The sequence below is a fragment of the Trichomycterus rosablanca genome, chromosome 22 (assembly GCF_030014385.1).
Source record: "Trichomycterus rosablanca isolate fTriRos1 chromosome 22, fTriRos1.hap1, whole genome shotgun sequence".
In the NCBI taxonomy this organism is placed as follows: Eukaryota; Metazoa; Chordata; class Actinopteri; order Siluriformes; family Trichomycteridae; genus Trichomycterus; species Trichomycterus rosablanca.
This window is the reverse complement of record NC_086009.1, coordinates 6,324,819-6,467,460: the sequence shown is the minus strand read 5'-3', so window position 1 is coordinate 6,467,460 and position 142,642 is coordinate 6,324,819. Positions and strand designations below refer to the sequence as shown.

General features: G+C 38.3%; 11 protein-coding genes across 13 annotated transcripts in view; 9 read left to right on the top strand and 2 right to left on the bottom strand.

Annotated features, from left to right (window-relative positions):
• The window catches only part of LOC134300309 (adenylate cyclase type 9-like), a 21,692-nt gene extending 2,329 nt beyond the window's left edge, over positions 1-19,363 (top strand). The window contains exons 2-9 of the mRNA XM_062985029.1: positions 10,662-10,837; positions 12,352-12,462; positions 12,952-13,184; positions 14,887-14,989; positions 16,360-16,568; positions 17,078-17,237; positions 17,718-17,860; positions 18,046-19,363. Coding sequence (XP_062841099.1) covers positions 10,662-10,837; positions 12,352-12,462; positions 12,952-13,184; positions 14,887-14,989; positions 16,360-16,568; positions 17,078-17,237; positions 17,718-17,860; positions 18,046-19,363 — 2,453 coding nt within the window. The remainder of the gene's footprint in view (positions 1-10,661; positions 10,838-12,351; positions 12,463-12,951; positions 13,185-14,886; positions 14,990-16,359; positions 16,569-17,077; positions 17,238-17,717; positions 17,861-18,045) is intronic.
• A 6,043-nt stretch (positions 19,364-25,406) lies between these two features.
• On the top strand, positions 25,407-51,051 carry crebbpb (CREB binding protein b). Of its 2 annotated transcripts, none has more exons than XM_062984853.1 (31): positions 25,407-26,212; positions 31,448-32,073; positions 33,050-33,211; positions 33,556-33,796; positions 34,026-34,139; positions 35,017-35,256; positions 35,556-35,655; positions 37,237-37,374; positions 37,477-37,594; positions 37,680-37,851; positions 38,562-38,624; positions 39,000-39,121; positions 39,373-39,552; positions 39,979-40,287; positions 40,479-40,643; positions 40,756-40,936; positions 41,019-41,137; positions 41,229-41,468; positions 42,247-42,335; positions 44,283-44,363; positions 44,619-44,675; positions 44,760-44,837; positions 44,933-45,000; positions 45,547-45,697; positions 45,771-45,917; positions 46,021-46,134; positions 46,303-46,468; positions 46,589-46,756; positions 47,785-47,946; positions 48,297-48,578; positions 48,706-51,051. In XM_062984853.1, exons 1-31 carry the CDS (start codon positions 26,125-26,127, stop codon positions 50,941-50,943), a joined length of 7,179 nt encoding a protein of 2,392 aa, XP_062840923.1. In that variant the 5' UTR covers positions 25,407-26,124; the 3' UTR covers positions 50,944-51,051. The 2 variants fall into 2 exon arrangements, with proteins under 2 accessions (XP_062840923.1, XP_062840922.1); XM_062984852.1 differs by having other exon boundaries at positions 40,476-40,643.
• A 3,987-nt stretch (positions 51,052-55,038) lies between these two features.
• tmem205 (transmembrane protein 205) lies at positions 55,039-61,720 on the top strand. The gene is made up of 4 exons (XM_063018721.1): positions 55,039-55,117; positions 57,072-57,179; positions 58,983-59,146; positions 59,492-61,720. The coding sequence occupies exons 2-4, from the start codon at positions 57,080-57,082 to the stop codon at positions 59,792-59,794; spliced, it is 567 nt and encodes a 188-aa protein (XP_062874791.1). The 5' UTR covers positions 55,039-55,117; positions 57,072-57,079; the 3' UTR covers positions 59,795-61,720.
• A 1,392-nt stretch (positions 61,721-63,112) lies between these two features.
• On the top strand, positions 63,113-75,674 carry rab3db (RAB3D, member RAS oncogene family, b). 2 transcript variants are annotated; one of them, XM_063018424.1, is made up of 5 exons: positions 63,113-63,229; positions 67,701-67,937; positions 72,572-72,690; positions 72,809-72,933; positions 73,427-75,674. In XM_063018424.1, exons 2-5 carry the CDS (start codon positions 67,701-67,703, stop codon positions 73,609-73,611), a joined length of 666 nt encoding a protein of 221 aa, XP_062874494.1. In that variant the 5' UTR covers positions 63,113-63,229; the 3' UTR covers positions 73,612-75,674. The 2 variants fall into 2 exon arrangements, with proteins under 2 accessions (XP_062874494.1, XP_062874493.1); XM_063018423.1 differs by lacking the exon at positions 63,113-63,229 and adding an exon at positions 67,386-67,524.
• A 3,168-nt stretch (positions 75,675-78,842) lies between these two features.
• On the top strand, positions 78,843-84,908 carry epor (erythropoietin receptor). Its single transcript, XM_063018979.1, has 8 exons — positions 78,843-79,024; positions 80,476-80,617; positions 80,734-80,906; positions 81,076-81,227; positions 81,400-81,553; positions 81,927-82,014; positions 82,104-82,191; positions 82,307-84,908. The coding sequence occupies exons 1-8, from the start codon at positions 78,937-78,939 to the stop codon at positions 83,051-83,053; spliced, it is 1,632 nt and encodes a 543-aa protein (XP_062875049.1). The 5' UTR covers positions 78,843-78,936; the 3' UTR covers positions 83,054-84,908.
• swsap1 (SWIM-type zinc finger 7 associated protein 1) lies at positions 84,872-86,559 on the bottom strand. Its single transcript, XM_063018980.1, has 2 exons — positions 86,172-86,559; positions 84,872-85,688 (listed from the first exon to the last, which is right to left on the bottom strand). Exons 1-2 carry the CDS (start codon positions 86,439-86,441, stop codon positions 85,080-85,082), a joined length of 879 nt encoding a protein of 292 aa, XP_062875050.1. The 5' UTR covers positions 86,442-86,559; the 3' UTR covers positions 84,872-85,079.
• A 399-nt stretch (positions 86,560-86,958) lies between these two features.
• Positions 86,959-93,455, top strand: znf653 (zinc finger protein 653). The gene is made up of 10 exons (XM_062985028.1): positions 86,959-87,254; positions 88,681-88,721; positions 89,397-89,684; positions 90,009-90,526; positions 90,795-90,963; positions 91,130-91,205; positions 91,440-91,551; positions 91,839-91,953; positions 92,880-92,979; positions 93,269-93,455. The coding sequence occupies exons 1-10, from the start codon at positions 86,959-86,961 to the stop codon at positions 93,444-93,446; spliced, it is 1,893 nt and encodes a 630-aa protein (XP_062841098.1). The 3' UTR covers positions 93,447-93,455.
• Positions 93,456-93,932: 477 nt separating this feature from the next.
• LOC134336058 (tetraspanin-1-like) lies at positions 93,933-104,591 on the top strand. Its single transcript, XM_063018728.1, has 9 exons — positions 93,933-93,984; positions 97,502-97,626; positions 100,357-100,431; positions 101,666-101,881; positions 102,530-102,604; positions 102,692-102,799; positions 103,255-103,380; positions 104,109-104,201; positions 104,425-104,591. Exons 3-9 carry the CDS (start codon positions 100,375-100,377, stop codon positions 104,482-104,484), a joined length of 735 nt encoding a protein of 244 aa, XP_062874798.1. The 5' UTR covers positions 93,933-93,984; positions 97,502-97,626; positions 100,357-100,374; the 3' UTR covers positions 104,485-104,591.
• Positions 104,592-106,210: 1,619 nt separating this feature from the next.
• On the top strand, positions 106,211-110,682 carry LOC134336239 (tetraspanin-16-like). The gene is made up of 9 exons (XM_063018958.1): positions 106,211-106,316; positions 107,156-107,206; positions 107,444-107,555; positions 107,946-108,140; positions 108,603-108,677; positions 108,855-108,962; positions 109,278-109,433; positions 109,931-110,014; positions 110,554-110,682. The coding sequence occupies exons 3-9, from the start codon at positions 107,457-107,459 to the stop codon at positions 110,626-110,628; spliced, it is 792 nt and encodes a 263-aa protein (XP_062875028.1). The 5' UTR covers positions 106,211-106,316; positions 107,156-107,206; positions 107,444-107,456; the 3' UTR covers positions 110,629-110,682.
• A 1,241-nt stretch (positions 110,683-111,923) lies between these two features.
• zgc:158403 (tetratricopeptide repeat protein 39A) lies at positions 111,924-128,545 on the top strand. Its single transcript, XM_063018464.1, has 18 exons — positions 111,924-113,156; positions 115,885-115,989; positions 119,165-119,296; positions 120,452-120,510; positions 121,176-121,243; positions 121,972-122,036; positions 122,474-122,573; positions 122,672-122,737; positions 122,890-122,998; positions 123,399-123,466; positions 124,197-124,256; positions 124,874-125,035; positions 125,452-125,543; positions 126,017-126,137; positions 126,252-126,363; positions 126,934-127,048; positions 127,730-127,846; positions 127,986-128,545. The coding sequence occupies exons 1-18, from the start codon at positions 113,119-113,121 to the stop codon at positions 128,095-128,097; spliced, it is 1,701 nt and encodes a 566-aa protein (XP_062874534.1). The 5' UTR covers positions 111,924-113,118; the 3' UTR covers positions 128,098-128,545.
• Positions 128,546-135,163: 6,618 nt separating this feature from the next.
• On the bottom strand, positions 135,164-137,466 carry gadd45gip1 (growth arrest and DNA-damage-inducible, gamma interacting protein 1). The gene is made up of 2 exons (XM_063019063.1): positions 137,078-137,466; positions 135,164-135,571 (listed from the first exon to the last, which is right to left on the bottom strand). The coding sequence occupies exons 1-2, from the start codon at positions 137,464-137,466 to the stop codon at positions 135,277-135,279; spliced, it is 684 nt and encodes a 227-aa protein (XP_062875133.1). The 3' UTR covers positions 135,164-135,276.
• Positions 137,467-142,642: the final 5,176 nt, after the last annotated feature.

The following is a 142,642-nucleotide window of genomic DNA, read 5'->3' as shown; positions in this document are numbered from 1 at the left end:
TACAACATGTCAGGGAGCATCCTGTGATGTTATTAAATGCCTGGCTTTCTTTGGCCAGTGCCTCCATAAATGCTCAATGAGGTTCAGGTCAGGTGACCTAAGGAATGTCCTTGACAGTCAGCATTTTTGATATTGTTTAGTCTTTACATAGTTGTTGTTGAGCCTTGAGATTTTAGATTTGTTAAAAAAAAACATTGTATTGAATTCGAAAAAATGCCAAATACATGCATGTAAGCTAGTAGAAATAGATATTTGGCCCCCAGTGTGCAGAAGTTGAATTTGACAGGGGTGTCCAAATGTTTGAATAGACTGTAGTCTTTGATTCTGTTCTAATGTGAGATTTTTGTTATGATTAATTAGAATCAGAATCACATTATTTATCCAAGTATGTTACACATACAAGGAATTTGTGTTGGTGTCGCCGGTTTACCACTGTTCCTTCCTTGGACCACTTTTGATAGATACTGACCACTGGAGACCGGGAACACCCCCCAAGAGCTGCAGTTTTGGAGATGCTCTGACCCAGTCATCTAGCCATCACAATTTGGCCCTTGTCAAACTCGCTCAAATTCTTACGCTTGCCCATTTTTCCTGCTTCTAACACATCAACTTTGAGAATAAAATGTTCACTTGCTGCCTAATATATCCCACCCACTAACAGGTGCTGTGATGAAGAGATCAGTGTTATTCACTTTACCTGTCACTGGTCATAATGTTATGCCTGGTCGGTGCATGTATGACACGTAAAATACTGAACAGACCAGACAGCAGACAGACTGTTAACAGGTATTTAACTAAAGGAATAATGGCCAAAAAAGAGTGCCAAGAAGAGGCACTATGCAAATCTGAATAGAAATATACGTAGTACGCTATTATATACAGAATATTGCAGAAATAGTATGAATATAGAGGAAATTCAACAGCTGTACCATTGTGCAAATAAGCATTATGATACAGAAGACATACTGTAATACAGGAAGCATGTTTGATGATTGAGTTGTGTAAAATTAGACTGTTTCTTAAACAATCATTTTCATTTCAGACTCTACAGCTATCTCTGTGTGATTAATAGCTAAATCTTAAAGCTGCATGAGGTTAAATTTTGTTGTTATTGCAGATAATGATCTTTTTTCTCCGCAACCATAGTATCATAATATTTTTGCCATTTACCAAGGTTGTCTGACATGTTTTTCATTTGGGAACAGTAAATATTGTGGTAAAATGAGGTGCTTTTGAGGGCTTGTTATTAATCTTGCTTACATTCTATTAATCTAAAATGTAAGCAAGCCAGTGATTCCAGTGTTTCAGTCTTATTGGAATTGCGACGGAGGTATTATAAGAACTGTTGTCTTATGTGTCTGTACTTAATCGCTAATGTAAGAGGGATTTCTGCAACTGTTCTGACTTTTAAATCAATAAATAACTATAGCATATAGCTTCATAAGCTGGTCTAGTTTGACTACACACCGTATCTGAACCATTGGTTTTTAAAAAGTTTTTAAAGAAAATGCAAACTGTCCAAATATTTTTTCAAAGGTTGGATGTTACCCCAGAACTACATAATAGTTCCGATCATCTAGTTGCAGAAAAGACCAGTTGGAAAAATCATTACAATACTAAGACTGCCAGAGACACTTAGCTGTTGCAGCTGACTAACATGCTAGCTCACCACAGAGAGTTTTAGCACCTGAGTTTGAGTCACAGCAGTATTTCACAAGTGTCAGAGTAGACAGGTATTATTCTGTGGTGCGAGTGTCAGAAGACTTGTAACAAGGATTCAAAAAATGACAATGTGATGCAATGGATTAGTGTCCTGTCAAGAGTCTTTCTTTGTTTCCCTGTGGAACCGAACCTGCCATGTCCCTGACCAGGATAAAGCAGTTGATGACAATGAAATGAAATGAATAATGTAATTCATTAGGAAACAAAGTTATTCAAGACTTACACAAGAAAACAGTGTATGAAATACTATTCTATATTATGTAGGTGAACATAATATAGTTAACAATAACATAAGTTAAATCTGTTGGTTGCAAGCAGAGATGGAGCAAAAAATGTCTGATGTAGTCACTGGTGACTTCAGTTTCCATCCTTTACAGCGTTCACTTAAATACAGTGCATTGACCTTGTTCATCCAGCGCTGTTTGCGTAATGTCCCTGCCTCTCAGATCCAGCCCACACAGTGCTACAGTTCAGCTCTGGTTTAAAGAACCAGTATGATTCTCAAAGATGCTTGTTCCTGTTAAAGTGTGTGTATTTTATATATCTTCCATCTTCTTTATGTGCAGAAGGGTAAATGCATTAAGGTAGAGCATGTCTCCTTTAAGGTCTTCTTAAATGGCTCACTGCTTCCTCTCCTCATTTCCCCATCCCTCCCACTCAGCACCAACCACCAAGTGTGTGGTTCCTGTTCTATCAGTGTGTTTATCCAGGAGGGAATTGTAGCTATTTTTGGATATTTCAGTGGAAAATATTTGACAGTGCCCAGTTTCTGTGTCTTTTTTTTTTAGAAGATGCCACAACCTTAACCTCACTCTCTCCAAACAAGCCGCAAGTGGATGCTTTTCAATTGTCCCTCAAGGAGAAAATGCTTACTGGACCACAGTCCCTGAGCTATTATTGTGGTGGTGTGTGGCAAACGCTGACACTTGCTCTTTGTGGATAATGACTAGGTGTCTATGCTGCTGTTAAAAACTGACATAAATATTTTATTTTTTACAAATTGTGCTTTTTTGCTGTACTGTAAGAAAAGTAACTTAGTTTTTGTAGTCTTTATTAAATTGGATGATTTAAGGCTATATATAAGGATATTATAGAAAATTAATATCACTATTTCAAGGAAAATGCCACCATAGGAAGAAATAAAATATGGGTAGTAAATATTATATAATAAAAGCCTTTATGCCTCGCTTAAAACAAAAACAATTAGCATTACAATTGGCAAGTTTACTTACCAAGTTCAAAGCCAGAAGTTCTGTTATTATCCAATGAGCATAAATATATAATATGTAAATCATGCATGTATTAATTTTTTAATTACATGAGTAATTTCCTTAATTAATCAATACTAATTGTTTTTTAACTGGACACAATAGCTTTTACTATATAAAATTTACAACCCCCTGAATTTATTTCTTCCTGTGGTTGCATTTCCCTTAGTCACCTTGACATAGTGATATTGATTTTCTATAATAGCCTGTCCAAATAGTGAAAGAAAGTGGTTATTAATGTTCCTGTGCCTCTCCCACCTCCAGGCCCACTATTTGTAACGTTGATGGAGCATCTTTTGAAGATTTATTTGTGTTGACTTTGATGATTTAAATGTATATATTTTATAACAAAAAGCTTATTGTAACACACTGGAATTGACTCTTTGACTCTGCAGTTTATCATCAAAGAGTAATTGTGTGGTGGCAAAATGGCTAGTGACAGGATAATAAAGCTAGCCATGACCTTCTCAAGGAGGCAGAGAGTTAGCATGCTTACAGTATGGTGTGGGAAAATGGACAGTAGGGGTGAGCAGGGGGTGAAACAGGATGCTGAAAAAATGCTCAGTGTGTAGCTGGAAGCTGTTCAAACTCAGCTTACCTTTTACTGAAAACCTGTTTCTGCTTCCTCAAGATCAGACTCAGATATTCATAGAAGAATTTTAGCATGTTGTTTTACAGTAGAAATCAGATGTTTACATACACTTTAAAGGAAGATGTACACCATGGCAACATTGTCTAAGGATTTTAATCATTTCTGCAAACATTTTTAATGATTAAATGTACTTCTTTATTGTGGAGTTTTTGGGTTATTGTACATAAGGTCTCTGGTTCAAGCCCCACAACCGCCAAGTTGCCACTGATGGGCCCCCTTGCTTGCATTGTATTTAGTCACAATTGTAGGTTGCTTTTGGACAATGACATTTGGGGCAGTGGTAGCTCAGTGGTTAGGGTAATGGATCAATAGTCAGAAGGTTGCTGGTTCAAGTCCCACAACTGCCAAATTGCCTTTCTTGGGCCCCTGAACAAGGCCCTTAACCCTCAAATCATGTGTAAGTCACTTTGGCTGAAAGGTAGTGTAGAAATTGTTATCATCTTTCTAAATAACATAATAAAACGTTGTATTTACCTTTATATTTGGCAGTAACTCATTACTTCTCTGTGTCTATATAAGTAAGGCTAGTTTAACTGTATGCATCAAAAAGTACATAAATAATGTGAAAGATGAAAGAAAAACCTGAACTGTCACAACAGGCTGAGAGGTAATTTGTCGGAATGCTCAAATATGCCATACTTTAGAAGATGTAGGATTATGTCAAGATTATGTGCTGATTTTAATTAAGTGGCTTCATTGTTGCACAGCACAAAGCCCATTTTAGCGTAAAGTTTACTTGAAAGGTATTAAACACTTTTGGTTGGGTGACAGTTTGGGTTTTTTTCTTATTATTGTAAGAGAAAATGTGCAAATCCCTTCCAATCTTTCTTTGAAGAACATTGTTTTTAAACATTTCAATCATTTCTCACACAAACTGGAGATCCTGTGTCATCAGCTGTTTGAAATCACATCATTATTTAGTTTTTTACCTCATTACTAGCCCTAAGTAGCCACTGTCCCGACTTTTTTAGAATGGATGCAGGAGTGGCTGTTAACAAATGAAAGGAAGTTGACCAGACAAAACATGAAATATCTAAGGTTCATCCTGTCTGCAATGAAATAAACGTCTAAGTAAATGCAAAAAACTCTGCATTTTCCATAATGTCCCAACTTTTTCTGATTTGAGGTTATATATAAAAAGCACGTTTGTTGTTTCCTTTCAAGTCTCTTTAGTTCAAACAAAATGCTTGTGGTCTCATTGTGTGATCCCATATCTTTCTATAGTATTTGCATCACTTCCTGTGGGAAACTCGGCAATCCTTGGATCCATTTCACAAAGCTTTTGTGTTGAAACAGCTGCAGAGAGTCAGAATGTCTTTCTGTGCCAAACATACAGCTGCAGTTTTCCACATCAGGCCAGGCAGGCTTGTCAAAACACTAGACAGCAAAGTGCCAGACTACAGCTTCACTTTTGTATTCTCATGTATGTCCACATTTCTGCAGTAAGAAAGAATTTACGGTAATAAAGCACCTTTTGTTGTGCTAAATATAGTCACCTTTCTTCGATGAAGCATCGCCGACCACCGCTTGTTAAGTTTTCGACCTTTTCAACTCAGCTTTTAGACAGCCTACTTAACTTGCACCCATGCTGCACACCAGCTGAATGCTTCACTCCCACACTTCCCGAAGTCTGCTGTGCTCTCATGCTGCTCATTAGCACACACCATGTGCTAAAGTGGCACGCAGTGTGTGATATATAGCGGTGAATAATAAATGAGAACGCTACTGAGATTTAGGAAAGGTTATAAAACCACAAAGATTAAGGAAGACAATAAACTGACAGATTCAAGTGCTTTAGATTGACATTAAAGATTGACATATTTGTTAGATTTAAGATCAGGTTTGCAATAGGGCTAAAGGTAAAAGAAGTTTAATGGCCTTTCTTTCTCTATATAAATTTCTTTCTCTTTCTCTTTATAAATTTCCTTAGAGATTCACCAGTCCTAGGGGGGTTATGTGACAATGTGGCCTTATTTTCTGTATAAAACAGGAATGATCAATTAGGACAGATGTAATGAGTAGATGGGAATGATTGTTACCTCCTCTTACTGCCTCTGTGATGGAAATTCTGCTCATTTCTTTAAACCAAAAGCCATTTTTATTTGAAAGATAACCAACAAGCTTATAACACGCCCATAATAACACGTCACACATGCTTTATTTAATGCAAAAGTGTAATGTAGTGAACGTTACAGTAACCTTAAGCAGTGAGATGAACATAAATAAACATTATAAACCAGTTTAGTGTTCAGAATGTAGATTTAGGACAGTATGAAATATGCAAATAAAAAATGCAGTGTTTCCTGCATTTACTTTGACTTTTATTTTAGTACAGACAGTACGAACCCAAGATATTTTATGTATCATCTGGCCAACTTTATTTCATTTGTTAATATTCACCCATTCCTGCATTTCAGTTGTACTTTTATTCAATACTTTGTAGAAGCCTATTTGCCAAGACTCACAGCTGTACGTCTTGTTGATGTGCAGAGCCTGTTTTTGCCAGACGTACTTAGTAATTTGTTTTTAAAACAGCAAATTTACCAGATTAATTTAAAAGCTATAAAAAGAGAGAAAAAAGAGAAAGATAGAGAGAGATTGTAGCTCATGTAGCTTTGCACTTCACCAGTACAGTGTGTCTGTTATGAGCTGTCAAATCATGCCACATTTCGTGGTAGTATTACATAAACTGACAAGGCTGAACTGGAGGATTTGGTTGTGTACTTCACTTGTAATGAAGTATGACATTAGAACTTCTCTGATTATATCTTCATGGTTCTGTCTAAAGGTATGAGGCAGAGGCAAAAGGAAATTCATTTGTATTAAATTGTTGGGATCTTTTTGCTGGGACTGAATGATTGAAACACTAAATGGTTAAATCACAAAAATTATTGTGGTATGTTTTATAAAAGAACAAAAATAGTGTTATAAATAATATATAAAGCTAGTTTATATAAACCCGTTAAAGCTTGAATAGAAAACCCAAAGAAACTGATGGTCAGATACAATTCAACTTTAGTCTTGATGGTCAGAACCATTAAAAAAACAATTAAAATTAAAATGAATTAAAAGCTGCTAGAACATGGGTGTCTAAAGTTAAGCCAGATTTACAAACTCTATTTCTGGAAAGGTTGAGATTTATAGTCTTTAGAGTCTATAAATTGAAAGCGCAGATTTTGGTGAAGGCAGACTCTAAGCATATGGCACAGTAAAGCTTGCTAGACTGTGGACATTCGCCTATGTGACAGATTGGTTTTTTGGTTCCTTTTAGATTTTGGAAGTCAATATTATTATGTCAGATAGAGTCAATTAACCATTAACTAGAAATTAGAAGGACAAAGTTGGATGACATAAAAATTTTTTTTATAAATAAATTATAGAAAATTTCGTTTTGCTTTGTGTGGATTTTTGACCCAGCATATTAGTAAAAACCCACATACAGTCAATAAACATATTTACATACTTGAATGCATGAACGTTATATAGTGTATATATATAAGAACATACATAGTATATAAATTATTTTAGTATACTATTATTTACACTTTGTTCTGCTAAATTGCCAAATTTGCCAATTATTTTATATGTTTGCTGAATAAACTTACATTTCAGTTGGCAGCCTCCTTGTTTAAAACGTTATTTGATGTGGTGGGAGTGTTACTATTTCGGTAACCCACTGTGACCCGTAAGCAAATGTAATAAATTAATTTGACATGTTACTGAGCCACCTCAGATTATAAATGAATTAGCGATATAAGATACATTGCACATGAGAACTTTTAGGTAGGTTTTGCTGGGGAGCCATTTAGCATTTCACATTTCAGTGATCAACATTTAGGTGTGCCCACGACACCTGGGGTCCAGGTACTTGTACTTGAGAATTACTTGTCCTACCTGTCATGTAGCTATATGTCTAGTTTATGGATACAAAGATGATATTTAAACTGCAGCCCTTCACAGAGAGAATGTGTGGGTGTTTTAAATGTTTGCAGCCTTTTGTGAGGTTTTATGTTCAGCCTCCTCCTTTTCTGCACTCTGACTGATTAGAAGGATAAGAGGATATTCATCACCCAACTGACGCTTGTTATTTTAGTGTGCACAACGCTGCATATTTTTATTGTTCTTTCTGTAGGGCTGTAGAGTGGGGTTGACATTAATAAGCTGTTAACATCAGCCCCCTCTCTGTGATGTGTACAGGATATGGTCAGGGTTGTCCATTGTCTGGTGATCATGGCCAGTGAGAGGCTGGGTGGATGGAACAGGAACTGAAGTGCTACATTGATGTGTTCTCTTTGCTTGGGGACCAAAGAGATACTGGGTAAAGGACTATGTAGATTGATTGCGGAGTGGGTGAGGTGTTTATGTGACACAATGTGGGAAAGGAACTGGCCACTTCACAATTAAATTCTTAATAAGATCATTTCAGTTTTTGATTTTAATTCATTATCACAAAATATTGAATGTTTTTACTTCATCATTATGGGTGATTAAGTGTAGATTGATGAGTATAAATGACAGTTTTATCTATTCTAAATCAAATCAACAACACAATATACTGCACAAAAGGTCAAGGTGTCAGGACTCTTTCTGAATTTACTGTATATACACTATATTGGCAAAAGTATTGGGACATAACCTCTTAAAAATTAAAAATGGATTGTTATATTCACTTCCCTTGCCACATGTGTATAAATTCTAGCACCTAGCCATGCAGTCTGCCTTTACAAACATTCGTGGGAGAAGTCGCTAATGCTCTGCTGACTCAAAAACTGCATTCTGAGTTCCAGACTTCCTCTAGAGGTTTGTCTTGTCCTCACTTTGTCTCGTCCCGACTACAGTATGAATAGCCTTTAATAAGATTAAACACAATATTAATGCTTATTTCATTTGAAGTAAGGTGTAATCAGTGGCCCAGAGGCTTCACCCGAGTGTGGTTCTACAGACCATTTGAGGGTGCCTTATGACACGCTTGTTGTCTGCTCCTTAATTGGAGTCTGACCAACAAATAATCCACCGTCTCCAGTTCTTCTCTTCTATTATCGTTTTTGTTTTGACTGCTGACTATTATTAACTACATTTCCTTGGGGAAGTCAAAGCTGGCTGGAAAAGTGGGCTTTTATTGTTTGGTCTGAGCTAAAAATGGATGCATTGACGGTTCAGTTGGGGTTTTTTCTGTGTCTGTGATCTGCTACACACCAGCAAGAGGAAATAAATATTCCAGAAATAGGTGCATGTGACCAAGTTATATCCTGACCAAATGAATACAGTAGCTGGTTGCAATATAAATGACATTTATATCCAAAGAGAAAAAATAATCAAGCTAGTGTAGTAGTGTTTGCACTTCATAGTCTGTGCTTCAGAATCTCCTCAATTACCTTTATTTATTCTTAAAATCTTGTAGGAACTTCAGCACTAAGTCATTTAACTGGCTGAGAAAGACAGCACAGTAAATAAAGCTGTGTGAAACTGACTGTACAGCTAATGGCTTATTGCCTTTGGACTGCTACTTCTTGACAGTTGAATTATGTGCATGAAATCGAGGATGCAGCTTGCTGCCTTCTTCACTGACATTGAAACACAGTTGCTTCTTTCTCACTGTCAGCCTAGGCAAACTAACAGAGTTTGAAGTGGTACATTAGGAGCTGATGTGTTATTCTACATGAAAACAGACCCGCCCTGTTGAAAAAACATCTTATTTAAATTCCTAGCAGGTATTTTTAAACGTGCCATGCATTAGCAGTATGAGTAGGATGCAAAATATGTTATTTCTAATACTTTAATGCATGGGAATGACATAGTTTGGAAAGCTTGGGTCCTCAGTCTTTGGGACATCATGCCTGAAGACCCTGGAGCAACTGATGCCCGTCTTCTCAGACCCCAGATTCAACATGCAAAGGACATTCTACAGTTTGCCTAACAGAGGAGGTAGATGTAGAGGATGGCAACCTCTACTTCCTCCACAAGAAGGGGGTAGTCAGGACCTTGGGCTGCAGCTGGATGACAAACTGTACTGGTCAGAGAACACAGACAGTCTATACAGGAAGAGGCAGAGCCCCTGTTTCCTGAAAAGGCTGGGATCCTTTAACATACGAAGGAAAATGCAGATGTTTTATCAATCCATGGTTGCAGGTATTATTTTTTAGAGCAGCATTAATAAAAGATACAAGATGATAGACGATAGGCTGGTCAGGATAGCCGGGTCTGTGGTTAGTGGTTGGTGTGGATTGGACTCTCTGGTAATGGCAGCATAGAGAAAAACCCTGTTCAAACTGCTGTCTGTCATGGACAAGAAATGTCACCCATCATCATGCATACCATCATCATTAAGCAGATGATGATCAGTGGCAGGTTGCTGTCACAGTGATGCTCAACGGACAGACTCAGATCTTTTTCAGCTCTTACCGACAGGGGTAGCTGAGGACAGAATGTTATGTTTCATTGGCTGTTTTAGCCCTGCTTACTTTGCAAATCTAGAAATGTCTGCTATTGCACCACTGCACATCATTGCACTGTGGAATATTTGTATACTGCATTGACAGTCTGCATATTAATAGATTCTTGTAGTCTAGGCTGTTTAAGTGTGCTGTGTGTTTATATGGATTTTAACTACTGACAGATCTTAGATGACAGTTTACTGTTTTATTTATAAAATGAACACCTTACGTATAATAAATTACTTTTTTCTATTTAAAAAAAGTCATACTCCCATTTTCTATTTAAATAAACCTAAATAAACCGGCCGTTTTATGTTTTTGTAGATTTTCCAGGGGTTACTCCAACATTTACATGAGTTATTTAACAGAAAGGTTTATATTTACTCAATAATACTGCAACTATTCTATCCTATCCTATTCTTTCTCTTTAGCCTATTTTTGCCCAGCCATATTTTTTAGCTCAGGACGTTGATGAATGAACTCATTTAAGTTTTGTCACCTAGTTCAGTGATGAATGACCCATGACTGAGTAACACACACCTTTCCAGGATTTTCTGGCTGATAATTGATGTGTTCTCTCTTCAGGCTTAAGGACCTACCTGATCTCTGGAAGAAAGGTGGAAAGCTTTCACTGCAGCTGCTCACAGCTGGGCTTGGTTGGAGCTAAGCCGGTGGGGTCTTTGAGCAGTACATCACACACACACTCTCCTGATGTCCCAGGTTTGCCGTTATCACTTCAACCAGGTCCTGTCAGAGCTAAGGTCAGTAACTTTAATCTTTTAATGTTATGGACTGTAGATGATGAAATCTGTACAATTGTGCATAGAGGAACATTTCGAAACAGGTTTCCGCAAAATGTCGAAGCCCAGCTCATTCTTACTTAAAAATGATTAGGCTATCATTAATAATGATAAGACATTATCATTGTTATGTCTTTTTCAACTAAGATAAGATAAGATACTGCCTTCCATGACTTCCAGACACAAAGTAAATCTAATAGTTAGGGACTGGAGTACTGTGCCAGGTTTCGTCTCTACTAACCTTGACCATTTGCGTCATGGCCATATTAATTATTTCAGAGACCAAAAAAACTGCTGTGGGTTTTGTGTGTGTGTGTGTGTGTGTGTGTATGCATGCAAAAGGTACTACTGATACATTGTTATTACATTATTAGCACATGCCAAAGCTGTGCAAGATGCAGTTTCACTGTTTTCCACATATACGTGAAAAAGAACATTTAACCCTATCAAATTTCCCCCAAATTTGATTTAATTTAATTAAAGTGGCTTACAATTGTTACAGATGAAATGCAAGAACTTTTAGGGTTCGGGGGCATGCTTAGGGGGCCAACATTATCCTCCAACCGTTAGTCCAACAATATCCACTGGACTACCACTGCCCAAATGTAAAAAAGTAGTTATCTTTTACATAAATTATTGTCTCAGGAAAGAGTTGGTATTAAGCCATCTTACACTTTAAAGTTTTGAATCAGACACTCATTAAAAAAAAAAAAACATGAAGCAGAAAACAAACATTTACATGTCAACACCTTAGTACTAAGTATCAATCACCTTTGTTAAATGTTGAGTTTCTCGGAAGAGCCACATCTGGCAGCTGTTACTTCTAGTAGTTTTTTTGGATATGTTTTAATTATTTTGGCACTGTCAGGTGATAATGAGGTTCTCTCCAGCTAGTTTGAGTGTAATTGTGTGATATTCAGCAGTTCTGAGATCTCACCACAGATGGGGGTTCTGATTAAAACTTTGATTTAGGCCCCTAGAGTACATTGGTTTTCTACACTTTGAACTACTGCAGTGGTTTAATGCAGGATGCTTTCCCAGTTTTATTATTTCTGTGCTGTGTACCATTTATTTTTACATAAATACTTGGCTTATGTGCCTTGTTACATTAATCCCAAACACACTGATTAGAATTCAAGTGTTCTCTGAGTCATTAAGTAACGATTTGTAATTCTTTCAACTCTCTTATTTATGCAATCTTTCATTAACACTTATTTGGTAAAGCACGTTGGGTGTAGATGAACCTTTTACACTTCCAGTCACATTTGGTGTCACAGTAAACATTATAACTAAGGCCCTACCTAATTCACGGCAGCGAAATCAGTCGTTTCCCATGTAATATGCAATTTGCTGTTTATTATGTCAATTTTAAAACCCATTGTCAAATTAATTTTTTTATCCTGGACATTCTTCCTCTTTCTTTGCTTTTCCTTCTTATCTAAACGTTGTTTCTTTCTGTTTTTTGTTTTCTTCAGTCTGCTTGTCCTTCATGCAGTGTGGTACTAGGTACTGCAGAGGATCAGAATCTAGCAGTGGGAGAAGATCATAATGCCAGTCCTGATGAGCACAAGGCCAGTAACACAAAGGTAAATGTTTCTTATGTTAACAAACTGTATGCTAGTCACTTGTGGGTGGTCCTTTTGGCTTTATGAGTATGCTGCCACACAAATCCACCATAAGAACTGAACAATCAGTAATCGCTGGAGACCTGGCAACCTTGTTCATGAATACTGTTCAGCTAGTGCATAATTAAATGTGTGACTTTTCTTTTTGTGTGGATATGTGCCAACACTAAAAACAATGTAATAATCTTTGTGTATGCAACTTATATTCCAAAGCAATGGAATATTTTACTGTTACGAGTAAGTTAATTGAAAATGTGTGCTTACATTCACACAGGCTGTATCCTAAACTGTATAGGAACATACTGCAGAGTACAGTAATGACATGTTGGTGGTGTCCTTATTATACATTCTAATTAGTGTACATGGTTTACGACATGATGCTAGGAAGCATGAAGCTTTTCATTTGTGTAAAGTTGAACTTGTTGCATTGCTGACAATGATTTTCCTCAGGTATCTTCAAGCGAGAATCCCACAGCTTTGAATGGTCTACTAAACTTAACCCAAGAGGGGATTCTAACCAACAGCCAGACATCTCTTTCTGAGATACTACAAGAGAAAGAGAAAAAGTGGGGAGGAGGAGGATGCATTGGCACCATGGACCATACTGCTCTTATCCCTCTGCGCTCCAAGAACTTCAGAGAGAAAAGTGACACACACTTTGTGGAAGTAATAAAGGAGGATAGGTAATGATGAAGATATTTTATAGGTTTAGTGCTGATCAGTCATTAAAGTGCCTATATTTTCTCGGTGATTAGTCATGTGGTGTGCACTATGCAGTGACTAGTTTCTGTGGGCTACAGGCTACAGTAATTGTATACCTACAAAGTTCATCTATATTTTAGGTGTATCTTATAAAATAATCAATGTATGTTTGTACCAGATAGTTACACTTAATAAAGTGCTTGTTGAGTGTATAAAATGTGTACCATTTTTCCCCATCTACGCTCCTCATCTCTGGAGTAGAAATCAATATTGTAATTAATGCTTCGAAGCGTGAAGCTCCAGTCTGATTACATTACCTGATTGTAGAAGAACTGTGTATTTTATTAGTTTTATTATTGCTGCGGCTGTTGTCTCAGGGCAACAAGCCCTTGATCTCATCTGCACCGCTGAGTGAAAAATAAACAGAATGCCATTGTCACCCAGACAGCGAGCAAGGACCGTGTCCTGAGGGGAAACCTTTCAAATAAGATAAAATGTTGTTGCTTAGCAGATGTTAGAAAATATATTGTCCCTGTCAAAAGGACCACCTGAAACAGTTTGATATTCTGTGCAGCTACTGTTTGTATCGTGCCTGCATAAAAAGGTTCTGTTTGTAAAAACATGCTAGAAATTTGTAGCCTGATCTTCATCCATATCATTATAACAGGCAAAACAATTTAAAGTAATCACAAACAGTTGTAATTTTATGTATTTATTAAACATATTTCAGGATGACTCAAATCAAGAAATGTAAACCCCTGGGCTAAGAACTTTTTTAAGTCAAGTTTTCTGATTAATAACAAGAGATTGGATGTGTGAGGTATAGAAGTAAGGGCATTAAAAAAGTACTTAAACGTATCTTAGAAATGTATTTTCTGAATTCTCTACAAATTGATAAAAGTCACCACTGTTTTCAATGTCCTAAAGAGAAGCAATCATGCAAAAATCATACCAAAGTCCAAATTTTGTCAAAATTGGAGTCAAAATTTGTTTAACTACTGAGTAACATTTACTGATGGTGACAGCTTTGTGTCATTTACACATACACAAGCTAAAATACCAGGTATATTAAGAACATATAAACAGCATGGTTCACAACATGATATACCCAACATACAATCTCACACAATGTATCGGGTGGGATTTATTTCTAAATTCCTGTGACTTTATCTGATTATTTTACATCTGGCCTACAACAGCAGTGCTGGGGAAAGCGTGCTGAGATTTATATCACAAACGACAAAACAGGCATCATGTAGTAAACTCATCTTGGACGTGTGTTACATTATTTCTCAGTAAGAAATGATTTATTTATGTTGCCTTATGCCCAGTATTAAGTTACATCACTTCTATGTTAAATTAATGTATGTTTTTAAAAGCTAGATAGAAGGCAGTGGCTGTATGTTTAGTATATGAGTAGAATATTTAGTTGTTTTGGACATGTAGGCTAATGTTAGCTCCTAGTTTTTTTGTTTAATATTCATTTTGAATGCTTATAACGTTCTTGTCATGAGAAACAGTGTACACATGTGGCACAGTGTGTAATATTATAACTTAAATGCTATAAGTTTGTTGGCTAATTGTTAACCACTGACTTTCTGTCAGTTATTAACATGTATATTAGCAATTTAGCAAATATGACATTTGCATTCCTATTTAATCCTTCACCTTTTTTGTCTTTAGTCTGATGAAAAATTACTTCTCTAAGCCTCCTATCACCAAACTGAGCCACAACTTTTTAGATAAGTCCTTGGAATCAGCCTACAAGACCAGCTACCAAGAGGAGGTAAACAGCCCTCTTTCTGCCTGTCCATATACTTTTGGCCATTGAGTAGTTTAGTAGAGTTTATCAACGCTGACCATTTACTCACATTAGCAGGCTAGAGCACTGCTGAGGTGTAGGGACGGTTTGTTTAGTCTGTGCTGCCCTCTGCTGGGATGTTTGTAATTCTGATTTATTGCTTGCTAAAAGATACACTTTTTTTTTCTCTTTTTGTTTGGCTGCTCCTGGATTTTTAGGATTCTTCACAGTGGATCATTTTAGTCCTCATTTAGTCCACCTACTAATGACAAGGCTGTTTGGCCAACCGCCCATGGTAGTGGGTTAGCGTATTTTACCACTGCGCCACCCGAACACCCAGTAGTTACAAATTTAATGTCATTTAGCAATCAGTTACATCCAGTGACAACCTTATTTAACTGTAGTTTTATTTCCCACACTAATTCATTTTGGTTTATTTAACAATCCATGCAGTTTAGCAAAAATGTATTTTTATAAACATAATTTTATTTAATGAAGCAAACAAAATTGTAATTGCCCCATTGACGAGAAACCCTGTTTCAGCCATTGTCCCTCCCTTTACAGACACATCCAAATGTCAGTCAATCCAGTGCTTACGTAGGCGCCAGGTTAGATTTCTAGTTTTTAGGACTCGACAGAACCACAGTGAGTGTATTAATTGCAGAAATCTGTTTGTGATCAGATAATTAGGTTGTGTATAATATGATTATTTAAGTGGTCATGTAAAGGATGTACGGCACTGACTCCATTCAGACTCCATTCATGTTTGTACTTGTGTCTTTCACTTTATTTTACACTTTAATGCACTTGATTTAATTATTTAATGCTGTAATTTAATATTAAATTATATTTTTTTCCTCTTCTTCTTTTTTCCTGCTTTCTTTTTTTATTCTTTATTTCTTCCGTACTACTTTTACATTTATTTCTTTATTATTTACTTATTCCTCTTGTTTTTTATTGCTGTTTTGCTTTCTTTGTTCTTTCTTTTCCTCTTCTTTCTTTTTTGTCCTTCTGTCATTCCTTTATTTATGTTTATTCATTCTTTCTTATTTTATTTGTTCCTTCTTTCCTGCTTTTCTTATTAAATTCCTTTTGTCCTTTATTCTCTACCCCCCATTTTCATCTTTTCCATTTTTTTCTGTTTCCCTTTCCTCTTTACTTTGTTTCTTCTGTCTCCTTTCCATCTTTTTTCCATTGTTTCATTCTTGTTTTACATCATTCTTTTATTTTCCATTTCTTCCTGTCTTTCTTCTACTTTTCTTTATCCTCCTCTTTTTCTTACTTTTCCCTTCCGTCCTTTGTTTAATTATTTTATTCTTCCATTGTCCTTTCTTTCTCTCTCATATGCTTTGAAGGTGGAGATGCAGGCACCTGTCCAGACCTTTGCAAGTCCCACATTTAGCTCATTTTTGGACATGCTCCTGTGCTGCTTGGTCCTCCTGGCTCTTTCGGTCGCCTGCTTTCTTCAGCCTCTGGTCACTCAGCAGCCACTGCCGATCCCTGCTCTTATTGTGGCTGCGGTGACTGCCATGATCGAATGTCTGGCACTTGTACTGGCTATTCAGTGAGTAAAGACAGCTGTGGTCTGCATTATTTCAATTGTTTTATACAATGATTTCATTCTATGATATAAAAAATCTTGGAGACTGTGCAACAACACAATTACATTTCACTTGCATTAACAATGAATGGCTTTCATTCATGTGCTGAAAATGGGCACATAAAAACATAAGTAAACTTTTAAAATGAGCCTAGAGTAATTGTTACAGTGGATTTGGAAAGTATTCAGATCTTTGACTTTTTGCTTACTTTATTATGACATGGATTTTATTTTAAATAGAAATAATTGCTATTTTTGGAACTTTGGCACTCCAAAATGTGGTCAGTTGCATCCTTCTTCTACTATTGTTGAGATGTGTCTTGAAATTGAAATTGAACTTAGTTTGAAGCTCACACCCGGAGCCCACAATTTACACCAGTAATAATCACCTGATCAGACACAAACATTTATCATACTATGCTGTCTTCTTTCTGTCTGTCTCTTTACCACATCTTTCTTTCTCTGTTCTTTAGGAGGGCATTTTTCCTGGACAGGGTGTTGAGTTGTACCAGGACTTTGTTATGGTTCATCTCTGGCTGGGTCCCTCGACATTTAATAGGAGCAGTGCTGGTGTCATTACCAGCCGTGTTGGTCTTTTCCCATATCAGCTGTAAAATGGACCTCTCCATACAGGTAGAAACATAGTTAACTCAAACAGTAAAGTGGATATGAAGTTTATATGTAGAAAAGCAAATTGAAGCAAAGCCTCAACTGATGTTCCAGTTCATTCCAAAGCTGTTCAATGGGGCCGAGGTCAGGATTCTGTACCGACCACTAGAGTTTCTTTAAACCGAGCGTTTCTTTTTGTCTTTATAGACCTTGTTTTGCATTTTCTATTATATAATTGATTTATTACACCTGTAAGCAATTGTTGTATTCAGTATAAGGAATGTCCCAATACATTTGTCTATAAGTGTATAGTCAAGTTACAGAAATCTAGAAATCTACTTTTGACCTCAACTGTATATAAATATTTTAGTGACTTAAAAGGAGGCGCACAATGAAATCACAGTATTTTAGCTTACATTTAAACTATGTAGTGAATTTATTATATAAATATTTATTGATACTAAGAACAGAACTCTCATAAGGATTCTCACTTCTTTTTTCCAGTTTACCATGTTCATCGTCTCCTCGGTCATCATTACCATCATCCACTATTGTAACTTCTGCCAGCTGTGTTTCTGGATGCGCTCATCCCTAGCTACGCTTGTGGGACTTGTTCTTCTTGCCGTACTGTGGAGTTCACCTTGCAGGTTAAAGACACAGGAACTCACAACTCAAATGATCTTGGTTATGTTTAGTAAAATAACTGTTTTGAAATGAACATTCCACATACTGTTAAACTCTTTGGAACTAAGGTTTGTAAATGTTAAACTCTTAGTAGACACATAGTTTTATTTTAAGTTGCTAAATGCCCTCTTTTCTTCCTTTTCAATAGATCCAGTGACTTCATTAGCAACAATGGGAGCATTACCCAGTCCTCTTTGGATCCTAAGCCATATCTTCAGAATGTACTGGGTCCTGAAGCTGTGCTGTCCTTCCTGCTGCTTTTGCTTCTTGTTTGGTTCCTCAACCGTGAGTTTGAGGTAAGCTACAGGCTCTACTACCATGGCAATGTAGAAGCTGATCAACATCGCATTAAGATCCAGAACATGCGGGACCAGGCAGATTGGCTGCTGCGTAATATCATCCCTATCCACGTGGCTGAGCAGCTTAAGGTCACACAGAGCTACTCTAAGAACCATGATAACGGCGGTGTCATTTTCGGCAGCATTGTTAACTTCAGCGAGTTCTATGAGGAGAGCTATGAAGGTGGCAAGGAGTGCTATCGTGTGCTCAATGAGCTCATCGGAGACTTTGACGAGCTACTGCGTAAACCCACCTTCTCTAGTATTGAGAAGATCAAGACGATTGGTGCCACCTACATGGCAGCATCTGGTCTCAACACCCAGCATTGCGGTGACCAGACACATCCTAATGCCCATCTTCGCTCCCTGTTTGACTTTGCCCTGGAAATGATGCGCGTGGTAGACGACTTCAATAAAAATATGCTAGGCTTTAATTTTAAACTGCGTATTGGATTTAACCACGGGCCCCTTACTGCTGGAGTCATCGGGACCACAAAACTTTTGTATGACATCTGGGGGGACACTGTGAACATCGCCAGTCGAATGGACACCACTGGAGTAGAGTGTCGCATCCAGGTTAGCGAGGAAAGCTACTGTGCGCTTAGCAGGTTCGACTATGAGTTTGACTACCGGGGCACAGTCAACGTCAAGGGCAAAGGCCAAATGAAAACCTATTTGTATCCAAAGAGTGGTGACAGCGGATTTGTGCCTCAATACCAGCTGTCTGTGTCGCCAGAGATCAGAGCACAGGTGGATGGCAGCATTGGGCGCTCTCCCACAGATGAGCTCGCAAATATGGTGCCTGTTGGCAGTGGTATTAGTATGGGCATGTCTGTTTCTGTTGGTTCAATGTTCATGAGAAATGGTGGTGCTGCCCATGAAAAAACAGCAAACAGTGAGGCTTGCTCTTATACACATAAAACACATCGCTCTGCCTCTGCTTGTGGCCTGACGTCTATACCAGAGACCAAAATTGGAGGAGATGCAGCGGCATCTTTTACTCAGACAGACCCCGACTTAACATCTCCTGTCCTGAATCCCAGCCAGACTGGACCCAGCGCAGCGGAAAGAGAAAGTTTAATAAAGGATCAACAACAAGGATCCATTTCTGAACAGAGCCATTGTTAACACCAAGAAGTGCATGATACTTTTTTTTAGGTCAGTAGCTTAAGCTTTAAATTGCTCTTGCATCCCTGTTAGTTCAGTCTGTAAAGTAGAATGTGTGTGCATGGAAGTACATGTGCATTTGCTTATGATCACCCTCATGTTGACGTCATCTTACCTGTGGTATAGATCAGAGGTTCTTACCCACTTGGTCACAGACCACTAGTGGGCCACGAAACTACACTCAGGAGAAACCAGCTGGCCATTCTAGAACGGCATATATATAAGAAATTTAACTCGAATTATAACCACATTTAAGATAGGTGAACAATGGGTGCAAATTTGTTCATTTGAAAAAGTAGATGAGTCTGATGAGTAGATCTGAGCATGTGCATCAGAGAAAAGGATTGGACCAATCTGCTTGGGCAATTTTACCAATGTGAATACTTGCTTTTCAGTAGTGCCTAATACAGAGATTTTTTAATTATGTGTGATGGGGAAAATATTTGGAAAGGTTGGGACCTTTATTGCATTGACAAAAGGACAAACAAAAGATTTCCAATGTTTTTACTGACCAACTTATATGTATTTTGGAAATATAAACAAGTGTAGAATTTTATGTCTGCAACACATTTAAAAAAGTTGGGACAGAGACGTGTTACATTGTTACATCACCTTCACTATTAATTACAATTTTAATTGTTTGTCAGTTAAAAAAATATCGGAAATCATTTATTTGTACCTTTTGTACCTATTTGTCAGTTAAATAAACAAATTAACAAATGACAGATTGTTCTTGTATTTTCAAGAATGTCCCAGATGATTTAGAAAAGATTCAGACCATGTGACTTTTTGCACACTTTGTGTTGTAGGTTAGATTTAAATGGATATCTAATCTACACTTAAAACAATAAAGTGTGCAAAACTTCGAGGGGTCTGAATACTTTCTGAATCCACTGTATATATCGTGCAGTTATCAAAATTATCAGAATGATACAGTCTAATATGGGAAGTGTGGCTTGGTTGGACTCTCTACTGTAGATTGTGTCAGAGGAAAGGAAAGGCACCTACCTTACCTTACCTTACCTTACCTTGCAAAAATGACCCCTACTGTCTAATCAGCTGTCAGCACTTGTGGCAGAGGAATACAGAAGACATAACATGTTTATATTGCATGTAAAAGCTCTCTGTGTAATTAAGCCACTGGTTGGTTTAAAAAAAGTGGTTGGCAGTTTTAAACATGTCTAGGGAAGTGTGCTAGCCTGCTGTCCTCTTTAGCTTTTGCAGTGAATGTTGTGAAAGCAGTGGGGAATCAGAAGAGATGATATTGGAATAAATAATAATAATAATAGATATAAAAGTAGTTTTAACTAAAAGAAAAAAAATGGGGATAAAATCAAGCACAAGTCTGAGAATTACTTCATATAGTCTTAATGCATTTTAGTAAATAACATATAACATACAATAAATTGTTCTGCAGTGTGAAGTCCACGTCCCAATAAGCTAATTTATTGTTACCATATCGTCTCATTCCAATTTGCATTTCCATTCTGTTATTGTTTACCTTCATCAAGCTTTGTGTGTATTTTAATCAAGTGCCTTTGTGACGAGCACAATTTGTGCAATAGGCACTTTTAAAAGTGAAAACTTTTTGATTTTAAAGATGTTTAAATCAAACATTTTTTCTTTTTTTTTAGTATTTGTGTTGCCACTGCAATGATAAGTGCCATATCAAGTTTCTCCTTTAAAATGTGAATTGTGAGGCTCAGTGGAATATCAGACTTTGAACAGAAAGTAGCGAAGCGTACAGTGGAATTATCAAAATGTTTAATTTTACCATTAACAGCATAATTCAGACTATTAGTAGCTAAGCACATGTTATTTAGGTGCTTATTATTAAAACAAATAATGTCAGGATGTACATACACTTTATACAGTGTTGAGATTTCAATGATTTCTGCAGTTATTTTTCTATGACTAAATGACTGAAACCTTTTTGTTTGTCTTTAACAAATTTAAGCTCTTTCATAGGTTTATTGTGGGCATTTCTTAAAAATATGACAATATATGTCTAAAAATATCCATACAGCAACTTGGATTATTCACAGTCTGTGAGGCTCGATCATAGTGGATCATAGATTTTCACAAGTTAAAACTAGTTTAAGCAACTTTAAGCCACAAGATCATATGTTCTCAAACAGTTATCCATAAGTATGAAGTACTAGTAATAAAATGTTACTTATGGCAGGCCAAAATGTGCTGATATTAGCTGAATAAGAATGACTATTACCTTAAAATTCTTGAAGCTTGGATGCAATTGGATTCAGCTGGACAATGTACCTTGCCTGTCCACCTGAAAACCAACAAATGTGTAACTAATCAAGGTAATACAGAACCAAATATTAGGTGTGCTGTATGGATATTTTTTAAGCCAGCAGATTTTGTTATATTTGATGAAAACCTACATTAAACTTATAAAAGAAACCTTAAATCTGTGAGTTTTAACAGAAGAGTGTGTCACAAAAAGGACAGTTCAGATTCTCAAGTGTGTGTGAACTTGTGACTAGTTTTATCAAAAGAGAATGGTATAGCAAAAATGTTAGTACAACTTACTTACAAAACTAACTAGATGTGATAAGGTGAATGTTAGCTCTTACATTAGATAAGGGCTGTCAAATTAAAAGACATTCTGATTTTAAGGTTTTAGTAGTTGAATCATTTTTATATTTATGATCTTAACATTATGCTCTTAACATTTTAATCTGGCACAGACTGAGCCAACATTACCAGCAGTAATACACTTTGTGCATAACCTAAACCACTCTAGTTAAAAAGTGTTGCTTTAAGTCTCATCACAACACTTTTGCATCAGGCTTAACATAATATAGAACTCAGCAGTGCAATTCCCATCCAGGGGATCAACATTTAAAATTCAGCTACATAAAAATATAAAAGAAAAGCACAAAAGCAAATGTTTGGCTGTTTGAAATTACATTGGTCACATATGTACTCTCTTAGCATAGTTCTTTATAAAAGGCAGGACAGGTAGGACATTGCATGTTTGACACAGCTGATAGTTTTGGTAGTAGAGCTGATAAAAGTAGTAGGCTACTAAAAATGTGTTCTAAAAAAGGCCTTGTGTAAATGAGACTGTAACTATTTGCGGAACTTGTTTTGGTAGTTTCAGATCAGCAATAGCAATTACACAATTTGGCTAATAATGCTACAGTATATAGAATGTATACATGTTTAGATTTGTACATAACTGACATAATTGCTTGTCTCTAGAAGCACATCATTTCTAAGTGGTCAAATATTGCAACACTATCGAAGAGACTTGTTATCAAACGACTACTGGACGTCTTTTTGTCTTCTTTTTAGCAGCTTTCTCAGCAATGATTTTGGTTTCAGTGCATAATAAATCATCAAATGTTATTTTATTTATTAGTTTGATGAACTTTATAATGTTTTTATTGAGCTTTTATTTTTTGCTAAATAATCTGGATGTTTAGTGTTTAAAACTGTGTTAAAAGGGTTGTGTGCTCATGATTTTGGTTAACGTTGCTCTCAAACTATTGATATTTGTACTGACATTATGATTACACTGTTTTTTGGCAAAAGGGATGAGTCTTAACCCATCCCTGCTCATAAAGGACAAGGCTTTTCTTAAATGCACCCTTAATACCACAGTATTATTGCATCACCCAGTCTTAACTTGTCCTTGTCCTTACTTTTTTTGGAAAGTGTTGCAGGCAGAAATACATTGATAAGGTACGACATTTGTTAGATTTTTTTAAGTTAAAATAGATCACAGTGATTTTTTTTCTGTTTTTATTTGCATCTCACATAGTGTTCCAATTTTTAAGTAAAGTGTAGTTTTAAAGGAATCATAAATAGAAAATGCATTACAAAAGACTATAATATTATAAAATCTTGCAATAACTACACTAATGTTACCAAGTGGGCTATTCAGAACAATATATATTAATATATTTGAATCATTTTCCAAAACACCATAGCAGCTTTTATGAGCTGCTAGTGTTTCAGTATTTACATGGCCAGCTTAACTGAAGTTTTTTTCTTTCTGAATTTCACTGTGAACCACTTATGTTGGGTTTATGGGCACACAACCCTTAGAGTTAAGAGTTGTAGAGCAATATGAAATTACAAAAAGAGCTAACACTTCATAATTTAAACTCTTAGTTGCCTTAGTTAAACCAACCTGTGCTGCTGTGCTTGGTTGGCAAAGTAAAACGTGCCATATTTTAAAAGAGCTTATAGTTTTTTTAGATTACATTCCATTGTTACATTTTAGATAAATAAGCCTGGAATAAGATTTACCTTAATTAAAACAATAAACAGAAGGGCTAAATCAATACCCTATCATAAGTAGCACATGATCATAAAAACATCACAATGCTTTCTGTGCCACACCCCCTGTGCAATTATTATTATTTTAAGCGTGCGTACATGCATACAAAACAGGGCTACCATGCAAGCCTGCTTATTTAATAGCTGTATCGGCACATTAGAAATGTGCATATTGTCAAAAAGCATACATATTAAGGTTTGCATTATTTTTGCCTTATTTTCTCCTGAAAGCTTTTGTGGGAATGTTAATAAAAAAATGTAACTTACAAAAAACTGTCAGTTTTTAGAAAGCACCCGACATCAATGTGGGTTTTTAGTGTATATAAAAATAAAGCAACTTTAATTTAATATTTTAGTGTTTAAAAAGATTTAAAGAAATGTTTGTATTAGTTACAATTAAAGACAAATTTGTAAATGTACTTGTAATGAACATGTATACTAATGGATTAGCAGTCATTAGATTTCAATGATCTCTGTTATGATCTTTTCTTCTGTGACAATGATTGGAACACACTTGTTTGAATAAAACACTTTTACAAATATGTTTTTTTCATAAATCCATTGCAAATTATCTAAAGAATATGCTGGGTCAACATATACCTTTGTTATTATTATATTATTATTATTATTAATGGTGTGTATAGTTCAATAGTGTCCTTTATGTTTGTGGCATGGGCTTCTATCTCTATTGGTAAATATGATTCATTATAATTAATTAGTTCTCTATGCCTGTATAAATACAGCTAGTTTTACAGCATCTGTTACAAAGTAAATGCAACAGTGATCTCAGTAAACAACCTCAACCTCAAACAACCTTAACAAGTCAGTACAAGACAATACATTACAATTGTTTTGGTAAACAATCAAAACCATGGCTTTTATTGTTTAAGAATATTAAAATAATCTAATGTGATTCAGTGGCGGCACGGTGGCTCAGTGGGTAGCACTGTCGCCTCACAGCAAGAAGGTCCTGGGTTCGATCCCCAAGTGGTGTGGTCTGGGTCCTTACTGTTTGGAGTTTGCATGTTCTCCCCGTGTCTGTGTGGGTTTCCTTTGGGGAACAGTCCAAATACGCGCAAGTGAGGTGAATTGGAGGTTAATTGTCCATGACAGTGGTAAACTTGTGAACTGATAAATCTTGTGTAACGAGTAACTACCGTTTCTGCCATGAATGTAACCGAAAATATGTGTGTAAAACATGATGTTAAAATCCTAATAAATACATACAGTCAGCACTTGCCCAGTCAAGCCAGTTTAGCAGCATCATGCCAAAAGGCCCCTGCTCCTGCTTTTCAGCATTTAATGAGCTACAAATACTAACTGAGCTTTATGTTTATTTTCGACTGCAAATAAAGACTTGGTATAGTTTCCAAAAGTTTAGTTTAACTTATGAAAGAACTTAAATTGGTGATTCTTGAGTTCACATGAAATTTAGGTGGAATTGTTAATGTGGTTTGGTTTCTATGATTTTTCATGTAAAATTTCTATATTTTGTTATTGAACAAATTAGACATAATAATAGACCGTTTTAAGATAAAAGAAGATTAAAATGAATATAAAATAACTATAGACGCGCTAGCAGCTCTGAGAGTGAGTAGTGTGACGTCAGAGGCAGGGCGTGGCCGCGTGGCTCCGCCCACTCGACCGTCTGTCTGGAAAAGAAAAAAAAAACTTTTTGTATAGAAGGAATCAACAGCCGCCATCTTGTCGCGGATGAGAGTAGGGACTTCGGAAGAACATAATAATATTTATACAAATGCGGACCATTCAGACCGAGCCTTAATAGCTTTGTGGCGATAAATAGTACTAATATGGTCGATTTGGAGGACAATCGTGCTGTCTGTGGCCGAAATGTGGCCGATCTTGTCCTGTGGAAAAGCTCCGTATAGCTGATTTCCCCCTCCAGCAAGCATTGCTGCTCATAATTTCGCTCTCGGTGCCATGTTTCAGTCCGGCCTGCGCTGGTTCCAGCAGAAATGTCTTTATAAGAACATTATTTTCGCTTATTATTGATTCGGGTCCGAAATGGATCGTGAAGCTGTTCGTTCTGACTCGGAGGATTTCGCTTCCTTGGAGATACACCGATGACGTAAGACGTAAAAGACTCGATTCTAATCCTTGTTTGAATATTTTTTTTTCTCAAGAAGCAAAATAAACGATATTTCCTGATTAAAGAAGAAGAATTATGAGCTTAATTGGTGTGGAATTATCATGGGTTGAATGGCAGTGGCGAAGCGGGGCGCTGTTGCTTGTCTTTTGAGCCATTTCAGCTGGCTAGCATGGCTTGCTAGTGCTACTGACTTGGTGCGTTTTTTTTACATGAATGATTTTGTAACCCGACTGGTTTTTAGTTGAGACCTTAAAATTAGAACATTTCATTCCGTCCTGAAAACCAACCCGAAAAAATACACAGAATGGCTGACAACCTCTTGGATATGGGACCCCCCAACGCAAAGCGTCCTAAGCTGAATTCCCCTGCTCTGTCTTCGTCCGACGGTCCAGGTAAGAAATACTCCAAGCATCACTGTGACTGTGTAATGTCTACCTGAAACACTAAATTCTATAGCTCTAATACAGTAATACATAGCTGTAGCTCTAATACAGAACTAGCTAGCTGGCTAGAAGCTCGGGACGGCCTGAAGTTAAAACTGAGCCCCGAACAGCAGCAATGTATGAAGCAGAAGTGTCCTGTACCAAACATGCCTTCACATTTATCCCCGAATTTAGTTCATTACACGACAAAGCTGCAAATTGAGGTCTGTTCAGGTTCACCTAAAGCAACTAACTCGAAGAATTTGCAAAAAATGAAGGCTTGTTAGCAAGACAGGCTAATGTTACCGATTAGCTGACGATCATGTAGCCTGTGCTTCTGTGGTGAGGCCGAGCAGATCGCGATATTAGTTACGCTTCATTATAACCAGCTGCAGTATCTTCGCTCCTGCTTCGTTAACAACTGTTTATAAGCAAACCCTCACTTTTTCTTTTTATTACGTTTACAATTAGTGTTAGAGTTTAGAATTAGTGCCTAAATGTGCTGGATATTGTATCGTCTCATGTCATTCTGCATGTTTGCTAGTACGCCACTCGAACACTCTTCATGCCATTTTAAGTGCAGAAAGCCTGTCAGTCTGAACCACACAGCACGTTTACGGTGTGTGTATGACTTCCATGTTTACTGCGTACTACTTATGATCAAATGCATCAAGACGTAAATGAAACATATATAAACATTCATTTTCCTGGGGTTTCAATGACACATGACAGCAAAGAGCCATGTCTAGCATTTCAAAACAAAAAAAACTGACTGACTTGACTAGGGACGTATTTATGTTACTTCTCGTCCACTCCAAAACCGACGTGATAAAATTGACATTTACATGTAACAGAGAGTTACTAGTAGTACAGAATACAATCAAAGCAGCTAAAGATTTAGGTTTTCTTTTTTTTTTTTTTTTTTTTTTTTTTTTGCAAAGATGGGACTTGAACCTATAACCTTCTGATCAGTGGGGCTTGGCAATTGGTGTCATGAGCATGGTGCATTCTGTGATGAATTAGCAATATTGCAGCAAGAGCTGAGTTGTTTACATCTGACTGAATGTTTAAGGGAAAATTAGGAGACAGTTTTTAGATTTCTATTATTTTTGAGCAAATGCTACAGCAAAAGCCATTAACAAGGTTGGATAAATTATACTTAAACAGTCTGGTGAAGATAAAAAAAAAAACTGTAAAAACAAACAAAAGTTATTGCATTTGACATATTGTTTTGCACACATTTTAGTAATTTCAGGCACATATATCATTAGGGAGTTAATGTTTGTAGGACATGTAACACAGCTGTTATGCTAATAAATGCTTTATAAATTATTTTATGTTTTTCTAGCTCTGCTTAATCTGAATTTACTTAATATTTTAATTTCATTCAGATTCTAAACATAATGCTGTTTGTATTACAGTCTAAAATGTGATTTATAACTAGAACTACACTATAATAGGGATAGTATGGCACTAGATTTAAGTGATTTAAGATAAAATAGTGTACTAATGCAGTACAGTACTGTCCATCAGTACAGGGGGATACTGACTGTCAGTAAAGCTGAGAACTCTGCACTAACACACCCCCAGATAATGACAGATGCTGGCCTTTAAAATTTGCATCGATTCATCTAGATTCTCTGTATCTTTTTAAATATTATAGACTGTAGATGGTGAAATACCTCAAATCCTTGGTATGAAATAATGACTAAGCCATTTATCCCCAACCACTGATATATTTTCTGTTGGGAACTTATGGGATGGTGTAGACTGTACCCAAAAGGAATAAGGAAAGAATATAAAAAGTGTACAAGTGAACTAGGACTGCACAAGTAGTTGTATGTTTATCATTTCAGAGTTCACTTTAAAAACACTTGTACTAAAACTTGTTAAAGAACACCTAAAAGCACTGCAAAACGTGTTAAACTCTACTTTAGCACTGCTAGCCAGTTATGACTACCTGATACAAGAACTTTACTATGATTAAAGACAAAATTTACTAAAGATGTCAAGTGATTGTTTAATTTGGTCAAAATCTGAAATCCAGTTCTACTTGTAATAAAGAGGTATGAATTCACGAAATAAATCTTTGCATAAGCACTGTATTGGCAGTTGTTAATTGAGGGACCTTGTTAGTTGCTCACTTTCTAAGGGAAAAAGCACTTGACATCACCCAACTTCATCTTTTTAAACTTCATCCAAAGTTTTTCTTTCTTTTTTTTTTTTTTTAACAGCAGCTGCATTCAGACTGCAGTGTGGCTGTCTTACACAATATTACATGTAAAATATTGGATGGTGGTTCAACAAAGGTGCAGTGAACGTAACCCTAATAGTTCTACCCTGTCACCATTGGTCAATTGACATATTTTTCAATAAAATTAGCAAAACCTGTCATTTGAGCTGTGGCACCCATGCATGTTCACATGGATCTTCTTGTCATCCATCAAAAATGCAATAATTGTTTGTTAAAAAAAAGTTCACAGATTTTGAACTTGATGGAACCCACTACAGCATCAATCAGTCAATAAACAGATTCTGGTTTGGTAAGAATATGAAGGAGAAGCTTATCACAGATACCAAATCTCACCCAAAACTGCTCAACCAAGCACTTAAAATAATTTTTCCTCTTGATATCAATCTGACCACGAAATAATATAATAGTTTAGAGTATAAACAAATGTTTCTACTTTTGGTTAGTTATGTGCTTTTACTGACCTAAACAGCATGTTTTTATTTCCATTCTATCGGAAAGACAGTACTTTACAAGCACATATGGCTGTGTCCCAATCCACATCATTTTAGTTTGTGAATGTCAACAAACATCATTTTAAAATGATTTTAAGTTCTGTGTAAGTGGTTTATGAGTCGGTTTATAAGTTTGCTAGTGATCAAACAGAAATGTACATGTGCATTTTGACAGATGCCAAGAATGTCAGTGTGAAAGCAGCCTAAGACAATGGCTGGGAGTAAAGAGGATTGAAGTTGCAAAATCACATGTATTTAAGTGTTAATTTGTTCATAGATATTTTGCAATCTTTTTGCAGTGAATCTGTAAACTGAGCATTTTTGCAAAGAAATCAATAGCCAACTGCTAATAGTTGCTATGGCAACAAAGTTGCAATGATGGCGTTGTGCATTTTTGCAATTTATCTCTAAAAATAATTGTGTAGTCTAAACACAACCTTATTTTACTATAGCATCTCATGATTTCAGCAATTTTTTTTTCCAAAATATCCTATCTTGGTCCTCTTTGTTCAGTCTTATCACTTTAGGTTAAAGTGGCTGAGAAGTGACAAGTTGAGAGGCAGTTTGTTTATAAAGTATAAATCAAAACGTGTTGCGATATTAATGCAACATGCACACTGCAAGCAGTCTGTAAGGTTCCTTCATTAACTGATGGCTTGATGCGCAGAATTCTTGAAGCATGTTTGTTAAAATGTGTTATTTTTTGTGCTGGTTTTGTCTTATCTAAAAAAAGTTAGCAAAACTGCTTAATTTGCACAAGCACCAGCAATAACAATGGGAGGGGATACAGGATCTAAGCTGTGTTCGAAGTCTATCAGCTCCTGTAATTAGTCTGTAGTGCACGCCAAGTGATGCACAGTCACTGATGACCAAGGGTTTACTGTAAACCAAGCAGCAGTTTGAGAAGCTCCATTTCTCAGCTTTTACAGAATAACACTGACTGTAAACAGTTGTTGAGATGTTCACTTCAAAACAAGGCAGTGTATTTTAGTTTATTAACATGTGCATATCAGTGTTTGAACATTGCTTTTTGTTAACAGTGCAAGCAGCTAAATGAATTTATTACAGTGCAAATAAACCAACTAAAAAAAGTTGTTGTGTTCAACACTTAGTTTACCAACAAACACCTGCCACACTGTGGTGCACTTTTGTGGTCAAACTGTTCAAAAAGTGCCTTAATCACTGGTCTTTACCCCCTAAACCCCAGTTACTTTACACAAGATTATGGTTTAAGGGTGCATATGTGTATCAACACACTGCTGCGCAGACACTGAGATGTGTCAGACACAATCAAAACACAAGTCAAAACGTGCATACAATATTTAAAATTCCGGAAAATCTCCACACTAACAATGTTCATCAATAATTGATAACTGACAAATAGGTCATTATTTGATTAACACTGTTGATTAAGAGTAATTTAAAATTCATTTCCAACAGCTTGCAGTTGATTGAATTAGGAGCATTTTGAGGAGAGCTTTGCAGATCACTCGGCACCACTGAGGGAGAAATCTGACTGTGCAGAAATATACATATGGAAGGCACCTGTTGCCTACTGGTGGTGTCATGCAAAATTGTGCAGGTTCATCCTCTGTTGGGAGAGTTTGCAGCCATAGTAATGAAGTAACGTTAAACTCGGATAATATGAATATGTGTTAAAGAGATGATTCCGATATTTTACCTAATGACCCAATATCAAGGTTGGACTCCACTCTGTGATACCTGCCATAAACCCATTTCAATCAAACATATTCTAACTAAATGTTCTACATACTTACATCAGCGACAATCTATTGCAGTACCAAAGACTGTGAGAAAAATCTTTATTCAAGCAGAAATAACAACAATCCTCAAGTTTTTGATGAAAATTGGTCTAAAAGAGCACATCTTAAAAACAACACCTACCTACCTGGTTTCATGTTATTGCACAAGACCAAGACTCATTGATGTCAGATGACCTGAAGGCTATGGTGTCTGGTATGGGTTAAATGGTGAATGTACCGGAACTCACTGTGCATTAAACCCTTTTGTGTATGGGTCCAGTCAAAATGCCCGTGCTAACTCAGATGGATGATACATTATGTACCAATGGCAGAGATTGCACCAGGATGCACTGTAGGATGATCCACCTTGCAATGGACAGAAGTTGTAGGACTTGCTAGTAATGACTTTATACCAGGTACCACAGGATGTCTTCAGATGGCTTGTGATACCGATGTCTTGACAGGTCCAAGCTGTTTTGACAGCATATTAGGCAGGTTGGCTTAATGTTTAGGGGAGTGTATGTACTGCTATTTACAACATGAATTTGAGTGTTGATTGAAAAACAAGGGAGGGGGGTTACTAATAGTCAGAGATGTAAACAGGCTAAAATGTCAAATATAAATTTAAACCAAGTATTTGGACTTTGTTTTATATAAGCTCATGTAATTGTATCTGAATCTCTCTTTCTCATTTCAGACTTGGGGTCCTTGTTTGACTTGGAAAACGACCTCCCAGACGAACTGATCCCCAATGGTGATGTGGGACTGCTGTCTATGCCGAGCAATGGCGATGGAGGAGTTGCGGGCAGGATGGGTGGCATGGTGCCTGATGCTGCTGCCAAACACAAGCAGCTCTCGCAGCTCCTGCAGTCAGGCAGCGGTGGTCAGCCCGGCATGGTTGGGCAGCTAAGCACCTTGTGCAAGAGTCCACTAGGTCAGGCCTCACCGAGTCACCCTTCACAGCCCCAGAAACCTGTCGGCACACCCAGCGGTCCAGGCAACAGCGGCAGCCCAGGCATGGGCATGAACACAGGCTTTAACCAGGCTGTGCTGAACAGTGGGCAGGCCCATGGGCTTATGAGTCAGAATATGGCACAGCAAGGGCAGATGATGAATGGCATGATGGGGCCAGCAGGTCGAGGAAGGGCGGCACCAGGCATGCAATACCAGGGCCAGACCATGCAGGGGACACCAGGAGGAGGTGGTGGCACACCAGGCGTCAGCTTGGCAGGCAGTGTTCTGGCAGAGACACTGACGCAAGGAGCACCTCAAATGAGTGCACACAATGCAATCAACCCTCAGCAAACAGGAAACCTAGTCAAGGTAAGTGAGATTCAGCTTATAAATATTTGGTTAGAATTAATTTTTCAACTAAAAAAAGAGATTTTCATGTTGGAAAAAATTAATACACTCTCTGATACATGCATTTCTTTTCATACCCCTGCTTTCATTTGCTCTTACTTTTTAATTTCCTAAGTTGTTAGAAAGTGCACATATGACTGACTGCAGACAACATCAAGCATATTGAAATGAGCATAAAAAAAAATTGAAGGATTAATAACTAATCGGCAACTGGTTGCTGTAATGGCGCAGCGGTCAAACATGCTAGCCACTTCCCCTGAGATCAGTTCGAATCTTAGTTGTGCTGTTGTTCTATTCGGTGATTAAACAGACACGGCTGGCCATGTCTGGGGAAGGGGGTGACCGAACAGCCTAGCCATTGGGTGATGCACTTGTCGGTGCTCTCTCACTTTTGGTCCCAAACCCGGATATAAATAAAGGTGGCTAACAACAGAAAACAAAGATTTATATGTAATCATGTCTCTGTCCATTATTGGGGACAGCACGGTGGCTAGATGGGTAGCACTGTCGCCTCACAGCAAGAAGGTCCTGGGTTTGACTCCCAGGTGGAGCGGTCCGGGTCCTTTCTGTGAGGAGTTTGCATGTTCTCCCCGTGTCTGTGTGGGTTTCCTCTCACAGTCCAAAGACATGCAAGTGAGGTAAACTGGAGATACAAAATTGTTTGCAACTGTGTTTGACATTAAAAACTTAAACTGATGAATCTTGTGTAACCAGTAACTACATGTTCTGTCATGAATGTCAGCAAAGTGTGTAAAACATGACCTTAAAATCCTAATGAAATAAAAACAAATGTCTATTATTGTTAAATTCCCATATAAAAAGGTTATTGTGAGAGGGGGCTAAAATTGCAAGACAACAGTTTAGGCAGTCACAGTTTACATGTCACAGGTATTGTGTGCCATTGGTTAATCTTCAGGTCTCTCTTTGTTTTGCTTAGATGGGTATGGGGGCCACAAATGGTCCTTTTGGACAGCAGTATGTGCAGGGCGCAGTGCAGCAGATGAACAGTGCTGGTGTTAATGTGCAGCTCCAGAACAAGGCAGCTCTCTCGAACAGCATCCAGCCCACGCTTAAGGGGGCGTCCAGTGTACAGAATCTGGTCAGTTACCTCACATTGTTTGCTCTTTGATAAAGTATTTCATTTTAAAATAATTTCAATGTATTTTTTTGTTTTTACTGTTTTAAAAAAAGTTACATTTCTGAGAATAAGCTTTTTTAAACGTCACATTAATATATGTTCTTAACACCGCAAGTAATGATGAATACAAAACTATTTTGCAGTTGAACTAGAGAATAAATAATAATTTAATAATTATTTATTAAATAAAAAAGGAAGGTTCTCCTCTGTCAGTAAAATGCCTAAAATTCAATGAAAACTCAAACTCTGCAGTTTGCCTCTCATCTGTCAGCTCAATGAGTTCTCAAAGCCTCCTCCCTTTCTAGCTTCAACAGGTTCCAGCTGTGGGTATGATGCCAGGACAAGGGGCACCAGCTGCTCCCACCGCAGATCCTGAGAAGCGCAAGCTGATCCAGCAGCAGCTGGTCCTGCTGCTTCACGCACACAAGTGCCAGCGGCGTGAGCAGGCCAATGGCGAGGTGCAGCCCTGCCTGCTACCCCACTGTCGTACCATGAAGAATGTTCTCAACCACATGACCCACTGCCAGGCTGGCAAGTCCTGTCAAGGTGAGCTGATGTTTGCTGATAGATGTAGATGTTCAACTAAGTATTTGTCCCCATTTTTTGACTTGTTTTGTGTGGGATGTTATTTTGGTCATCGCTTCGTTAGTGGCCCAGTAGTTATGATGTGCTTTTTTGTGTGTATTAAAATTGTGTCTGTATTACTTGTGTAGAACGTTTAAAACCCAAAGAGTAACAGTATAAATTGTATCTGGTGTTTTTGTTTTTATTTTAGTGGCACACTGTGCATCCTCAAGACAAATTATTTCTCACTGGAAGAACTGCACACGGCATGACTGTCCAGTCTGTTTGCCTTTGAAGACTGCCAGCGACAAAAGAAACCAGCAGCGTAAGTTCCACTGTAAAGTGCTCTTTTAGTTGTTTACAGCCTTTTTGTCATGTGGTAAGAAGCAACTCGATACATTATATGGCCAAATGTATTCGGACACTTAACCATGAGCTTGTTAGACAATCTATTTCAAAAATATGTGGTATTAAAGTTGAGTGACCGTTGTGGGATATTTTCAGCTATAACAGCATGCTTTTCACAAGACTTTGAAGTATGTCTGTTGGAATTTGTGCCCTTTCATTTAAAAGAGCATTGAAAGGACAATGATGGATGTCAGTTAACGTTCCAGTTCATTTAAAAGCTGTTCAGTGGGGCTGCAATCCAGGCTCTGTGCAGGCCACTGGAATTTCTTTAAACCAAGCTTTTCCTCACGTCTTTATAGACTTTGCTTTGTGCAAAGGGGCACAGGAATTCTGTGTATGTAATTGTTATATGTGTTCATTTTACGTAATATGGAGATGATGTGCTTTGAGAGTTGTGAAAAGTTTGATTTTAAGTTTCAGTCTACATATATTTCAGCAGGCAGGGAGTCTGTAGTAAGTTACATCATGAGGGTGTTACTTCCTGTGTTTTCCAGCCGAGATCTATCAGAGGGGTGGTGCAAACCATGCTCCTAGGCTCTGATTGGACAAGTAACTGCTGACTGGTTTAAATGCTCAGTAGTAGAAACATAGACCATGTGCTTCCTATCATTTATGTTGTGTCCCCAGCAAGACCCGCTGTATTAAAAAAGTTATTTACTAAATATTGTATTTTCATTAAGGGTTACATATTATTATACTTGAGCTTTACTTATGTATGTGTTGCACTTGAAATCCCCCACCCCTTAATCTTAACCAAAGTGACACACACTAATGTAGTCTGTCCCCCTTTACAGCCATGCTGAATCCAACCAACACTGGCATACAAACACCCATGGGCACAGTGGGCAACACTCAGCCGACTGCTCCCAGTATCAACAGCGCCACCCACATAGACCCAAGCTCCATGCAGAGAGCCTATGAAGCTTTGGGTCTCCCATATGGAAACCAGTCTGCCTCACAGACACAGGGGTTGGGTCAGCAGACTTCTCAGAACCAGTCAATTCAGCAGCAGCTCCGGACCATGAACTCACTAGGTAATGTGCACCAGACAAGTAACACACTTCAAATGTATTAACTTCGTATAATTAAATGTGCTGAATTCACCCCACAGATGAGTAGAATAGTGGTTTAAATGTGTAGAATATCCATATATTCAGCATTTAACATTGTAGTATTCTGACATAAATTGACTTGAACATTTTCATCCATTCCTGTTTCATGAATGACTTTTCTTTGTCAGTTAATCATTCTAACTAAATGATCCTGCTTAGTGGCATGCCTCACAGTGTGTGTGTATGTTTGTGTGTTTGATTGGTATCTACTGGCCCTTCAGGCACTAACCAGATGAACATGGGCGGTAACGGTATGGGCATTTCCACTGCTGATCAGACGGGTCTCCACACTGACTCATCACTGCCATCATCCCTCAGCAAGTGAGTCTGTCCCCTTTTAACCTCTAACCTCATATCTGGATCACAGTATCATTTTTTTAAAGCTTCCCTGTTTGTCTGGAATATCAAAAAGAAAAAGAACTGGAATTATTAGAAGTTTCTTTTTATTTGTCTAGAATAAAAATGTAATTCTGTTGGGCGCTCTGGCAGCACAGGGGTAAACTGGGCTGGTCCACTATCAATGAGATCCAGGTGTTCGAATCCACAGTGGTGCTATCAGCCAGTCACGTATCTACATACAGACATGATTGGCTATGTGCTTAGCCCCCCACGATAAATTGGAGACCTGTCTGGGGAATGTTAATTCATTTCGTCCAGTGATTTTGGGCAAACCAGACCCAACGCAACCCTGATGATAATTGGTGAAAAATGACATTTTTACTTCTGAATAGTCACCTTTTATCTCTTTTAGGGGTATGAAAGACAGGTGCTATGTATAAAATGTAAAACTGTGACACTGTACAGGTGCTAAAACATACCAGGGAAAACACCACTTACAACTGGAATAGGCACAAGTACCTGAGGTGGTTGCAAATAACCACCAACAATAATCTATTATGACATCAGAACAGCTTTGCAGATGACAAACCTTTTTTTTATTAAATATATTTTAGAATAACATGGCCATTACTGTGAATCAGGCAAAATGTTCCATATACTTAGCTGCATGCATCTAATGAAAGTACTGTTAAAGTAAATACAGCAAGATACTTTCATTCCATCTTATTACTCTAGTTCGTGCCATGGAATTAATTATAGTTGAGCTTCACGTACTAGCACTGTTTACCCACTCATTAAAGCCACTGCTGCAGCCAGCTTCAAGCACACAAACATGGGCGTAATTAGTGGACGTATGAGCACCTGACAAGTAAAAAAAATATCATAATGACTTTAACCCCCTTGGCACTCAGGGGTCTTTATGAAAAATGGGCTTCAGATGGCAGCATATGCTACATGTTGGTCAAAAATGCATATATACACCCCCAGCATTATTGGTGCTTTTGCTAATGCAGTTAGTTGGAATGGTCCCTTTTCTCTTTAGCCTGGAGACAAACAATTTAAAAGATGGGCTTGTCAGACCATAGCACATGTTTCCACTTTGCCTAATTGCATCTTGGGTTAGTTGGAGGCCTGAGAAGTTGGGGGCATTTTTGGAAGTCTTGAGTGAAACTTTGTACCGACAAAGTTTTCTTGGTATTCTTGAACCCATGTAGTCATATAGAATTAATTCTCTGAATTCCTAGTTAATAATGTTCTGGACTCTAAATGACCAAACCTTTTATTAATGCTCAGCGTTATTAGCGCTAGAGCTCTAGAGACTAAAGCTCTGGAGACAGTCATGATGTAAAAGCAAAATATTATACAACTGTGGTGCTATGACCTTCCTCAATTAAAACTGACTGCGTTGCTTTGATATGAGAAGGCAATATTGCAAAGTTTTATTAAAAGAAAAAAACAGTGTAACAAACTGCATTCTGATTGCAATCTTTTGACTTCTGATATTTTCATCATAAAGTGTTTCGTCTTCATCTACCTAATCTCTATTTAACTGTGTTCTTACAGTCAGCTCATGTCAGATGGATCTGGTGTGGGGGGAATGGGGAATCTGCCATCAGCAACGGCACCTTCTATGCCTGGCATGGAAAAGACCTGGCATGAGCATGTCACTCAGGATCTGCGTAACCACCTTGTGCATAAACTGTAAGTAAAACCATGAACCAATGCTGTTAGTAAGCATTTAACATTTCTCCAATAAAATAATAAGTCTCACTTTTCCTAAAATCTCTCCTTTATTTCACAAAGCGTTCAAGCCATATTCCCCACTCCCGACCCGGCAGCACTGAAGGACAAACGAATGGAAAATCTAGTCGCTTATGCTCGCAAGGTGGAGGGTGACATGTATGAGTCTGCCAACAGCAGGGTATGCTACTTCAACTTTTCCACTAAACCACTGTCTATGCACTGCTGCTGGCTTCTTGCATTTTAATGTGTTTTGTTGTCTCTAGGACGAGTATTACCACTTTCTAGCTGAGAAAATCTATAAGATCCAGAAGGAGCTGGAAGAGAAAAGGAAGTCAAGGCTTCAGAGACAGCCTCCCATTGGCACTCAGGGGGTTCAGCAGCCTGGTATTCCCCAGCCTAATGCCATGGGAACTGCACAAGCCATCCGGCCACCAAGTGAGTGTGGACTTATATGTTCTATATGTCAGTGCTTCTTAGTTTTTTCTAAATTGATAACCAAACATCATTAGCCAACGTTTAACCGGTAACTGACAAAACATGACACTGACTTTCATATTAGCCAAGTTTTATGCTTTATTGATAAAAAACCCAGCATAACTTAGTGTGTGGCAGTAATGCAGAACAAAATTCCATCAGCAGAACCAGTTCAGTTTTCAGAATGTGGATTTAACACCAAATTATAAGCGAACAGATTGGCACTAATTATAATGTACAAAGATGCAGTTGCTACGTTAAAGCTATTCCTGACGACATTAGTGTTATTATACGATGATTAGCAGTTTTACCTTTATACTAAATCATGATGCAAAATATCCATATGATTTTTGTATAAAAAAGTTACACACAGATCCACAGCTGTACCCAAATCTGCAGCATGCACACTGAAGCTGGGTTTTAATTTCCCGCTCTTTGTTGTACAGACTAGCTGTGCTCTCAATTAGAGTGAAGCATCAGCTGTTAAAAATGCATTTACAAGACCGTTTAACCTGCAGCTGTATTTGAACAACGACTTTTCTATGTCGATTATCTGTTATCTGTCAATGTTTAAAATCACTATTTTTGAGTGTGTTATAAAGATACTTTTTTGTAACTCTACAGTCCCAATATAGTATTCAAAGCTCATCGAAATGTTTTTTACCTTCCAGATGGACCTCTGCCTATGTCCAGCGTGCCAAATCAGATAATGAACCGCTTGAAAGCTCCTCAAGGTATGTATGTTCCTGTTTTCTATCCATTACACTCCAGCATTTTTACATTCAATGAAAATAATCTCAGAATGAAATGAGAAAAATCTGTTCATTTTTGCAATGCCTAAATTGAATACAGTAATTATAGGATCATCTCTGTACCCTCATCCAATACCTGACTGCATTTTTTTTTACCTCTACTGCTGCTGACCCCCACTGATCCTACCCAAAAATGAAGAAAAAAAACGAAGAAATTGAGAAATCTGCCATACAAGATAAACCATTTATTTATCACAGTGTGCATTGGGACATTTAACGCTTGCATTTTTGTAACTTACATGTTGTGTGCTTAATTTCTGAAGTATAATCGTGACAGTCTTTTTGTCTACATTTTAGGGCTGAATCAGTTTAACGCCATGGCGATGCAGAATGTACAGATATCTCAGTCCCCAGTAGGATCTCGAGCACCCTCCCCTATGAACCATCCAGCTCAAATGAACATGGGCTCTGTTAATACGGTACAAATCTTACTTTAACACTAAACCAGCACAGGTAGGCCTGGCTAATTATCTGATGAGTGTTTGCTGTAGAAAGTTTGACTCTGCAGTACTGTGTGGCATGAGAACTGGAGTCTCGACACTTCGGCTCTATCACATTTCTACTGTATATTTTCTCACAAGCCTTTAACAATTTGTTGCCATTTACAAGAAATGGCTTGTTGCTTTGTCTTCTACAAAGGTTCCACTTAAAATTCTTTCGTTTTTGGTAGGTGGGTATGTCTCCTTCAAGGATGATGCAAGCTCAAAGTATGATGGGAGCTCATGCAAACAACATGGTGGGCCAAACTCCCAACCAGAATCAATTTATGAACCAGACACAGTTCCCAAACTCTGCAGCTGCCGTGAATGTGAACTTGGCTCAACAGGCAGGACAGGCTGGTGTCACACAGGTGAGGACATAAAATGAGCTGCTTTTTTAAATTTAAGAAAGAAATAAGGGGCTTGGTTTGAAAAGCATAGAAGGATTTTACACCAATGTCACCACCATTCTGTGATACAAATAGCAACTGTTACATTAACACTGTATGGATAAAAGTATTGGGACACTCAAACATTATGAGTACAGGAGCTTTGATGATAGCCGATTCTAAATACATAGGCTTTATGTCTATCCATTTGTGTTAGGTGCTTGATCTTATACAATTGTGGCACTGCGACTGACTGAAATGCCTGAAATTGATGGTTAAGATGTGTTTTCCAATATTTTTTGTCCATATAGTGTGTATTGCTAGCCCTAGTAGCTCACCTCTCGTAGAAAGCATTCATAACTGTGTTCTTATGGTTCAGTCTGTTTCCCCTCTGTGTTTTCTGTGTAGCCTCAGCAGCAGAACTCTAATCTCTCCCTGAATGCTCTGGGTTCCCTGACTCCACAGCCTGCTATGTGTTCTACCCCTCCACCTCCCACCTCTGGCATGGTAGCCCCTAACCTGCAACACATGGCTCAGCCCTCCACACCTGCCTCTACCGGGAGTCAGGCCACACCCACCCACATACCCCGCCCTCCTTCAGTCCTGTGTGCCTCCCCCAACCCCTCACAACCACTTACGCCCCTGCAGTCCCAGCCAGAGCCTGCATTGCAGACACCACAGGCAGCCTCTGAGCAAGCGCAGCACCCTGCTACTCCGGTAAGAGTAAAACAACAGCTGTAATGTAAGCTTCTGAGCGTTGTTTCAGTGCAGAAAACTCAAAAACGGACACTTTGCTCTTTCTTTTGGGCCTCTGTTTATTTAATGATGTTTTTCTACCGTATAGCTGCTGTCACATTTGTTTGGAAACAGGCCTGGCTTATTTCATTCACACTTTTGTTTTTCAGCAGCTCTCTCAGGGAGCAGCTAACATGGATAATCAAGTACCCACCCCTGCATCTGAAGCAGACACGCACCCCCAACCAGAAATCCCTGTGGCCCTTCCTAAAACTGAGCCAGAAGAGGAGAAGCCGGACCTCGAGAGTGGCAAGAAGCAGCTTGATATCAAATCAGAGGTGTGAAATTCGAGTCTTTTTTGTTGTAGATAGTCTTTTCTGCTCTCCTCACAAATATCGCTTGGTTTTGATTGCAGTGGTTTTCAGCCAGTATCCTTACATTTCAATTTAGGATGAAGATATCAAGGCTTTGCCTGTAAAGAAGGAGGAGCCACAGAGTGCAGAGCCTAAGCAGGAGCCAATGGATTCAGAGGAGAAGAAACCAGAGGTGAAGACAGAAGCCAAAGAGGAGGAAGACAGTGAGCCTAGTGGTACAACTTCGTCCTCTCAGTCCCCTCAGACACACAAAAAGAGTAAGGATTTTTAAACGCTGTTAAACATTTTGTGGTTTGAGGAATGAACTTTTCTCATGATTACATGATTATCTCTTTTCAGTCTTTAAGCCAGAAGAGCTGAGACAGGCATTGATGCCCACATTGGAAGCTCTGTACAGGCAAGACCCTGAATCTCTGCCCTTTCGCCAGCCTGTGGACCCCATGCTGTTGGGCATTCCGGTAAATTCCATTGCTTTTCTGTTACTTATATTTATATAACTTGAAGACAGCAAAAACTAATTCAGCACTTTATTTTCTTTGTCTTCATTAGGATTACTTTGACATAGTGAAGAATCCCATCGACCTGTCAACTATCAAGCGGAAGCTTGATACTGGTCAGTACCAGGAGCCCTGGCAGTATGTAGACGACATCTGGCTCATGTTTAATAATGCCTGGCTGTACAATCGCAAGACATCGAGGGTGTACAAATACTGCTCCAAACTGTCCGAGGTGTTTGAGCAGGAGATTGACCCAGTCATGCAAGGCCTGGGCTATTGCTGTGGGAGAAAGGTAAGCCCTACAGACCATCTATCAAGTCAGAATGTGTGCAATAGTGAGGTTGACCGCATGGCATAGCTGCTTTGGCATGGGTTTAGGTTTAGATGTAACATTTGTTTCTGGATTCTGTTAGTTTTAATTAAGGGTATTAATGTGTAATAACCTTGTTATAAATTATGTGGACATTTTGTATCATGCACCAGTATAAACACAAAATCTTTTTTGGCTTTTCAATTAAAAAAATGTAAGTTGCTGTGTAAGCAATTTAAAATAATTACTTCATTGTAGTAGACAAAATGCTTTTAATTTGCATTTTAGGAAGAGCTTTCTTTTTCCTTGCTCATATTTTCGTAATCCCTAATCAAATCCAATTCTTGCAAATTCCCATGTTGTATTTTTGTTTGCCTCTTTTACCAGCCTTGTGCTGGCTGAGGAGGGCTGAGAATAACACTCTGGCTCACCAACATGTGCACAACCACAGGAGCCACCCCACTTTTCAACCTACTTTCCCTTAAACAGCCAATCGTGCCTGTTTGGGTGTCCAGCCAGGTCGAATGCACCACCTGGGATTCGAACCCAAACCACGCTACTTTTTTCTACAAATCAATAAAGCATGAAATGTCATTGTCATGAAAACAGTATCTTGTTCAAGCATATTAAAAGCCCTGCAACTTCTATTTAAAGTAATTCAGTCTGTAAGATTATTCAGTCCAAGTAATTTACCTGAATACAGGTATGTTCTGCTAATGCTATATTTTAAATACATGACTTTGTCCCTGTTTCTCCACAGTATGAGTTCTCACCTCAAACTCTTTGCTGCTACGGCAAACAGCTGTGCACCATCTCCAGAGACGGCACATACTACAGCTACCAGAACAGGTATTTGCATGCTGAACTTTATAAATCAGTATGATCAAGGAGTAGAAGAGTCCTCAAAATACTTCATACATTTTAATGTAGCTGTACAGTGGCTCTGTTTTATACTGCAGAAATCAGGTTTTGAGTTTGAGGCCAATATGCTGTTAGACGAGGGTGTGCTTAGCGCCATCTAGCGACATCAAACGTTCGAAATGTGACAGCTATACATTTGGAAGATGGGTTTATAGCACTAACTGCAGTGTGAATTCCATTACTCGTCACAAAACATCCCTGGGTGGTATGATTAATAACCTTGAAATAATGTATTGTTTATGAGAAATAGTCCAATGGTGTCACCAGTTCTTTATTGTGCAGTTGAACTTAATCTTCAAAATGTTTACAAGTGAAAACGCAGTGTGGGAATGTAGTTTTCTCTCTGCTTAATACACATTACTTTTGCACTGAACTAATCTTGAGTATTGGCCTAGTAACCCTGGCAGCAAGTGTTCATTAAACCCGTTCTTTATTTTACATTTATGCCATTTGACTTGCAGTTGTGATCGAATATAAATTAATATAATATAAATATTATTATAATAAAGCAACTGTGGGTTAACGACTTTGCTCAGGGGCTCCACATTGGCATCTTGGCAATTGTGGGGCTTGAACCAGCAATATTTTTGATTACTCGTTCTGTATTTTAACCGCTGAGCTACCACTTGTAATTGCTTAAAACAAGATATATAGTAATATATACAGTAATAATACAGTAATATATAAGCATACTTCACATTTTTGTTACATGATGAATATATATGAATGTTTGTGCTTTTTCTTAAGTTTCCATCTATGGCCTTTTTCCAGATGTTATGAAATTCAACATTGTAAAAATACATTATAAAAGATAATTTTTGCAATCAATTGCAACATACATGCTAAATTCTGATTGAGTAACTTGTGGAAAACTGGTCTCTTGGCATGGCTCACTGTTCTCAACTTATAAGCTACTGCATTCTCTCCTTATCCAACGTCTTTGCTTTCAATTTATTGAATAACACTTACTAAATTACTACTTTGGTTAACATTTTGTAAACCAAATGATTCTGCTTTACCTTCTGATGCATGTCTAGTAGTAGATCCATACAATTCTGTATGTATCCATCATTTGCTGTTGAAGTCAAAAGTTAACGGGTGCTCGGGTGGCACAGCGGTTTATCGCTAGCCCACCACTACCGGGATCTCAAGTTCGAATCTCAGCTTTGCTATCGGTCCAGCAGTCATTTACACAGACATGATTGCCTGTGTCTGAAGGAGGGCAGGCCTAAGCGATTCCTCATTACTGCTGCAATTTCAGCCTCTGCTATTTAAAGAGACAAGGAATAATAGAGATCAGTGTGTAAACCCACCTCATGCAGGTGAAAAGAGGTTGTCTATTACACACGTTGGAGAAAATTGGAAAAGGGAAAATGCATAAATATAATAATAAGAATAGGTTTACTTTACTTTTATGCACATCTTTGTCATTGCAACCCTTGCAATCTCTTTAAATGATTGGTATACATGCTTCATACGCTTTATAATAACAAAAAAACTTCATAATAGCTTTGGCATGGTTTTTAAGGCTTGTTAAGCTAGTTTAGCTGTTTCCTTTAAAAGAACCTTCATTGGTGGGCTCTTGGTTAGGTAAAAAAAGAAACCACCAGCTGACCACACAGACTAAAGAAAGTGTCCAATCATTAAGAAGCACAAAAAGGTTTAAAAAAAATCACTGAAGTCCAAGACTAGCTTTCTAGCTGTTAACTTTTGACTTCATCTGTGTACTAAAGATCAGGAGTTCACGTGTGATCTAAGTTTAACGCTAACCTTTGCTTTGCCTCGGCCTTGTCTGTTGTGCTGTGCTGCTCTCCGTTTGCCTGTGCTGTTGTGTGCTGGGTCCAGTTCACCCAAATATGGCCTTCTTGCCGACAGGTATCACTTCTGTGAAAAGTGCTTCAACGAGATCCAGGGCGACAGCGTCACCCTGGGCGATGATCCTGCACAGCCTCAGACGTAAGTCTTGCCCTCCTCAAATGAAAACAAGTCAGAGAGAAGCAAGGAAGGTGGATTGGAGATGGAAATGATGCAGGCCAAAAATGTCAAATTTTGTTGATTTTGTCAAATGTGTTGATTTTTGTGATGATAATTCATGCAGACCAAAACCAAAGCTTGTCTTAAAAACTGTTTCTAATAATTAACCTGTAGAAACACAACTTACTACCTGTATATATTTGTACATTTATTAAAAACAAATTCATTTCTCTTCAGTATGATATCAAAGGATCAATTTGAGAAGAAGAAAAATGACATGCTGGACCCTGAGCCGTAAGTTATCGTAGTAATTTGAAGTAAGTAATTTTATTTGCATTTGACTTGTGTTTAAATGTTGTTCTATTTTTTCCTGAACAGTTTTGTTGAATGTAAAGATTGTTGCCGGAAGATGCATCAGATCTGTGTACTGCACTGTGATGCCATCTGGTCATCAGGGTAGGCATCTTTGCTTTGCAAAATGATCAGTAAAGTGACAACTGCTTTTAACAGCTTTTTATTAATTTATGATGTATTTTTTTTTTTTATTATAGATTTGTCTGTGATAACTGTCTTAAGAAGTCTGGAAAAACAAGAAAGGATAACAAGTTTTCTGCAAAAAGTAAGTGGTGTGTTGGGTTTCTTTCTTGATCATATAAGATTTTACAGCTGCAACTTGCAATTTGCGATGTGTGCACAGTCCACCAATCTTTTCTTATTTTCCCATACTTTGGTGGATTTGCACATGAGGTTGGCTTTGCGTATGGAGAGCCACGTCCCGATCTCTGCACCCCTCCACTTTCTGTATAGGCAACCAAGGTCCTTACAGTGTTTATAACCCCACCCCTTAGTCCGGTCTTTTCCACTCAGCAGACTGCTAGAGGGTGCCTAACCTACCGGTAGCCTAGCCGGCACTGGTGTGATAGCGGACTACCCTGTTGTGCCACCTAGGCGCTGAATCTTTAACCAGCAACCTTCCTGTTTACTAGTCCAATAGCTTAACTGAGTCAGTCAGAAGTCTGAGTTAGATGGATTTGAATGTGTTAATGCGTTTTTGTTTACAGAGGCCAGTACCTTGGTTTGCTGACCTTAAATGAAGTCTAAATCAGAAAAAAAGCCATACAGATGATTGAAATGATATTTTAACTTGCGTTCTTTCCTTGTCAAGGATTACAGAGTACGAGGTTGGGAACGTACATAGAGGACCGTGTGAACAAGTTCTTAAAGAGACAGAACCACCCTGAAGCTGGGGAAGTGTTTGTGCGGGTCGTGGCCAGCTCAGACAAGATGGTTGATGTCAAACCTGGAATGAAAGCTAGGTACTTGACAACTTTGCTAATCAGTTACCACCTTGACTTTTTTTATAGAAAATAACTCATTGGTGTTTTGTAGGTTTGTTGACTCAGGGGAGATGTCAGAAAGCTTTCCATACAGAACCAAAGCACTGTTTGCGTTTGAAGAGATAGATGGAGTAGATGTGTGTTTTTTCGGCATGCACGTGCAGGAATATGGGTCAAACTGCCCATTTCCAAACACCAGGTAACAACACTGAAATACTAATATTATGATCATATTGCGAGAGCCTCATTTTTTGTACAAAGTGAAGTTTATTTATTTTGTCCTGTTTTTTTTTTTTTTTTAGGCGTGTATACATATCATACCTTGACAGTATTCACTTCTTTAAGCCTCGGTTGCTAAGGACTGCTGTCTACCATGAAATTCTGATTGGGTATCTGGAATATGTAAAGAAACTTGGGTAAGTTTTAAATAGTTTGACATGAATTCAGCAAGATATGGTCTGTCTCCCTTTATTTATTATCACCTGCACGTTGTAATGCACCCTGTACTCTGTACTACTATGAAAACAGCTGTATTTTTTTGGACAATGTTATACTGAAATATGTCCCATATTTTCTGTATACAGTTACGTGATGGGTCACATTTGGGCCTGTCCACCAAGTGAAGGAGATGACTATATCTTCCATTGTCACCCTCCTGATCAGAAGATCCCCAAGCCCAAAAGACTGCAGGAATGGTATCGCAAAATGCTGGACAAATCTTTTGCAGAAAGAATTATTCATGACTATAAGGTAAGATCTTTTTTATTGTAGCACTGCCCAGCTAGTACAATATGAGAAAATATTGCTAATCTGTCTGCTAGCATTGCTTTGGTAACAGTTAAAAATTTGGAAATGCTTTTGTCTGTACAGGACATTTTCAAGCAGGCTACAGAGGATCGGCTGACAAGTGCCAATGAGCTGCCATATTTTGAGGGTGACTTTTGGCCCAATGTGCTGGAAGAGAGCATCAAAGAGCTGGAACAGGAGGAGGAAGAGAGGAAGAAGGAGGAGAGTACAGCCACCTCTGAGATAGTTGAGGTATCAAAACAGCATTGATATACTGGAATTAAAGTTGCTAGATTAAAAAAAAGAAAGAATTCATTTGTAATAGGGTTGGGCGGTATTACGGTATACCACGGTATTTAAAAATGGTGACGGTATTTAAAAAAATGTGAAGCGCCAAATTTCTGCTTAAGGTCCACCTTGAAATCGGAGACTTTAAGACCTGCGCGCATCCACAATAAGGGAGGGGCGGGAGTTGTAGGTGGTTGGAGCTCATTGATTGGTTGTGGGGGAGCTCACTGTTTGAGGCGATAACACAAAAGCTAAGGAGCGCTCTACATGGGGTGTGTTCAAACACCTAGTGAGCTGCCTTTCTGTCTTACTGCCTACACAGGCAGCTGCCTCAGTAGAGAGGATTCTAATAAGTCAATGACTTATTATAAGGCAAGTTATTCGAACGCGCTACTTAGACAGCGATTCCATCGGGTTTTGCTTGCTAAGCTAACAGTTAGTATCTTGCCCTTCAAAACCATGGGATGGGGCGGCACAATGCGCTAGCATGTCACTATAACATCTCTTTGTACCGAATACAGTTACATTCACTGACGAGCCCAAACTTGCAAAAAACACACTTGTGCAAGTTTATACAATATAATATTATCTCTGTGTGTGTGTGTGTGTGTTGCGCTCACTCTTCGCGATACTCGGATTTCGGATTTGAATTCCGACAATAAACAGCTTTTATTATGACTGATTAATTCCCCATACTGATGTGAAGCAGAATTGGTGTATTACAGCCAATAAGAACGGTGCAAAAATGAAAAGGACATATAAAACATATATATATATATAACGGTTCCCAGAGATGCGACTCGGTTCATTTGAAAGAGCCGTTCAATAGAATCGGATCGCTCGTGAACGACCCGTTACTAACAGAGAGACGTCCGCACGACCCCCCGCGGTAATACCGCATACCGCGGTATTTTATGAAGACGGTATGACGGTATGAAAATCGGCAATATCGCCCAACCCTAATTTGTAATTCTATTTTTTTTGGTTCTCAGGGGAACCAGGCTGATAGCAAAAATGCCAAAAAGAAGAACAATAAGAAGACCAACAAAAATAAGAGCAGCATGAGCCGAGCTAACAAGAAGAAGCCCGGAATGCCGAACGTAGCTAACGACCTGTCTCAAAAGCTCTATGCAACTATGGAGAAGCACAAAGAGGTAATAAGTCCTTTCAGTTTTTATAAACAGTAGGGTGTTTGCTCATTGCAAAGCCATTTGTTTAGGCGACTTACTTGGGCGTCCACACACATACAGTCGGTTGTGATTGAATAAAAGATACTGGACAGGGCCTCTTCCCACTACGATATGAGATCTCCAGGACTGGTCTGGTCGCTGTTGTGAGCGGTGGAGAGTCACATGGAGCTTAGCATGGCTGTCTTACATTATACTGCTCTGTGTGTGAACCAAACACAGCATTTCCACAAGCATGTTGCCTACACCACATTTCTGTGCTTAAAAAATGTCAGTGTGTTTTAAGTTTTTCTTTTCCATGTTTCTGTTCTGTTCAGGTGTTTTTTGTAATCCACCTCCACGCCGGGCCTGTAATCAACACCCTGCCCCCCATCGTGGACCCTGACCCCATGCTCACCTGTGACCTGATGGATGGCCGGGATGCCTTCCTGACGCTAGCACGGGACAAACACTGGGAGTTCAGCTCTTTGCGCCGCTGCAAGTGGAGCACTATGTGCATGCTGGTGGAGTTGCATAACCAGGGCCAGGACCGCTTTGTCTACACCTGCAATGAGTGCAAGCACCACGTAGAGACACGCTGGCACTGCACCGTCTGCGAGGTCAGTCTCTCTTATGTGAATTCAAGGCATTCTCTAAGGTTTCAAACATAAAGTGCAGGATGCCATGTAAGTATTTAAGCTCCTTAGTATCATCAGTGGTTAATTTTCCCATTGTTTTGTCTTCCAGGACTTTGACTTGTGCATTAATTGCTACAAATCCAAGGGTCACGAGCATCAGATGGTGAAATGGGGTCTTGGCCTTGACGACGACAGCAGCAATCAAAGCAGTGAAGCTTCCAAGAGCCCACAGGAAAGCCGCCGCCTGAGCATACAGCGCTGCATCCAGTCTCTGGTGCACGCCTGCCAGTGTCGCAATGCGAACTGTTCACTGCCATCCTGCCAGAAGATGAAGCGGGTGGTGCAGCATACCAAGGGCTGCAAGCGCAAGACCAACGGGGGCTGTCCGGTCTGCAAGCAGCTTATTGCTCTGTGCTGCTACCATGCCAAGCACTGTCCAGAGAACAAGTGTCCTGTGCCATTTTGCTTAAACATAAAGCACAAGCTTCGGCAGCAGCAGATTCAACAGCGGCTGCATCAGGCCCAGATGATGAGGCGACGCATGGCGCTCATGCAGGGCCGCACCATGCAAAAACCCATGCCCTCACCTAATTCCGGAGCTCCCGGGACCCCAAACTCTCAGTCACAGCCACAGACGCCACAGCCATTACCAAACCAGCCCCAGGTGCCTACCCAAAACCTGGCTGTCATGCCCCAAGCCTTCACAAACAACGGGCACAGCAGTCAACCGCCCACACCAGGCAAACAAGGGCCTCAGTCCTCGCCCCTCCATCAGCAACAGTCTCCACTGCCCATGCCTCCGCAACAGCACCCTCAAGCACCGACACCACAACAGCAGCAATCGCTGGCTGCCCTGGCAGTGGCACGAAATATAGAGATGGCTGCCAAGGCAAAGCAGCAGCAAGAGCAGCAGTCAAACTTCCAGGTTAACATGAATGGCGTGCCCATGAACCAGCCTCGCATGATGGTGCCTATGCAGGTGATGGGGCCCCGAGGCCCACAGCCGATGCAAAGCATGCAGTCCGGGCCGTGGGGTCCTGGGATGCAAGGGGCCATGCAGAACCCACAGGCCCCTCAACCGCAGCAGGTGCCAATGCAGCAGGTCACTATGGTCTCTCAACAGCCTCAGGTAACGCAGCAGACTCAGCTGTTGCAACGACCCATGATGCAACCGCAACAAGCCCGGCCCATGCAGAGTGTCATGCCCCCGCAACCAGTGCCACCTCAAACACCACAGCAAATGGGCATTGCCCAGCGGGGGACAGGAAGCAGCATTGCGCCCGGTGCCCTCCAGGAGCTCCTTCGCACATTAAAGTCACCTAGTTCCCCTCAGCAACAGCAGCAAGTCTTAAATATTCTCAAGTCCAACCCCCACCTGATGGCTGCCTTCATCAAACAACGGACAGCAGCAAAGTACCAGGCTAGCCAGCCCCAGCAGGCCCCGCAGCAGCAACAGAACCCACAAGCCATGATGGCTGGCCAGCCAGGAATGCAGAATATAGCTGCCATGCAGGGTGGCCCAGTGATGAGACCTGGAATGCAACCTCAGCAGGCTGCTGCAGCACAGGGCTTGGGGGCTTTAGGGCCCCAGGGGCAACTAATGAATGCCGCTCACAACGGCAATCAGCAGCTTTATCGCCGGCAGCTCATGCAGCAGCAGCAGCAGCAACAGCAACAAGGAGCCATGGCTCCTGGACAGGGAAGGTTTCCCCGGCCTCAAGGCGCAGCTAGCTACTCTCAGATACGAATGCAGCAGCAGCAGCAAATGGCCACTGGACCCATAAACCAGATGTCAGGCATGGCCCAAATTGGCCAGGCTGGAATTAACATGGACCCTTCGCAGAACATTATGCAGCAACGCATGCTGCAGCAGCAACAACAACAACAACAACAGCAGCAGCTCCCACAGCAGATGTTAAAGCAGCAGCTGGGATCTCCACCGCAAGCCACCTTGATGAGCCCTCAGCCCCATATGCTGCCGGGACACCAGCAGGGCTCGCATTTACCTGGCCAGGCCATGGTTAATACATTAGGCAACCAAGTAAGGTCGCCTGCCCCAGTGCAATCGCCCCGTCCCCCTTCCCAGCAGCCCCCGCACTCTAGTCCCTCGCCGCGCATGCAGCCCCTGCCTTCTCCCCAGCATGCCTCACTGCACTCCAACTCCCCCCATCCCACTTTGGCTGGACCCATGTCAGGCTCCATGGACCAGGCACATCTGTGTACACCAGAGCAGAGCACCATGCTCCCTCAGCTTAACACACCAAACCGTAGAGGGCTGACCGATGACTTGGGTATGGTTGGGGACAGCACTGGAGACACATTAGAAGAGTTTGTGAAAAGATTGTAGCAAAGATGCTCAGATAGAAAGGTTTTCATTTTCACATCATTCTTTGTACTGATATTTCAAACAAAGAAAGTAAATGGTTTACACAAAACCAATGGACTAGATCCCCCCCCCCCCCCCCCCCCCCCCCCCGTTTATATGTGTATGTGGGTGAATCACAGAATCATTTTTCCTTTTGTGTCGGGCCAGCAAAACAATTCTGCCCTGCTTTTTGTTACGTTTGTTATTAAGGTTATTATTGTTATTATTTTTTAATTATTTTTTAGGTGGGACAGTGGGGAAAAAAGTGATTTAATATTGAAGATTTTCACATTCTATGTTAATTTTTTTTTTAGATGGGTTTTGTGTTCAAAGACTGTAAGATAAGTAGCGTGAGACATCCATAATGAGTCTTCATTCCTGTCAGATGTTTATTCACATGTACAAGGTTGGAAACTGACTCGCCCTTGGGAGCTCACCAATTCTGCCCAAGCTAAGGAGCCTGTATAGGAAATCCCTGTGTGCATTTGTAAAGTAAGGCGCTCACGTTTAAAAGAAGTGAGCGGAATGTGGTAATTGCTTTTTTTTTAAGGTGCCCAAATGCTTAATTTATTGGCTTGCATTCAGTATGTTTCAAAATGTAGAACAATGTTGCTTGGTTTCTTCTTTCATCTCTGGATGAAATTTCCTTGTAAGGGTCCGGGTATCTGTTTGCTGATTTTTATTTTTTTATTTTTTTCTTGCAAAATTGTTTAGGCAATCTTTTCCCCACCTCCTACATGAAACTTGAATTAAGCAAGGACGATTATTCAATGTAAATCATGCAGATTGATAAAATACTGTACATATAAGAAAAAAATTAAATCATTGTATAGACTGGTTAAAAGAATTCATTTCGTACTTCTGTACCATATTGTTAAATAAACTGTGTGCAACAGACCAAGTGGTGCTTTGTTAAATTAGTCTTTTACTACAAACAGTTCGTACATTCTGTCATGTCGGGAGACTTTAGCTTTACGGGAAGATATTTCTTTTTATTTGCTTTTAATTTAGTCACTTAGTCCTGCTCAGATCATTTGTATAAATTGTCATCAGTAAGTACAAACTACATAATCCGGTGTTTACTAAGTACCAAGGTTTTAGAGGGCAAACCAAATATCGACAACATGACTGTTGAGACCAAGCCAGATTCACTGTGCAGCGGCTAACCAGCCAAATCAATGGAACTAATGTTGTACTTACTTGATAGCAGGGTGCTTGGTGATCCACATTCTAAAGAAGAAGACCAGAGACGTAGCAGAGGGAAACAGATTACTCGCCAAACCTTCAGCTGCAAGAGAATGTTTCTGCTGAAAATGTTTCTATTACAATGTTCTCTTTAAGGAAACTTAATCTGGTCAGTGGTGGTATTATGAGGGCACCATTCGAGTACAGGTGTTGACAAAATGTTAAGAGCAACAGAAGGGTTCTAATCTGTAACTACGTACCAGATAGGTGTACCTAAAATTTATACCGACTATTTATTCTAAACTATCACTGTTATTCCTCCAGGAAAGAAACACTTTTTTAAGAAAACAAAAGTACAGGGTGGGCCATTTATATGGATACACCCAAATAAAATGGGAATGGTTGGTGATATTAACTTCCTGTTTGTGGCACATTAGTATATGGGAGGGGGGAAACTTTTCAAGATGGGTGGTGACCATGGCGGCCATTTTGAAGTCGGCCATTTTGGATCCAACTTTAGTTTTTTAAATGGGAAGAGGGTCATGTGACACATCAAACTTATTGAGAATTTCACAAGAAAAACAATGGTGTGCTTGGTTTTAACGTAACTTTATTCTTTCATGAGTTATTTACAAGTTTCTGACCACTTATAAAATGTGTTCAAAGTGCTGCCCATTGTGTTGGATTGTCAATGCAACCCTCTTCACACACTGATAGCAACACCGCAGAAGAAATGCTAGCACAGGCTTCCAGTATCCGTAGTTTCAGGTGCTGCACATCTCGTATCTTCACAGCATAGACAATTGCCTTCAGATGACCCCAAAGATAAAAGTCTAAGGGGGTCAGATCGGGAGACCTTGGGGGCCATTCAACTGGCCCACGACGACCAATCCAGTTTCCAGGAAACTGTTCATCTAGGAATGCTCGGACCTGACACCCATAATGTGGTGGTGCACCATCTTGCTGGAAAAACTCAGGGAACGTGCCAGCTTCAGTGCATAAAGAGGGAAACACATCATCATGTAGCAATTTCAAATATCCAGTGGCCTTGAGGTTTCCATTGATGAAGAATGGCCCCACTATCTTTGTACCCCATATACCACACCATACCATCAATTTTTGTGTTCCAACAGTCTTGGAGGGATCTATCCAATGTGGGTTAGTGTCAGACCAATAGCGGTGGTTTTGTTTGTTAACTTCACCATTCACATAAAAGTTTGCCTCATCACTGAACAAAATGTTCTGTGTAAACTGAGGGTCCTGTTCCAATTTTTGTTTTGCCCATTCTGCAAATTCAGTGCGCCGATCTGGGTCATCCTCGTTGAGATGCTGCAGCAGCTGGAGTTTGTAAGGGTGCCATTTGTGAGTAGCTAATATCCGCCGAAGGGATGTTCGACTGATGCCACTCTCCAGTGACATGCGGCGAGTGCTACACTGTGGGCTCTTGCTGAATGAAGCTAGGACAGCCACTGATGTTTCTTCATTAGTGACAGTTTTCATGCGTCCACATTTTGGCAAATCCAACACTGAACCAGTTTCACGAAACTTGACAAGCAGTTTGCTAACTGTAGCATGGGAGATGGGTAGTCTCGTAGGGTGTCTTGCATTGAAATCTGCTGCAATGACCCGGGTACTGCGTTCACCAGACATCAACACAATTTCTATCCGCTCCTCACGTGTTAACCTCTGCGACATGTCAATGGCTGTAAACAAAGAGAAGCTTGTAAATAACTCATGAAAGAATAAAGTTACGTTAAAACCAAGCACACCATTGTTTTTCTTGTGAAATTCTCAATAAGTTTGATGGATCCAAAATGGCCGACTTCAAAATGGCCGCCATGGTCACCACCCATCTTGAAAAGTTTTCCCCCTCCCATATACTAATGTGCCAAAAACAGGAAGTTAATATCACTAACCATCCCAATTTTATTTAGGTGTATCCATATAAATGGCCCACCCTGTATATTTCAAAATTATTCACATACAATGCCAAAATCAAAACACAATTTCAAAGTTTTCATAGCTTGGAAAAGGTTTCTACATAATACTCTACATCTTTGATAAAGTGACAAAAAAGAGGTTTACCATTTTTGGACCCTACACTTATGTATGTAGTACAAAATAAATTGATTACATTAAAAATATTTATTTTTTTGATCATTTTGGAAATTTGTAAACCCAAATAAAACATTTTAAAAATAAAGTACAAATCTATTTTGTTCAACGTCCAGAATGAAGCTACAGATATTTTGCCCTAGTCTTAAAGTAGCTTGTGGGTGTAATCCACCAAACTACCTTAAATTACTGGATACATCTGGTGAATACTCTTATAAGAGGGTGGCTCAGTGGGTAGCATTGTCGCCTAACAGCAAGAAGGTCCTGGGTTTGATTCCCAGGTGGAGCAGTCCAGGCCATTCTGTGTGTAGTTTGCATGTTCTCCCCATGTCCGTGTGGGTTTCGTCCAGGAGCTCCGGTTTCCTCCCACAATCCAAAGACGTGTAAGTGAGGTAAATTGGAGATACTAAATTGTCCATGACTGTGTTTGACAATGAAGACTTAAACTGATGAATCTTGTGTAAACAGTAATAATCTGTCCTGTCATGAATGTAACCAAAGTGTGTAAAAGATGACGTTAAAATTCTAATTAAATAAATAAATAAATATTATTTGACATAAAATAACTAGTTTGAGAGAATTGTGTTGGTGGATAAGAGACCAGACCTGAAGTACAGTGGCGTTATAACATTAACCTGGTGACACGACACGGTAAATAGCTTTGCTTAGGATTGGTTGTGCTTCCTCTCGGCTCTGATTGGACAATGTGAAACTTTTCTATTGGAATACATGAGTCTGATTTGCGGGTCTGGTTTAGGGGCGGGACTGAGCTTGGGTGCTATTAGACGAAGAGGAAATGTACTGTTAACTTGATCGTTAAAGCGGAGTGTTGTCGCATTTCATCTAAACACATCAGGTATGTATATTTGTGTGTGTGTGTGTGTGTGTGTGTGTGTGTGTGTGTGTGTGTGTGTGTGTGTGTGTGTGTGTGTGTGTGTGTGTGTGTGTGTGTGTGTGTGTGTGTGTGTGTGTGTGTGTGTGTGTGTGTGTGTGTGTGTGTGTGTGTGTGTGTGTGTGTGTGTGTGTGTGTGTGTGTGTGTGTGTGTGTGTGTGTGTGTGTGTGTGTGTGAGAGTGAGAGAGAAATGTTTGTGTTTTTCTGAGTGTGTGTGCAGTACAGTAGTAAATGTGAGGTTATGTAATAATGAGCTGTAATTCTAGATCCGTAATGGCTGCACAAGTTTCCACTTTTAATGGCAGTTAATGATGTGAACTCTGATGTAAAGTTGCGTTATATGCCAGGCAGCTAGACTCTTCTGTTATCTAAACCAAACAGTGCAGTTATCTTCTCTAAATGCCTGCAGCAACCTTATCTGAGAATTCATTCTAGCCATTACTGACTGTGGATCTTCAAATGCATCTGCTTTGAGTACAAAGCTAAATAAAATAAAAGTATGTTTGTTATTATATGTACATATGCACAAGTACAGTACAATAAACTTTCTTTCTTTGTAAATCCCAACTTGTAAGCTAGCCAGAAAGGCAAAGCAAACCCCCATAGGATAGCAAAGGACCTACAGCTTTCTACTGTGCATTATTGCTTACAATTTTATCAGTCTAGTCGTGTTCAATTTACCCTGAATGCGTCCTCTATACTGATTCGACCCTTCACCGCTGACTGAGGACGCCTCCCAACTGACATGCTCAACTCCGGCACGCATAGTCAGTACAGACTGCATTTTTCACCTGCACGGGTCGAGTTCATACACTTGACGGGCACTGTGCTCGGAGGGTCACACCCCCACCAGCGTTATTCCTCAGCCCTATGCAGGCGCCATCAGTCAGCCAGCAGGGGCCGCAGTTGCACCAGTTATGAGGACCTATGATCCAACTTTCTTTACCCTCTAACCCTGAACAACAGCCGATCGTTGTTCATGCGGCCGCCCAACCCAGTCGGAGAGGCAGAGCTGAGCTTCGATACGACGTATTACGAATGCCCAACTCTGGTGAGCTAGCGTACTTTACCACTGCGCCACTTGAGCGGCCTCATTATTGCTTACATTAACGTGATCAGCATGGACGAGTCATTAGAAAGAAACCTTACCTGCAACCTCCTCACAGATGTCAGTGTCTAGTATGCAAGTATGCAAAACAACATCTCGGTAAGCCAGAGGCATTTTGCAAACAAATGTTGTGAATTGATTAATAAGTAAGTATTTATATTTGATTAAAAGAACACATCAAGTGTTACGCATGAGGAGTGGTTATGCTTGTGTGGCAGCCAGTGGCACAGGAAACATTGCACAGTAGATTAAATAATAATTGTTACCTAATATTAGCAGATTCTTGAAGCAAAAGGAAGTCAGTCACGTAACACCAGGACAGTCATTTAAAACACTTTACATTTCACAATGAACTACTTTAAGAAATTCTACTTTAAGAATCTGTCAGTGGTTGTTGATTAAATCTAAAATATGCTGCAAATGCAAGATGGGCCAATAATATCTTAGCGGTTTCTTTTCACCCACCAGCAATGGATTACTACAGAGAGTTTTAAAGCATACAGACAATTATGCTATGCTCTTTGTATTTTGTATTGTACACTTTTGTCTGCATAATGTTTACATTGCTGTTGAATTACTATTGCCAGGGCCACTCATGCAGACAAGGTGGCAATTTAGAAAAGCAAATGCACCTTTAGCATCTTTAATAAAATGTTTCCTTGTACTAGGAAGTAAACACAAATATTGAAATAAAACTTAATTACAGGGCTTCAGCAGACTTGAAAATGTTGATTTTATGCCTGGTGCACGGGAAATAACTTCAAGCCAAATGGTTCAGTCACCACAAATCATTCTGTTCTCTCTGTCAGACATTAGAATGGCCACTGAGGGTAACCCAACAGAGGTGGTAAAGGTGCTTCATCTGCTGGTGATGGCATTCTGTTGGGGAATGCAGGTGTGGGTGTCATTTATAGCAGGTAACTCATTATTCACCTCATCTGCCACAACAACTCACAATAAACCAACCCCAATATAAATCTAAAAGAAGGTAAAGGTGTTTGCACGGCTTAGCAAATTTCCTGAAATTAATTATCTTAATGTTTATGTATGTAAATACATATACAGTGTATCACAAAAGTGAGTACACCCCTCACATTTCTGCAGATATTTAAGTATATCTTTTCATGGGACAACACTGACAAAATGACACTTTGACACAATGAAAAGTAGTCTGTGTGCAGCTTATATAACAGTGTAAATTTATTCTTCCCTCAAAATAACTCAATATACAGCCATTAATGTCTAAACCACCGGCAACAAAAGTGAGTACACCCCTTAGTGAAAGTTCCTGAAGTGTCAATATTTTGTGTGGCCACCATTATTTCTCAGAACTGCCTTAACTCTCCTGGGCATGGAGTTTACCAGAGCTTCACAGGTTGCCACTGGAATGCTTTTCCACTCCTCCATGACGACATCACAGAGCTGGCGGATATTCGAGACTTTGCGCTCCTCCACTTTCCGCTTGAGGATGCCCCAAAGATGTTCTATTGGGTTTAGGTCTGGAGACATGCTTGGCCAGTCCATCACCTTTACCCTCAGCCTCTTCAATAAAGCAGTGGTTGTCTTGGGGTCATTATCATGCTGGAACACTGCCCTGCGACCCAGTTTCTGGAGGGAGGGGATCATGCTCTGCTTCAGTATTTCACAGTACATATTGGAGTTCATGTGTCCCTCAATGAAATGTAACTCCCCAACACCTGCTGCACCCATGCAGCCCCAGACCATGGCATTCCCACCACCATGCTTGACTGTAGGCATGACACACTTATCTTTGTACTCCTCACCTGATTGCCGCCACACATGCTTGAGACCATCTGAACCAAACAAATTAATCTTGGTCTCATCAGACCATAGGACATGGTTCCAGTAATCCATGTCCTTTGTTGACATGTCTTCAGCAAACTGTTTGCGGGCTTTTTTGTGTAGAGACTTCAGAAGAGGCTTCCTTCTGGGGTGACAGCCATGCAGACCAATTTGATGTAGTGTGCGGCGTATGGTCTGAGCACTGACAGGCTGACCCCCCACCTTTTCAATCTCTGCAGCAATGCTGACAGCACTCCTGCGCCTATTTTTCAAAGACAGCAGTTGGATGTGACGCTGAGCACGTGCACTCAGCTTCTTTGGACGACCAACGCGAGGTCTGTTCTGAGTGGACCCTGCTCTTTTAAAACGCTGGATGATCTTGGCCACTGTGCTGCAGCTCAGTTTCAGGGTGTTGGCAATCTTCTTGTAGCCTTGGCCATCTTCATGTAGCGCAACAATGCGTCTTTTAAGATCCTCAGAGAGTTCTTTGCCATGAGGTGCCATGTTGGAACTTTCAGTGACCAGTATGAGAGAGTGTAAGAGCTGTACTACTAAATTGAACACACCTGCTCCCTATGCACACCTGAGACCTAGTAACACTAACAAATCACATGACATTTTGGAGGGAAAATGACAAGCAGTGCTCAATTTGGACATTTAGGGGTGTAGTCTCTTAGGGGTGTACTCACTTTTGTTGCCGGTGGTTTAGACATTAATGGCTGTATATTGAGTTATTTTGAGAGAAGAATAAATGTTCACTGTTATATAAGCTGCACACAGACTACTTTTCATTGTGTCAAAGTGTCATTTTGTCAGTGTTGTCCCATGAAAAGATATACTTCAATATCTGCAGAAATGTGAGGGGTGTACTCACTTTTGTGATACACTGTATAATGTATGCAATATGCTTTCTGCAGGGTTTGTCCTGGTCTCTCAGGTGAGCTTGCACACATTTGGCCTGGTTCAGAGCAAGCTTTTCCCTTATTATTTCTTCTGTGTGCTGGGCAGTAACACTGTTAGCCTGTCAATATATGCAGTGTACCATCCCAGAGAGCTGCTGGACTGGCATGAGACCATACAGGTAAGCTCAAACCTGATTTATTTTGTGTATAAGTGTATGCTGTGTAAAATAATATACATAATGTAGTCAAAAGTATATATAGAACTGTAACCCTTTTCAAAACTCGCCGTACCTTTGTGGCTGAAACAGCCGTTTCCGTTCTTTAGTAAGGGCTTTTCACAGGATTTTACAGTGTATCTGTGGGGATTTGTGCCCATTCAGTTAGACAAGCAATTTTAGGTCAGGTATAAGTCATGTTGGCAAACTAAGGAAATGACAGACTAAAATGGTTGAAATGTACTTTACAGAGAAATATAATCATCAGTTCAATTAAAACAATATTCATATATTTTGTTTGCTTGACAGATGACTTTGTTTTTCGTGGCTGTAATCATGGCGGGGCTGAATGCACAGTGGTTTGGGCCAGCCACCACCGAGCACATGCTGGTGATGAGAGAGATCGAGCAGGAGCACGGTCTTGGTGGAGAGGTGGGCTTTGGCACCAAGAGGGAACACTACGTTAAACTTCGTGAAAAGGATCCCAAATACAAGACCCACAGAAGCAGCTTTTACCGCTACCATGGCCTGTCCAACCTGTGCAACCTCATCGGTTTTGCCTGCACCAGCGTCAACCTGGTTTATCTGGCACTTCATTTGGCTTCATTGTGAAAACACTAAAACCCCTTTCACACTCAAAATGACCAGATTTTATTTAATTTGTTTGCAGGCTTTAGATAGTAGTTTGAGTCCCTTTTATGTAGTGATGTGTGAAATATTGCATAAAATATGGCATTATTTAGCGTTTTTGTCCATTGCAAAACTGGCCAACATCCATGTATTTCTGAATAAGTTAGTAGTTATTTTTCTTGATTGTCTTATTAAGTGATTTTAAGCTCATCCTGTTGTTGCTTCATATGCTTTTACTTATACCACATGCCTTAAACAAATCCTGTCCCTATCAGAAATCTATCAGCTTTTGTTTATCCCAGTCATTCCGTTAATTACCTGGGAAGTCTTGACATGGGATTTTGGTTCTGGAGTGTGTTTACACTAACAAATCACCTCGTAAGTAAGTATTACCTGTCATCTTAAAAAAGCAATCTCAGTGGAAATCTAATCTAGTATTAAATCTGACAGTGATGTGTTATTGATGACTCGTCTAGACGTGGTCGTGAGCGGCAGCCTCTCCAGTAGCTCTGTCAGTGTTGTACTTTTATAGCGTTTATTCTTTAGTTTGTGTAACTTTTTCTATCATGAATCTCAATAATTTCCCTCAGATAAATAAAGTATCTATCTACTGCATCATAAAACACAGGGGTCTATGTTTGCAAATGAGGTGCAAATAAATGCTTTTAAAATACTTCTTTGGTGCACACCAGTGCGAGCTCTAAATGGAAACACTATTTTTGCTTGTAATATGGATAAGACCCCTCCCATTTTGAACAGGAGTGGGGTTTTAGATAGACTTTAGATATTTTGTGGATGTAGCCTTTAGCCATGTTTATAACCATTTTCAAACACTGTCCATAAGCATGATTTTTTAACAGTGGTGCTGTACTTCTAATGGTGTGTTACCACTGACATTTTAGTTGTATCCAAGTTGAGTTTAAACCATGTCCAGGATCCTGTCTTTAAAATGAGTTTAATAGAATGTTAATTTTCATACATGTGAAAAATGTTTTTAGAGCCTGGGATTTGTATTCTTTTATAACCTATGAAAGAGTAGTTTTACTGTCAGAAGAAGCTGTAAGGAATAGTAAAATACTACTAGTAAATAAGTACTTCACTTGCTTTTTATGAATAGAAAATACATGGCATGGTGTCTTTGTTAGATTATGTACTGTTTAATGCAAACTGTACTAAACAAACAAATTCAGATATTCTTTGTGAATTAGTTAAACAAAATGATAAACCAAACCAGTTAAGTTATGGTTTAATTCGATGAATCAAGTTCTGCACCATTCTAATCAACAAAATAAGGAGATTTTTTTACCATAATTTTTACCAAAATTCCTACAAATGACATTATGGTAATTCATAATTTTTATTGTCATATTCACATGGATGCCTATACAATTGTCCCATAAGCACAGTAATTACAGGGTGTAGTGTCAAGTATTGTTAGGTTATTAAACAATATTATAATCATACTTGGGGGGTATAAAGGAAATGTTCTTTTTTACTATTAATGTCAAATCATACGCTATTTAAACATGGCTGCAATTATGATGGAACAGCAATGAAACAATAACATAATACAAATGTTTGTTTTGTTTTCAGTGTAAAACTTTTGCACTCAGTTATTTGTATTTTGTATTTGAGTGTTTTCTAATTGTGATTTTCATAATTGTGTAAGTGTGTATTATTATGAAAATTCTACTTAATAGTGAAATATTACAGAATGTACGTTGCGCGTGTGTTTGCCACTAGGGGGCGCTATCTACATAGATACAGTGCAGGGTTTGAAAACACTTCAACTTCAACTAGGTTTCAGCCATCATCAAGCAGCAGCTTGATTATTGACAACAGTATTATCTATGTACAATTTGTTCTAAAAGAGTGTTTTGAAGTAAAAAATAAAGATTTTGAAGTGTGTCTATTGGAATATGTGCCTCTTCAGTCAGAAGAGTATTTATGAGGTCAGGTACTGATGTTAAGGGGTCAGGTGTTGGTTGCCTACACAGCCAGCTTGCTTTGTGCACAGGGACATGATCATACTGGAACTTCCCTAAATTGTCACCACAAACTTTAAAGCATTTAGTTTATCTGATGTAATTAATTTTAGACACCTGTTAACAATGGATTTGGCTAAAACAAGTAAACTGTAATTGTCCACATTCTTAAGGCCACATGGTGCACATATTCTAATGCTTTAATAATATTTTTAAGAATATTGCAGGGCGGTAGTCATTGTGGTACAAATGAGGTTTTTTTCCCTCTTGTTTCTTATTAAAACACCAGGAAGTGTCTAAGATAAGCTCTTTTGGGAAGGAATGTAATGTGTTTCATTCCAGGAAATCTTGCCCCAGAAGCTTAATCTGCCATGAATCATAGGTAGTTTTCTATTTTTTCTTAATTAACGAGCAAAGTGTTGTACATTAGTCAAATCAGCAAGTGCATTAATACTTTTGTAGTTAGTTATCTGTACTTGCTTTCATTTGGGAACATGAAGACAAAACAAAAGCAAAATCAGGGTCAAATTACAAGAAAGAACGGAAAGAATTGGAATGAAGTCCCATTTTGTTTTTACTGCATTTTAGGTCACTTTAACCAGTAAACCTAAGCTTAAACAGTGCAGTGTTCCAGAACGACATTATTTTGTAATGAATTGTATCATTAGCTTTATTTTATATTTCATTTTTAAAAATCTGATTTTTAAAGCTATTCTTTATCTAACATATATGTTTGTATGAGTTGGTGATGAATGGAGTCTGTGTCTTTGTTTATTGTTTTGTGCATATCTGAAATTATATCACAATATAAATTATGATTACAGCCTTGACAAACAGATTCCATTCATTTTCAGGACACAGTACCTGTCTCTAGTAATCATACAACACACAACAGTTGTAAAATGAATTAATTCAGAATTGTACCTGTACTAAGAAACGTGGGATTTCAATTCGCTTTTTTCATATTTTAAAGATGTTTTTGTTTTGGGACTAAATGATTACATTTATAAATAAATAAAAGTATTTTACGGATAAAGTTAGTATAACTTTCTGTTTTGTGTGCTGTGTTAAATTTGTTTCCCCAGTTTTGAGCAAACCCTACTGATCAGAATAGACTTACTACTGTAGTTGTAGTCGGCTGTTACTTTAATGTTAATAGTGTCGTTAATAGTGTCTTGCTAGTGTGCTAGTGGTAAGAAGTGCAGGGTGTGGTTTGGGACAGATCCCACGCACTAGTAGTGTACATTGGGAGGGTCGGGCAGGATTGTGTAGTGCTGCTGTCCACACGATACAGATCCGGGAGCTTCATTACAGCACAAAAGTGACTTTACTCCTCAGTAATCCATCTTACTCCTGTAATACTGAACCTGTGAACATCTGGTAGCTCCGCCGCCACCGACAACAAGGAGTTTGTGTTTGTCAGGTTGGAAAGGTAAGTACAGTACTGCTGAACTTGCTTCTTTGTTTCCACCGTTTATTTATTTGATGGTTAAAGTTCAAAACAATTTCGAAATGCTTACTGAGTGAAATGTTAGTGTTCTGGTTCATGTTGCTTTCTAGCGTTTTCTGTAGGATGTTCACAACGGGGAGTGTTTAGGTGTGTGTTCAAGGTGTGTACTCCGGTCTACTGGTAACACCTAGCCTCAATTATAATAGACTAGTTATATAGAACCTGCCCGTTTTGAGGCACCTTGGTATAACCAGGTGAGGAGTTTGAAATGAGATGGAAACTTCAGCCTGTTGCAGTTTGCTTGCAAACCACTAAAATGTCAAGGGATGAAATGATTAATAAAATAAACATGTACGTTTACTGCCTGATTAAATGGCTTTTATGTTGTACAGAGTAAACAAACTTTAATATACCAGTGTGTTTGCTCTGCATCTACCTTGGACATTATTAACCTGTGCAACAGCACAACAGTCACCAGGAAAACTAACCTATATACACCTGAGGACATAAGTTTACTCTCACTGGCAACTTTATTAGGTACATTTAATTTGTGTCATCAGGAGGATCAAGAGCTTTCTGTTCACATTAAACTTCACGATAGGGTTAATGTGAATTTAGTGATTCTGATTGTGACATGGTTGTTGGTGCCAGATAGGCTGGTTCGAGTCAGTTGGAAACTGCTGATCTGGGATTTATATGTACAGCCCCAAAAAGAGGTGCGAAAATGGGTTGCAACCTACTCACAAAGAGTTTTATCCAGACAAGAACTTTAGGTTTTAAGAACTTTAATTTTTAATGAACATCCCAAGACTCCCTAGTTGCTCAAAAGCATTCAGGTTTTTTGGAATAATCCAGCAGACGTAGTTGGCCGTGTTTTAGGGAGGAAGGGTTGGATGGGGTTTCTTCTCGCTGTTGCTGCCATACACAATGTAGTCAATGAACTGAGGGGTGGGGTGGGATTGGGGCAGATTGAGCATAGCATGACACTATGAAGAAGTAAGAAAATAGGTTGCATTTATGGCAAATGCCATAAATCACATCTATGCACAACCACCACCAAGTCCGCTGTGCCTAAACTGATCTCAAATGGCTGAAAGACAGTGGAAACGTGTGCTAAGGTCAGATTAGTCCATGTTTTAGCTTGTTTTCATGTACAGTGTACATCAAGTGCTTTGTGACACACAAAAAGGACCACCCAGACTGTTATCAGTGAAAGGTGCAAAAGCCAACATCTGCCACCGGATGTGGGTACATCAGTTCCAGTAGGTTGGGAATGGGTGACTTTCGAATGTGTGACAGTTTTATTGATGCAGAGATGTATTTTGGGATTTTTGAGAGACATCTGCTGCTATCAGTGCAATGTTTTTTCCTAGGAAGTCTATGGTCATTTCATCAAAACAATGCCAGGCCTTATTCTATGCTACAACAGCAGGGTTATGTAGACACAGAGTGTGTGTGAATTACTGGCCTGCCTGCAGTCTAGATCTGTCTCCTATTGAAAATGACTCAAAAGCAGCAACCATGAGCAGCTGAAGTCTTGTGTTGGCAAAAAAATCCACTTCCACAAAGTGTAATTAATATGAAAGATGATGTAGCAAAGTGGTAAACATGCCTCTCTCCCAATTTGTTTTGAGTGAGGTGCAGGCAGCGAATTCTAAACTTGTTTGTATTCAAAAATAGAATTAAGCTGGTTTTAAAGAATTTGAAATATTTGTCAGGTAAATAAAGATTTAATAAAATTAACAAATTATAGATTCTTGTTTTTACTGTATTTTACAAACTGTTCCAACTTTTCCTGGAAATGAGGGTTGTATACCAAGTACAATCACCTCATTGTTTGTTAGGAAAATTTGTTTTCTCCATCCCACAACAGATAGAGATAACTATCACTCAGAGATAGCATACACCACTATCTATTGGTCAGCTAGTAGAGCACGTCAATAAAAGTAACCCTACATGATGACCTGCATTCGACCCCTTTTTAGCTGCCTAGTTTATGGTTTCAAAGTGGCCAGACATCTGCCAGGGCTTTAAATTGCACCATATGGGGAATTAAAGCAGCGACAGAAAATCATTCATTATTCATACTCATTGCTGAAAGTCTTCTTTATTGGGTGGAATGATAACTCTTGTTTTTGGGGTTTTGTTTGCCGTAGTACGTACTGTGATTTGTGCTTAGGACATGTGACTTGACCTTTTGGAGGCTGAAATTTTCTGCAATTATAATCACTACATATTAGAAGGCCACCAAATTAATAACAAGTTGCTATATGTGTCCTTTATCCAGCAGATATTCAGCAATTGTAAGTCATTTGTATTCCAATCATTTACTTACAAAAATGTACAGTTGCAGATATTTTTCAATTCCCAAAGACTGATAGAAAATACAGGTTCCATATAAGTGTATGTAGTCATCTAAAGCCTAGATGCTGCAACTGCCTTCACGACCGCAGTTTCTTGGCTTTTGTTTTAAAATGAACTGGCCATTGTGAGATGTAATGAAGGTACCTCTGATAAGATACTGTAAATCTGGACTGAGTAGTATATACATAGTGATTTTGAGCCGGGTTAAGAATAAATAGTAGTCATAAGGATAAGTCATAAATGTAGTATTTGTGTTTTTCACTTATCGTAAAAATAACATCAGTCTCAATAGTTTTATTATTATTTTAGGTTATGTTAAAAATGTGGTTATTGGGTAGGGTTAACATGCTAGTACACCACTGTGGAGTGTTTAAGCTTCCGACCTGTCTGGACATCCAGCAGACACAGTTGGCTATGTCTGAGGGAGGAAAGGTTGGATAAGGTTACTTCTCGCTGTTGCTGCCATATGCGATCTACACGATAAGTGGGGGCTGGTGGGATTGGGGCAGATTGAGCCTAGCATGACACTCCATACATGGTATAGCTCTGTGTGGGAACCCGCCGCAGACAGGTGATAAGAAGCTGTTAGCATCTTGCATGCGTGTCTGAGGTGGCCAGATTGGAGGAGGTGGACACAGCAATGGAAGTTTAATGGGGAACTGGGAATGACTAGAATGGTTGAAAAAGATTATCTTTTGTTTATACATAGTACTATATAGTACTATAAATACATACTTCTGTTTGTATATGCAAATGTGTTGTACAGTGTGGATTTAAACAAAGTCATAAAAATACAGTATAACAACAGTCAGACCAATGGTTAAAAATGATCGCTCTTGTTATTAGAGAGGACCTTCTTTTTGGTGTGTTTCATACCTCTGATACACCACAGTCCTCTTGCTTAAAAGTTGCGACACCTCCTGCAATATAACCCATGTGTAAATGTCTCTCATCACACAGTGTGAAGTTTAACTGTCAAACAGACAGCACATAAGGAAGTGGCTATGTCTTAACACCATTCTTTAATGCATGTGACATGTTTTAGAGCAACAGAGCTACTTATCTGAAACTCTGTACAATGTTTTCATTACAAATTATATAATCTCTGTAGTTTTTTTTTTTTACATGGGCTTGGTAGTACTTTGGAAAACTGTTGTTACATAACACAAACCACCCCTGTAGTGCTGCCAAAAATATAAAAGTGGTCCAAAACCATCTTGAAATACAGGGGTACCTTGATACTCATACATTTATATTCTCAGAAGTCTCACAGTAGGGGCCCAACTTGCTATGAATGCTCATGGTTTTGAATTGGGATGTCCAACAAATGATGGTGAAGTGTCCACATACTTTTGGCCATATACTGCATTTGCTTCAATATTGTAGCCTTAATAAGGTATATTACCATTATATACTCTTTAGGGGTCTTGTAGATCCCAGTTCAAAAACAGGGCTCTAGAGGTTCTGTAATTAAGGAGGTATTATGTAATGTGTGTAGATACTTATTTGCACTCCACTGCTGAGAATGTAGATGCTTATTGCACCTACCTTGCCTGACCCCCCACTAAACACACATGCACACAAGCGTGTGCTCGGACAGAGCTCTTCCTCCCATAGAACAGTGGCAGCTTGCCCAGTTCATTGTTATGTAATAATATCTGCACCTCTGGAGAGGAGTCGTGCCCGGAGCGCTTGGTTTGCTCTCTCTAATGGCTGTTCGTGTTTTGTTCGGGGCCCGTTGTCATGGTGACACACATCACCAGAGGCCACTGGAAGACCGTATGGCACTAAATGATGAGGCGGGGCGATAGAAGAGGAGGAGGGTACAGTGAGTGGGCTTCTATTTTTTTATTTCGAGCTCAGTGCTTAGTTGGGAGTTGGAGATGATCGACTCAGGGGGTTATGATGAAATGGTAATATAACCAGATTTATATGACTTTGTTAGGTAATGTGGTTCGAAATGGACTGTGGACAGAAATTCTCAGTAAACTTTGTGCTTTTAATTTAGTCAGAACGTAACAAATTTGATTCCATTTTGCCATTAAAATGAAATGTAGTCATGGTTTGTTTAACATCACCTGTCCTCTAGATGGCGTCGGCGAATGACTCGCGGCAGCAGCAGCACGTTCAGAAGGACGCAGCAGATCAGAACTTTGATTACATGTTCAAGCTTCTGATTATTGGCAACAGCAGTGTGGGCAAAACCAGCTTCTTGTTCCGCTACGCAGACGACTCCTTCACGTCGGCCTTCATCAGCACCGTTGGCATTGACTTCAAGGTCAAAACGGTCTATCGGAACAACAAGCGGATCAAGCTGCAGATATGGGTAAGCTTGTGCGGTTCTTTATACAGATATGGTACAGTTGTGTCTTTACATTATCTACAGTGTCAAAGTCAGAATTCTACATACACCCTTAAGGGAGATGTATGAAAATGCATTCTTGGCATTTTAGAGATCTCTGCTATATAAACACATTGATATTTGGTATGCAAAACAGGTCTGTGTCGTTGTACATACATTAATTTAAATGTTTTAGTTAAAGGGAGTTAAGTTAAAAAGCAGCTTTTCTCATTTGAACTTCAGAATATCTGAATGAGGACCGAATGAATAAAAAAAAAAAGATTGTTTGAAAGTTAGGGGTTTTCTGAAAATATTACAATTTGGACCCATGTTGTTGTCCAGCACCCACTCTACCAGCTGTGCCACCGTGCTGCCCAGCAACAGTGCAATGAATAATAATGTATACCCCTATGCCTACAAATTATGTTTTAGCCTTTTGGATAGTTGGAAATAGTTCAGGAACAAAACAGATCCACTCTTGGATTGCAGGTATTGGGCAATAGAGAATCAACTCTGAAGAATCAATTCATTAATGAAGAGTCAAGTCATTGAACTGATTTCTCTCTATCTACAATATTATATATAGTATAAGCATGAAGTTAAGAATTATTGATTGTTAAAAAAAACTGCATGCATAATGCCACTGGATGTCTCTTGACATTAAGCAGATGCTTCTCTGAGGATGCGTTTCCTCATGTACCTGGCACCAAATAATCTAACATTCACAGCAGGCAGATGAAGTAAATGGTTCGTCTTAATGTGTTCAGTGGCATCTTTCCAATGCTGAGAAAGTCTGATGTTATCCTGTGCTTTTTCCACCTGAAAGCCAACACTATGGCTGCACGAAGTGTTTTCTGGCAAAGCAACGTATTTGTACTTTTCTCTATTAAGCTAAGAAGCTTTGCTGGTGAAGGTATTTTATTTATTGTTATAAGCACAGCCTTTCAACCAGGGACAGATCGGCTTTCACCATGCTTCACTGACCAGTACATAGTAATTTGGAAGTCATGAAGTATTGATGTAATTCATTACACTCCCAGCAAGTATTTACTAACATAACTCATGTTGTATCACTGATTTTAAAATGTTCTTTTTTAAATCTTAAAAATAAGTCTTTAGTATAATAATAAAGCTTTTTTCACAACTAACTGTTTGTTATAAACTAGCTTAAGTTGATTGCTGGTAGAAATTAGTGGGATTTAGAATTAACACTACAACATCTAATGTTTAGGTGGCTTTAGCATATAGCTTACAGGCAGCTAGCACACAGGCTAACTAACTGCTAATTAAGCAGCTTGCTAGTTTGAGGGTCTCCTCATCCTGTAATAACTTGAATTGTGATGTTAGTATTTAGCCAAAATGTCATATTTTCTCAATTGTTTCACTGTATATACTTAAAATACCTTTTATTTATACATATGTTCTACTTGATAAACTAAATGTATTTTTTTTTTAAATGTTTCAGAACCAGCCATCCAGGACCAGTTTTTTTATTATGTATTAAACTATTATGTTTTGTGTTATTTTGTCCCAAAAACACAAAACAGAAAAGATTTCTTTTACTACAGGATTAAATATGTGCGATAATTTCATCTTCACATGTACTGTGTGCAGCAGGTTACACACCACAGTGTCGCACCAGTGTAAACAGGATATGACACGTTTCTAAAGGCCATAGTCACCATTGACTTTTCTGTTATCACGCTCCCTCATCTGGAGGGACGCCGGTGTGCTTTTCTTTTGTTTTCTCATTCATTGTTTATAGATTCCATCTGTTCTGTGGTGAACGGATAATGTAAAAGCACACTTCTACACATATATTATTTATGATTGGCAAAAGTTTACACTTAGGAAACATGGCCACGGTGTGGTCAAAAGTATCTGGACACCTGACCATGAGCTTGTTTGACATGTCAATCCAAAACCATTATTTTCTGAGTTAAACCTCTCTTAGCCTAATAGCTTTTACTCTTCTGGAAAGTTTGCGCGTGTCTCTGGACATTTTTGTTTTTGTAGTCAAAGAAGCATGTATGACGTTTGATACTAACGTTGAATGAAAAGGCCAGGCTTGCCAGCAACGTTTTAATTATTATAATTATGTGTTTAACAGTGTTTAGATCAGGACTTGTTTGTCTTCATTTGTGGGAAGGCTCTTTTATTTTTTCAACATGACTGTTTATAATTCCAAACATTTCTACACTGAACAAATGATTAAAAGTTTGTTGCTGGCAGCAGCTTCTGGATGAGCGTATACAGTATTTACAAAAAGTGGTTATGTAAAACAGTGAATATCTTGTCTTTGTTCTGGTAAGGTTTAAATACAGGTCAGCTTTGATTTACAAGTCGCTGCTGCTCGTTTTTATTTGCATTGAACATTTAAGTGTCCTAGCGTTAAAGAATTCCAAATTTACTAATGTCAATGAAAACCTGCATGCATATTTTCTTTTAGCTTTATGTTTAGCTAATTTCACTGCTGTTTATCATTAATTAAAACACACACATTCACATGGCTTCAATGGAAAATGCTGAGTGACACTGTTGCCTGGGAAACCTCTCCCATCCCTCTTACTTATGCAGATAAGAGGACCGACCAGTTTTCTGTAGTTGATTTATTATTATTATACATTTAACCTTGTTCATACTTTATTTATCTTAAATTTGGTTTAAGATTTGGTGGTTTTAAACCGTGTTTATGGCGATAGTAGCTCACCAGTTAAGGTACCTGGATTAATAATCGCAAGGTCACTGTTTCAAACCACTGCCAGGTCGCCTCTGGTGAGCCCCTGAGCAAAGCCCTCAACCTTCGGGATTCTTGGATTGTTTTCAGTCACAAATTTAAGTTACTTTGGATAAAAGCATCTGCTAAATGTCATAGATGTAAACAACTTCTTTGTGTGGGACAAAGGTGGCATAGCTGTGCTAGTGGTCATGTTCGATTATTAGTTGCTGTTTACTCTGTTATTAAAATAAAATAGCAAATATGTGTCACATGTGAGGGAAATGTATTGGATTTGGGCTAATTTTTCTCTGTAGTGTAAATATATATATTTTTATACACTATCTGGCCAAGACGTTTCCCTTTTTATTACAGTAATATTTTGTTGAATCATCTTTAGCTTTGATTATGGTGCATGTTTCCTGTGGTATTGTTTTGACCACCTTATGCAACACTTTTACTGTAACATCTTTTCCACAACCAAAAACTTTACTTCCAAAGTGATTCTTTAAGAAATAGGAAACTACTAACTGGATACATTTTAACTTTTGGATAAAAAAGTTAATTTATAGCCATATAAATTAAATCATGGCCCACTTTACTTTCAGTTTTGTATAGAATAGAATACTTGGTATACATTTAGAGATTCAGCTTGAGATTTAAACAAATAGTTTGTGTGTACACCCCTGGGGTCCTGGGTCAGTGAGGAGTCTGTCAGATTATCATTTTGTCTGTACTGGCACAGAGGTCTGATGTTCAGTTTGAGAGATGAGGAGGTTAAAGAGTGGTTAGACGATTTAATCAGTTTTGTGTATAAACTTTGTATAAACTCTTGGTTTTTATAGTTTATTGGACCATGGAGGCATGGAGGTGGAAGTATTTTACTATCTACAGTACATATTTCAACAATAAGACTGATCGCGACCACTACCAGATTGATGTAAAATACTGCCCTCTGCTGGTTATTAATAGTATCGACCCTGTATGACTTAAGCTCAAACGAAAAACACTCGGCAGCAGCACGTTTTCACATACATTTCAAATACTGAATAAAGTTATCAAGAACAAAGCACGTCCTTAAGTGTCCTTAACCCACTGGGAAATAAGAAATTAATAAATATAGTCTCATATTTTGGAAAAATTGAGTTAAAAAAGTGTTGTTTTTTTGCTTCACGAAATGTACATAAAAACAGCAATGAATTCCAAATCCTTTTTGGCCTGTAGTCAATTACAAACAGTACAGAGTCATGATGTTTCTGCTAATCAACATTCATGGTTTTGTATATATAATCTCATCCTATATTTGATGGCTGCAAAATGTTGCTAAAATCAGGGCAGGACCATGTTTACCACCAAAGATGGCAACATATGTTGCTCTGAGATGCGTGTGTAACCTTTCTCAGCATTGATTGTTTCCTCACAGATTATTACTAAGTAATTACAAATTACTTATGCCTTTGGCACCAACACAACCCATTATCATTGCATTGGATGAAACCTAAATGGTCCTTTACCTCTTTTGCATGGAGAACACAAAATCTTTCAGACCACTTGTCAGGATCGAAGTTCACAGGCATTCAATATTGCTTTTGCCAGTGCCCTTCATACACTTGAATGTATTTGGATTTTAATAATGTTATGGACTGTACATGGTAGAAGTATGATATTCCTTGCAAATGTGAATAAGACATATGTTTTTCACCTATTTGATCTGCTAATATATCTGTTTTTGCTTTTTGAAGTAAATACCTGTAAAACACAGTTTACAGATCACTGCTTTCTGTTTTAGTTGCATTTTGCCTACTGGCCGATCTATTTTAAAATAGGATTAGTGTTAGTTACATGGCTGTTGCATTGCACTGTATTTTATACTTAACCCTGGCCTTATATTTATTGCTGTTAGGACACTGCGGGACAAGAGCGCTATCGAACCATTACTACAGCTTATTACCGAGGAGCCATGGGCTTCCTGCTTATGTTTGACATTACCAACCAGGACTCCTTCAGTGCTGTTCAGGACTGGTAAGTAGCTCTTTAACCATGTTCACACTATGTACAATCTAGGTGTGTGTGCCATAAATCAAAAGTGGAATAAATAAAACTAAGAAGCTCTGCTCCTTCCTCTGTGTGATATTTTAAGGGCTACTCAGATTAAGACGTACTCATGGGACAATGCACAGGTGATTCTGGTGGGTAATAAATGTGATCTGGAGGACGACCGACTCATTCCAACAGAGGACAGCCAGAGATTAGCTGATGAACTAGGTAAGAATACACACACACACACACCCAACACAAACAGCAAACAGAGCACACCCTCTTTTATACACAAATGACTGTGCACATGTTCAAAATTCTGCTCAAAGCATTAGTTCTGATGTTTCAGACCCTAAACAAAGAGTATAAAGAGGTTAACTGGTAACATACAAATAAATCTGTTGTGTTACTGACTATCCATAGTATAGAGAATGGCTAATTATTCCCTGTTGTTTCACATATTATTTTTCCTCCCCTTTTTGCTTTGTCCCAATTTGGACATACTTAATGTCCCTGTGCTTTGTAACTACCTTTGTAGGTAGTACGGCAGCCTCAAAGTGATACCCCATCTCTTGAGACTTGGCAGTAATGAGCTAATATTAGACTGCAGCTCTATTTTTGGTCACTTCTGACCAGAAGCCTATTAAAGTTAATTGCACACTATTTATGGTGACAGCCCTTTATTTCTGAACATTCTGATTTTGGTTTTTCTTTTTTTCAGGATTTCAGTTCTTTGAGGCCAGTGCCAAAGACAACATCAACGTGAAGCAGGTGTTTGAGCGGCTGGTGGATATAATCTGTGAGAAAATGAATGAAACTATGGAGGGAGACGGTCCACTTAACAGCCATAAAGATCCCAACGTACTGGACTCTCCAGCAGATGAGCATAGAGGCTGTGCCTGCTAAAACACCAACACCACACCTTTTTACTTCTGTTCTGCTCTCCATACTGCATACTACTACCCTACTGCTGTATGTACACCTATCTTGGAGCAATATGGCAAGACTTAGACTTGTTGCTCTGGAGAAAGTCTGAGGTCTGATTTATCTTCTGCACTTTTTCACATTTCTTAGACTTAAAGTAAATCGTGTGCCAGTCTCTGCCAAAATGGTACAAACTGGTGTACTTTTAAGTGTTTGGCAAACATTATTTATTTGGCCAGTCGAGTTGTGAGTGCCATAATAATCTTACAGTCCTCATTAACTGTTGCAGATCATCATACCTCATGTGTTACAAACTTAAACCACTAAACAGCTGGTAAGGGTCTTTGTACTATCAGCGAACAGATAAACAGCTGTCCAACCACACCCATGCATTCCCTTACAGCCATGTTACCCACAGCCACCACTTTTCTAAATCGGGGGCCCCAGTTTGGTAGAATTTTAGGCTACACTAGATGTGTCCTGCCAATTAATGTTGTTTGTGTTTGTAATGGGTGCAGTTACTAGCCCATTTTATATGAGCACAGACAAGTCATTTCTTACATATATATGTTTCTTTATGCTTTTGTCAAATTCTTCACATTTATTTTCAGTATCCACTTTATTCTGGTCAGTGTGCCAGTATGTCACACATAAGCATAGCTTATTCCCGTATTTATATGAAGTGGTAATTTATTCCAAGTGGTAAGTTTACAGTAACCGACTAGCAAGTTTTTAGGAGATGGGGAAAAAACAGAATACCGGAAGTAAACCTATGCACATCTACCTGTATAACCATTGCCAATTCCCAATCATTAGCTGAGTCCTTCCAATCACACAACAGTTACAAACCTGGTCACTTCTTTATAAACTCTGTACAATTGAAAATGGACCTTTAATTGAAGATCCAAATCCTAAATATCCTAGTCTGCAGCACAACTGTGTCAAAAGGGTACTCAAAGCCATAATCTCTGTATAATAGGACCACTGTTTTTTCTTGTGTTTAGATTGGAGTTCCAGTTGACCAATTAATACTCCCCTATCTATCAAATTATTTTCTTATTTTGTTTAAATAAATATATGGCTAGGCAAACTCACAAACGAGTGTCAGGTATGTTGTTGGGCACTCAAACTCACCTGCTGAAACTTAGAGAGCTGGTTTGAGTGACACCGTCCAATGTCAATAAGATTTGTTGAGGATCAGATGGACAGAAAAAGCAGGAGCAAGGTCTTCTTTATGGCACAACAGCCTTAATCAACTGCTAGATTCTTGGCCAGTTTGTGTGACTGTAAACAATGTCATTCATATTCAAGCAGCTTCTAATTTATGGCAGCCTTGTTTTATGGTTGTTCTTGGATTACATTTGACCATCTAGACAAATTCCCTCTTAACAGAACAGGTGACAGTTTGGGTTTTCGTGGTATTGGGTATATGGATGTCAAGTATTAAGCTTTTGAGAATGCCTACTGTTTCAACATCCTGGTGCAACCTGGTCAGTATGATAACACATAAACTAAAGTACCTTCTATGGCACATTGTTTAATCTCCACCCCTTGCTTTTCTTTTTCGTAATTTACCACACATACAGTAAACTGCCGTTGTTATCTGTTGGCACCTCTGAGTAGATACACTCTGGTCTTTTTTTCTTTTGTCTTGTTTTAATTTAATGCCAGCCTGCTGAAAAAGTATCATGGATAAAGCAATTGTCGTTCCCTTATAAAGAGTACGAAACCTGGTCCACTTTTTATTAACACTAGCTATTTGTTTTCTGTAGCTCTGTTTGCTAACTGGGTTTATTCAGTGTCTGCTACTGTATTTAATCATCTGTGCAGTATTGAAGGCTTTTGTTCTACTGGACGGACATTATTAGCACACCTGACTAGCAGCTGGAGCAGCGCTAGCGATTAATACACACAAGCATTAATACACACTCTATTTTACTCAGTGGATTTTGTATATCTGCTCTGTTCTGTTTTGGGCCGGCAATGTTGAAAGAAGTAAAGAACTGAATGTATGGACTGTTTACAAAATAAAGCTTTTTATTTAACTTTTAGTGGCTTGGTGAATTATTACAATTTTACAAAAAACGTACCTGATTTTAGCATTCAGTTTTACATTTTCTAAACAAATACTAAGGCTGGAGGTGTGTTTTCTTTGACATGTTATATCTGCTTTTAGATTTAATTATTTAGTAATATTTTGTTAGTTTAATTTTTTTATGCTTATATACAGAATAATTAAACTACCATTTATTAGGCTGTAAAGTTGATATCTAGCTTACTGTTTGAGGTAACCACCACTGTTTACTAGCACCTGGCCTAATTATCAAGAAACTGGAAGCCTCTAAATCAGATTACAGCACATAGATGACAAATTAGGTAAATTATTTATATTTTATGCAGTTGCAGTCGGAAATATTCAACCCCCTCTTACTTGAAATGACACTCAGTTTTTGTGATGGCTCCTTAATTTCATCATGGTTGCAACACATCTATGGGTGGTGTTTATATAACACATCACAGCTGATGGATACCAGTATTACATTATTTTAGCTTAATTTTGGGTTTGTTGTAACAACAATTATTTTCTTTGCAAGCAAGATTACATTTTCTCCATTGCTTTACTTTACTGTGGGTATTGTGTTCCTGGAATCATACACAGAGCCCTCCTTTGCCCAAACATGAGTTGTTAAATAATGGTCACAAGGATTTAATTTGGCCTGATGGTTGTTCTCTCTGTTTATTTTTTAAGAGATGAGTTTTGAATGGGCTGTAGGAACAGAGATTAGTGTGGCGCAGTTCATTGCTTATATTTAATTGTGTCAAAGTTGTTCTTGCTGTTTTTAGGTTGTCTTGCAACTCTTTTAAGTGACTAGTAACTAAATACTATATAAAACAAAGACATAAAACACTGGGTGTAAATTTTAAGATAAATATAAGTTCTCACTGTTATATTTAAAATATGTTTGATGAAGTTTTAAAGCTTATAATTTATAGAAGCTTTTAAAGCAGTTATTTGACATAATGCTCAGATATTATCTGCAGTCAGTAGCAATGGGGTGAGGAGGGCATCTTGTAATATCTGATTTATGATCTGTGCTGTATTTTATCTAACTTTAAGTCATGCACTCGAAATTAGGCTTCCTGCAACACATTTTTTTGGTAGCCACCAGTAACCCACAATTTCCTGACATTCAGAAAAGCAAGAAAAAGTCCTGCATTGTTGTGTGCACACATTTACTATTCATGCATTATGAATGTGGATATTAGCTCAGACCATAACATTTATCGTTTTCAAGGCAGGACACGGAAATAGATTAGCATGTCTTTTCCTCTTAGGAGCATATGTTTATTTATTCATAAATAGTTACACACACTTGGGGGCAATTTAAAGTTGCTATTAAATCTCCAACTTTTTTGATAGGTGTGAGGAACTGTGGGGGGGTTGCAGGGCAATTGCAATTTTTGGAATGAGATGTCAAACAAGCATCTGGTCAAGTGTCAGCATACTTTTGGCCATAAAGTATTTACATATGTGTAATCCTTCCACCCTGGCCTGGCATAATTATGACATTTTGGCTGAAGATTAATTGTCAAACAAGAGTAATGCTTTTGATTTGTCTTTCCTGTTAAATGTATACACTGAACTCTATGTAAACAATGTAAATCTTTCTTGGCTTTGGAGAGTAACAGCTTTTCCAAAGCAGTGTTTTATGGCATCTTGATCATCCAAACAAACACATTTGGTCACAGTTGGCAAAGGGCATCCATGAAAAATGAGAAATTTGGTGCAGTCCAGAGCTAAAGAAATCTCTTGACTGAGATATTACATCCAATATCAAAACAAAATATGTTGCAAAACATTACATAAATATCATATATTCACAATATTTTGTAACTGGATCTTTTCCTTATTTAAAACTATTTGTATCAGCATAAACATTTTCTTTTTAAAATAATTTGTAAAGGCATAAACCAAAAGCGTACTGTCTGATTAAACATTAAATTAAATATTAATGTATAATTAATCTATAACTTATTTTAGAAAAAAAATGTAGGGGTTTTGACAAAAGTGTAAGGGGAGCAATCATTATGACCACTAGAATATACCATTTGCATGTTACAGATTTCTGTAATTGTACAAAAAGGAGCTGTAGTGAGAATTTGAACAATAAACTGGGCTCTACTAGTGTTGGGGTGGGATGTGCTGGCTACATGTCACTTTATCTGTACATTTGGAAGGCTGCAGAACACACTGATAACACTCTACGCTCAAAACAAGCCCGCGTGATGAATCCTGATAAGAAGGAGACCAGTTGGTTACTGTACTAGCAGTCCATTTTACTCTGTACCTTTCTCATTTCTGACAGTCTGAGACTCAGTTTGTACAGAGTTTAAGAAAAACAAGTACACAGTAGCTCACAAGTACACGGTGTTTCGAAAATGTTTTTTCGTCACAAAACAAGTCATACATTTTGGGGATCAAAAATAATTTTTGACCAAACAATTTGCACTAGGCATTTTTGTTTTGTTGGATAATGTCTAAGAATTGCAGTGACCCACACATTGCTCTGGCCTCAACCCAGGGCACATTATTGATTACTGATAAAATAAATTTTATAAGTCTATTGTAAACCAGACTTTCTCGTTTAATGGGATTGCCTGACCTCAAAAAATCACTTTTGACTTAATGGGTTCATATTTTCGCAGATACACTTTAAAATCTTATATTAATTTTCATGGTTTTGGAACTGGTTGTTTAACAACCTCTGGTGTTCACATTATTAGGGATTATAGGGATTATAGAGACAGTGGTAGCCTAGTGAGAAGAGCTTTGGTCTATTAATTAAAAGGTTGAGAGCTCTGCTATGCACTTACTGTTGGGCCCTTGAGCAAGGCCCTTAACCCTGTCTGCTCCAGGGGCGCCGTACAGTGGCTGACCCTGCGCTCTGACCCCAGCCTCCAAACAAGCTGGGATATGCGTAGAAAGAATGTCGTTGTACTGTACAACTGTATATGTACAGTATATATGGCAAATAAAGGCATACTATTCTGCTCTATTTTGGCCATATAGGGCGTGTGTTAGTTGAAGCTCCTCCCACATTGAGCTTGAGTAGTATAGTGAGACTGGAAGCTCCGCCCCCTGTACTGTAGTAAACAGTTGAGCCGCGCGCGATTTGGCGTTATCTTGTTCTGCACGCGCGTTATCTGAATGACAAGCTGCGCGCGACGTTACGCGAGGAGAAACGTGCCTAATTATGCTGAGGAACAGAAAACAACTGGACTTTTGTTCCACCAAAAGACCAAAAAATGACCAATGACTGGATAAACGTATTGGCATTGTGCGCTCTTTGCTTGGCTTTATTCGCAAACGCTGGACAAACTTTTGAAAGTAAAGGTAAGAGGAGTTAGCTTCATTTTAACTTCGGTCAGTCATTCAGTAACGTCCGCGTGGTTCCACTGACCTGTCACTGACATACTGACAAAGATGTACACATGTAACTTCCACAGCCTTAAACACCTGGACATTATTGTTATTATTATTATTATTATTGTTGTTGTTGTTGATGCAGCTGTTTCTTTAAGACTGATTGCTACACCTTCTTTAATTGCTACACCTGTGGTTCTTTAAGTGGCATCTGGATACCCCCACGAGTCTGTGCTTTTAAAAATGCCATATTTTCATGTATATAGTACTTTTTAATACTGATGTATGTATTATTTCTTTGTATTTTTTTATTATTTTATTTTATTTTATAATTTATTAAGTATGACACAAAATGTTTTCCAATATAACACATTCAGAAAAAAATTGTTCATTTACTTTGGAAAATATTTTCACTTATAAAAATCAACAAAATATTTTCACTTATAAAAATCAACAAAATATTTTCACTTATAAAAATCAACAAAATATTTTCACTTATAAAATCTCCCCTCTGAGGGGAGGGATGGCCGGAGCCTCACTCTATGTCCCATGCCAGCCTGTATATACAACACAAAATGTTTCTTAATTTGTTTGTGTATTTTTAACAGAAGATAACTGGTTTAATTTCTTGTTACATTTATTAGAGTTACAAGTTGGACAGTTTCATTTCATTTCAGTCAGCCACTTCATCCTGGTCAGGGTCGCCAGGGCTAGTTTCACCAGAGATAGCTGGACGCAAGGCAGGAGTATCCTGGACGCGTTCCAATCCACCGTGAGGCTCCGGCCATCCCTCCCCTCAGACATAGCCAATCATGGTTGTTGTTACGGATTATGTTTGACAACAATAAATAAGCACACCCTATAATTCAGTAACGTAATCTCCTATAAGTTTAGAAATTTTGGCCCAACATTGCTTTTATTCATTGGTGCTTGATGGCATTTGTTTAGGCACTACTTTCTTTAAACCCCATTACAGCATCTCAGTTTGGTTGTAATCTGGACTATGACTTGGCAATTTTCAATATCTTTCCATTTTTACTCCTTTCGCCATTTAAATGTCTTGCTTGTGTGCTTGAGATCATTGGCCTGCTGCATGTCCCAAAGTTGGCCTAGCTTAAGCTACTGGAGAGATATCCTCACATTTGTCTAAAGAAAATTCTGGTCTAAAGTGGAGTTCATCCCAAGCCTTAATCATCTCCTTAATGAGTGTAATTATTTTGTTATTTATTTATTTTTTAAAAAGAAGATAGAGAATGCTAGACAATTGTTTTGAGGTCCTAATAAAATATTTTTATTCAATAAGCACATAGGCATTTGATACACAGAGCGTAAGCTAGTCAACTTTTTTTTGCACAAATAATAATTTCATTTCTTCTGTTTAAGCTAAACATTAATGCATATGCAATCTCATTGTCCAATAGTTGCTCAGTTGTTATGGGATGAGCCAGAGAATATTAAATGCTTTTCTGAGCGGATGAGAGACTTGACCTGTTTCTGGGAGGAAGAGATGGGAAGCAATAACTTGCTTGATCAATACACGTTCACCTACATTTACCAATACCAGTGAGTAACTGTTTAAAAATGTGTCACTTTGTCAACTGACAAACATAAATTTATACTCTTCAGTTGATGGTGATTGAGAACATGAATCGTTCTAATTAGTCCTTCTCTTTTTTCAGGAATGAAAACAGCAGCGTGTGTGCTGTGTCTGAATTGCCTATGCAGGGGGCTGGTGGTAAGAGACTGTTCCTCTGCAGAATTCCCCAAATTCAGTTCTTTGAACCACTCCACCTGTGTGTGTTCCAGGGTGAAAGGAAACTATACAACCGCACTCTTTTAATCGACCAAGTCCGTAAGTCTACAGAGAATAAGCATGACATTCTGTCCACTAGAACAACAGTCATTTACTGTTGCGCCACCAATCGCCTTTGATCATCTTCATTAGAATTCTTCTCTTACATTACTTAGTCTGGTTTATTCGACATATATATAGTAATGTATGTTCTCTCTCTCTTCCTTAGTTTTTCTGGATCCCCCTACTAACCTTACTGTGGTGAGCACAGGAAAGCAAGGGGAACTGAATGTGAGCTGGTGGCCTCCTGCTGTCAAGTATATTGATGACAGTATGATGTATGAGACCAGATATGTGACAAAGGGGAGTCCCATGAGAAAGGTATACAGAAAGTGCTCACATTTTGAACATACCACATTTAAAAGCCATTATTAATTATTTCTTTTAGTTTAAAATACTAAAATAGTATAAACATAAACAGTAATTGAATATATATTGTGTGGATCAGTAATGTGCATACTATTGATTATACATTTTGTTTTCTGGATTTTAGGAAATAGTAAAGGCCAGCACGAAGCTCACCCTGCGTGGCCTTCAATCCAGCAGCAAATATAAAGTGTTTGTCCGTGTCAAACCTGACGGCATCACATATAATGGTTATTGGAGCACTTGGACTGAGCCAGAGTTTGGGACTACATCCCCAAGTGGTAAAGATATATTTTTTTCATTACATTTTCATCAACTGCTTTATCCTGGTCAGAGTCAATGCAAAGCAGGAATACCCTGGACAGGGTGCCAGTCAATCGCAGAGCTTCGGCTAATAAAAAATGAACCAGATTGTATTAGGTAGACCCACTGACAAGTCACCCTTTCTAATTACTGAGTTCAGGTGTTCATGTCAGTGATAACAGTTGTGTAAAACCAATTATGTAACATTACTTGCATGCTTTTAACTTTTGTGATGATAGTCCAACAAGCATAGTTGGGCGAATAGGCTTTGCAGTGTTGCTTTATATTATTCTGGACCCAGTGTAGTTTGGCATATTGGTGACCTTTTTTATATTCTTGTGTCTCTAACAGACATGGACCCCCTGATTGTTGTTCTGGTTCTCACCATCTCTCTGATCTTCATCCTGCTGTCACTAGCTGTGCTTTGGTCCCACCACAAGTCAGTTTAATACAGTATCTCATGCTACATGTGTAATCTGTTTAAGATACAGTATAAAACAAGTGTCTAATAGACTGTATAAATTACAGATTCATTTTAATGAAGTTGTGGCCTGACATTCCTTCACCTGAGCACAAGTTTCCAGGCCTGTTCACCATCTACAAAGGAGATTTCCAGGTACACGCATAACTGGGAAGACCCAGAAAGCTGAGTGGTAGTTGGTAATGCTTTAAAGTGCAAATGAGCTAAAAAAACAAACAAAAAAAACTATTCTAATTTTTCTTTACCCCAGGAGTGGTTGGGCCAGAGTAATGGCAGCAGGTGGCCAGTTCACATGTACACCGAGGAGCTTCCTTCCCCTCTGGAGGTGCTGTCTGAAGTCAGTGTGATGCCACGGATTTCAAGTCACACATCACACCTAAGGCTACCAGCAACCCCAAGGACAACTACTTTCCTTACGGAGGATCCACAGGTCATGGAAGAGGTGAAAGATCAGATAGAAAATAGGGGCGTGGATGCAGTTTTTATTGGACAATGGCAAGAACCTTCCCATACCCACTGGTTGAAGGAGCAGTTAAGGGCCTTTCAAGAGCATCCGGAGGTCCTTTCTAAGTTGTCGCTTCTTGAGTCTCAAGACACTTACGTCACCCTCAATCAAAACTCTCAAAATGCCCGGGAAGAAGTGCAAAGGGAGGGCAGCCTGGAGGAAACGTTACCCCTGCAGGTCCTCTTCGACAGCAAAGGGACCTCTTTGTCAGCAGCTTCGCATTCCGATATTGGCTCCCTCCAGCAAAGTTCCAGGTCTGGAAGACTTTCATCACAGTCAAGCTTTGAATATCCAAACCACATGTTTCCGCCAAAAGAACCAGGATATACATACATGGCTGTTGCAGACTCAGGAGTTTCCATGGACTACAGCCCAATGAGTGCCAGCAGAATATCAGACATAGGGAATGGCACAATCTATGCCAATGAGTACAAAAATGACATTCTCGGACACAGACGACCGCTCTTTGGTCAATGCGTACATTCTGGGTGATGGGCCAATAAATGTGTGGAACATCAAAATGACATCACACAAATCAGTGGTAAGAAGGATCACTAGGAACGCCAAATGCCCATGCCAAGAGAGAGAAAAGTCGTGTGAGGAAATGCATCCTTTATGACCACCCAGCGATGCATATAATGCCAAAATGCCCTTTTCAATGCAGCCTTACACTTGATAAATGAAGGACAAGGAACATACTTAATGCAAATAATACAAGATTCATTTTATGCATTTTGTGTTCCAAACTGTGTCAGGATGCAATACATAATGCAAATGCAAGCTGCATTCTGAACATTGCAGCCAGGGGCACTGTAGCAGCTGAGTCTTCTTCTTTGCTCATATGTCTGTTTTGGCAAAGCAGTTGAATGAAGATTTCACCAGAGTGGGTTTGGCAGTATAAGCACTCATGAAACTTCATAAGGTCTACATTCACTTTGCAACTGTGGACAACTGTGAACTAAAAGTGTAAACAGCTTTGGGACTGATTGTACTTATGGCTTAATGACTATTGATATTCAAAATATCCATTAGGTACAGAACGCACATTAGGTACGGACAACACACCTTATGTTGCCATTGGTACATACTCAAGTTTGTGCCTAGCCTAAGAATCTCACTCAAGGCCGGCAGGATAAAATAAGCTATTATTTTGTAGGTACTATATTTTTGTAAGTAATAACTCTGAAGATTATTGTATATTTTGGTACAGCACATCACATAATTTTTTTTTTTACATGCAAACATTTATGTAAATAGTAAAAGGGTTTACTTGATGTAAAACGTGTAAATACATTTTTACTGGTTCTGAGTTTTTAATACAGCAATATAGCCTTAGATTACATGCAGTATGTTTTCTTGTTGATTACTAAAAGCAAGGGTATATAATGATGTACGTGTTGAATGCATTTTATTGTCAAGCTATTTGCATCATGTTTAAAACATAGTGCTGGTTTTATTAAACTAGACTTCACTGTACATTAAAAAAAGAATTGTTAAACTGTTTACCAGTGCGGCCAAACTGTGCAAATCTGTTTAACACTATTTCCAAGTCTTTTGTAGACTAAATATAATACACATAAATATATATTTTGTAACATACTAAGCATTTCCTTGTTTTTATTTTGCTTAATTACTTTTGCATGTTTAATTCCAGCACAGAAATGTTAAATTAATCATTAAAACAATGTGAACCCACAGAATCTTTCTCCCACTGTACTAGTGACATGTTACATTTTACGTAGTTGTTCAGGTGGCACATAGCATAATAAATGAAAAAACATATAGTGCATTAATAGTAAATGTCATTATCATCTGCATTTTAACATTTTAGTTTTAGAAAAAAAGTCCATACTCTAGTAAATATGACTAAATAAAATTAAGAAAAACTCACTGCATATATAACGCTGTAGTAAACAATCACCTGTTCTTTAAAAACAGTCTAATAAAGTATAAATAATTATTTTAATAATGAAACTTTAGGTTTGGGGTTTTGTGTGACAAATCCATTTGAATTGTTCAGCTGCCTGAATTCTTTTTAAACTCGTATATGTATTGTGCAAAAGATTGTATTTTTTTTGTAACAATTACCATGTTTTCATGTTAAATAAATTACCACAGGTTTATGTTGTTTGTATAAACATTTCCGAAGTATTTCTTAAATGTTATTATTCTTTAAAAGGTCCATATGGTGAAATCTTGGCTTAAGTGGTTATTGGATTAACTACAGCAAAATATTTTTTGTTTAAACAGTTGTTATCGTATCTTTACCCTTCATTTGCAATAGTAAGATCAATAAAGTACTGACCAGTGCACCTTTAAATCTTATAATTACAAAGATACAATAAACCAGTAAATGTGTTTACATACAATTCTTACCAGGTTATTTAGTGGTTTTGAATCCACTGTTTCTGAATAGGCTCTGAACCCACAGCAACACTGATCCGGATGAAGGGGTAACTAACAATACATGAACAAATTAATTAAAGTGATTATAAATGCTGCAAAGTTTCAACACTCTTCAGTCAATGTGGTTCCTTTTTTTTTTTTTTACTTCCATAGTGTTTTGTTCTTGTGAGGTCTCTGCTTTGGGTGCAGTCTCAGGCCAGAACTCCAGTGCCCCATTAGGCTGCTGTGCCATGTGCCACCGCAATTCCAGATCCTTTTCTACATTCTCAACCCCATTTACTTGCAGTCTTGGACCAGAGAGATGCAGCAACCACTTGTTTTGCTGTTCTACAGTACTTGTCACCTTCTCAAATGTGCACTTCACCTGCAAGTACCGTTCCAGTACTGAAAGTGGAGGATCTGGGACTAACCCATCGCTCTCTCCTTGTCCTTTCCTCTCAGGCTGATAAGAGACCATGATCCTGCATGGCAACTGGTTTTCCTCTGCTCTGGTGTTCAGGTTCTGGGTGAGAAAAGTAGCTGTATCGTGCAGAAGGGCTACTGTGTGAGCTGCCATGCTTCGAGCATCCTGCTTGAGTCTGTCCTGAACACTCACATACTTCTCCAAACCATCTACAATAATCAGGCTTGGAAGTGGTGCAGGATCATTAACTAACTCGTGAAGGGATGCCACATCCTCCAGCAGCTCCTCCAAGGTCCTGGGATACACAAACTTGATTTTCTTTAAAAAACAAAGCAAAAACAAGAAAAGAACCTTGTAGTTAAATCTGTGGTCACCAGTAGTTGGTATCTAGCATTTAAACTACAAAGTGATGTTCTAGTAACACAAATGCTTGCATGGATGTTTTAAAATAGGCACAGGCTGTAAAAGCACACTGTTGTATGGTACACCACTAACTATAATACACCATAACCTGACATAACTGTGATACCAAAATTAGGGCAGCACAGCAACATGAAATTTGGCATCTTCTCCCTGTTTGCCTGGGTATCATCCAGTTTTCTTTCACCGCCCAAGAACATGCAGAATGTAGACAGAACACTGATTTCTCTTAGTGTACATGTGTGCGGCCCTATCCAGGCACAAAGTGTTACTCTGACCCACAGCGATCCCCACAACGATGATTTGATTAGTAAAAATGAATGAATGAATGAATACTATGTTGTTGTTTTTCAGATATTGACAGATTTTAGACTGTACCACCTTAAGACTTTCCGTTTTTAGAGGAGGGGAGCCAGGACACGTCTGAAGAATTACAGGAAGACTCTGAATTTGAGTTTGCGTGAAAAACAGCACTTTCATTTCCATTTCTGAGGCTGCAGTCACCGCTGACAAAAACAACAGCGACCTGGTGACTTTTTCATCACCAACCACCAAAGCGCTGCATTCCGATTCACAGGAGAGCTTCATATCACTGGAAACATGCAGCGCTGAAGCAAACCGCTTAAACACGACACCAATTATGTCAACCATGTCTAATACGACAAAAAAATCGGGTTTGTAATCAGTCGTTTAGTAGATAAATAAACTAACAAACTATCAAATTCGGTATCAAAACTCTGCAAGCGAAGCTCGAGCGCATAGTGTGGCTAACTGGCTAACTGTACAAGCTGTAACTTGCTTATCCCGCCGATACGGATAGCTCCACCCACCTTTACAACGATTGGGTGCCCAGATGTGTTCTTAATTTCGATTGGACAATCAATGTGTCAATTCTTTCCAATTGTTGCCAGGTCAGACGTTTCAACTCAGAGTCAGACCTGACCTCTCTCTAATAACGGTAGTTTTAGTACTCGAAGTACATGGGTCCCTGTCAGAAAAATAAATAAAAATAGGCTTTTCGAGGACATTTAAAGCATAAATGATGCAATATACCACCCTAGACAGAAAATGGCGTTCCCCTTTACGATACATTCGTAATATCCGTTGAAAACAGAACACCTCCCTTTAAGCAGAACCACAACAACCGAACAGCTGCTAGAAAAGAAATATGGCGGCTGCGTGCACTGAAAGCACGACTAAGCTGCATTTTAAACAACCCAGGGATCAAATGCATAGCTTATTGCGGCGCTGCAGGGGTCGACCCAGGCTGTCAGACTCGGACCGAGCTCGTCGAAGACTTGAATCGAGGAAGAAGTACGATGTGAGGCGGGTTTACCTCGGAGAATCCCATAAGATCTGGAGCGAACTGCGGGAGAGAAGCAGCATGAGCGACGCTGCACTGGCTGAGTATTTAATTCTGCTTAACTGCACCTACGGACACAAATACCAGCTGAAATACTGCAAGTACGAGCAATGATATACAAATACTGTACTGTATAATACACAACGTGCTCCTAATGTCATACTATCTTCATATACAGGGGTTGGACAATGAAACTGAAACACCTGTCATTTTAGTGTGGGAGGTTTCATGGCTAAATTGGACCAGTCTGGTGGCCAATCTTCATTAATTGCACATTGCACCAGTAAGAGCAGAGTGTGAAGGTTCAATTAGCAGGGTGAGAGCACAGTTTTGCTCAAAATATTGCAATGCACACAACATTATGGGTGACATACCAGAGTTCAAAAGAGGACAAATTGTTGGTGCACGTCTTGCTGGCGCATCTGTGACCAAGACAGCAAGTCTTTGTGATGTATCAAGAGCCACGGTATCCAGGGTAATGTCAGCATACCACCAAGAAGGACAAACCACATCCAACAGGATTAACTGTGGACGCAAGAGGAAGCTGTCTGAAAGCGATGTTCGGGTGCTAACCCGGATCGTATCCAAAAAACATAAAACCACGGCTGCCCAAATCACGGCAGAATTAAATGTGCACCTCAACTCTCCTGTTTCCACCAGAACTGTCCGTCGGGAGCTCCACAGGGTCAATATACACGGCCGGGCTGCTATAGCCAAACCTTTGGTCACTCGTGCCAATGCCAAACGTCGGTTTCAATGGTGCAAGGAGCGCAAATCTTGGGCTGTGGACAATGTGAAACATGTATTGTTCTCTGATGAGTCCACCTTTACTGTTCTCCCCACATCCGGGAGAGTTACGGTGTGGAGAAGCCCCAAAGAAGCGTACCACCCAGACTGTTGCATGCCCGGAGTGAAGCATGGGGGTGGATCAGTGATGGTTTGGGCTGCCATATCATGGCATTCCCTTGGCCCAATACTTGTGCTAGATGGGCGCGTCACTGCCAAGGACTACCGAACCATTCTGGAGGACCATGTGCATCCAATGGTTCAAACATTGTATCCTGAAGGCGGTGCCGTGTATCAGGATGACAATGCACCAATACACACAGCAAGACTGGTGAAAGATTGGTTTGATGAACATGAAAGTGAAGTTGAACATCTCCCATGGCCTGCATAGTCACCAGATCTAAATATTATTGAGCCACTTTGGGGTGTTTTGGAGAAGCGAGTCAGGAAACGTTTTCCTCCACCAGCATCACGTAGTGACCTGGCCACTATCCTGCAAGAAGAATGGCTTAAAATCCCTCTGACCACTGTGCAGGACCAAGACGAATTGATGCTGTATTGGCCGCAAAAGGAGGCCCTACACCTTACTAATACATTATTGTGGTCTAAAACCAGGTGTTTCAGTTTCATTGTCCAACCCCTGTACATCAGTGTTATAACCTGTTATTATAATATACCTACTCTTGTTTGTGCATAGTTTTGTGTAGAAAGGAAATATCTGCCTTTTGTTTTGCTTGACAGGAAGAAGAACATGGCGGAACTGTGCAGAACTCAGAAAAAGGGTGAGTTGAAGTTCAGCTGTGTTGAATGCCTCTGCAAACTCCTATGGAGAATGGAGTAAAGTCACACATCAGTTTATCAGGTTGAGAGTTCAATTCCTGGGTAAAAACTTTGATGGTTTACTGATATGAGTGTTTGAAACATTACCACAGTAAAAAGACTGCAGAAAGAACTTTAAAACTCACTTTTTAAATAGTCTGTTTTCCCCAGACATATTAGTCTTGCAAGTGCTTAAACAGCAAAGGATCTCCACACCATCACATTACCACCACTAGGTTTCGTAATAAATGTTCCTAAATGTTGTTATTGTGGAACGCACTTAGCATTTTTTATGTGAGATATAACAGGACCATATCTTCCAAAAGACGTTCCTTGTATTTTTAGCAAATGTAAGGCATTATGCTGCTGCAAGTCCATGCTGGCCAATTGTGTCTGTAGAGTGCCCACCAAGGCCAGATGTCCTAACCCAGGTCTCAGGGCTGGTGGGGTTAAAGTAATGGAATACAGTGGAACAGTGGAGTGTTATTTTCTTTCTTATCTCTACCTAGTGCACTGTACTAAATAGTATGTTAGGTGTATCTACCTACATGGTGCAAAGTCAGACATTAGCTACAGATAAGGTACACTGTGTATTTTAAAATAACTCGGCCTCCTTTTTCTATTTTCTTTTCATTCAGGTACGAAGGTGCCTTCTACCAGCTTGCAGAGCTTGTTAAGCTGGTACCAGGAGCACAGCCGAATGTGCCCCCATGAGCCCGAGCTGCATGCTGTGGAGCCATCACTGGGTCTGTCCATCTCTGTGCTTTGGCAGTGCAGCACTAAACATTCGTTTGTACAACAATTCTCGTGGCCTGCTGGAGGTGACAGTGAATCTGAGGAGGATGACAATGACAGTGCTGAGCAGGAGGAGGATGGCAGAGCTGACAGGATCACTGCAGCAGCTGTCAACACAAACACCCAGGCTAGTGAAAGAATGCTCAACCAAACACATGTGTCAGGTGGGCTTGTAGGACTAATTATAAAATTAGTTCAGCATAAAACCTTGTCTTTAATTTGTGCACAGATTAAGTGTGTTACCTTTATAATTAGGACAAATGTGGCAACTAGGACAATACTGGCTATAGTCAGTATATGTTCTCCCACAAAGTTCATCTGTATGGTATGTGTAGCTTACATCATAATGACTAATAGTAATTGAATGCACCTACCAGATAGGTGTCGAATAAAGTAAGCCCTTACTGTTCTGTCAATGCTGGAACAACAAATACCTCTTGTTTGTCCTAATTTAGCAGATGAGGGTGACAGTACTACACCACAGGTGTCTGAAGTGGCTGATCAGATGTCCACCACAGTTTTCAGTCATCTCCCAGAAACCTTTGCCATGCAAAGCCACCCTATCGCTTCCTCACCTTCATTAGAAAACCAAGACATGTGGGAGTCAGGGACAGAACGAGAAGAAGAAACGATTATGCCCGAGTATGAAAATAAATTGGGAGATGGTTTTCCAAGGAAAGATATAAGCAACTTAAAGACTGTTACTGTGGAAAGAGATCAAGATGAAATAGAAGATTTTAAGTGTGTGGTGATCAACGTAGCTTTGATGGACAGCTTGGTAAGGGAGGATGGGGCGAGTCATGTTACTGAAGATGTGGAGGAGAACAGGGCACAACCGATGTCTCAAGGTTTGGCTCACATACCCTCAGCAGTGACTCCGGTTCAAGCAGACATGTACGAAACCTCAACACAACAGAGTGTTGTGGAAAGCTGTGAGCTGCCAGATAAGCATATCACAGTGCAGGGATCCCAGGTAGGTCAGTTTGAGATATTTTAGAACTTCCAAACACAATACTGGCTGAATATAAAATGAATTAAAATTAAAATGATTGTATATTTAAAATAAAAGAATCTAGGTAACAATACCATGTATTGTTACAAAACATAAACTAACAATTGCTATACTTATAAATAATAAATAATGCATTGCAAAAAGGGTGTAAAAAGTTTAAATACTAATTATATTTATGTTTCCCTTTTTTGTTGCTTCTGCTCTGTATGAAACCCCCTGCTCTTGGTAGCTGATCATAATCACAGATGCGGATTACGAAGCCATGATGTCCGAAGGTGTTCCAGTCAACACGGGTGGCGAAGACGTGGAGGAGGTCACATGCACAGTGAAGCATGGCATGTCATACAACCAATCAGAAACAGTCCTCCAGAACAGCATCCCAGAAACAGACGTCACTGGTATTCGTGCCACCATAAAATACATAGGAAATGTTTACATTTATTTTGACAGCCCTAGGAGCAATTTGTTTTAATCAACTGCATTAACGGTTAGGAAATAATATGAAATTTGATATTGGCTAATGTGTTGATTTAAGCAGTAATGTAATCATGTTGTTATTTCCAGGTCTGAATAAGAAAAAGCTGTTAAAGCCCAGTGAGGAATCACACCATCAAAGAGAGGTGCAGCGCTGTTTAAACAGGTCTGTGTTTGTCAAGGGAGTGAGATTAAAACACAATACTGTAACATTCACAACTGTAATTCACTGTCGTCATCTTCATAAATCTTTCCTTTTTTCCTTGACATTAAGATTGATATTACATTGTTACTGTTATAACACCATGTTTAGAGTTTCTGGTATTTTCTTTTTTCGAATGTAAATGTAAACTGAAAAGGGTCTCCTTTTAAAAAATGTGCACCTGCCTGTGTACTTTAGGACAAAGAGGAGTCGTCGGGGTCCTGTTATTGAGGCTGACGGCATGCTAAAAATGTTCCACTGTCCATATGAGGGCTGCAGCCAGGTGTACGTGGCCATCAGCAGCTTTCAAGTAAGTGATCAGCAGCTACTTAAATGCTGCACCCACAAATAAACCCACAATAGACTTTTTTAAATATGCTGCAAGTGTGATACATTGAGTGTGCTTACTACACTAATCATCTGATTAATATACGATTAAGAAAGTTGTCTAGTTGTTTATGTATGTATGTAAACTCCTGGATACTTTAAAAAGTTTACACTGACAGTAGCATTGTTGAAGGGTCGTAGCAGGGATGCAAGAATTAAATGTACTTTGTAAAGGAAGGAAAAGTTCAGTTGTGGTGGTGTCTTTCGCAGAATCATGTGAACCTGGTACACAGAAAAGGTAGGACAAAGGTGTGTCCACACCCAGGCTGTGGGAAGAAGTTCTACCTTTCTAACCATCTTCATCGACATATGATTATTCATTCAGGTACACACAGACTTCATGCTTACATGCTCAGTCACATTTCAAATCATTCTGTAAAGATGCACATAATTGTTTCCAAATATGCAGATATAATACACCTGTTATGTATTATGCTGCATCTTTACACCAACCATTCACAAAGTATTCACAGCGTATAATTATTATTGCATTTTTAAGTATTAAACATAGCCAACTGTGATGGTTTCTCTCTTTGGCACTATCTTGCAGTTATTCCATTATTCTGTCCAACCTTACAAATATTTCCTGCTTTGCAATATTTGAATAAAAAACTTTTTTTATGTATGTGTCAGCACAAAGCAACAACAAGCATTTTGTTAGTTTTGCTTGGTGGAAGTTCTCTCACACCAAACTTGTCAAACCATGTCTTTATGGTCCTTTCTTTGTCCACAATTGTACTGTTATGATAGATTTGGATACGTTTTTTATATACAACAGATTGTATGCATCCATTAGCATGGTTGTTTAATAATTACAAGGGCTGTCCACATATTTTTGACCATATAGTGTAGCTTTTAGCTGAAATGTTAGCGAAGCACTTCCCATTTGGTTGGCCAGTAAAAATCTTGTCAGATCGCAATAAGTAGACTTTGTGGTAACATTGTTGGGCTGTGGATGTAGTGCAAAAGAGAGCGAGTGTGTAAATAAATACAAAACAGTGTTCTAGGCTTTAGGAAATAAACCGCACTCCACTGCCCAGGAATTCCCCTACTTGCTTATATTCCACCTTGTTTTGCTCCATTTTATCAAAGAGCAACAATATTCTGTAACGTAAGCAGTCGCATCGAATAAATGTGTTTTTAAGCCTCAAAAATTATTGAGATCATTTATTCTTCACACATTTTATGCAGCATTTTTGTGTTTTTAAATCTTTTATTATGAATTACTTATTGAGCCGTTGATCTTTTTAGGAGTGCGAGACTTTATCTGCGAGACTTGTGGAAAGTCCTTCAAACGCAAGAATCATTTAGAGGTCCACAGACGCACTCACACAGGAGAGACACCCTTACAGTAGGTTAAACTTCCTTTTACACAACAACATTATTAGTGTGATTTATTTACTACACAATTGTCTGATCCTGGCATGTCTGGTCAAAGTAATACCATCAGTAATTTGAATTTTAAGTCTTATAAATTGGGTCAGATATGATCTCCCATTGTTACTGTAAATAAATAATTGCATATATAATTGCTTAAGCAAACTAGCATGTGCATATTTATACATTTTATCAGTAATTTGGCTTTTTGTATTTTAATCAGTATTAAATTTGTATAAAAATGTGGCTCTTTTTTCTTTCAGGTGTGAGATCTGTGGCTATCAGTGTCGACAGCGGGCATCCCTCAACTGGCACATGAAGAAGCACACGTCCGAGGCTCACTTCAGCTACACCTGCGAGCACTGTGGCAAACGCTTTGAAAAGCTTGATAGTGTAAAGTTCCACAAGCTCAAAAGCCACCCAGATAAAGAACCTGCCTGAGAGAGACAGAGATGGTACAAGAGGAGGCAAGTAGTATGTAAAAAGCATAAGTGCTTTTGTCAGTTTTAGTTTCATCTTGTGCTCATTGCTGATTAAATTCACAAGGAGAGGAAAAAAAGGACCAGCAAATCGGGATGAAATGAGACTCAAGACGAATGTTGTAGACAGACTTTTAAAGTGCTGTGCTGGACACAGCCTTCATTGTTAAACTGTGGCTGACAATCAGCTTCTGCTGTCAGGTGTTTTTTATTTGTCTGTATAAAATATTAACATCATGATTTGTATTTTTAAGCTCCAGTTTGAATCCTGCCAAATCCAGAGATGGCGCACTGGTAAAGAAACATAAAATTAAAAGAGACAGTACAACTCAGCAAGGAGTCTCTACCTTCAATAAAAATATCCATTTTTAATCAGCTATGATGACAATAAAACATAGAAGACAATCACAATTTTGAATGATATATTGGATCAAATGTACAAGAAGAGGAAGAAGAAAATTATGATGTAGCCAAGCACAATCGGTCCTGCTCTCTTGAGTGTAAGAGCTGTGTTTTTTTTCCTTTCACTAATGATCGAAGTGACCTCATCCTCACAACACAGGGAGTGTGTTGACATGCAGTAATAATCTGATCATGAATTTGCTGTTGACGTCATAGGTTTAGTTGTGGTCCCTGAATTACATCTGACGATGCAGATCCACAACCTTGGCAACCATTGTTTCATGTAGTTTGTAGTATGTAGTAATTTTCTAATTATATGGGCAGTGAGAAGTCATTAGCTGTAGTCAATAGTAATCATTAAAACAATTGAATGAATCATCTAAAGAAATCTTATTGGAACCAAGTTAATAATTAGTGTATTTATATGTATATATGAGATATACAGTAGATATAAATATTCAGACATATACAGACACAGGAGAGTTGATTTATTATAAATAAATATTTCCACTTGTAAATCCCACTGCAAGAAAAGCACAGCAAAAAGGATTGTATAATAAACCATGTACGCTAAGGAAATTAAACTCTTAATTCACTACTCGGTCAATACAATAGTTTATGTTATTACATGGTCATTACTTTACAATCACTTTAACAAGTGTTGGTACTATCATTAAATGGAAAATGTAATTAAACAACAGCTTTATTACATATTAGATTCATCTCTGGAGGATAAATCACAAATTTTGTAGACTCATGGTTTTTCTTGATTAAATCTTTTTTGACCTTCAGAATGAATATAACTGATAAATAATGAACAGAGAACAATAAATATGCCAGTGTGGTTGATTTTGTGGGGAACAAAATATGAATTTTTACATTATTTATATATTGTAAATTATTAATTGTTTTTACATTTTACATTGAATTTACATAACCATGATCGTAAGTCATTTCTTTATGTTATATTTCTATATGATCTATCTACGTTTAGCAAACAATTGACTGTTTTGTTTTATATTTAATCTAGCTCAGTCATGAAAATATGACTTATTGATCTAGAATGGTTAATATATTTTTTAGTGTTTGTAAATAAAGAATTTTGCTAAATGGCATTTGTGTGGTACAGAAAATTATTAAATATTACTGGTAAAGGTAATAGTATTAATTAGGTAATTTTTGGTATGGTGAAAATGTTTTAGGCTTTAAATGGCCACAGGCATCTGAATCTGAATGCTATAATGCCATTGGCGTAACTCCCTTCTGTGGGTCATTTTCAAAACAATTGGCTATTTTTAGTCTCTTCAGTGATAAATGAAGGACTGCAGGTGCAGATAGTTTTTCTTTGTGTTTTAAACATTGTAACTGGTGGTCTCGGCTAAGTGCTGACACATTTGCATACAATGGTTAAACAGTACTGTAATTGTTCATCTAACCAAAAAACAAAAAGCACTGAAATTCACATGACTACTACATTCACCTGATTTTTAAAAATAGCACGTCATTGTTAATTTTACAAGGAAGTGACTGGATTACAGTAAGCAGGTGCTCAGGGAAACCAGTGTTCCTATATTACATTTCTTCTTTTTGTGTTACAAGCATTTTGGCATTTACCTTTTACCTCATGTTTTTGTTCTACTTGCGAGGAAAAGCTCAAATTTGTAAGACCTCATAAGATCATTCAGAACAAAATGTGTATTATTTCATCATGGATGTATTTTATAATAAATAGGACATTTAAAAAAACAATTGCACAATTACAAGAAATAAACAGTTAAACAGTTGAAATTTGTAAGACATGTATATAAGATATTTTGTGTGAGATTTGTAGTTCATTTGTTTATACTGGTAATTAATTTACTGTACAAAGAACATAGAACGGAGTTCATGGCCTTTATATGTCCTCTAATTGACCATAAATGCCCCACCTAGCAACTTACATGGCATAAAAGGATCTGCTGCTATCATCTAGGTGCAGGATACCACATAACCTCATCAAAGGTCTAGTCCATGCCTCAACAGGTCAGAGTTGATTTGCCTGCATTAGGTAGATCTGCTCAATATTAAGCAGGTGGTAATGATATGCTGACCGGTGTAGTCGACTATGTTTACCTAAACATATCAGTTCCCTGTTGTGAAAACACTAGATCACTTTGGTCTGTTTATCGTTTTGTAGAGTCTGTACTTCAGAAACAAATGTTTTAGTCTGTCACTCCTACAACCCTAAATAATAAGGTTTTGTTGTTAGAATCGAATATGCTAACAAAGAATGGTTTGGCCGTCCCATTTACCTTTGACATATTTACATCAGTATTTGTTTTTTTAAATCCTCATTGTTGGGGGAGACTAAACCTGATTTTCCAGTTGTGTTAGTGGCCGCAACAACACATTAAAAAATGGTCTGTGTATTAAAACACTATATTATAAAAGGTTTAGGTTTAAATATATCTGTATTAAGTCAGGAATCTAATAGTTTAACCACTATTTACTCACAATTATGTTAATGTGAGCAGAAATCCAGACAGCACAGGAGTTCTTATATGTTGGTAGTGTTCAGTTTTCTTCTTCGGTAGAGCTCCGTACCAACATAAACATGCTTTTTTCACACTTCAAAATACAAGAACAAACCCCTGCACTGTTCCCAAACCTCATCACACTCTGCTTTGCATACAGGCAAATAAAAAATGGAACAAAAGCAAAAAGCAAGCAAATGCAGTGTTCTATAGAACATTATACCAGTAGTCAAACCTGATGGTGATGGTGTAATGCTGTGAAGTTCTCTGCTGTGTAAAGACCTTGACACCTTGCTGTTCATTAAAAAAAAGACAAAAATTCACTCCTTATTGAAAAAATTAATTTGTCTATTAGTTATAGATGCGATTATGGCTTAAACAGCTTAATTACATTTTGTTTGTTTTCCTACTCAAGTTCCCTTTATGTAGGACATTTAAGCACAAAATAATCTGTAATAATTTAGTGGGAAAAATATGCAGTAGCAATCAGAAATACAATTGTGTTTAGTCCAGTACACATTTAAAAGGTCTGTTTTCATAATAATTACTTAAACATTTTTTGAGATTACCTGTGGTTGTATGCATACGTTTACAAGCTTTACATGCACTATTTGGCCAAAAGAATATGGACACGTGACTATGCGCTTGTTGGATGTCTCTTTTTTTTTTCATTCGTTCCTATTATGTCAAAAGAACATATGTAAGATGTGTCAAACGATCAGTGTGAGATTATTTTATTAACTATAAAAACACTTCTTAGAACTACCAAGGGTGCCAGTAATTCCTGGAGCTGACTTTAACTCTGGACGCTTGCCAGACTATTAAATCTAGGAATAAAATTTTTCTGAGCACATGTATTTCCTTGTGCATCTTAGAATGTCTTTTAAATGTGTTGTGTTGATGTCCTGTTTGTTTATAAATTTTCATCCTTTACCAGTAAATGAGTTGTGTGTGTGATGGTGCATCCATCTGTGTCCATCACCATGGCTACCAGACGCGCTGCGCCCCCTCCCTCTCAGTTGGGAGTTTCTGCACAGAGGACAGAGCTTCGTCACTCCCACTTAATTCTTTTATCCTTTCTCCCCCTTCTCTCTTTGGTTAGACAAAACCTGCAGTGGAACAAAGTGAGAATAGCAGAAGACATTAAACACTATTCAGTGCTTTTTCCCAGAGCTTGTGTGTTGCCTTCTGTGATCCTACACTCTTCTCTTCAGGTGTTCAGTCAAGGTAAGAAGCTCAGCCTTGCTCTCTTTTAAATCAGGTAAACGAGAATCAGTCATGTTTGTGTTAAACTATCCCTTAGGAGTTGAACCAGAAAGATGGTCCGAGTTAATGAGTTTATAAGGTAGTACTTTAAAGCGTATGTGGGTATTTGTGCCCATTAAATCAAAAAGTTTAAAGCATCAAAGGTACTTTATATTGGTGATTTGATACACCTGTTAGTAATGGGTGTGGCATAAACACCTGAACCTAGTAATTACCAGAGGTTTACACATATACAATTCACACAGCATTTTTTCCCACAGAACTGCCACTTACTGATTTTATTTTCACATCAGTCTATGTGAACTCTTTGTTTGAGAGTTTTTTGAGAGATTCCCAGAAGACCAGAAGTTCTCAATACAGTTTTTAACGTTCATGTTAATATTCAGTTTAAGGTAAAATTCTCGATTCGTGTCTATATAGATTTATGCATTATACTGCTGCAGTGTTTCTTAGTGAAAATGTGTCTTGCGACCCTGACCAGGATGAAGTTGTTAAAATGAAATGAAAAATAATTTTGAAACGCTTATCAAAAATTTATTGTTTCTTACAAAGCATACATATTCTGGCCAGTAATGTGTATGCAAAACCATTGGCATAATTGACAACCACGGTGCCATGGTGACTGAGTTCAAGTCACACAGCCGTGTACGAATGTAATCAAATTCCATTTCTGAAGCAGGCTAATTTATGCCCCTGATTTTTTGAGTAGTTTCATATTCAGGTTGTTTTCAAGAATTAACTCAACTAACTATCCAGCTCGTCAAGCATGATTGAGTACTAAGTATCTAGGCATGAGTTTCTGCTTATGCACACGGACATGCACATGCTTCATTAGGGAAACAACACTTGTGTAGCAAAAGCTCCTGAGGTTCAATTGTTGCCCTGAATAACAACACTGGATAAACATTGACATAAGCTACTAAATGTCCTCTTATTTTGGAAAGGAAAATTCAAATTAGATTATCATCCTGCATCTGAAGTCTAACAATCATCAAACCACATTTAAATATGTTCAGAGCCTTTTTAAAAAGCTCACTGGGCTGAACAGGTGACTGGTGTCAGTCCTGGCAGCAATAATAGGTGGCATTACAAATTCTTACACTGTATAGACAATGTCTGGAATATTCTGTAGAAATAACAAAGGAGTAAAAGCTCTCTTCACAGTTCAACTGCAATCTTTGCTTTTGTAATGAGATTGTCTTGTCTGTTAATCAGCAAACTCTAATTTTATAGCTGTGGCATAAGGCCTCCTTGGGAGTAAAAAGCATGCAAATTACTTTGTGTTGCTATGACTTAAAAACCTAATTAAGAGACCTTAAGGGTCATCCCTGGGATGAGTGGGTGAGTGCTGGTTTGTTGTTCACCAAGTGAACAGCACAGGGGTTAATGTTTAATTCCTATAATAAGCTGGTGTAGTGGCTTAGGTATCATGTTGGAGAAATGTGGTTGACTTCATTTAAGAGCAATTTACCCTAAAAGGAAGGAATCACAGCAGGAAAAGATCAAAGCCAGTCAGTAAGTTATTCTGACTGATCCCGTTTAATATTCTGTATCATTTCTATCATAATAATTAATTCCAGGAAGCATTTACAGGGCACAACACCATATGCTTTTAAAAGTATAAAAAATGATTATGTAAATCATATGCTATGACATTGAACCAGTGTTTCCCATGCCATTATTAAAACACAGACGGAATATATCTGTTGGAGGTACGGTGTTCTGTTTCTTTGACAGTTTCAGAATCATTAAAATAGCTTGTTATAAGCTGACTTGTCCAAACATATGAAAGCTTTTATTTTTAATACGCAGATACATTTTGCATGTTTGTGAATATGGTTTCCATTGGCAGGTATTTAAATATGGGTTTTCACAGCAGGAAGGTTTTAACCACCTTGTTGCATGGAGTGATAGAAAGAGTCAGGATATAAGTTCTTTAGGATGGAGTGTTAGAGTTGTTGTTAAGAATTTAATCATTTGGGGTTCAATTGTTCTTTAGTGGATGGGAAATTGCATTAACCTACTGGAGAGAGGCATGTAAAAATAGACATCTGGGGAGTTGTCAATGTCAATTTAGTCATTCATTTTCACCAATCACTGCATCCTGGTTAAGGATAGGACCGATAGGACCAAAATGTCCTAGGGCCCTATAATGTTTTAGGCACACATACATTTTTAAAATGCTTTTCCAGAAATATTAAAAAAATAATTCATATAGTTAGGAAGTAATAAGTATTTCAGGTGTTTCAACAGAACTTATTGCTGACACGTATAAATTAAGTTATATAAAATATATTAAATGCAACAGTTTGCTTACAAGTGTATGTAACTTTGACTTCAGCTGTAATATGTAATAATTAGAATGTTGCCTTGTTAAATATTGCCTTTGTGGGTAATGTATGTTGGACAGAAAAAGAATAGAAAACAGGCATGGAGTCAATGAAGCGCTGAGAGAAGTGACTCATCACAGTAAACCATGATGGTTGCTTACTGCTTCAGAATTGTTTAGTAGAGAACCCATGTTCCTAAATGAAATGCCAGTGTGTGTTCTAGTTTCCTAGAGTTTATGGGAATGCCCCATTAAAAATTCTTAGTAGTTTATGACCCAGGTCATGGCTGAAGCCAGTGGCACTGCCAGTGCTGAGGTTTTTATGTTCTTATTAATTGATTCCTTGTGTGGATCTGTTTTAGGTACAGCAAGCTTTCAAGATGGGCTGCTTTGGATTTTTGAAAATAATGATGTTTCTTTTTAATGGCATCATTTTTGTAAGTACAATGGATTTAAAATAAATCTCTACACAGTGTTATATAGAATAAACTCAGTTTTGTATGTTAGATTTATTGAGTTACTTTAACTTAAAGGGGTAATATGTAGACTACCTGGTAAGTGGTGTATTCTTGGAAACCAAGACAATCTTTATTGAATTTAGAACGTGGCAATATGAAAAAGAGGAACTAAAACTTTTATTAAAAATAATCATGTCAGTTGTTGATACTGTCAATACACTCAGTATGACATTCTATCACCTGCACCCTTAAGGTTATATTAAATTAAAACTTTCATACAGCTCCAAGCTACCTTAAAATCACCTTAATTTAAAAAAAAAAAAAAAAAAAAAAAAACTTTATTTTTACTTACTTAAAACCTCCTGGATGGAAAATTCTGGTGTTAGTGTTGTTGAGTCAGATTACTATCCACAATACAAAAAGTCACATTTATTTAAAACAGAAAGAATCTGAATATCTAATAAAAAATCTAATTTGGGTGGCAGGGGGTTGACATTGCATCAGATTTCACATTCAAGGAGATGACACTATAAGCTACACTAAGCAAAAGCCTAAGCTAATTGGCTAGCAATTCGCTGATGAAACTGCATTTGAAACTACTGGCTTTTATTAAATAAATATTCTGTAATTTTCTGAATGCAAATTGTGACAATCTAAATAAGACTAATATCTCATTTTAAGTCAACTTTATTTGGACTTATGCAAGTTTATTAGCAATTAGCTTGTCAGCAGTCACTGACCTGCTTTCAGGGAGCCTGGCTGCTACACACGGCCCGTAGTTAGCCAGTCTGCTTTAGAAAGGAGTCTCAGGTTACAATAATAAACATGTAAGCTGTTTGTTTAGTACTAGACAAAAAATTCTGTGTTTAACAGGCTTGATTGCCTGCTGGCTGTGTGCTAAATAAAACATATGATAATATCACAGTTATTATGGAATATTTAAATGTTTGTCTACTTATAAATTCTGACCACATAATAATGTAAATAAAGACTCCTATGCTAAAACTTCTTAGCTGAGGTTCATTCCTACAAGGGGTAATTAGTGACTATTTGTGGCCAATTTGCTGATCTACATACAGTGGTGGTTATAACTTGTTGTAGGTGTGGGAAACCCACCTAAAAATCAGATTTTGTTGTATGGTGACAGTTTAGATGATCATAGAAAGTGACCTCAACTAGTTTCATGTCTTCATGCATATCTGTTTTTGTCCAGCTTGCAGGAGCAGGTATTCTGGCAGTAGGAATCTGGGTGAAGGTAGACAGTGGTTCCATCTTGGGGCTTTTGCAGAATTTGAATAATGGACCTCCTGAGCTGAAGCAGGTGTTGAATGTTGGCTATCTGCTGATTGCTGTTGGAGCTGTGCTGCTGCTGCTCGGCTTCCTGGGCTGCTGTGGTGCTGTGCGAGAAAGCAAGTGCATGCTGCTGATGGTAGGTCTGCGTCACTGCAACAACACATAACACTAAACAGTAACTACAGCTAAAGTCAAAATACACTTATAAGGAACATGTACAGTCAGTGATGCTTAAAAGTTTGTGAACCCTTTATATTTTTCCATACTGCCTAAACTAGCATCAGATTTTCTGAAGTACTAATTAAAATAGATTTTAAAGAGAAAAATATTATAGTTGCTCATTTATTTATTAAGGAAAGTGATCCAATATTACATATCTGTGACTAAATGATATGAACATTTAAGGCATTATGGCAACTGGTCGACTCTAAATCTTTAGGTCGAGAGAAAACGATTCACCTTGTGCAGATATGGCAAGCAAAATGATTTTACTAGCTGAGCAATTTAGTTAACAAGCCAAGCTGACTGATCAACTGAAGAATTCAACAAATTATGACCTTCTTTCAACCGTTATGACTGATGATTTTTAAGTACCTGCAGTCAGCTACCCAAAGGCCAACTAAAATACAATTTATTTACATGCTGGTGAAGAGGCTTTTCTCTTTTAATATCATTTTAAGATCTTCCTGTGTGTGTCACATTACTGTTAACAGACCTGCAGAGTAGTGTTACAATGTAGAACTGTTACTTTTACAAAATTTCTGTCTGTTTTTTCCCTCCCTAGTTCTTCGTCATCATCCTGATAGTCTTCATTGTTGAGGTTGCTGGAGCCATTGTGATTTTGGTTTTTAAGGGAGTGGTACGTAAGCACAGTTAATCCCTAAATGAGCACAGATATTTTTTGCTCGCATTGTACATTGTTTAATAATATGCATCCGTTCCTCAGATACAAACCACGATAAGCCAAGTGGGAGTCACAATTGTGGACAGCATTCGAAAGGACTATGGAAAAAATGCTGATGTTACTGGTCTGTGGAACACGACCATGACCGTGGTTAGCGAAGTGTTATTAATTTAAGACATATTTATATATGAATGTACTCTTTACTTACGTAAACTATATGGCCAAATGTAGGAGGACACCTAACCATAAGCTTGTTGGACATTCTATTTTAAAACTACTAAACTGGTTTGCAATGAACAGTCTATATTATTCTAAAAGTATTTAATGGGATTGTGATCAGGGCTCTGTGCATGGTCATGCTGGAAAAGTAATGTGCCTTCATTTACTTCATATATGTGATTTTACACACCTGTTAGCAATGGTTGTGGTTGATACACCAGAAATGAATAGTAAGCAGGGGTGCCCACATACACATGGCCATATAGTGTATTTCTGTAGTGGTTCACAAAGATTAAAGATACATATTTGATGTTAGCTTATATTCATTCTGAAGTGTAGTCATTTCAAGGTTTCATTATCTTTTTTCTGTTTTTGTTATCTTGTAGCTAACCTGCTGTGGATTTAACAACTACACAGATTTTACAGGATCCCCTTTTGTCCAAAACACCTCACTCTATCCACAGCAGTGCTGTAAAACTGGGCCCTGTAGAGAGTACAACGCTACAGTTTCGGTAATGCTAACAGATTTTACATAACATCTACACATATTCACATTTAAATCAAACACTCTTAATAAAAGTATATATATAAATTTGGACTTGTCTTGAACACATCTGCAAACCATAATTTGTGACATTTTGTTAAATGCAGTATAAACATTTTAAATGAACCAAAAGACTGTTAGCAGTGAAAGATGAAAGGCCAGCATCTGTCATGGTATGGGATGCATTAGTGCCTACGATATGGGTGACTTGCATATGTGTGAAGGTACAGTTGACATGGAAATGTATATTGGGATTTCATAGAGACATTTGCTGCCATCAAGGTTACATCTTTTCCTGGAAAGCCCATGGAAATTTCAGTAAGATGATGCTAGGCCTCTATATCTTCTGTACACGCTACAACATTGTGGCTTTGTAGACAGAGAATAGGTGTCTGTATTCCATTAGAAGTGTATGATGCATCATGAGGAAAGATTTCTGACTGTGGTGACTATGGACTGTTAAACAGTCTAGTATTAATCAAAAATGACAGAATAACAGATTAGTTATTAAATAACGTTAATTGTAATAAATTAATATTCTTACAACACAGGTGATAGTGTTTTATTCACTAACGGAACCTCTCATTTATTCCCCAAACCCTGCAGATACAGCCAACTTTAAATCTAACTTCATGTTAATAAAATCTGAAAATGTCTTTGAATAATCGAACTATGTATATTTCTTTTTCTTTACAGAACATCAGTGGATGTTACCCAGCACTGATTAAAGTATTTGAAGCAAATTCGATTGTCATCATAGCTGTGGCCTTGGGTATTGCAGCTCTTGAGGTAATTTAACCACTTTTCTGTCTTTAAATGATATTAAAGGATCCACAAATGTGGTCAACCTGGCCTTAGAGTTGCAATTTGTTACAGGTTTGTAATTTGTAAGAATTTTTTTTATAAATACTTATAAAATGGTGGTTGGACCATTATTAAGTTGTTAAGTCATTATTAAGTCAAATCTTACAGAATTCATCATTCTTTCTTGTGTTTCCTTTTCTGCTTGTAGCTTATTTCCATGATTGTCTCCATGACACTGTATTGTAAAATAAAGGCCAAAGACTCCTGAAACCTGAAGAAAAGATGAGCCAGACAGTCATTTTCAGTACAGACCACTTATTTTTTAGACCATTTGTGTTTAGATTTTTGAAGATGAAATTACATTTTTATGTACTGTATGTGATGTGCACATTAAGAGATTAATTTTCTATACATTCATTATTATGTTTGATATTTAAAGTTTTAATTATTGATTTAATGCTGGTGATGTGATTTTTAAATCAATTACTTCAGTAGTACAACTTTAAAAAAAAAAAATTTTTATTGAGAAGTCAAAATACAGCAAGTTATATATATACATATATACAAACGAAATAAATCCAGCAATAAAGAGCAAACAGCTCTGAGACTTCCTCAGTTTTTCTTTTTCAGTTTTATGCTAACACAAACTCCAAAAAACACATGCATACACACTCATACACTAACAAAACAACAAAACTGTAAATAAAAATATACAGTAGTAGTACAACTTTTATTGTTTTTACTATATTAATATTTAAAAGAAATGTGTTTAAGTTAAAGTTGAAGATAAAATGCCAAATAATAAATGTTAAATATAGTCAACCTAAAACATGTTGACTATATATTTTTTAACATTTTTGTGTAAACAGACAATGATATAAATATTCTCAATATATTGTCTTTTTTGTACATCAATATTAAATGTACATTTCAATAGTAATAATAAAAAATGTCTTGCTGATAATATCCATATGACATATTTCAGTATGTTACACACTCACCCCCACCATTTTTCATTCAATTTGTGTAGAAATAAAGATCACTAGGTGTGTATTTAATTGAATGAGTTAATGGTTAAATTAGTCAGAATTGTACTTCAACTTTATCATTATATAAATATAGATTAAAATATGTAAGCAACTGTATGAACTAATAAATACAACTAGCAGCTTTTTGCAGTGTTGTTTTTCATTTTAGTTAATTTTGTGTGTAATCAAGGGCGGCACCTAACGCACGTGACGTAATTTACGTAAAGTACGTATATATCAAGTTGCGTATTCTCTGCAGATTGCGTAACGTACGTTTCAAGTGACTTACATGAGATAAATACCTAAACACATCATTTACATATGAAATAACACTTATAAGTAAAGAATAAACATTGAAAAATAAATGTATTGAATAGTAATAAATAAATAAATGCACCGAATGTATCAGAAAATCTGATCTGTGTCCTAGTTCATTAAGATTCATTTCAGTTAATATTGTAAAACACTAAACAAACACAAACTACTTGCACAACGTGCGCGAGACGCAAATTTATACGACAATTCATTGCATCTAACGCAATGTACACAAATTCAGCAACTTTTTAGACTGCTTCTGTATTTTTAGGGGTTATTTTAATACGCATAACCTGAATTGGCACAGTTTATCCCGAATGCCCTTTCTTATGTCATGAGACGTTTCTGTATGCTAACAAAAAAAATTCAATACTACAAAATCAAGCATTTTAACAGGAGAATGTCCACAGCCAATGTCTGCAGCACACAATATGCAATTTATTTTCATGTTACTCTTCCTAATTTACACAAATACGCAATAAATCACTAATAACAGCAGAAGAAAAAACTACTGACCAGTTTTCTGCGTTTATTAATCTGATCTCCTGAAAGCAACTAAGATTTTGAGGTAAATGTCCACTAGAGGGCGCTGCTGTACTAGATCTATATATAACGTCATTGTGCGCGTGTGTGTGCGCGCGCGTGGTGTGAGGTAATTCATACATAAACAAAATGAACGTGACGGTTGATTCTGGTGACAGCAGATGCAGTTTGATGCTTATTTTTGTTAATAGAACTTCACACTTCTAAATAATAAGTAGGTATTGTCATTATTTTCTAGTTCAGGAAAATGCTTTTGTAAAACAGAATATGAATAATAGTGTGAAAAAACTACTTTGGACGGTTAGCAAGCTAACTACCTTTACCTACCTACACTAGTGTTATCTAGTTAAGAACTAATGGATGGGTAGATGGAAATTAAGATACGCCTGCACAGTTAATAGTTTATCTGGTTTTACTATTTATACATATATAAATTCATTCAAGTAAAATGAACATTTTTGTTTTATTTTATAAAATGCAGACAACAGTTATTTTCAAATTCCAAATAAAAATGACATTTACAGGCATTAGCTACTTGACCTTACTAATCTGAACCACGGTCTTTGAAATTTTAAGGATGGAGGCAAACTACATCGCACTATATCCCACTGTAAGCCAAAATTGAGCCCTTCTTTTTTTAGGGTGGCTCAGTGGGTAGCACTGTCGCCACACAGAAAAATGGGCCTGGGTTCAATTCCCAAGTGGAGCAGTCCGGGTCGTTTCTGTGTGGAGTTTACACGTTCTGCCCGTGTCTGCGTGGGTTTCCTCTGGGAGCTCCGGTTTCCTCCCACAGTCCAAAGACGTGCTAGTGAGGTGAATTGGAGATACAAAATTTTCCATGACTTGTGTTTGCCATTAAAAACTTGAACTGATGAATCTTGTGTAACCAGTAACTACCTGAATGTAACAAAGTGTGTACAACACGACATTAAAATCTTAATAAATAAGAACACTTAATTTTCTCCTTTCCTTTTCTAGTTTTTTACACTGTCAATTGTTATTTTTTAATTCCAGTTAATTTTGAGGTACTAATAATTTGTTTTTCCTACCCAGTTAGTCCAGTTGGAAGAGGATAGTGAAGACTGAGAGCAAGGCAGGAAAAAAGTAAGCTGAAATCATCACCTCCACCTCCATTCTTGACAGTTTGAATGAGTTGTTTGTGGTGTTTGGCTCTGTGCTTGATGACCATGTCATTGTGTGTTGTCTTGCCACCTGGCGCCCTGTCCAGAATGTATTCCTCTTCAGCAACAAAAACTGTACATTTTAGTGTTCCCAATATTGAGAGTGTATGATCTGCATGTCTTTATATTCTAAATGCTTTTTTTTTTTTTTTTTCTTTAGTAAGACTAAGTTGATGACACTAAATTCAGTTACTGGAACAATGGCGAGATCTCCAAGCAAGCGCTATATGTGGATAAGAGGCTTAATGATATTCTTTTGTACATTGATGGCTGTAAGTATTGATTGACTCTTGGTTGTAAAATAAATTAGCCTTATTTTCTATATAATAATTTCCTGATTAATGTGTTTTATATTGTAAGCTATACTATGGATTCAGAAAGTATTCAGGCAGTTTTTAACACTCATAGTTATGAAGTTTTTGTTTAGGAGCTTTTATGCCATATTACCTTAAACATTACAGACATGATTATGGTGGGCTTTTACAAAATATGTGTGCTGTACCTGTGTTGTAGTGTCAGAATACACCACATGCATCCACAGTGTAAAGGTTATCAGTGAGTGTTGCACACAAAGTGTCTGCAGTCCTCAGTGAAAGATGCAAGTAAAGGAAATAAGAATTAATCAAAAGGTCTTGTTTCCTTTTTCTGTCTTTTTCTGCTAGTTTAGCGGCATTCTGCTTCTTGGAGTCGGGGTATGGCTTGTGTGTGGAGCCACCATCTTTGTTACTGTCCTGGGCACTTACTCGGCACAGCTCAACATCAGCTACATCTGCATTGGCATGGGTGCTGTGCTTACTCTCACCAGCTTTATAGGAACCTCTGGGGCGTGGAAAGAAAATCGCTGCTTTCTCATGCTGGTGCAGAATTGTCTTCTACTAGCTACAGATATATCTTTATTTATTTTTCCTATGAGCAGTTCTGTGGAAAGGTTAACTTTACTTAGTCTTAAAGTCAAAAGTTTACTTACAGCAGTCAACATAGCAGTCTTGGAATTTCTGTAAAAGATTGGGGAAGCTTAAAGGATATAAATAGATTGTACATTATGGAGTGCTCCTAAATTTCTTGCTTAGTATTTTCCTATTCTACAAAGCATTATTAGAGAAGAACAAAAGATATTCAATGCAGAGCTAATTGTAATGTGTTTGTAATTTGCTTCAGTATGATCAGTTAATTCATACCTTTAACAATGGAAATGCTTATATTTAAATTATCATTTTGTACACTTCTAAAGTTCTAGTATTTTGTCAATTTCATAATCTAATTTAGTTAATGCAAAAGTAAGCAATTTATCTCTCATATTTTATACTCTTATTTTACAGTTTTTCTTTATTGTGACTGCACTGTTTGTTGGAGATTTTGTGAGCTTCATTTTGTTCCTGGTGTACAGAGAACTGGTAAAGTCTTCTTCATGTATACTTTTTATCTGTGCTAATATGTATATAATGTGTGTGTGCATGTGCTCCTGTTTATACAGTGTGTTATATTGCCAGTGTAATGTCCTAACATGTACACAAATCCCAAATTATGAACATGTAATGTTTTAAGTGTTTTTTGTTCATTCATGTTTGAAGGTAAGTGTGATGGTGCTACAGGCAAGTAGGAAGTCGCTGAAGGAGATGTATATGGGTCCAGCTGCTGCAGACCCAATCTCTACTGCATGGAACACTGTGATGATCAAAGTAAGATTATTTTACAACACACTGAGCAATCAGAGATAACAAGCATTATTCAGTCTTACCTGAATGCAATCCTTCTTTAGGTAACAATGCTCTTAAACTGTTGGATTTTTAACATTATAGTTTTGTGAGTGGTGAGCATCTCTTCTGGATGATACATTTATACCAAAACATGATTGCATCACCTGTGTAATATTTTTCTGCAAAGACAGAAACACCCTGGACAAGGCGCCACTCTATTGCAGGGCTTTGGTAGGTGTTCAATAATTTGTTTAGCAGTAGTCCTGTTTAAATGTTCTGTCTTGTTTCTTATTTTAGTTTAAATGTTGCGGCGTTGAGAACTCTACACAGGATTTCAGAGACTCTGTGTTTCACAAGACAACTGGACTGAACTATCCCATAACCTGCTGTGTTGACAAAACATTGCCAGCCTGCGATGGCATGAAAATCGAACCTAATCTCATTCAACCAGTGGTAGGTCACATGATCCCTGCATTTGTGTTTTGTTACTGGTTCTTCACAGGGAACACATGTATGTATGGAGTTAAGTGCCTAATCTGGCAAAAGGCCAGGGTGGTCAGGGTTGCTTCAGGTTCGGTTTCACTGGGAAACACTGGGTGCAAGCCAGGAATACCATGGACAGGGTGCCAATTAATCGCAGGGCTTAACCCCACCCTCCCTGATACATAGCCAGTCATGTCTGTGTAGACACTTGCATAATAGACCCCTGCACCCCTACTGGATTTCCTTCAAACCAAACTTATCATACCGTGTTTTTTTCTATTTCATATAATTGATTTTATATATCTGTTAGCAATGAGTGTGGCTGAAACACCTGAACTTAGCAATTAGGAACTGTGTCAATATGTTAAGCCATATCGTGCATAGATCTTGGATACAAGTGAAAAAAGACCACTGACAGTGTTTGATAATTTGCTGTTCAGTAAGTTGTATGTGTTGTGTGTCTGCAGAGCTGCTATTCGAAATTGGTAGCAGTTATCAAAGAGCACAGTGCTGTTCTGGGAGCCGCAGTGGGCATCATATGTTTAACTGAGGTTGGCTTGATTTTGAATTATCTGCAAGTGTATTTATGTCTGTGGATTTACACTCACTCACTCACTCACTTTCTTAACCGCTTATCCAATTGGGGTCGATGGGGGAGGGGGGTGCTGGAGCCTATCCCAGCTTTTCAATAGGCGCAATGAACACAGTAACACCCTGGACGGGGCGCCAGTCCATCGCAGGGCAATCACACACACACACACACACACACACACCCACACACACACACACACCCATTTACCTATAGGGCAATTTAGTGTCTGTGGATTTACAGTGGGATAAAATTATCAATGGCCACTTTTTAATTATCATGTTTCTTAAACCCAATAAACATGTGATGGCAGGACCAATAGGCTGAAGGATCATGTATTGTTTAATGATCTGAAATCAGCTGGCTTGACAAATACTTAATTATCACGAGTGATTACTTTACAGCACTGTAAAACAGCATTACTTAGCCATCTGTTGGTACATATAACTGTTGATTTGTGCAAGCTTTTGAAAGGTCTGTGTGTATGTGTGTATGTTTCAGCTAGCTGTCATGAGCCTCACCATAGTTCTGTTTTTGAAGCTGGACATGATGCAGCAAGATATTGAAGACTATTAAGAATATTGAACTCCCCAGTCCTTCAACAAGAAAATACAGTGCAATTTACATGCAGATATTGGCTTCTTATTCTAATGTTTTTCGGACGTGTTAATGTCAGTTTAAAAAGAGGTCAAGCAGCTGCTTTGAAACAGACTCAATCTCAATCAAAAACTCTCAGCAGCTACAAGATTTAGACATGTAAAACTCTACTATTTTAATAGATTTTAAATATATGTTTACTTACAGATTAATGTATAAAGTTTAAACGTAAAACAGACAAGATTAACTATCATAATTGTGAATTTGTAAATAATGATTTGTTACAAAAGGGCATTTTCATTCATTGCAGGTTTTATTTTTCCCCAGAACAATTTCTTTTCAGTTTTATGTAGTTGCCTTGGGAGCAGCTAGCTATCCATATATCAGTGTACCTGAACTGTGTGTCACCCTGTCCGGAGTTGACCATTTATAGTACCACTAGACACTTGAGAGGTGTAGGGCTGTCAGTGCATGTTCTTTTATTCTTACATTATTGATTACTGTAATTTACTGTTTTTTGGATTGCCAAAAAGTCATTAATATGCAGCTGTCCAGGTTTGAACAAGCACACACATGAGGACATGTGACACTTTTTTGTTTTCTGCTTTCGTGGCAACATTGCTTTGGCTCTTATTCTATTGTAAAATGGATTTTAAGGTGCTGCTAATATTTTTAAAGCACTGAATGGATTATAACTGGCATATGTTATAGGTTGTTTAACATTTTAAATCATTCTCTAAGATCTAGAACTGTAGTCAGTCAGGCTTACTGTACCCAAAATACAGGTGATAAAGGACTGGGAAATGGAACATATGTTTACTTTTGGGGATGTTCATTCTTTCAGCTCTCTTACCTCTCCAGTATTTAACACACTAAGGCTTGGCCAAATTAGAATGGGCAGAGATTAGGACTGGAAGAAAAATGAGGCAATAGCGGGGCGGCTAAGCACAGCCAATTCACCATCAGCATTTTTTAGGAGGTGGAAGTAAACTGTGCCCAGAGGAAATCCATGCTTGCACTGATAACACATCAAACATGCAAGACTCAGTGACCAGAGGCATGGATTAAACCATGGTTGCAGTGTGGTACCTGCTTAACCAAGCAGAATACACCAGACAGGGCACCAATTAACTGTAAGGCAACACACAATTATCTGTAAGGCATCACCACCTGCATATATTAGCAGGTTAGAAGAAACAAAATTTTAAACTTAAAAAACTTGAATGCAGATCTGAATCCATAACATGTGGTATTCACATTAATTTCAATGGCTTCTCCAGTCACCAGATCTGAATTAAATAGAGCACCTATTAAATGTGGTACAACAGCATGAATGTACCACTGCTGCAGCAATTGCATGATATAATCAAATCACTATTTTAGAGGAATACTTCCTACATCATGTAGTAATGGCCTCTCCAGTCACCAGATCTGAATCGAATAGAGCACTTTTCAAACGTGGTGGTATTGGAGATTCGTGGCATTAAATTCCCATGAAAGTTCCGTGGTGTGTGGTATTCACGTCAACATTGACTAAAATTTCAAAGAAATGCTTTCAAAATTCAATTTCAGTGGCTTCTCCAGTCATCAAATCTGAATTGAATAGAGCACCTATTACATGTGGTACAACTAGAGATTCACAGCATGAATGTACCACTGCTGCAGCAATTACATGAAATCAAATCACTACTGACCAGAATTTACCAGAGAAAAACTTCCTACATCCTGTACTTCAATGGCCTCTCCAGTCATCAGATCTGAATCCAAAAAAGCACTTTTTAAATGTGGTGGTATTGGAGATCCGTGGCATGAAGGGAAAATGTCACTAACACATTTGTAGCCATTACATGAGAGGAATATTAACCACACTTTAGGCTTCAATGGCCTTTAAAATCTCCAGATTGGAATCGAACCTTGTGGGTGTGGTAGAAATGGTTGACTGACAAATTCACCAATGATTCACCAACATCGACCAAAACCTTGAAGAAATGTGAAAGGAATAAAGAATGTTTTAAAAGCATTGGACTCCCATTCAGTATCAGTATGTGGGTTCGACAGTCCTGCTGCTTTCTAGCTTTGTGTGCTAGTTTAACAGACGCGGTTTGGTTGTGCAGGACAGAATGAAATAGTGAAATTGCGCGACTAGGTCGTTTAAAATAGCTCGCACTAGGTGGATATGTTATAATCATTCATGCTGTCGACATGATCAGCAGTTATTGCAGTGGTGGCTGAAAGCCTAACCGGCGTTACTGAGGAGGAGCTAAGAAGCGTTTTTGTTCCATGACTGAGTTCACACACACACACACACACAGGAGAAACGACCATCCCTCCAGTCCCGCACTCAGGATTCCTGAACTCAATGCGACTCATTGCTTCTCCTCAAAACTGGTCGGGTTCGGATACGAAGCGGGTCCGGAGCGCTTTCTGAAGGATATTTATTAGCGTTCAACAGACTGGCAGGAGAAAATCATGCCCAACAACGGGAAAGATGCACCTGTTAGCGCAAAGTAAGTAGCAACAGCTGCTTTCACAAAGGCGTTGGAAATCCGTCTGGCATTTTTTATCACATTCATTTCCAAATGACCTTAAAATGTGTGAATATACAGCGTAAACTTGTTAAGGTGAAATTGTAAGTAACGTAAAGATTGGAATAACGTAGCATTCTGACGTCATAATGTCCAAACAGATGTAATTAACAGTATAGGTCCCTTTATTGCAGAGTGCAGAATACAATTGGCTGATTCAGTTTGTCTGTGGTGTGGTTTGCATTTTTCTGTATTTTTTCTCTTTTGGGTTTTAGTTTACACCCCTCCCTCCTTCCTCTAGTCTCTTCCTTCCTCATCATTGTTTTTTTTTTACCAACAGTTTTTGTCAATTTGCCCATTTAAATGTACAAAAAATATTAAATGTGCCATAAGTTTCTGCCCATGTACAATATATTCTGTTTTATTTTGATCCATTATAATCAGCAAATAATGTTCAGAGGTTCTTGAAAAAATGCCTTCCTAACTTTCACTTGACTTTGACCAGCAGTCAAACTTTTGCATTTGATTGTTGAGTCTAAGCAACACCATACAATATTCATTTTGTTCCACCTTACTGCAGTATTCCAGTCCATGATGGGATTTTAGGGAAGGTCTTTAGGCCTAGTTACTCTGTAAACATAATAATGTGCTTGTGCTTGTTGTTTAATTGTAAGAGACATGTATGGCGTAGTATTCTTGGGATTAACGACTTAATGATTGGAACTCATTCTTCTGTAAATCAAATAAGGGAAAACTCTTTCACAAGTGTGCTCAACCAGGCACTGCTAAGACTTGCAGCTTTAGTGGAGCAGAAACTGACTTGGAAAGGTTGCAAACTTTAATGCACAAGTGTAGGAATTTACTGAGCTCTTTAGGAAGTTAGTCAATAAAGGTGCATGTCTGTATACCTATTTAATGCAATTGTTAGGAATAAGTGTGGGTTAAATAACCAAACCCAGTAGTTTGAAAGCATATTACACAGTCTCTTGCAAATTCTATGATACATTAACAGAATATAAAGCTAAATATGGCCTTTTCTTCAAGTTTTAGTCAATTTCAATTCACTTGCTACATTCAACATGATCTTAAAGTCTGCTATAACTTAAAAACGTATGAGCACCAAACAATACTGTGTCTGAGCTGTAGGCTACTTACTCAGGGAAAACATGCAAACATTAGACACTCTAGAGGTGCGTATGTGATGTAAGTATCTACCTGCTGGGTGGTTGCTCAGTGTCATAGGTCTACATTCGACTGAATTTCTGTGTATTCCTGTCACAGAAATGGCAAAAAAACAAACACATAATGGCCATTTCACTGTATACCTACATTTCTTTTAATTTGCTCCCAATTATGGACAACCCATTAATGTAAATGAAGGTGGCCAAAATGTGAAAACAAACCCCCTGATCTGAAGATCTTCTTTGGTACCTGACCTTTAAATTATTTTTATTAGTCAACTTTTGAAATACATTTTTAATTAGGAGGTTTAAGACAGAGGGCATTGGAGAAAGCTGACCTGTCTGCCAACCATTGCAAAGTGATAAAGCCGTAGTGACATTGTGTTGGCTGGATTTTTTATTGTTTTACAGTCAAAGTGGTAAGTGGCCATATATTTTTGTCTAGTCCTTTTTATTTGTAGTGTATCATAAATAATGGTTCCGCACTAACTGGCCAAACTGGCTTCTTTAAAAAGCAATAAATGTTTAAAAACAATAAATCTTCTGGTTGTGTGTTTGGAGCAAAACTTTATTATTCAATAACAGTTTAACATTTTAAATTCAACTTAGCCCTGCCCCCCTTTATTTACTTTTTATTGCTTTTGCGACAGGCAAGACAACATACGTATGTCCTGCCTCCTCAGACACTGCTTCTTTTTCACCAGCCAGCAACAAATTTCTAAAAAGAGCTTATAAAATGCACACAGGAACATTCTATGCTCCTGGTATTCCTCCACCACTCCTGCTGCCACCCCGACAACACCGTAGAAGTAACTTTTTAGCTGGCCCATCCTCCCTCAGACACAGCCAATTCTGAAAGTAGAGTACCACACAAATTTCTTGCATTCTTTATTTAAGTGTCGCGTTTGACTGTTTTCCTCTAACAAAAGAGACACAGCTTGGAAATTATTGTTCACCAACACCACACCCCCAGTTTTTAACAATATGATACATTTACAATTTTGTTACTTTATGTGTATTCTATTGTTTTATTCATACTTTTCAAGTAGGACCTATTATTAAAAGCAAAAGAAAAATAATAGAACAAAATTAGTGTTTTTTTGTGCTTGTGAGCCCTGATGCAAAGTAGTAATATATTGGTGGGCCTTGACTTAGTGTAGACTGAATAATAGTTCAAATGTGCTGACAGGAAAATCTCAGCTAGATCCTCTTCTCCCTATTCCTAAAATTCTTTTTTTCTTTATCATCATTAGGAATCTCTCACACAGTTGATTAGACTAAGTTGTCGTTCTGCTGATACGCTTAATGTTCTTGCTTTTTATAGCATCAGGTATACTGTGTCATAAGGCATCATTCATAATTAATAAAGGTCATGTTCAAAGCGAAAGATGATGCTTATAAATTGTTGATTGCTTACTTGCACTGGATTGTTTCTCTCAGGTAACCTTCTTTAATATGATCAATAAAGTAATTAGGAGAGGAAAATGTAATATCTCTTGCATGTTTTTTGTTAACTCATGTTAACTCAGCTCCACCCAGACATCCTTACAAACATGTCTCGAAGAGTGTATGGAGGCCCTGGACCTATTCCTGAACAACCATTTCAGCGAGAGTCTGGACAAACTGCAACCACGGTGAGAGAAAGTAGCTCATCCTGTCTGTTCTCTTGTTCTCTTTTGTTCACATACATAATAAGACACATTATATCCAGGAACAAGCATGTTTCATTTGATATCTGCAAGGCCTGGCATTATTTTAGATTCAAGGTTTTTATCCTAAGAACCATGATCTCCTAGTGGTGGTACTACAGGGGCTTACAACTTATTTGTACTGCAGTAACTCCTAATGTATTTAATAAAGGAATTTTAAAACGTTGCAGCAGCTTTCTGCACTTTGGTTTGAATTTAAATGGGATTTAAAATGTTTGTCTGTATTGGAGAAAAAGCATAAACAAGAACGATAAAAACAAGAATGGCTGCCTTGTGGAGCTCCTCTACAAACCTTACAATTAGAGATGCAAATTACTTTTATCTGATAACCGACTGCCATTAGTCGACGATTAAGCAATCAAGCCAATAGGCTTATAGCATCCCATGAGAATGAGAGAGTTTGATATGAACTACATACTTGGTTTAATAAAAACTCTCTTAACAGAGCAAACATGGCAGTCAGATGAACATAAAACAGTGAGTAGAATTAGTTCATCATTTCCAACAAAGCCTGTAGAAAATGGTTACAAGTGATTATTAACATGCAGTCAGACCCTATTGACCCAAACAGCTTCTGTTCATGTATGGTTTAGCCATCTTGAGGTCTGCTCTCGCTTTAAATCAAACATCAAGACTTTTTTAACCGACAGCATTAAATAGTGACTGATTGGTTAATCAGTTAATTATTAACATCCCTGCGTACTGTACAATGTTTGGTATCAATGGATCACGAGATTTGTGATGTCATAACATATCTCTGACTCAAGACCAAATATAAGAATAAGCTTAATGTTTTGGCCCATACATCCAGCATCCAGGTGTTCTTACTGCCCAGCAAAAACTGTGGCAAAAATGTCTGCATGTGGATGCCCCTCCGGCTGATAGCACTCCTGGGGATTTGTACCCTGGGCTAACATAATTTAACACTACGCCACCTGAGTGCAACATTGTAAGATTTGAGATGTTATTGTGTACAGTTTGCTGAATTTGATAGATAGATAGATAGATAGATAGATAGATAGATAGATAGATAGATAGATAGATAGATAGATAGATAGATAGATAGATAGATAGATAGATAGATAGATAGATAGATAGATAGATAGATAGATTGTGCTCTTACACTCTAATTCTAAACATTCTAGTTTAGATGTGAGAAAGTAATTGTGAGAAATACATTGTGAGAAAGATATTGTGTCATTGTGACAATCCTAATCTGGATACAGGAATCCTGTGCAGTCATGTGATCAGTGAGGGCTAGTTTGGGAGTGGACAGAGTGTTTACTAAAAGTGTGGATTGGGGAGTGCTGCCCTTTAAATAGTAAAATGGTTTCTGTGGAGATTAGTCTGCTTATGTGTCTATATGATCATGTGCGTAACTCCTTTGACCAGGATGTGAGGTGTTTACCCAAATCCACACCCAAAGATACACACGCATGCATACTATTAATATTAAATAGTGTGAGAGGTGAATTATTCAGGTAATAAAAAGAAAATCAGAAACCTGAAAGTAGTCCTGAATTAAAACATATAATCTTAGAATATTTTGCTTTTCTTTAATGGCTAAGTCTGATTATAAAGGAGATTTTTGTTCAGGTTTGATACTTCTGTCCATTTAAAAATGTGCTTAAAAGGTTTACTGATGTATTTGATATATTTGCAAGTGGAAGTTTTGTCTGTTCTGGCTTGATACAAGACGGCTGCTCAATAGTTTGGTCATTATTGTCATTAATGTATTTTCCTCTTCATGATGCACCAGACATTTTCAATAGAAGACAGACCTGAATTCAGGCATTCCATTTATTTCAGTCTGTGTCTAAGAAGCCATGCTATTGTAGTGGGTGCAGAAAGAGGCCTGGCATTGTCTCGCTGAAATAACCCATGACTTCCCAGACAAAGATGCAACCTTGAAAGATGCACACTGAATGGTTTGATGAGTAAGATGATCTGCACTGTATGAGAAAAAAATATATTACTAAGAGCTTCTTGGGCAACACATTTTAAAACAATAAGCATTAATAGAATAGAATGCCTTTATTTGTCATATATACATATACAGGTGTACAGTACAACAACATTCTTTTTTTCGTAGGTCGGGGTCAGAGCGCAGGGTCAGCCATTGTACAGTGCCCTTGGAGTCGAGAGGGTTAAGGGCCTTGCTCAAAGGCCCAACAGTGGCAGCATGGCAGACGGATTTGAACTCTCAACCTTTTGATTGATAGCCCAAAGCTCTACCCATTAGGCTACCATTGTCCCATATATATTGTTGGCCACACCTTTGTGGTTATAACAGCCTTTATTTTTCTGGAACGGGTTTTACTTTTAAAACTTTTGGGATCTAAGAATCTATGCCTGTTCAGTCAAAAGTGCATTTGTAAGCTTGTGCCTCACTGGATCTCCCATGGTAGTTTTTGGACCAACGTTTCAGACAGCACTCTTCACTATTATCATTAAAACAGCAGTAAAGGAAATGTTTTAAAAGATTTGTGTTCAGTCTTTCCAACTTACTGTAAAGCTGTTCTGTTGGTTTCTAGTGGCCAACACCTTACTAGGACACCTCATGTTGGTTTTTGTTCAACGTAAGCCAGTGGTATGTTTACATTTACTGCATCTCGCAATGCGTTTGTCTAAAGTAACTTAGAAATGTGACTGAATACAATCCAAGCACATAAGCACTATGGGTCCTAAAGAAAAGCCCAGCAGTGGCAACTTTGAGGCTGGGGGGGCTTAAACCTGGTACCTTCAGATCAATAAAAACACTAAGTTGCCACTGCCCAGTGTCCTTGCTTTTACAACACATTGTACATTGTGCTGTTGCTTCTAATCTGTTACAGCCATATTGTGTGTGTGTTGTATTACATTTTGGGTCAAAAACAATGGTAAATGTCAATCTTAGTGGGTGTGTGCTGGGATTAAGATTTCACCTCAGGGTTTATAACAGACTATACTGACTTTGTAAAGGAAAAGAGAAGAGAAATGACAGAAATTGTTTTTTAATTTTCTACAAATCACCCTTCAGTGCATGATAAAGCTAAATGTGGGATTGGTTGGATCCGTTTGTGTATACATTCTTTTAATGAAGGGTTGTGTCATGTTGCAGGTGTAAAGATAGTATGTATCATGCTCTGATCTACGCGACAGTGTTAGAGATGCAGGCCATGATGACCTTCCAACATGACGACATCGTCAATGCTGGAAACACAATGAAGAGCGCTCAGGAGGTGTGCCAGAGGTACAGAGGCACGCATATATGTTTACATTTGTGTTATTTAGCAAGCGTTTTTATTCAAGGCGGCTTACGATTATGACTGAATACAGATCGAGCAATTGGTGCCTTTTACATTTACTGCCTTTTGTCTTAAGCAACCTAGAGGAACAGACAGAATACAATCCAAGCAATTAATCACATAATTTACTGCTGAGACATCCAATTGCCACTGAGAGGCATTATGTAATATTTAATATATTTAAAAAGGTAAGTACATGTCTTCCAAAAAGATACAATTTTTTTTAAACAAGCCATGTGTCACAGTTTGACACCCTTTGAAAAAATGTCACTAAAGCTTACTTTTATTTGTATGTATGTAGTTTTTAAGTGTAGATGTGAAGTGATAAGAGGGCTAAAAGATCCACATTGAGAAGATGTGAGAATTCAAATGATGAAAGAATACATAGAGAATAACGCGTTCCTCAGTATGTGTTAGGTCTCTCAAAGAATCTGCTGTGCCATGATGAGGTGCTAGCATTTGGTCTTCTTTAGTCTACGAGTGTATCATGCATAAACAGAGGTTGCCAGATTATGCAATTAAATAGATTATATAAAATAAAAATAATAATAATTGCTCCCCTCCTTTTTTATATTGGTTAGTTTGTTGGCAGTCTGCTTTGCCTGTCTATATTGTTGTTAGGATGTGCGTGCGCTAATACACTACCTCAATGCACATGCAGCTGTAATCATGCTGTTCTGACCTTTAGGTCAATAAGGCCAATTTGATGATCTGGAACAGCAGCACTTCAAGGTAATTAGTCTGTGTTTGCATAGAGCTGAGACACTGGCCAATCTCAATAGCATTAAATAGTCGACAGTGGATCACGTCCAATAACAGCCTGCTGCTTTTTACCCAGGGGAGAAAAAGTGACAGAGAGAGAGTCGAGTCTGTGCAGTATTTCCGTGGCCCTGTGTGCTGCAAGCTACTGGGTTGTGCTGTGTTATTGCAATTACTAGTGTTTACCATGACATATATCTTCAAGTTTTACTGCTATGGCTTGGTGCCCTGTGTACATACAACAGTTAACTGCTGTTTAAATGCAAACTGTTTTATACATGCCCATCTTCACCAGAGGTACCAGATCTTGAAGAATGTGTGTGTGCTGTGTTTGCTGGCAGGTTTCGTAAGAAGTCTGGTAGTCTGGCGAGCCGAGCAGCAGGAGTTGACCTCTCTGAAGGTAACAATGCTGAACACACCAACAATACGGAGAAAGCATGAGAGAACGCCATCCACATTATTCACCATAATGAGGAATCCCATTGCCCATCCTTTCACACAAACACAGCCGGTCATGTCTGTGTAGGCACCCAGCTGGTCGATAGCACAGCTAAGATTCAAACAGTACGCCATCCACATTATTCACCATAATAAGGAATGCCTTTGCTTGTCCCTCCACACAGACACAGCCAATCATGTCTGTGTAGGTGCCCAGCCAGGCGATAGCACAGCTGAGATTCAAACTTGAATACAGCGCATTAGACCACCGCACCACAGTTTTATGACTTTACGTACAATTTTCCAGTTTCCATTTTTGAAAAATGATATTTTTGAGTTTATGTGACTACTTGAACACAGCATACACTGAGCCTTATGGGAATTTATGTGCTCATCCTTTTTTAATTGAGCTTAGCCTAAACATAACAAGGGTGAATTAAATGCTAATATGATTTTTAATGATTTTTTCATGTAATAATTGTATACACCACAACTTTGTATATAAATGATCGTACCTTTCTTATCTTTAGTGTATGTATAAAAAACCTGCATGTCTTCTTAAGTTTTCATCACACTTCATGTTTTGTCTCATTTGTTTTTTGTTCCTTTTGTGTGTGTGTGTTACAGAGGAACTTCATGCTGAGGTGTGTTACGCTGAGTGTCTGCTACAAAGAGCTGCTCTTACATTTTTACAGGTTGGAAAAATATTTCAAGTAGCCTTTCTATGCACCTAAACAACCACTACTTTTTTCTAAACTGTACACCCACAAGCACGCGCCATCATTCAAACACCCACACACATTCACCCACACACCACTGCGCCTTATTATAATTCATAATAAACATAACTGAACATACTCAGCTCTCAGATTCCATTGCTTTCTGTAACATGAGAGATTTTGTTATTCACTGCCTAAGTTACTGCATAAAACCTACTAATAACACACCAGTGCCGAGATTCTGAGCTCCCGGGCTTCAATTCACATTTAAATATTATTAGGGTTTTTTATGCATTTTCCCCCTTTTCTTCCAATTTAGCGTAGCCAATCCACTGCTGGGGACCCTGATGGCGTCCAAGGAGGGTGTATATTTGCCTGACACACACTCTTTGATGTGTGCACAGGCCACCAATACCTTCTTATTCTCCCATACTTTGGTGGATTTGTGCATAAGGGCAACCAGAGTCCCTACACAGCATTAATAACCCCACTCATTAGTCCTGTCTTTCCTACCCAGCAGACTGGAGGTAAACTTTGTCTGCTGCATGCATTAGCCTAGGGCGCCCAGCCAGCTGGTAGCAGAGCCGAGATTCGAACCCAGGAGTTCAGAATCTCTGTGCTGGTGTGTCATTAGTAGGTTTTTTGCAGTGACTTATTATAACTATCTAATCTAATCTACTCTTGCCTGATTTTTGAATTTACAGGATGAGAACATGGTGAGTTTCATCAAAGGAGGAATGAAAGTGCGCAACAGCTACCTCATATACAAGTAAGTGTCAAGGAGGCATACTATAAGCAAACGACTATATTCTTTAAGCAAACGGCTTATTCTTTAAGAGTGTAGTGCATGGATAGATTACAACGTGACAAAACTGTAGACGAGTTAATCTTGTCAATTAACCCTGCATGAAAAAAATTGCACTGGCCCATAAGGGACAAACACACAGAGACTTCTGCTTTATTATTTCTGCTGTATTATTTTAGTTTATTTAAGTTTAGTTTCTGATGGGTTATTTTACTCAGAACTGCATTGTGTTAGTGGTGTAAACACTCACTTCTACGGTAGCAACAAATCTCTTTTATTTGTAGAAAGAACAAACACTCAAGTCTTTTTTCCAACTTAATGAATCTCATTATAAAATGTGTGTTTCTGATGATGTCAACACTGAACTGTGCTGTAAATAACCTGCCTCGTATTTAATACAGAGAGCTTCATTCCTTTATTGAGTCTCACGGCTCCTTTAAAGGGCCAAACCACCAGCACCTGGAGGGAGGGGTGGCGTTTGGAATCGGCGCTTTTAACTTGGTATGTTTGCAAAAGCATCTTTAAGCTATTCAGTGCTACTCATGTTATCATTTAATTACAACTGACTGCTTGTTGGTTTGTCTTTCGTTATCTTGCAGACACTGTCTTTGTTTCCTGCACGGATACTCAAGGTCCTGGAGTTTGCAGGATTTTCAGGAGATAAAGTAACTATGTGTTTTTATAAATAAATGACATGCATGACATTTGGGTCAGTAGTTTCTAATAGTTAATAGCAAACTGTGATAACCGAGGACATTTTGCACTGTGTGTGTGTGTGTGTGTGTGTGTGTGCGCGTGTGCGTGTGTGAGTGTGTAGGAATATGGGCTTTCTCAGCTGTTCGAAGGGGCCACTTCCCATAACCTGCGCTCCATGCTGTGTGCCCTGCTGCTACTTTGCTACTACACCTTTCTCTCCTTTATTTTAGGTGACAGCTACATATGTCTTTATAAAGCTTTTTTGATCTTTAGTAGCTAATGTTTATTAAAAAATAATCATAATATCAAAATAAAAAATTATTATGGTCTACAAAAGTGCTTAAACTATAATACACATACTGCATGGATTTATACTGCACTGTATACATGTTCTGTTTCTAATATTGTGCTAACATTTGCTACAAGCCAGTGCATTCTATTGTAACTAAAGTTACTAGAGGCACAGTCATTGTAACTCAGTGTTTACTTTGGTTTTCAGTGTAAAAGAGGCTTTAAACACATTTAGGCCATTGATAAAAAAAAACCAAAACATTATTATATATGTTCACAACAACACAAAATAATTGTTATTCTATAACCTTATAAGTTATGCTGGTTCATTCTATGCAGGGACGGGTGAGGCAGAAGTAGCAGATGCTGAGAGGCTGCTAAAGCCATTTCGGATACGATACCCACGTGTAAGACTTCACACATACACTCACTGGCTCTTTTATTAGGAGCACTATCTGCTCTCATTTACATTTATGGCATTTGGCTGGAAAGGCTATTAAAGCACAATGAACTGAACTGAATTTTATGTTTATTGAACCATCATCTACCATCTGCATGTCTCAGTCAAGATCGAGACCCGTCAGACACAGCATCAGTGAGCCTGTGCCCACTGTAGCCTCGGGTTCCTGTTTTTGGCTGACGGAAGAGAAACCTGGTACAGTCTTACACTGTTGTAGCCCGTCCTCCTCAAAGTTTGCCATGTGTGTTTTGAGATGCTTTACTGCTCACCCTGGTTGTTAAGAGTAGTCATTTGCGTTACCATGTATTCCTGCCAGTTTGTAACAGTCTGGCTGTTTTTCTAAGGTGCTGCCATGTGCAAAATTGCTGCTCATTGGATGTTTTTTTCCACATAATTATGTTTTTAGACTGTTGTGTCCAATAAGATCAGAAGTTTTTTTTACATACTTAAACCAGCCAGTCTGGTACAAACAACCATAGTCAACGTCACTTAGATTAAATGAACTGAAGCTCTGTATCTGTCTCTATATGATTTGCATGAGTAAGCATGTGGAGTGTCTTTAATGATGTGGCACTTGCACATTGACAAAAAGGCTTTTTTTGGTTTTTGAGTAGGACACTTCTAACATTGTTTTGCCAGCATTTTCCTCATCATTTTCCATTTGCTATCTTCTCCAGGGGGCAATTTTCCTTTTCTTTGCTGGCAGAGTGGAGGAGATAAAAGGCAACATTAATGAGGTGAGTGGACAGACAGTAGCTGCAGGTATTCCACTAGCACACCAGCGCCGAGGTTCGAAACTCCTCGGTTCGAAACTTGGCGTTGCCACAGGTCAGCTGGGCACCATCTAGAGGGCCTAATTGGCAGTGCCTGCAGCAGCCACGTTTCTGCTAGGGCGGGATGACCAGACTATGTGGGTGGGGTCAAGCGCTGTGTAAGGACCCTGATTAGCAGATAGAGTGCAGAATGCATGGGTGAAAAAGGGTTCTGCTAAGGGCTGCGCGCAGGTCGGAGGAGGCATGAGCAGCAAGATACCCACCTTGACTGCAATCAGGGATCCCCCAGCAGCGGAAGACAAATTGACTACGCTAAATTGAGAAAAAATAAATTAAAAAAAATAATTAGCCAATGAGCATCTGTATAGTATAGTGACAATGGCACCATATACATTCATCTTATTATAATATATACTTGTAAATAAAGTTGTGTAAAATTTGTAAAGAAACTATGGATACAGTTAACTTTTCTTAGCAAAACTAGTCAATCAGTCCCACCCTGCACCCAGTGTTTTTGGTTATGGGTGTTGGACCCACTGGTTATTTGATCACTCTGTCTCTCTGTCTCTCTCTCTCTTCAGGCAGTGGCCCTGTTTGAGGAGGGCTGTAAGGCTCAGCAGGCCTGGAAGCAGTTCCACCACATGTGCTACTGGGAGCTGATGTGGTGCTTTACCTACAAGCGGATCTGGAAGATGGCCTATTTCTATGCTGATCTGCTCAGCCAGGAGAGCCGCTGGTCCAAGGTCAGCCAAGTCTGCTGTCTGAGATTATAGTTAAATATTATGGAAAGTGTGTGTATAAGAAATGTTGCCAGCAGAACAGACTTGTGCAATAAATATACAAATATCAATGTTCACACAAAGTTGGAAGTGTACGATCATCCAAAATGTTTTGGTATGCTGAGGAATTATAATTTCTCTTTACTGAAATTAAGAGGCCTAGGCCAACCTCTGAGAAACGACCCCATAGCATTATCTCTCCTCCACCAAACTTTACAGTTGGCATCGCCTTCTTCTCGGGAGCATAGGATAATGTAAAATGCGTCTGTGTAGAGAGCTTTAAGGTTTTTGGACAGACCCATAGATTGTTTAATGAAGTGCTGAATGAAGTGCTGATATAAAGTGCTTTACATCTCTTTGTCTCCTGCTCCTTCTGTCAGGCCATGTATGTGTATATGAAGGCTGCTTATCTCAGTATGCTGCCGGAAGGAGAGGCTCGGCCATTTGGGGAAAACGAGGTGGAGCTCTTCAGGTAAGCAAACACATGGGCCTCATTGTCAGCCACCCCGTATTTATCAAACCTTCCATATAATTTAAATGAGGTACATTAATTTGGGAGCAAAATAATAATTTAATTATTTGAACAATTTTTAAGCTGTAAAGTTTAAGAACTTAATTATCAATACGGATTTAGTAGCTTTTATGACTGAAAACAATTTAAGCAATTAAGGGTTGCCTTACTCAGGAGCCCAACAGTGGCAACTTGGCAGCAGTAGGGCTTGAACCTTCTGTTTGCTAGCCACAGTCAGTTTGGTAAATTCAGCAAATTAACAGTAATTGTGTTTGGAAATGCCAGAAAAGGAGGTGTGTAATCATTTCACTTAGCTAGTCAACAAAACATGCAATATGAAATATGACTATTGGTGTCCAGGCTTCGAAGTTTGGTGTGCTCATCTGATGTTGTGCCTCGTTTCTTTACTCTTTCCTATTTTCTTTCTCTCTCAGGCAGGTGCCAACCTTCAAACAGAAGATAGCAGGAAAGTCTCCCCCCACAGAGAAGTTTGCCATTCGCAAAGCCCGACGTTACAAAGCTAGCAACCCTGTGCCCCTTCCTGTCCCTGTGCTCGTAAGACACATTAAAACTCTAAACCAGCATATAAAATGCTCCTTATAAATTCATGTCAGTATTAACAAACAAAATCAACAAGTCAACAAAATCCAGCTGTGTTGTGTGTTTTAGGAGATGATGTACATGTGGAATGGCTTCTCCATGATTTGTAAGCAACTGGAGCTCACCGAGGGCATTTTGGAAACCCTGCTTGAGGCTGAGCGCACTCTGCATGCTACTGCAGGTACTACACACCACTCTACATGAGAAAAAACAGTTCCCACTGATATCCCATACTCCAGATGCAAATTATGAAAGTGTTCACAGATAAGAGACCTGACTGAGGTAGGTCATGTTTTCTGGTCAAGACAATGACCTTTATTTATTACAGTTTAAGTTGCCAGCAGCAATAGCAGGTGTTGGACTTTGAGTTTTTAGATGTGTGCCCTTACCAAACTATTAATTCATAAAGAAGTGAGTAATTACAGTAAACACATGTAGCTGATCACAATTTTAAGTGCCATTGCACAGGGTCTGAATACTTTTTTGAGTAAGTATTTTTATTTTTATTAATTTTTATTAATTTTTTATTTTAAATAAGTTTTCACTTGGTCATTATGGAGATTAAGTGAAGATGACACAGATGTGAGATCTTGCCAGATTGTTCTCTGGTGTGTGTATGTGTAGACATGGCAAGATCAGCCCTAAAAATTGTCACTGACTATCTACAGAATCTAAAATGATGTATACATACTTACAGAAACAGTAGAACTAATGTGTTAAGTAATTGTGTGTGTGTGTGTGTGACCTATAGAGAATGAGTACAGGGTGGATGACAGCTGCCTGATTCTGCTGCTAAAGGGACTGTGTCTAAAGAACCAAAATCAGCTTCATACTGCGGAAGAGTGCTTCAGCAAAGTTTACAGCAGGTCAGTGAAACCTCCTACACATTCATTTTTTCATCACATTCACATTACCATCAGTAAACCGTCCCTGTAGTACAACGCTGTCTTTTGTGATTGTTGTTGATAGCTTTTCTGTGTTTGTTCTTTGAAGCATGGACTTGCAATGATACTGAAAATGTAGAACAAATCTCAACAGCCATGGGCTTTTTCAAAGCAGCTGCCTGAACATTTTGAAATGATTGGGAAACCAATAAGAACACATCCAAACCCTTCCAACTTGTAATTTACACTGTAAGAAGTGGCATTTGAGAAGATCTGTAGAGGTCAAGGCAAGATCTTTGATAGAACTGCTTATATGCTGGCCACAATGGCAAGGCAAATCCAGACATGACAACAAAGGACATGCAGGAAGATTTAAATGACACAGGAATGGTAATGCACTATAGAACTGTGCCGCACTGCTTACACAAACTTGATTTGCTAGGAAAATAAAATAATAAAAGTTTTAAATAAAATTGTAATCATTTCCCCCCAAAATTGCATTATTTGACCATAGTTTTTTGTGGATATACAGGTCCTGAAAGTGTATAAAATTAACAAAAGTGGTATAAGTATTGTAGCTTTAAATATTTTCACATTCAAATGATGTGTTTTACCTCAGGTAAAACTTAATTGATGATTGTCTGGTGTGTTTTTGTGTCACAGAGAAAAGAAACTGAAGTATGACCACTACCTAATTCCTAACGCCCTGCTGGAACTGGGTTTGCTCTATGCTGATACAGGCAGGAGAGAGCAAGGCATCAAACTCCTGCAGAAAGCCAAGTGAGTACAAGTTTTACAGCTTCCGGTCAGGTAATCTGTAAATATATAGATATTGTTCAAGCTGTTAAACGTCAGTGTAAAGTCAAGATACTGGAAATGAAGGATTTATTACATCTATTGTCAAACCTTTTTCTTTCAGGAATAACTACAAAGAATACTCGATGGAATCACGCACTCAGTTTAGAATCCACGCAGCTCTTTCCAAACTGAAGGCTGACACGAGTGACCAGGACGAGATTACGGCACTGTAAATGGGTCTAAGACTGACTTACAGTTTACTGGGATACCAAAGAGACACTCAATAGCTTTCATTACAGCTCTTGGTAAAAAGCAGAATGTATCAGTGAAGAACAACTCAGACTGCTGTGTGGGGCATCACAGGGGTTGACTGCATATGGACCAAAAAAAACAGAACACTGCATTTGTAGCTGATCGACATACGACATGTACAGTATATTTTAGTGGAAACAGATCAGAGTAATAGTTTAACTTCACATAAGATTTTATTAATTATTATATAATAGTGATTGGTTTGGAAAAGAAATACTTTACATGACATTCTGGGTTATTGAAGCTAGTTCAACTGAAACACATGGGTAAGTAGTCTTTTTCACTGGGGAGTTATTGCCCCTCAAAAGCACAAGATCCATAGATAGTAAATTATTTAAAAATAAATATAACTTCTAATGACTATGAAAATTGGTAAACAATTGTCTTTATTTTAACCATGCCACTCCATATAGTTTAGAATGGCACAGAGGAACATGGGACGTGGAACCCCAAGTGCCATTTAGGCCCTGACCACACAAATATAAATGTTAAGCATTTTGGCTTTACATTTATATCATGAACTTTTCTGAAAACACAGTCCAGGGTGAATATATCTGAACCTACGTTTCCCTTGTTCTCATTTAGACAGGTAAAATGCACCGATTTTGAAAATGCTAATATCATTACGTCAGATTATGTGCCCGTAATGATGTTAAGTCATTGTACATCAAATTTGATGACTTTTTTTAGCACCGGTTTGGTTGGCATGCTAATACTCTTTTGGTGCAACAGGGATTCCCTTCACAAACTGAGGCAAACCATCCATGTTAATATAAACAGCAACTCTAAACAAATGAAAGGAAGCCCTTACACAAACTAAGAGTTATAATTGCCCTTAAGATTTCTATCTAAAAACTTAATCTTAATAGGCAGTCTGGATAGTGCTTGAAATTTTTAATGAAGCTGTGTGTGACAGCAGAGTTGGGAAGTTCATTGCACATTTTCTTTAAGATGAAGGAAGATAAGCTACGTAATTACAGGAGACAGGCAACTCCGAATGATTAATAATTCATAAGTCAAATTGAGGATTAATAAAGACATGGATATTTTCTGCTCTGCATGGAAGTGCAGGTTAATATATATGCTGTGGTTTCTAAACTCGGGTTTGACCTATTTCTTTTCTCAGGACAGTGGTGATTATACTGACTGATTTTCTCTCTCTGGGTGTGTGTTTATTTATTATTATTATTTTTTTCCTTATACAACAATAAGAGTTAGGGGATGTCGGAGGGTAACGTTATAAATGCTATGCTGTGATGGAGAGCCCTTTGGAAAGGGTTTCCCCTCCACAACTATGGACCATCAGTAGTTCGCCTAAGGGTCATTTTGCAAAGACCCCTTCATTGGAAGAAAGTTATGTAAGAGATTTTGTTACTGTTTATAGTTACCACAAGGTCAGTTACTTTTTTCACAGGGAATATACTTGCATAAAATTGATTTATTTTTTAAGCCATGATGACAAAATTAAACAATTATAATGGGTCGTGGAGATATAAAATTTGTCTCCTTTAATGTCAATGGTGTAGTAAATCCAGTCAAACGAGCTAAAATATTATCTAAGATGAAAAAAGAAAATGCCCAAATTGTATACTTACAAGAAACACATCTATCTGATAGTGAGCATAAAAAGTTAAGTAGAATGGGATTTGATCAGGTTTATTTCTCTTCATACCATTCGGGACATAGACGAGGAGTAGCAATCCTGATTTCTCATAAGATTGTTTTTGAAAAAATACACACATGCGAAGACAAAGAAGGAAGGTTTGTTCTAATAAGGGGAAAGATAAATGATACTTTGGTTACTCTGCTTAATATATATGCCCCTCCGGGGAGTGAGATTAGTTTTTTCCAGATTATATTTGATATTATTTTGTCAGAAACACAGGGGGTACTGATATGTGGGGGGGATCTTAATGTACATCTGCAACCTAAACTCGACTTATCAAATAAGAAAACACCCTACCCAAAATCTCTTGTTCAGAAAATTAATCTACTTATGAAGGACATTGGGCTCATTGATGTATGGAGAGATCTTTTCCCCAACACAAAGGACTATACATATTTTTCAGCGCGACATTCAGTATATAGTAGGATAGATTATTTTATAATGTTTAGCAGAGACAGAACAAGGGTGAATGCCTGTGATATAGGCGTAACTGATCTTAGTGACCACTCTCCAATATATTTAACAGTGGATTTGGGGTGTAAACCTAAAAACACAACATGGACATTTAATTCAAGCTTACTTAATGATCCATCTTTTGTAACACAAATTAAGGAGGAAATTCAACAGTATTTGAAAGACAATGACAATGGGGAGGTGCCTCCTCATGTGGTCTGGGATGCCGCTAAAGCAGTTTTAAGAGGCAAAATAATTTCTTTGGCCTCATTTAAGAAGAAAATGAGAACACAAAAATTAAATGAACTACAAAATGAGTTAAAACAACTAGAGAAAAAGCATAAAAACAACCAAAGCCAGGTTATTTTAGAACAAAGTAGAAAAATACGAAATGAAATTAATAGGATATATGCCCAGGAAATTCAGAAGAAGATGATGTTTACTAAACAGAGATATTATGAAAGTGGCCCCAAATCAATGAAGTTATTATCTAGACAATTAAGAAAGCAACAGACCAATAGTTCAATTCATAAAATTAAGGATCCTGAAAATAATGTTACACAAAATAAACAAGAAAATATTCAAAAAGCATTCGAAAAATTTTACTATAAATTATACTCCAAGCAGTGTGGGGGGAGGGAATCAGACATTGATACATTTTTGGACACAGTGGACCTACCTGCCTTGACTGAAGGCCAAAACAATGCACTGATTTCGGAAATAGCTATGGAAGAGATTAGGATTGCTATTGGTAGGTTGAAGGGAAATAAGTCTCCAGGCACTGATGGATTCACAACAGAGTTTTATAAAGTTTTTCAAAAGGAATTAATCCCTATTTTGCTATCCACTTTTAATTGGACACTAAACAAGGCTGAGACCCCCCCCTCCTGGAGAGAAGCTATAATATCAGTCATACCGAAGGAGGGTAAGGATAGATTAGAATGTGGATCGTATAGACCTATATCAGTATTGAATGTGGATTACCGCCTTTATACATCAATAATAGCTAGAAGATTGGACAAATTCCTACCGAATCTAATTCATAATGATCAAACAGGATTTATACCTCAACGACAAACACAGGACAATATCCGGCGTACATTACATGTCATGCATAATATTCAGCAGAACAAAGTAGAGGCAATTATTTTAAGTTTGGATGCTGAAAAGGCATTTGATTGTGTGAGATGGGCCTATTTATATAAGGTTTTGGAAAAATTTAATTTTCATGAAACGATAATTAAAAGTATACAGGCACTTTATTATAATCCAACAGCAAGAATTAAAATTAATGGACATTTAACAGAATCTTTTACTTTGGGGAGGGGTACTAGACAAAGTTGTGCCTGGTCTCCTTCACTTTTTGCACTGTATTTGGAGCCTCTAGTCCAAAGTGTTAGACAGAATAAAAATATACAAGGTATTACTATAAACCAAGTGGAACACAAGATTGCTTGTTATGCAGATGATGTTTTGGTTTATTTGACTAACCCCACTAACTGTTTACCTGAACTTATGAATCGGTTTCAGGAGTTTGGGCCCTTATCTGGGTATAAGATAAATATAAGTAAAACAGAAATCCTTGCGTATAATTATAAACCAACCACATGTATTACTGATAAATATCCCTTAAAATGGAACACAAAATCAATTAAATATTTGGGGGTTAATTTGACAAAGAACATTTCCAAACTATGGGAAAAGAATTATGGACCATTTCAGACAAAGATTCGGGAGGATTTAAAAAGGTGGAGTCTCATCCCTTTTCTTGGGCTCAGCTCAAGAATGAACTCAATCAAAATGAATGTATTACCAAGATTTCTGTACTTGTTTCAAACACTTCCGATTGAAATTGACAAGAAATTTTTCACGGAATGGGATAGAATGCTTTCACGATTTATTTGGCAGGGGAAAAAACCTAGAGTACGTTTTAAAACATTACAGCTATTAAAGGAGGAGGGGGGTTGGGCTCTACCATCACTGAGAAATTATTATCAAGCAGCACAAATTCGAGCAATAGTGTGCTGGTGTAATCCAAATTATCAGGCACAGTGGAAATCAATAGAGAACTTTACTGTACATGATACTCCTCTACAAGCAATAATGACAGATAAAGAGATACAAAAATATATAGATGAAATCAATAACCCGTGGGTAAAATCCACACTGAAAGTGTGGAAAAACGTTATTAGAGAATATGGTTTGGAAGATTGTGTTAAAATCCTCACATGGGGAGCATATGATTCGGAATTCCCACCAAATAGATTGGATAATAGATTTAGAACTTGGGTGACGAAAGGAATAACAGCCATGTGTACTATAGTTGAGGGGGGAGAAATCATGAGCTTCCAAAAACTAAAAGAACATTTCCAATTAGAGAACCAGGATTTTTACAGGTATCTTCAAATAAGAAATTACTTTGATCAGAAAGTGAAGAAGGGATGTAGGGTTAAACATAATGGTATAGTAGAACTACTAATTAAAGCATATGCATCCAAAGATGAAACTTGTTATAGAACAATCTCTAAGATTTATAAAGCCCTTTTAAGCATGAATATACATTCAACGGATTATGTCAAACAAAAATGGGAAAAGGAAGGAGTAATGATAATTACAGAAGAGGAATGGACAAGTATATGGAGATTTCAATGGAAAAGTACCAGATCTTTGAAATGGAAGGAATTTTGCTGGAAAAATATTATTAGGTACTTTATTACACCACAGCAGACAGCTCACATGAATGCTACTGCCCCAGTGTGTTGGAGGAAATGTGGATGCCAAGAGGCAAATCATTATCACATTTTTTGGGAATGTCCAAATATTAGAAAGTTTTGGGAAGACATAAGGGAAGCGCTGCAGCATATATTTAGAAAAGTTGTGCCCATGTGTAGTAAGGTATTATATTTGGGATATATTCACCCTGATATGGGACAAATAGATGAATATTTAATGGCAGTGCTTTTAGCAGCCAGTAAAAAGGCATTGACCAGGAAATGGTTACAATTAGAGGGACCAACTATAGATGACTGGATTGAATTAACTAAAGAAATATATGCAATGGAGAGGATCACTTTTTCAATAAATATTAAAATGGATGTATTTAAAAATCATTGGAATAGGTGGATGCAGTACTTAGCAGAGATGAGGCCAGATGTGATGGAAACAATGTGTTTAGACAATGACAGTTGAATGGATTATAGTTTGTGGCTCACAATGGACCTTAAAGGCATAACAGTTTATTTTAGACTCTACTTATTTATTTTAGACTGTATTTATTTATCTATTTTTTATTTTTTTTTGTATTGTTGAGAATGCAAGATATTCCCTGAATGTACATAGTTATATGTTTATTTTAAAAAATAAAATGAAAAAGCTAAAGGCATTGTTAGAAAATGTTAAGAAAATCTTTGATGTGACTTGCTTGTAATGTCTTCAAAAAAAATAAAATTATAAAAATAAAAAAAAATAAAAAGATGAAGGAAGATGCTGTAAAACGTTTACAAGCACAATAGATTCCAAAGATTTATTTGGATTTAGATTTACTAACGAGCTATTTTTATGTCCTTAATGATCAAAATATATTTCTCAATGACTTAAATATCCAAACGTTACTTGTTTTTTATGGAAATCACTCACATTTAGCCGTTTGGAGTTTCTCCATAAGAGGGCATCCTAGTTACTTTTTGAGCTTCACTTACATCACTGTGTCCCCTTTCTTATTTAAAAACGTTTGCACATCATGCTTTTAGATTTATCAGTCAGAAATGTTCACATGACTACTCGGTGACTCAAAATAAATAAATATTTATAAGTATTTGCCCTATAAGTCCTCAGGTATTTCACCTTTATTTGTATCTCTTGACCTTAAGCTTGGAACCAATAGGCCCTTCTCTTTGGGTGGGTGAGATGACATTTTAATATTCTCTGTCAGAACATATGTGGCTGCCGCTCAGGTGGCACAGCGGTAAAAACACGCGCTGCAACCAGAGCTGGATTTCGAAAGTGCGTAGTTTCGAATCCAGCTCTGCCTTCAGCCAGTCGAAGGCTGGGCGGCTATATGAACAACGATTGGCCTGTTGTTCAGGTGGGGGGTGGGATCGGAGACCGGAGGGGGTGGGTCTCTCTCTGTCAGAATGCGATTACGATCTCTGCTGGCTGATTAAGAGGCGCCTACACAAGAGATGAAGGAGGGTGCCCTTAGGGTGTGTCTCTCCGCATGCAACGCTAGGTGGCGCCAAACTCATCAATGTGTGGGTGGCAAAAAATGCATCCGGCTGCTGACAGTGTTTCGGAGGGGATGTTGGTTAGCTTCGATCTCCTCTGTCAGGGCAGGGTTCGGCATAGACAGAGAGGAAGCACGATGCAAAATTGGACAATTGGATGCGCTAAAGGGGGAGAAAAAGGGGGAAAATAAAAAAAATAAATAAAAAAAACCAGAACATATGTGGCAGATATCAGGCAGAACCAGCACCTGACTACATCGGTTACAGCTTGTAATTATGTGTTTGTCTGGCTTCTGAAGAAGCCCATTACCCCTTTGCCCTCCGGTATAGTGGTTGTGGTGTAATTAAAATTTCATAGGTGAGTTTTTCAATTAAAAGTAAATATAAATAATTGTTGCACACCTGGAATTAAAATGTAATCTAGATATTTTGTTGATTTTAGCACAAACTTGGATACAATAGTAAGTTATCTTGTAATTTATGTATTCAGTAAATAAATGTATTTTTTTGTCTTGATTGGGATATGTGTGATCATGAATGTTTTCTAGTCATGTGGGAAACTGTCTACAACATACCAGTAAATCCAGCCTTAGCTTTTTCCTTAGTCTTAAAACAAACGACAGCAAAAAACGTTCAGTCCAAGAATTGTAGACAAAATTTAATTTAATGAAATGAAAGAGAATTGGTGGGTCTTGCAGAAAACATTACAATTGCATGTTTTAATGTCACTATGTACAACAGTCCCTCAGTCAGCATCTTTATGAGGATCCAGCAGCTGGAGCAGTAGCACTCGAGCCCTGTTCCTCCTCTTTCTTCTGTCGTTTCAAAAGCTTTCTCTTCTTCTTCTCCTCCTTTTCAATGTCAGCCAACATCTCCTGGAACTTGGGGCTGCGTGGGTCCAGGGCGTAGCCGAAGCGCTCCCGAGCCTCAGCCAGCAGCCGCTCCTTTTTAGCTTTGTCCTCCTTGAGCTTCGTCTTTGCTTCCCGCTTCTCCTTCCTCCAGTCTGCTATCATCTTGGGCATTTTAGCCATGTTGGCAGCTATCAGCTTCTCTCTGTGGGTAAGATTAAAGCCATGAGTGTGCTGTTTCTCACATGCAGGTCAGAATTAGGCAGCTGGCCAAAATATATTTTATGTCATCATCTGTTCAGCAGGTGCATTTTCAAATACAGCTGTTATCTGTTGCCAAATGAGTTTTACATCACTGTGGGTAAAGAGGCTGCCGTGCAAGACTAAAGCCCTTGTTTCTGCTTTTTCTTTATGTGTAAAGCAACAAATTTAAGTTGAACATTATTGTGCCAATCTTAAGGAGGCCTCTTCTTTAAGAAGGGTCTGCGTTTTTGTTTAGCAGCTTGTAGATTGTTTAGATTTTTTTTATTGTATCTGACTATGCAGATTGCTTCCCAAGATATGATGACAATTTAAGCTTCTGTTTTATCTTGCCAAGATATTAATGCTTCTGTATACCCTTTATTAGAAGATGTTAAACTAGCCCTATTCATATGTAGTTAAAAGTCAAACAAATGAAAGGGCCATAGCACAAATGTTATATACGTAGAGTGGGCGTTCTTAACATTAATGCCGAAGGATGACATCTGAATATCCAGCAACTTCCTGCCAAGGTAAGGAAGAAAACCCAAAACCAAGACTTTGTCATATATACAGATTATTTATTTATTTACATTTAAACGTCATGTGTTGGTTACATTTATGACATAAATGGTAGTTACTCGTTACACAAGATTCATCAGTTTACAAGTTTAATGTCAATCATGGACAATTTAGTATCTCCAATTCACCTCACTTGTGTGTCTTTGGACTGTGGGAGGAAACCCATGCAGACATGGGGAGAACATGCAAACCACACAGAAAGGACCCGGACCGCCCCACCTGGGGATCAAACCCAGGACCTTCTTGCTGTGAGGCGACAGTGCTACCCACTGAGCCACTGTGCCATCCTTACATATACCGATGTGCAGTACTTGTTTGGAAGCTGTGGTCAGAGTTTAGGGTCAGCCATTGTACGGCATCCCTGGAGCAGAGACAGTGGCTGCATGGCAGAGCTGGGATTCGAACTCTCAACTTTTCAGTTCCCACTAGGCTACCCAGTGCTGAAACTAGGAGCTCATGGGCCCCAGTGCACCTGCCCCCTTCCTCCCCCCTGTAGTTATGCCACTGAGGCTACCACTGTCCCTTTATGCTTTATGCCAATAGGCATTGGTAGCTCAGTAGTTAAGGTAATTGGTTGCCCATGTTGGGTTGCTTAACTCTCAATTGTTTGGAGGTCCACCACCCTGCAGGTTCAAGCTTTAACTCTTCTCTACACCTGATCCAGCCGATGGAGGGCTGGATAATTAACTCACAATCAAAGCCTGGAGTGTTAAGAAAACAAGGGGAAGGTTTACATCTGTGCAGGTCATTAATTGCCCCAAACCTTCTAGTAAACAGGTCCAGTATGTTTGTGCTGGTGATTTCAGGACAATAAAACATTATTATGCCAGAAACCTGCTGTTAGATGAGCTGAACCTGAATGTGGAGGTCATGGTAAGTCAGTCATTACCTCGCCAGTCGTTTGTCGTTTCTTTCCTTCTCCTTGGCAGCTATATTTTTCAGCATTTCCTCGAGAGGTGGGTACCATTCTCTCTCCTCCTGTATTAACTCCTGGAGCTGAGCAGAACTGGGCCACAGTTTCATCGGATTTACTCCAGACGCAGAACCGTAACGAGCAAACAGTTTCCGCTCATACCGCTCCGTCTTCTGCCACTCCGGGGTCTTCTCACTGTCCCTGTCCGGGATGTACATCTCTTTTAAATTCAGCTTTAAAGCTCTTGGATTATAACCCGCGATCTGCTGTAACGCATGACTTCCTGAAATGATCGGAATAAACGATTTTAAACTCGAAACGCTTAGAAGCGCGACTGTCCTCCTGCTCAGCATGGAGGCGGCCATGTCTGATTACGTCCTTCAGAATGCGCTAACTACGTATCTCTACGCATACTGCGCATACTAGCACACTAAGTAGTATGTCAATTGTAGTATTCTATGTCTTAAGGCTTGTCTACGTACTCTTTAGTACGCTAGTATGCTGTTTTGAGCATATTTAGTGCCCTCTGTCGGCCAATGTGTGGTAATGCTGCCGTCTATATATATCTATATACTGTATCTACAGTATATAAATATATCTATATATATATATATCTATAATAGTTTAAACATAGTAGAAAATAGTTTAAACATAAACAGTCTATATACAATATATATAGTTAAAATACAAAATCAATCGGTAACTAAATTATATATATATATATAGCCTAAAATGAATAAAGCAAGTTTACTTATTGTTTATGTTTAAACTGTACCATTTATACTGTATATAAAATAAGATCACTTCTGAATAGAGTTCAGACTGAACCTGTAAAAAGTCATGGTCTGGTTTCTTAGTCGCTTCTCACAGAATGCATTTATATTTTTAGCTTTTAGCAGACGCTTTTATCCAACAGTACCGTGACAGTATAATGTCTAAGCAATTGATGGTTAGACAATTGATGGGCTTTGCTCAAGCTTTGATTACTAGTCCTTAACCGCTAGGCCACAACTACCCTACTTTTGCTGTCTACTTTCTTTATTCATTTTTTTAATATTAACATGTTGCTTTCTGTGGGCAGTGAGTTGTACCACAAGCATCAAACACAGGAGACCCTCTGACACCTTTAAATATTCAGAATGCTTTGTAGAAAAATTAACTCACAGAGGGGAAAAAATAGGCCCTTTGTTTTAACTTCTTTATCCCTTCCTTTAAGCACCCCTCCCTCCTTCCGCCTCTCTTCTTTTATATTTGATTTCTTTTCAAGAGGGAGAGGATGGGACAAATGTGCAGCTTTTGAAGTGTGGCTCTCATATAGACAGATGTCAGAGCTTTTCTAACTTGACATAAAAAATGTAATGTTTCCATGGCAGAGTAGAGGAAAGGAAGCAAGGGTGGGCATGACACCAGAGATCCCAAGCCAACTGAGAAGCATTAAAGTAATGTGCTTTCAATGCTCTTTGGGTATGATTACTGACATTGGGTCAGGAATGCAAAATAACATGGCCTGGTGTGTGATGCTCTGCTGTAGACTGACATGCACTCGGACCCTGATCAGAATGAAGTAGTTAGTAAGGTCAATAAAGTGTTGAATTGACTGTTGGAATGTAGTATGTTTTAAACTTGCAAAAATTTTTAGATACATCTGCAACAGACTGTACCAATTTGACACCCAAGTTAATTTGCCCATCAAGCCACCAAAACACCTACCAGATTTTACTCTGGAATAAAAGGGTTAAAAATGGATTGGCAACCTTTTCAGGATGTATTTCTGCTTTGCAATGTTTCTGGGTGGCGCCAGACCCAGTGGAAGATCATAACTGGTTATAACTAATTCTTTTGAGGCATAATAGTTGCTTTGGATCTTTGTGGAGAAGGATTTAACTGCACATAACAAAGACATTTTAATAATGAGCTTTGCAACAACTGCTTAAAGATCAAAGATGATCATGGACTGCTGACCAGGTCAGGTGACTGTAGAGGAAGGTGACCATGACTAACAAAAATCAAATATTTATGGGCTCACCTGAAGACCAAGAAAACCAAGGATTCAGTAACATCCTGCATGGAATATCATGCTGGTATAACACAGATTATCAAATATTGCACACGGATGTCTGTGCCAGCTTGAATGCATGCTGACAAAGAGCAAAACCTATAATTCATGTAAAAATGTAAAGAATTAACCTGTTCCAGCTATGCTGATTATATAATGTGTGAATTAAATGTATGAAGTTTAAGTAAAAATACAACTGGTCTTGGACTCTTACCCCCCACTGTACATGGTCTGGAAATAGAATAGGGTGAGCTGCATTATTTCTCCCACCTTCATGGATCAGTGCAGCTAGAAAGGCATAAAATGTTGAGACAGATTTGTCAAACATTGTTAATGACTCTGGGGTTTAAGGAGAAAAGGGAAAGGAACGGGCTCTGAGTGCGAACTTTGTTCTCCGTTATTTACCACTGCCCTCACACTGTCATCACATGAATTACTTGGTTCTTACTTACCCCGAAGGAGGACGTGTCAAAGCCATTGGCCAAAAATATTGTAAATTTGCGCTATGCCAACAATCAGTCATGCTTTGCAATAGTTCAGCTATTTACTTTATCATCAGTGTTCCCCGGAGCCATCGATTTTGAATACCTATGGCTTTATGGAGCTCTTACTCACACAGTCTCCACGAGTATGGCCTGAAAGTTCCCCTTGAGCATGGAGAACCTCAGAAAGTCCTGCCTCAACTCCTTAATGAGATGATGAATAGAGACAGTGCAAGTGAAGGAGGCCCTTGGCTTCAAGGGTGGCTAATTTAAGCAGAGATTTATCAAAATGCTGGGCCTAGTGAGGACTGATCTGAAAGAAAGTGCCCACCAGTCTCTATTAAGATGGATGGTGTAATTACAGCCAATGTGCCTCTCTTTCTCTCTTGAATGGCCATTTTGTACTATGTGGCATTCTTTGTGCTTCAGATTGCATATGAAAAGGTGTAATGGGCCGTACGGTAAGAATTTAAAACATTTTTACCTCCAAACAAGTCCTATTTATGTAAATTAGATACAAAGACAGCAATTTTCCATTTCGAATAATGTGTTGATCATAATTTTGGTAGATTTGCTTTTTTGTCCTCCTCTGAGAGCAAATTGTGTCCCATGTCCCGTGCGTGTCCACATTAATGAGTGGTTTGACATTTTGCTAACTTGCCTCCTGCATTCTGTCTGCTTCGCCCTTCATCACTTGCGCCTCCAACTGCTGGGAATTTGGCAGGCTCTGTCGGCCAGTCAGATGCGCCGGAGCTTGTAGAGAAAAAAAACTGCATTGCCAAAGGCATTTAATAGTGTTAATGGTCAATTCAAATGTCATCATTGTCTGGATCTCTGCCCTCTGGAGATCTTGAATAATCCTATGAAATACTATCATTGTCATTTTGAACGTTCTCTTTAATACACAAGCATATTATCTCCAGAATAATTTCACCTCTCTAATATGCATCAAAACACGTTGTCATTTTGTTTCTCATCTTCTGTTTAAAAAATATAGAAACAGAAAATGAATCTAGAGATTCTTGTTTCTTTGAGCTGAGTCATCCACACAAACAAGCCATGGTTAATATGGCCCACACCATCAGCTCCACTGTGAAGAGCGTTATGTAGATAGGGACTGGCAGAGGGGTGCAGGTGGCACCAGACTGGCACAGACACTATCACGCCGCTACTCATGCCTGTGCCATAGCCATCTGTCATTGAGCCGAACATCTGCAAACCCAAGGTGCCCTTGTTGCCCACAGTTATGGGAACCACTTGGAAGGCCGTTTGGGCGTAGGCTTAACCAGTGAAATCTCTGGTCCTCTACATCTCAATAAAGCAAGTTCACCACATAGCTTAGGGCTAATCCATATACTCCGGTGGCACATGAAGTCTCAGGGGTGACTCCATTGGCACAAGCTGTCTTTTGTGTTGATTGAAACCCCGATTCTTTTCATAGGTTTATTATGTAGGATGTGGGCTGCTGTATAACGGGCTTCCAATGTATTTTCTTTACACAGAATTGTCTTTTTGGTCGAAGGGGATGAGAAGCAGGTTCTTAGCCTCCAGCAAATCCACATTTCCTGAAACAAAGTGGCAGTCACAAGCTTTAGGTCTTCTCTAGGGTTGCTATGGTTCTAGTGCTGTTTCCAATTTTTTTGTTACCCCTCTCCCACGTCTTTTTACAGACAGATGGCCACCCCCTCCTTCGCCAATTCACTTTGAGTCATTTTGAATTAAGCAAATTACTGAATATGGTGAGAACAAAATGTTCAGGTAGTGTTTGTGATTGTGAAGGCATCATAGTTGCATCACAATGTACATTTACCAAAAAGTATTTAGAGCCAAAATATGTTTAAATATACACTGTAGCTTAATAGGGTTTTGATTTTTTAGATTAGAATCTGTACAAGCATTAGTTAACATCAGTTTAATGCTATGTGAAAGGAAAATTTTGGCATTCATTGTTTCTGAAGAAATTTATTCAATGTATTGATTGTTTTGTAGCTTTTAAACTTGTGTACTTTTTTGTACTGATTTACTAATTGTTAGATGGGAAAATATGATAAAAAATTATTTTACGATACTGCAAATATGTAAATTATATAGAAATAAACTAGTCGCAGCAGATCGTGACAGCCTGGCCACATTATATTAAATATGTTCCTGCTTTAATGCAATCAGTGCAATCAGTTTATATTGCATTAGAGCAGGGATCATGCCTAATCGAATGTGTGCGAGGCTCTCAAGGTCTGCTGCACCATGTGTGTGTAATAACTTTAACACAAAGCATTCTTTGTCTTCTGCTGTACTTTAGGATGTTTTATTAACAGCAATATCACGAGAACCTTAGAATATTAATGTTTCAAAGACGAGCGTTTTTGCTTATTAAACAACTACTGGATTTATACTATTACTAATATATTTTATTTGTTATTTTGATTTTGGGCATCAAAATAGGTACATGTAGCACTGTTTTCTCATTTTACATACTTGGCATGAGTTTGGTTAGGCAGTAGCATATGTAACAACACTGATATTTTAACCATTTTTGCCATTTTCCATTTTCTCTCATTTATATACTTCACATTTTATAACACCAAATGGTTGCTATTATTCTGAGAAAGAATAAGTAAATTTCTAAAATACACCATTTTAAATGCCGCCTAAAGGTAGACAAGCTATGCCAGCACGGCCTGGCGCAAAGTTTGTCTTTTAAAAGAACACCTGCAAAGTACTCGTTTCCTTAGTGTTATTGTAAAAAACCCTGCTGGTCAATGCTGATTTGGCTGCTGTTCCACTGGTCTATGCCAAGAGGTCCAAATTACGTCCTGGAGTCCACAGTTGCTTCTGAAATCAAGTGTAATAAGCTAATTAGCATTGTTAGAACATGCTATTTTCCTGGCTTGGTGTAGAACTTCAGATGTAGTAGACGGTCACAGCTTATCAACCGTATTAAAATAAAATCAAAATAACATGTTAGTGATTTTATCACTTACTAAAATTCCTTGTAGTATATTT

Coding starts and splice junctions, on each gene's coding strand:
- crebbpb (XM_062984852.1), top strand. CDS start 26,125: ATGGCTGACAACCTCTTGGATATGGGACCCCCCAACGCAAAGCGTCCT. Junction 45,001..45,546: donor TAACAAGTTTTCTGCAAAAA/GTAAGTGGTGTG, acceptor TTCCTTGTCAAG/GATTACAGAGTACGAGGTTG. Junction 45,698..45,770: donor AAACCTGGAATGAAAGCTAG/GTACTTGACAAC, acceptor GGTGTTTTGTAG/GTTTGTTGACTCAGGGGAGA.
- tmem205 (XM_063018721.1), top strand. CDS start 57,080: ATGGCCACTGAGGGTAACCCAACAGAGGTGGTAAAGGTGCTTCATCTG. Junction 57,180..58,982: donor GTGGGTGTCATTTATAGCAG/GTAACTCATTAT, acceptor TGCTTTCTGCAG/GGTTTGTCCTGGTCTCTCAG. Junction 59,147..59,491: donor ACTGGCATGAGACCATACAG/GTAAGCTCAAAC, acceptor TTTGCTTGACAG/ATGACTTTGTTTTTCGTGGC.
- rab3db (XM_063018423.1), top strand. CDS start 67,495: ATGATCGACTCAGGGGGTTATGATGAAATG. Junction 67,938..72,571: donor GGATCAAGCTGCAGATATGG/GTAAGCTTGTGC, acceptor TATTGCTGTTAG/GACACTGCGGGACAAGAGCG. Junction 72,934..73,426: donor GAGATTAGCTGATGAACTAG/GTAAGAATACAC, acceptor TCTTTTTTTCAG/GATTTCAGTTCTTTGAGGCC.
- epor (XM_063018979.1), top strand. CDS start 78,937: ATGACCAATGACTGGATAAACGTATTGGCATTGTGCGCTCTTTGCTTG. Junction 80,618..80,733: donor ACCTACATTTACCAATACCA/GTGAGTAACTGT, acceptor CTCTTTTTTCAG/GAATGAAAACAGCAGCGTGT. Junction 81,554..81,926: donor TGGGACTACATCCCCAAGTG/GTAAAGATATAT, acceptor TGTCTCTAACAG/ACATGGACCCCCTGATTGTT.
- swsap1 (XM_063018980.1), bottom strand. CDS start 86,441: ATGGTTGACATAATTGGTGTCGTGTTTAAGCGGTTTGCTTCAGCGCTG. Junction 85,689..86,171: donor TAAAAACGGAAAGTCTTAAG/GTGGTACAGTCT, acceptor TGTTTTTTAAAG/AAAATCAAGTTTGTGTATCC.
- znf653 (XM_062985028.1), top strand. CDS start 86,959: ATGGCGGCTGCGTGCACTGAAAGCACGACTAAGCTGCATTTTAAACAA. Junction 88,722..89,396: donor GTGCAGAACTCAGAAAAAGG/GTGAGTTGAAGT, acceptor CTTTTCATTCAG/GTACGAAGGTGCCTTCTACC. Junction 91,552..91,838: donor TGGCCATCAGCAGCTTTCAA/GTAAGTGATCAG, acceptor TGTCTTTCGCAG/AATCATGTGAACCTGGTACA.
- LOC134336058 (XM_063018728.1), top strand. CDS start 100,375: ATGGGCTGCTTTGGATTTTTGAAAATAATGATGTTTCTTTTTAATGGC. Junction 101,882..102,529: donor GCAAGTGCATGCTGCTGATG/GTAGGTCTGCGT, acceptor TTCCCTCCCTAG/TTCTTCGTCATCATCCTGAT. Junction 104,202..104,424: donor TGGGTATTGCAGCTCTTGAG/GTAATTTAACCA, acceptor TTCTGCTTGTAG/CTTATTTCCATGATTGTCTC.
- LOC134336239 (XM_063018958.1), top strand. CDS start 107,457: ATGACACTAAATTCAGTTACTGGAACAATGGCGAGATCTCCAAGCAAG. Junction 108,963..109,277: donor GGAACACTGTGATGATCAAA/GTAAGATTATTT, acceptor TTCTTATTTTAG/TTTAAATGTTGCGGCGTTGA. Junction 109,434..109,930: donor CTAATCTCATTCAACCAGTG/GTAGGTCACATG, acceptor GTGTGTCTGCAG/AGCTGCTATTCGAAATTGGT.
- zgc:158403 (XM_063018464.1), top strand. CDS start 113,119: ATGCCCAACAACGGGAAAGATGCACCTGTTAGCGCAAA. Junction 121,244..121,971: donor CTGCTCTTACATTTTTACAG/GTTGGAAAAATA, acceptor TTGAATTTACAG/GATGAGAACATGGTGAGTTT. Junction 122,574..122,671: donor GAATCGGCGCTTTTAACTTG/GTATGTTTGCAA, acceptor GTTATCTTGCAG/ACACTGTCTTTGTTTCCTGC.
- gadd45gip1 (XM_063019063.1), bottom strand. CDS start 137,466: ATGGCCGCCTCCATGCTGAGCAGGAGGACAGTCGCGCTTCTAAGCGTT. Junction 135,572..137,077: donor AACGACAAACGACTGGCGAG/GTAATGACTGAC, acceptor TCTTACCCACAG/AGAGAAGCTGATAGCTGCCA.